The sequence below is a fragment of the Emys orbicularis genome, chromosome 14, assembly GCF_028017835.1.
Source record: "Emys orbicularis isolate rEmyOrb1 chromosome 14, rEmyOrb1.hap1, whole genome shotgun sequence".
Classification (NCBI taxonomy): Eukaryota; Metazoa; Chordata; order Testudines; family Emydidae; genus Emys; species Emys orbicularis.
In genome coordinates this window covers 23232837-23374443 of record NC_088696.1, presented here as the reverse complement: position 1 = coordinate 23374443, position 141607 = coordinate 23232837, and the positions used below count along the sequence as shown (strand labels likewise).

Genomic DNA, 141607 nt, shown 5'->3' with positions numbered 1-141607 from the left:
CTCCTCTCTTCCTTGCCCCCTGCTCCAGGCAGGGACCCTCCAGCAGCAGGACCCTCAGGCTGTCATCCTTAGCATTATTGTGTGTATTGCCCCAGCAGCCTCAGCGAATGCGGGAATTTGCAAAGCTTGGGTGCAGACAGGTCCCCAGCCTCAGGGAGCAAACCCTGGGTGGTTGTCTGCTCAGCCTTCAGAGACGAAATCACCCCCGGGGGAAGCACTCCAGCAATAGCCAGCAGATACTGGCAAATATGTAGTTCAACCTGTATGAATCACTTTACTGCAAACTGTGTTTGCTATAGCACCTGCGCAGGCAGGTGTTCATAGTGCACATTGTTGGCATCCTCTCATCTACAAATCTAGACAGCCTATGGTGTAGATGGTTTGCAATGTCTCATGTGACTGAATAGGCCGATCCGAGATTGGCATGATCTTTGGCAGTTATTGCAAATGTATATATCTTAGTTGGGAGCTGCTTGCTTCCTACGGGCTCTTTTCTCTTCAAGCTGTAGGAACCAGCTCCTGTCATGGACTTTGATACCCTGATGGCGCTACTTGTTATGATCACTTGCCAAGATGTCCCATTGGTCGGGATCAATACCAAATTCCTTCATATCTCACTTGCATGTGTCTTTATAGCGAAGCTTGGGACGTCCTGTTGTTCTTATTCCCTCTGATAGCTCCCCGTATAGCATGTCCTTAGGTATGCATCCGTCTTCCAACCTACTCAGATGGCCCAGCCAGCGCAGTTGTCTTTGCTTGAGCAGGGCTGTCATGGTTGGTAAATTTGCCCTTTGAAGAACCTCTGCGCTGGTGACTTTATCTTGCCATTTGATGTTGAGTATATGGCATAAACAACGTAGGGGGAAACGGTTTAAGCTTTTCTCCTGATGAGCATAAGTTGTCCATGTTTCCCTGCCATACATGAGAGTGCTGAGGATGCAAGCTTGGTGCACTAGCATTTTGGTCTTGATGGTCAGCTTTGAGTTGTTCCATGCTCTTTTAGTTAGTCTGCTAAAGGTGGTGGTGGCAGCCTTTCCAATGCCAACATTTAGTTCTCCATCCAGTGAGAGGTTGGTGGTCACTGTAGAACGTAAATAGCTGAATTTTTGGACTACTTCTAGTTGGTTTGCATTTAGGGTGACTGAAGGATCTTGTGGAACCCCCTGTCCTAATACAACCGTTTTCTTGATGTTGATGGTGAGTGCAAATGCCTGACAAGCAGTTGAAAGGCAGTCCGTCCATGAGTTCTTGTAGTAGATCTTCATCATGGGCTATGAGGGCATCAGCATCAGCGAATAGAAGTTCCCTGATTAGTGCCTTTTTGACTTTGGTCTTTGACTTAAGTCGTGACAGTTTGAAGAGTTCTGATCTGATCTTGTGTGGAGATACACTCCATCTTTCATGTCCTTAAATGCATAGTTCCAGAGTACCGAGAAAAAGATTCCAAAGAGTGTAGGGGCAAGAACACATCCTTGTTTCACTCTGCTTTTCATCTCAAAGCTGTCCAAAATGGACCTGTCAAACTGGACAGTTGCTCTCATGTTGTTGTGGAATGAACGTTTAAGACTTAACTGGGTTGGTGGGCATCCTATCTTTTCTAATATTGCAAATCAGGGTGGATAAAAATCAATGATTTTTTTAAAATCAGATTTTTTTATTTAAAGATAGTTTTAATTAAGATACATTATAGCTCAAAGATATCTGATCATGGAATAAGGATTATAAATATTTATTCTATAGTGTGAGACAATATATTCATGTAATGTTTAAGAAAAGTTTTGTAAATGAGTTCCAATAGTTCATGGATTAGGGACCCAATTTTATGAGGTTCCAGGGGCTTCTGTATAGATTATTTAGGTTAATCTTTCTATCTACCCAATGGGACTCAGTGCTCAGTCTAGAAGCTACCATCAGAGATGCTTAGTTTTGCAGTTCTCAAACTGTGGATTTGTGTCTCCAGAGATAACATGCTTGTTAACAGCAAAAATGTTTTTAAATAAATATTATAGAGGTGAGAAATAATAGACCCCTCAACCCTATTGTCTCTCTGCAAATTTGTGTACACAGAATCAATCCCTTACCTCTCTCTAAAAGTGCAAAGTTTCAAAAAGTTCAAGGAATAGATGATTGTTGGGGGCGGAATAGATCTGGACAAGGAAAAGAAGTCTGGAGATAAATGTGAGAAGGGAGGGACAGGCAGTAGAAACAAAAGTGAAACTGTTTGAGCAGTATATTCCAGAAATCTTCAGGTCTTTCTGAATGTAGCCTTCATTGATTTGAGATCTACCGTACCATTCTCTCACTAGAAGGGAAAACCTATAATGGCAGCAGGCCATAAAAGAGACCCAGTTTGGGAATAAGAACCGTTCAAGAAATATATTTGCTGATGGTGTTTTAAAGAAAGTCACACCAGTGAACTGGTAGAAGTCACTTAAGCAGTTGTATTCAGAGACTGTTGAAGTGATAATCTCACTTTTAACAGCAGTAGCTTCTTCTGCTGGTGTAGAAAGAATATTTGCTTCCTTTGGACTAATTCAGTGCAAATTGAGAAATCGTTTGGGACCTGAAAAAGCAGGAAAGCTTGTTTTTCTTTTCCAGATTATGAACAAAGAGAAGGTGAAGATGACTGAGTTAGCTGCAGAAGCCAGTATTTTAGGTTTATCATTTTGTCTTGGCTGACAAAGTCCATTTAATGTTTGTTTTTTAAAAAATATTTCATTTAACTATTTTAGTTAAAAACAATTTTAACAAAAACAAACCTGATTTTAAAAAACTTGAATGTTTACATTCAAAAATTCACGTTTGTTTTGTTAAAATATTATATGTTTGCTGTTGAAGAAAAAAATCCAGAATACACAATGTTGTTGTTTTAGTTAAATAAAACAATTTGAATGTCTCTCTGGTGATGTTCTCCTCCTAATACAGCAAAGCAAGAAAATCCTCCAAATATTAATGATTAACCTGTTGAACTAAAGATAGTTTACCTCCCAATGACTTCATAAATATCTGCTTCACTTACCTTTGGTAAATGAAGTAACCAAACAATCATTCATTTTCTGTTATAGCTGTAAAACTAATCTGATAATTTTTCAACATAAATCACTTTAAAAATGTATAGTGTATACCTTCTAAAAATGAAACCTACATCTATCTCTGAGTTGTGAAGAATATGTATTAAGGTTATAACAACCAACAATAATGCACTTTTATGTAGAAATCCATGATTAAATCAAGTCTTCCTGACTAGTGATTTAAATCATGATTTAAATCAAATCCACCCGGTTGCAAATAAACCTGCTTTGCTGACCATGTGCACATGTAACACTGGGCTCGAACCTGGGACCTCTGAAGCTTTGTACATGAGCCTCTACTGCATGAGCTAAAAGCTAGCTGGCTCTTAGCTAAGGCTGTAGTAGACTTGTTAATCTTTAGATGGTCTAGGCTATAATGGCCCAAACAGTGTAATAACACTAAAATGTGAGCAGTAGTGATCTGAATTCTTTACGGCTGAATATAGCAATATTTTTCTATAAAACAAGATATTCAAAGCCAGAAGTAACATACTCTGTTTACACTCCTATGCAAAGAAAAGGTCACTAGCCTAATCAAATGTTCTCTCTTTGGTATTTTAAAGGTCTTGATTCTGCAAACACTTGGGGCTTGACTACATGGGAGGTTTAAATTGCACTAACTTTAACCAGTGCATACTGAAATGACCTTCATATATATGCCACACTCTTTCAAAGCAGTCTAATTGACCAAGTAATATGTATTCCATAATCCAGTTTGAAAGCGGATTAAGTTAATTGTGGATGAGTTAGTGTGGACTAATGTTCGTGTGCCCATACTGCTCATTCGCACTAGGATGGCAGTTCGCCAACTGCTATCCACACAGCTTTGCATGTCATCAGGATCAGCCTGTTTACCTGTGTACTCTCCACTCTTCTGAGGTCATGTTACCCAGATGTCACCTTCTCTGTTCAAATGCTGGCCAGAAGCCAGGACCGGTCCATTTGCTCCTGGATTCACATACCTCAGCATTTGAGCAGGGTATTACTACTACTGTACAACCTGTACTACCATACAATGACACGTGCACCTTCATGGAGCTGTGCAGAAATCATTGAGTTTCTCACCATCTGGGGAGAAGCAAGGGTGCAGAAAGCCCTTACAAAAAATCACGAGAATAAAGCAGTGTGCATGGACATCTCTAGAATGATGGCAGAGAAGGGTTCCAGCAGGAACCCTTTTCAATGCTGCAACAAGAGCAAATAACTCAAAAGCCTACACAAGAAAACCAGGGACAAGAGAGACCTCTGGTAATGCTCACAGGACCCTCCAAAAGGAGCTGGACTGAGTAGTCTCATTGTGTAGTCCAGGAGCATTTATCTCACGTCCTGCCTGCTTGAGGAGGTCATCCTGAGTTTGAGCATTCTGTTGGATCTTGGCCCTTGTTTGGGAAGCTGTACCAAGCATCCAGAGAAGCATCTGCTACTTCTAGTCACACACAAGATCCTTAGTGTTATTTACTGAAGAAATTTTTTTTAAAAAAATGACTTGAGAGGGTTTTCATGTGTTTTTTTCTTAACCCTCCCCTTCCCCCAAATTTTAGCTGAGCAACTCAAACAAATAAACAAACAAAAATGCAACCAAGGTGTGTCCCGAGACCAAACAGGCTCATCCAAGGGTACCTCTGCCCTCCCTTCATTCTGGTTTATTTCAGTCATCCATTTGGTGTGATATGGCGTGATAGTCTGATACACTACCATATGTAATCAAGCAAACGATGAACTAAAAGAATGTTGGACAGCTGTGTCACATATGGCTTCAGAAACATCACAATGTTTCTTAACAACAGTAAAATCTACAAAAAGTTGTCTACTGTAAAAAACAAACAAACAAACAAAAAACCCCTAGGTTGTGTTTCCAAAGCATGGATTATTAACTGATTGTTTTTGTTTCTTTGCCATTGAAGCCTTATTATAATACCATCTCTCTGATGCTAAAGTAAACCATCTCCCATTAGACTCCTCTGTGGGAGGTGAGTGGAATGAACGAGGAAACCAATAAGAAATAAAGCTTCCCATCTCTGTGTCTTTCTTTCCCTCCCTGTGGTTACACTTGGGACTTCTTAACCTCCCACGCTTTATATGATCACATAAAATAACCCTCTGAGTGTAACATCTCAAAATGTTACAGGCCTACTGGTGCTCTTGATTTTTATGACTTAGATGCAAAAGGCATTTAATTTAACAAAACAAAACAAAAAAGAATAAAGAAACAAAATGTCATGTAAATTGTTTAAAAAGTGAATAATTCCAACTGTAAGCAGCTTTCCAAAGGGGGGAGGCGTTTGGAGCACTGGAGTCTGGCAATATTCAGGGGAAGGAAACTAAATGCTCACTTAAAACTCCAAAAAAGACAAATATTCATAGTTTACTAGGGGCAGGTGACTGGAGATTTCATTAACTTGCTATATTTTTTCTAGGGTAAAATACCAGCAAAATGAAGATACAAATATTCAGTAATGATGAATGTATCCTAGTTAGGCTATGAGTATTACTGTAAATATATATGCACCATGGGTGAAATCTTGCCCACACTGAAGTAGTCAATGGGTGTTTTGCCATTGACATCCCTGGAGCCAGGATTTCACCCGGTATGTGTATAGCAAACTGCACCGGATGACACAGTATCTTACCTATCATTTTAGAAATATTCTAGTTTCAGTACTAACCTATTCACTCTCACACTACATGTCAAAAATCCCATCAAACTTTTTGAATAGGCTGGCTAGATATTGAGGAATATATAGCACAAAAGTCAGAGTTGTTCTTGTTGAAACAGAAAAGTATACAGTACAATAAATGAACTATGATTTCCTTTCAAACTGCTTTTATTACACAGATGGCTCCATCTGGTGGCTACATTAACACCTTCTAACCCTGCTATGTTGTTTTATATTACCATTTAGAAGAAAGCTTTTAAACTGAACAAACTGACAAATATTTTCATTCTATGTAGTTTCTATCAAATTATGTGCTTTAATAAACATAGATTTGCCTAACTATACTTCAGAATCACATGGTCCAGTTTTAACCAATAACTAGTGCCACACCCGAGGCAGAGTTTAGTCTGCTTTGTTAATTCAAGGCACATTGTTCTGGTCTCTGGCTCCCTAGTAATTTTCGTCCTTGGAAGTATAGTATATTGTCTTCCTAACTGGAGGTGACATGATTTGTAACAAATGAAAGGATAATCTGAAGTTGTTTCCTTTTGGGTTATTCTGGAGAGCATTTTGTGAACTTGACATATATCAGAAGTGTGGGTCAAAAGTGTGTAGTGGAAGGACTTAGACTGTCACATATTCAAAACAAAGCACCTCGGGAACACCTACAGAAATGTACCCCCACTCAAAATACCCATAAAACCCTGGATCTTCCTTGCAACAAAGGAACATTTGTATTTGTACACCAGTTAATTGCACATGCAAGTTGGCAAGTATGCAAGAACCCAGTTTGTGCATGCAAATTAGGGTGACCAGATGTCCCGATTTTATAGGGACAGTCCCGATTTTTGGGTCTTTTTCTTATATAGGCTCCTATTATCCCCCACCTCCGTCCCGATTTTTCACACTTGGTGTCTGGTCACCCTAATGCAAATGAACATTGCAAAGGAAATGGCACCGCTAAAAAATTGTCCCATAAGGCTTACTGGCAAAGGACAAGTAAGAGAGAATTAGAGAAGCAAGGTACTGATGCAATTTGCTGTATGCTGATAGTGGACTTCAATCATGGTCTTTTACAGTAACTTGCAAAGGTCTACTGAATTTAGCACTGTTATTTAGAGAAATACGCGACTATTCCAAACAGTCCTGACATTTAAAAGAGTAATCATATTGCTTATGGGGAAATGAGGGAAAACCCATTTTTCAATCTTTTTTTTCTTTTTTTTCCATTGCTTAACTTGAAACCAAAGTTTAGTCTTGTTTGTCTAATGAATGTCTAGATAGATTGGGTGCCTTCATCAGTACATATCATAGAAGCAGCAGGAATTTACATTTGTTTCCTTGGAACTCAGTGGCATTAGCAACAGCAGTTCAAGGCAGCCCCATTGTGAGATAAAACCTTTCCATAATCTCAAAGTGTTCAGTGCAGTGCTCCTGGCTCTTACAAATGTATTTCATTTCTGTTCCTGCTGCATTGTCTTCCTTTGTTCCCTTTTCCAATGTCAATGCATTACATTATTTATTTTCCCAGTCATATTTATAGTATCTTTCCCTTCTCCTGCCCGGGTTACTAGGAATTCTACAGCTTAATATGTAACAAAAAGAAAAGAACAATCAAGAGACAGGACCATGCACTAGCAACCAAGTCGAGTTTGCCACATATTTTGGCTATCAATACATAATGTAAATATCGTAAGGGGAAGAGGTGCCTACTGCCATTGTCAAGGATCTCTGCCCTTCTGCAGGGGATCATGGAAAAGAAATATCACTACTGCTGAGACCCTATCCTTTACTCAGTGACAATGTCAGGGTCCAATAACCCGCTACTGCTTGTAGTAGAGTGTGCTGGCTCCCAAAAAAGCAGAGATTCCTAGCCCGCTTGCTACTGGGGCTCAGCCCTTTCAGACCAGGCACTTAGGATGGCTTGTTTCCAGGGGGATCATGTGACCAAGAGGGAGCTTGGTGAGCATGGGCAGCACTGGCTGGAGAAGCTCTCCCCTAGATTTCCCCTTACCCTAGTGTTTTCCTGGGTATGTGTGAAGGACTAGCCATGGGCAGACCTTTCAATCGTCCTCCATAGTCTCAGGCTTTCTTTTAAAAAGAAAAAAATAAATCTCTAGCTTTCATGGTTGTAAAGAAAACACTTCAAAAGCTGCCAGGAGTGTAGCTGATATAGAGATGTCTACCTGAATTTGCAGAAAGCCTGAAACAATAGCTCTGAGAGGTGAACTTCCCTGATCATTTCAGCGGGCTCTAACTCAGATGCTAATGGTGATATTTTAAATGTCAATATTGTTAACTATTTCACTGCTTGTCAAAGCATGTCAGAAAGGAGAGAAGTGTCATATTATGAAGATCTTTGCCAGTGTTTCCCAAAATGTGTGTGGGAGTGGAAAGCATGGAGGAGTAGTCAGGAGGAGGGAGATGCCATGACAGATGTATTAATTAGGAGGAGTAGGTCTTTAACACCACATAACAGGACTGCAGGGTTGCAGTTGGCTTAAATTCTCTGAAGAGTGGCTGAGCTTTCAGAAGTTTGGGAGACACTGCACTAGATGGAACAGAACACCACACCCAGGAGGTATGTGGGTTACACAATACATTTCTGAAATTGCAGAGTTCTTGAAATTTGGCTCTGGATTTTCATAAGCACAGTGCACTCTGGAACATCAATACAGGGAAAGCCTCACCAGGAAAGAAAAGGTGAGTGAAAAGTAGTGTCATGACATACGGAATCATAGTCCTTCTTAAACAGAAGGCATTTATTATAGAAAAGAGTTACAACTGAGCTTCCACATGGCTTCAATTCCAGTGTTGTCTCCCTTGTTTACCAAGAGCTACACCTTGTCTAGAACTCTGTACAACGCAGAGATATAGTTACGTTCCTAATTCCATACTCAGGCATCCTCACATGTGGCCAGATTTTCCAGAAGTTCTAGAAGCTCCCATTGATGCTCACTTTTGAGTGGCTAAATAATATACTGCAAGTGACCCTATCATTAGTCAGGACACAGCAAAGGGACTACTGAGGCCCACTGTAATCAGAGGGAAGCCTCAGAGGCAATTCTTTTCCTCTCATTTGACGGTAGATATTCATTAGACCAGTGGTTCTCAACCAGGGGTACGCAGAAGTCTTCCAGGAGGTACATCAACTCATCTAGATATTTGCCTAGTTTTACAATAGGCTACATAAAAAGCACTAGCTAAATCAGTACAAACTAAAATGTAATACAGACAATGACTTGTTTATACTGCTTTATATGCTATACAACTGAAATATTAATAATTTGAAATTATTAATATTAATATTCCAGATAATTTATTTTATAATTATATGGTAAAAATTAGAAAGTAAGCAATTTTTCAGTAACGGTGTGCTGTGACACTTTTGTATTTTTATGTCTGATTTTGTAAGCAAGTAGTTTTTAAGTGAGGTGAAACTTGGAGGTACGCAAGACAAATCAGACTCCTACAAGGGGTTCAGTAGTCTGGAAAGGTTGAGAACCACTGCATTACACTGGGTTTTCTCACTAAACATAACTAAATGATACAGTAGGTTTTGCATATGAAGTGAATCCTTCCTTGCTTTCTATGCACCTTTTGTGGTATTAAACAAAGAAGAGGTTTGCCTCATCAGCTTGTTGGGTGATTTTGGAGAACAGTATGAGAGAGCTAAATTATCCCACTTTTGCTGCTGATGCAATAAAAGGTTCTCGCTTGATCTCCTTCACACTCAGGTGATGGAATGCCGAGATGGGCAAAATCAGTTTCAATGCCAAAAAGATGAACAACTGGTGCAGAAGGTCACAAAACACTATGAATTGCTTTATGTCACCCGAACCTTGAAGGATGATCCAAAAATATATACAAGAGTTTTGGAATAATAGTGAGCTACACAGTACCACTACCCAGGGGAACTGTGCAATACACATAAAGCAACTCAAATTTTAATGGGGAGTGGAATTATCTTTTGCATTAAGTGCAAAAAGAGTGTTTTAAAGAGAGAGAGAAAGAGCGAGAAAGAGGCAGGTCCACTGTTAAGGAAAAGCAAGTTTATGCCTAATGTCCTGGAGAAATAGTTGAAGAATAATTCAACCCTATGCAAAGATGACTGTTTAAGGCTACCAAAGTCAGTGAGATTAGTAGGGAACTTTAGGACCAGATCCTACAAAGGGATCCATTGTACAGACACTCAGGTCTGCATGGAACCCATGGGTTTTAGTGTGACTCCAGAAGGGTCTAAGAGTCTACGTGAGTGGATCCTTTAGTGGGATTGCAGCCTTAATTTGTTTTCCTGATCCTGATGTTTTAGATTTGTGATCTTGTCAGATCTCATAAGCTAAACAGGGACAGACCTAATCAGTATTTGAAAGGGTAATTACTTAGGAAGACCCAGGTGCTTACAGAAATGGTGTTGGTGCCTTAGGCTGGCACTCTGACCTCTCAATCAGTATTGAATCAATACCCATTTTAATACCAGGGATGGTATGGACATAGAACTATGATCCTGACCATTTCTGGTGATTGAAGACTCCATGGAACTTTTTTCACATTCTAACTTCTAGAGCAGATAACTCCATTCTACTTTCTAAAATTCTTCTTTATAGTGTCACTCATTTATGCTGTTCTGCACTTGCTCTGCTAGACGATTGCTGAGTCATGTTACCGGTGCAGAACGACTACTGGGCTTCCCTCTCAAAAAAAGCTATGTGAACCCGAATGTTAAAGCCAGTATTCTGAACCAGCAGAAGCAGCATGTACCCAGGTACTTGTGCACACACTATAGCTGAAAGTGTGCCTTTGGCTGCCTTTAAATAGAGTATCATTAATAAACACACATAACTACATATATCTCCACATCTTTCAGAGGTAAGGAAAAAAGACTATTCCCAGATCCACTGCCTCCCACTCCTCTCCAGAACATACCTGAGAAAAGTGTACATCAGAGTTCAACCTTATGGGCAAACTGCAAATAAAGTAGATGCTCTGGATTTAATATTTCATCTTAAAGTTCTTATCACACATTCCTTCACCAGAATGTCTTGGTCTAGTGCAACATGGGCAGAGTTAAGATATTTGGGATTACTTTAACAACACATTTCCAGTGTTTAAGGGGTTTTTAAGTGTGTCCTTGACTTTGAATTTCCAGACTTTCTAGTGTTTGTGGTTTTTAGAGTAATACATGTTCTGTGAAGGATTTTCCTCTTCAGTGATAGGTACATACTGTCACAACCCAATGGCCCCCTCCCCTTAGGGAGTCCCCTGGGAAGGTAGATCAGCACTGTAAATTGCTAACACTGTTGCAAGCATCGCAAAGCATTTTGGGGAGGGTTAAAGGTGTGTAAGTGGAGAGTGGAAGATTCCTTTGCAGGTGTACGAGAGGCTGAGGGGGCGGGAGAGAAAGAAGAAAGCAGAGAACGGGTTAATTCAACACTGCAGCTGGCAAGCTCAGTCTGAAGATGAGAAGCTAACTCCAGCCCAAGGCCAGCTGCTCCCTGCCAAGAGGTCAGGTTGGAGGGAGGTTACCAGTGGAGTTCCTCAAGGTTCGGTTTTGGGTCCGATTTTATTTAATCTATTTATCACTGACCTCGGAACCGAATGTAGGAGTGGGCTGATAAAGTTTGCGGATGATACAAAGTTGGGAGGTATTGCCAATTCGGAGAAGGATCGGGATATCCTGCAGGGAGATTTGGATGACCTTGTAAACTGGAGTAATAGTAATAGGATGAAATTTAATAGTGAGAAGTGTAAGGTTATGCATTTAGGGATGACTAACAAGAATTTTAGTTATAAGCTGGGGATGCATCGGTTGGAAGTAACGGAAGAGGAGAAGGACCTCAGAGTCCTGGTTGATCGCAGGATGACTATGAGTCGGCAATGTGACGTGGCTGTGAAAAAAGCTAATGCGGTCCTGGGATGCATTAGGCGAGATATTTCTAGTAGGGATAAGGAGGTGCTGGTTCCGTTATACAAGGCACTGGTGAGACCTCATTTGGAGTCCTGTGTGCAGTTCTGGTCTCCCATGTTTAAAAAGGATGAATACAAACTGGAACGGGTACAGAGAAGGGCCACTAGGATGATCCGAGGAATGGAAAACCTGTCGTATGAAAGGAGACTCAAGGAGCTCGGTTTGTTTACCTTAACCAAAAGAAGGCTGAGGGGGGATATGATTGCTCTCTTTAAATATATCAGAGGGATAAATACCAGGGAGGGAGAGGAATTATTTCAGCTCAGTACTAATGTGGACACGAGAACAAATGGATATAAACTGACCGTCGGGAAGTTTAGCCTTGAAATTAGACGAAGGTTTCTAACCATCAGAGGGGTGAAGTTCTGGAACAGCCTTCCGAGGGAAACAGTGGGGGCGAAAGACCTCTCTGGCTTTAAGATTAAGCTTGATAAGTTTATGGAGGGGATGGTTTGATGGGATAACGTGATTTTAGTCAATAGGTCATTAACGTGCCATCGCTGGTAATTAGTAACAATGGTCAATGATGGGATATTAGGGGGGAGGGATAGCTCAGTGGTTTGAGCATTGGCCTGCTAAACCCAGGGTTGTGAGTTCAATCCGTGAGGGGGCCACTTAGGGATCTGGGGCAAAATCAGTACTTGGTCCTGCTAGTGAAGGCAGGGGGCTGGACTCGATGACGTTTCAAGATCCCTTCCAGCTCTAGGAGATAGGATATTTCCATTTATTTATTTTATTTTTATTTTATTAAAAGTTACTACAGAGAACTTTTTTCCGGAGGGTCTGGCTGGAGAATCTTGCTCACATGCTCGGGGTTCAGCTGATCACCATATTTGGGGTCGGGAAGGAATTTTCCTCCAGGGTAGATTGGCAGAGGCCCTGGAGGTTTTTCGCCTTCCTCCGCAGCATGGGGCAGGGGTCGCTTGCTGGAGGATTCTCTGCGACTTGAAGTCTTTAAATCATGATTTGGGGACTTCAACAGCTGAGTCAAGGGAGAGAATTATTCCAGGAATGGGTGGGTCAGCTTTTGTGGCCTGCATCATGCGGGAGGTCGAACTAGATGATCATAATGGTCCCTTCTGACCTTAAAGTCTATGAGTCTATGAGTCTAAGTCCAACCCCCCCGACCAGCCATGAGAAGAGAAGAACTAAGTTGAGCAAAGCTGCAGAGATAACGGCAAGAACAGTGAAAGAACAGTGAGAGCGAATGAGACACAGAGCTGCAGAGATAACAGCGAGAGTGAATGAAACGGCAACAGCAAAGGCCAATAGAGGGGAAAACAGTCTCCGGAGCCAGGATGTTTTGGGAAACCGGGGAGGCCACAGAAAGCTTGTTTGGACTGGTATAAAGAGCACCAGGAACAGAGGGCCCTGGACAAAAACATCCCCAAAGGAACCCAGGACTTATAACCCTCCTGAGAGCCAGAGCAAGTCGGAGAGCACAGCAGATCCTTGGACGACCTGGGCCCAGGACAGCACTCCCGTCCACCTTCCCCTCCCCCACTTCTTCTAACGTTACACCCAGACTTGGCCAGTCTGGGTCGTGCATGTGTGAGTATGAAAGTGGGTTAGGGCTTAGGGCATTAACGCTTTCTTTCTTCCCCTGAGTGACGTGGGAGCGTTCCCAGCACTCTCTGCTGTTATTTTATTATTTTATCAATAAAGCTTTAAAATTTAGACCCTTGGTGTGCTTCGTCATCTCCTCCCTGAAAAGATCCGGAGGCATCAGCCTGATCAACTGACGCCTTCAGGCAGATTGGTAATGAAAATCTGTCACAATACAACCCTAGCTCCAAGTAAACACAACTTTTATTTTATTTATTTATTTATTTATTGCTAGAAATACAGTAACTCCTCACTTTAAGTCGTCCCGGTTAACGTTGTTTCGTTGTTACGTTGCTGATCAATTAAAGTTGTGCAATGCTCCACTGTTACGTTGTTTGGCTGCCTGCTTTCTCCACAGCTGGCAGCCTCCCTACACCCCCCCCCCCCAAAGCGCCTCCCGCCCGCCGGCAGACCCCGTGGATCAGCGCCTTCCCCGCCTCCTGTCTGCAGCAATCAGCTGGCTTGCGGCGTTTTGGGGGCAGGAGGGAGGGGGGAGCAGCAAGGACTCGGCGTGCAGGCTCCCCCTCCCTCCCCTGCCTCCCGAACGCGAAAAGCCAGCTGATTGCCCCAGGCGGGAGGGAGGAGCGAGGACTCGGTGTGCAGGCTCCCCCTCCCTCCCCTGCCTCCTGCCCGGGGCAATCAGCTGGCTTGTGGCGTTTAGAAGGGAGGGGAAGGAGGGGAGAGGAATGAGGACGCAGCCTGGGAACTAGAGGGGGAGGAGGTGGGGGGGTGGAGAAGAGGCAGGTCAAAGGTGAGGGCTTGGGGGAAGGGGGGAGTGGGTGGGCTGAGGGTTGAGCCCCCCGCCCCTGCTGCTTGCAGAGTAGGGGAAGCTGCCGCTGCTGCACAAGGTGCTTCTCCTAGCCTACAGCACCTTCAGCTTCCTTGCCTGCCTCATCTCCAGTGCCAGCAGGCTGTGCCTGTGTAGGGTAAGGCAGGGGCACCTCCCAACTATAGTACAGTACCTGTATTAAATTGCTTGTTTAAAATGTATATAATGCCTTTTGTCTGGCGAAAAAATTTTCCCTGGAACCTAATCCCCTCTATTTACATTAATTCTTATGGGGAAATTGGATTCGCTTAACATCGTTTCACTTAAAGTTGCATTTTTCAGGAACATAACTACGACGTTAAGTGAGGAGTTACTGTATGCACTAACAGCCTGATCCAAAGCCAAGGGGAATCTTTCCATTGACTTCAATGGGTGCTAGCTCTCTTGTGTGACATAGGGGTTAGCATGTGTTCTGCTCATTCCTTCCACACACACGCACCTCATTGCCAGATGATGAACAAGGTTGAATACAATTATTTTGATACATTGAGGGCCTGATTCAAAGCTTCTTGAAGCCCATGGAAATACTCCCACTGATGAACTGAGGAGTTTCTCAAGCTTTCTCAGAGCTTCCTCATGCAGTGTCAATCTTTTCTTAAAGAGAGATTGTCTTATGGGCCACCTCCCATCCCCTTTGCAATCCCATGGACGACTTCCCTTCCCATTTAGGATCACCTTGTGGCTACCACAGCAATCGCTTACCTGGGAAGGCAACAGCAGGGAAATGTTTATGTACTTTTTAGCCATCTTGGAATGTGATTTAGCAGCTGGAAACAAAGAGAGTCAACACCACGTGACCAGCCAGCTCTCCATAGACTATCAGCAAGTGCTTTATAGATCACTGGCTCTCCAGGAGCCTCAGTTTGGGGGACATACTAAATAGGAATTAGGAACTAATTAGAGGAAAACTGAAGCACATTAGTTAAATAAATAAAATAAAAAATCTTACATTTATATAGAATCTTTTAATCCCAAAGCATTTTACATACAAACAATCCACATACAGGAAATCATGTCACCAATGAAATGCAGCGATCTCTGGGATGGAGGGCATCACCCAAGCAGACAATCTTAAATTGGAAAGAGGAAATTTTGGCCAAATTGGGGCCAGTCCTTTCTCTTATGAAAAGCTATATGGGATGTTTTTATGTCTGCACTGAGCAGACAGGAACTCAGTTTTCCGAATCCTGTTGAAAGACTCACAGCCTGATATGCCAATTTTTACACCACGGAAGGATAAAGGGCTGAGATTCTGCTGCGATTAGAATAAACAAGGTTTATTAATTTCTGTCAAACAGTAGATGTCTCCCTTTGCCTGGATTTGATCTGTGTGTAAAATGTGCATTAGGCTACATGTCTACAGCCAGCATTACTTCTCTTTTTTCCAGCTAACATTCCCATCATGCCTTGTTGAAAAATCCACAGGGGAGGAAAGATAACGCTGAGCACAAACCCTGAGAATAGAGCCCCATGAAAGCAACAAATTATAAACTCTACAGAAGAGATTTTCTTCAGAAAGATCATAGGTCTCATGCTTTAGTCATGGCCTGTTCCTTTGCCAGCAGGTTTGGAGAGAGTGATCTGTGAGAGCTAAGTGATTTCTTTCAAGTAAGCGTCTCACGATGACTACAGAAAGCTAAAGGATTACAGTACACAAACAATGGGAGAAAAGCTGCTTCAAATAATACATCCAGACAATAGGGTTGCAGTTATGGTAGCAATGCAAAATGTGGAAGAGGATTTAAATGAAATGAGTGCTATTTGTACACCTCTGAGGACTCACGTGTGACAAATTTGGCAGCACTAATGTTTATAGCGCTTGTTGCTCCACCCCTTAAACAATGAGGCTAAACCCCATATGTACAGGAGTTGGTAGTGCACAAGCATTTTTGCTAATCACATTGCATGCAAAATCAGGAAGACAAAGGGAACTAGTAATGCTTATACTAGCATTGGGGAAATAATTAAGCATGAATGCAATATTGTATGTGGATTTGAAATAAATGTGAAGCGCTCTTGGAAACAATTGTGTTGTTTTCAGTTGTGCTGGTTTTTCCCTGTTTTGCAAAATAATTTGCATTTCATTTAAATAAGGAACATATATTGTTGCAAACTTTCTATTTTATTTACATAAAACAAAATGCTCATTTCCATTATTGTTTAGATAACCTGGCATCTGCAGAGTTTTTTTGAAGGTAAAGTTTTCTCCCTCCCCAAATTACGACAGACACCATGATGAGTATGGGGCATAGATAGATAGATAGAAATCCACCATAAGCCCTGCTGTACAGTAGGCTAATATCTTTCTGTGGGCATAACAAAGACATGGGACCAGATCATTGATTCCAGCCATGCTCTGCTTTGTGCTCCTGCAATCCTTGAGGCATCTGGTGTTGGTTGGACCATTGTGTAAATTAGAGCAGCCTCACGGACAGTTATGCTGGCTGGAGTGCAGTGTGTTTTGGCTGTGCCCTTTCTTTCCCCAGATGCATGTTCCCTGAACCAGAACTGGGGGGCAAAAGGCAGTGTCGTAGTGGATCTGCTGAGACAGCTAATATTTATACCAGCTTTATGGGCCCTTTGCACCACTGAAGTGACACAAATGGCCTGGATCAGGGTCAGTCTCTACAATTACTATTCTGTCCAGTTTTTGTTAGAGCAGGGAAGTGCACTGTGACTTTAATTCAATGTTACTGTGAAGAAGTGAACTACCCTTTTAAAGGACAGGCTGGAGCCTACAACTAAGACAGCCTAGGTGTAATCAAGAAGGTCCCCCTTCCCCATTCTGGGGCTTGGCCTGGGCTATTTAAACATGAAGTTGGGTAGGAATAGAGAGGGATTAGAAGCCATGCAGGCTACAATGGAGTCTCTCAGTTTCAGGGGTCTAGCCTGAATAGGCCCAGAGACTTTGTTTGGGGACTTTAATTTTGGGAGCTCTGCACCAGGGTCTGAACTGTTGTTACAAGTCCTCCTTCCCTGAGTCCATATGAAAAGGGACAACACATGTCTTTTATAGTTACCTTCAGGAATCTCCCTTTATTGGCGTGGATATATGTTTGAATTCTCATCCTCACTAACCATAAATAATAGGTGATCTTTGGATCCTAAACCTTCTCTCATTCCTTAATGTATGTGCGCAAATAGCTCAGTGCCCTCCCTGCAATATTGCCCAGGTTTATTACTGATTCAAATCCACCTCTGCTGAAAGGCTCTTCATCTTCTCTCATCTTGACTATTTTAACTTCCTTCTGTGACCTTCTCAAGCTCATCTCTTCCATCCTCAAACAGCTCCACCAGCTCCCCATGTAAAACCCTCCATGAATTTGTTTCAAATCATCTCACAGGCCTTGTCCGTCTATTTCCCTCCCTGTTCCTATCATTCTTACCTCCCTTCTGTCCTTTCACACCTTATTGCCTTTCTTAGATAACAATGCTGAGCAATAACAATTCAGTACTCTTCATAAGCAGTAAATCCACACTATTAAAAAGAAACCAAATTATTCTGATCCTGACAAAGGTGAGTTGAATATTGCTTAAAAGTTAAACATATACATATCCCTTTGCAGGATCAGTTAGCTATCTAAACCCATATTTAGGTTCCAAAGGACCTCTGAAAACCAGACTACCTGTACAGGTATAAAAGTAGGTATTACATTGCCTAATTTTAGTTTGAATATTTTAGCTGTAAGACAACAGAAATATATTAATCAATCTGGTTTCTGTCCCATGCAGAATCTTAAGCATTGGTCTCCTTCAAAATATTGATAATGATTTCATTTTATCCTGCTCTGATCTGTACACTGTCCTGAGACTTAAACAATGATCATTTTCCTCTTTCCACACAGCTATTGCTGCTTTTCCCTGTGCTCCGTTATCAGAATATGCCCAACATTTTCAATTTTCAGAAAAGGAGATGAAGTCATTTAACAGATGCTCTGTTTACAGAAGAATATACTGTAGTCTTATAGTTTCTTAAATCTAATCTTTTTTTTTTGTCTCCCTAGAAACAAAATAATTCAAACGTCTTTTCCATGTCAGAGCTGAAGGAATCCCTTTAAGTGACATAAGTCTCTCAGTGGGGCTGTCTGCTCTGTTTCACCACTGAGTAAGCTGAAGTGATTGGGTCTACTTCATGATTCCCAGATATCACTAGGGTGTGCTATAGATCATGAAATTTCAGTAAAGCACTTGTTAACAAGGCAATCTATCTGCTATACTAAATATTTTAAATTAATTCCAAAGATGAAAGCAATGCACACTGATCCAAATACATGTTTAAAACAACATTTAAAGCACTTGAGAGAGGTAATATAATAACACTTGTGTCAAGGCTGTATCCCTACTTTGAACTTTAGGGTACAAATGTAGGGGCCTGCATGAAAACTGCTAAGCTTATCTACCAGCTTAGCTCTGGTCCCGCTGCCACCATTCTCGATGGATTCCCTCCCTGGGAAGCCTTGAGAAACCTTTCACCAATTCCCTGGTGAATACAGATCCAAACTGCTTGGATCTTAAACAAGGAGAGATTGACCCTTCCCCCCTCCTTCCTTTCACCAACTCCTGGTGAATACAGATCCAAACCCCCTTTGGATCTTAAAACAAGGAGAAATCAATCAGGTTTTTAAAAAGAAGGCTTTTAATTAAAGCAAAAGGTAAAAATCATCTCTGCAAAATCAGTATGGAAAATAACTTTACAGGGTAATCAAACTTAAAGAGCTCAGAGGAATCCCCTCTGTCTTAGGTTCAAAGTATAGCAAACAAGATAAGCACTTTAGTAAAAGGTACATTTACAAATTGAGAAAACAAAGTAAATCTAAGACGCCTTGCCTGGCTTTTACTTACAATTTTGAAATAAGAGAGACTTGTTTAGAAAGATGGGGAGAACCTGGATTGATGTCTGGTCCCTCTCAGTCCCAAGAGCGAACAACCCCTCAAACAAAGGACACACACAAAAGCCTTTCCCCCCCCAAGATTTGAAAGTATCCTGTCCCCTTATTGGTCCCTGGGGTCAGGTGTCAGCCAGGTTACCCGAGCTTCTTAACCCTTTACAGGTAAAAGGATTTGGAGTCTCTGGCTAGGAGGGATCTCAGCACTGTACACAGGAGAGCTGTCACCCTTCCCTTTATAGTTATGACACGCCCCCCAAATCACAGATAGTGTTGGACGTTTGGTTCCACACTGGCTGTGATTTCTTTCCTGGAGCTCTAGGAGAAAACAGAGTTAATAAGACACATGTACCTTTAGACATACTACTGATTATATAAAAACTAACAATATGTTTTATTTTAAGAACAATTGTTAACCAGTTAACTCTGGGAAACTTTCCCGGGAGAGTGCATCAGCCACTTTGTTAGAAGCTCCCGAAATGTGTTGTATTTCAAAATTAAAATTTTGGAGAGCTAAACTCCACCGAAGAAGTTTTTTGTTATTCCCCTTGGCGGTATGAAGCCACTGTAGCGCAGCATGGTCTGTTTGTAGTTGGAAGCGCCGTCCCCAAACATATGGGCGTAGCTTTTCCAGCGCGTACACAATGGCGTAGCATTCCTTTTCGCTGATTGACCAGTGGCTTTCCCTCTCAGACAGTTTCTTGCTGAGAAACACGACAGGATGGAATTCTTGATCTGGTCCTTCCTGCATTAAAACTGCTCCCACGCCTCGCTTGGAAGCATCTGTGGTTACTAGGAACGGTTTGTCAAAGTCTGGGGCCCTTAGCACAGGGTCAGACATGAGTGTTGCCTTAAGCTGGTTAAAGGCCTTTTGACACTTATCAGTCCACTGAACTGCATTTGGCTGTTTCTTTCTGGTTAGGTCTGTCAGCGGGGCGGCGATTTGGCTGTAGTGTGGTACAAATCGCCTATAATATCCGGCCAAGCCTAAGAAGGATTGGACCTGTTTCTTTGACTTTGGAACCGGCCACTTTTGGATAGCATCCACTTTGGCCTGTAGGGGATTTATAGTTCCTTGACCCACCTGGTGCCCCAGGTACGTCACTCTGTTTTGGCCTATTTGACACTTTTTAGCCTTAACAGTTAGTCCTGCCTGCCGGATGCGCTCGAAGACTTTTTTCAGGTGCTCCAGGTGTTCTGTCCATGAATCAGAAAAAATGGCCACATCATCGAGGTAGGCAACTGCAGATTCTCCCAATCCTGCTAGGAGACCATCTACAAGTCTTTGGAAGGTGGCGGGTGCATTTCGCAACCCGAAAGGGAGTACATTGAATTCATACACCCCTGCCTGGGTGACGAAGGCTGACCTTTCCTTAGCGGGTTCATCTAGTGGTACTTGCCAGTACCCTTTGGTTAAGTCTAAAGTAGAGATGAATTGGGCATGTCCCAATTTTTCCAATAGCTCATCTGTGCGTGGCATTGGATAGTTGTCAGGACGAGTTACAGCATTTAGCTTACGGTAGTCCACGCAAAAGCGTATTTCCCCATCTGGTTTGGGAACTAGAACCACTGGAGATGCCCATGCACTGGTAGAGGGGCGGATTATACCCATCTGTAGCATGTCCTGGATCTCCCTTTGTATAGCCGCTTGGGCATGAGGTGACTCCCGGTAGGGTGGGGTTCTAATTGGGTGAGCATTACCTGTGTCAATGGAGTGGTATGCCCGTTCGGTCCGTCCTGGAGTGGCTGAGAAAATCGGTGCAAAGCTTGTGCACAGCTCCTTTATCTGCTGTCGCTGCAGACGTTCCAGGGTCGTGGAGAGGTTTACCTCTTCCACGCCACCATTCCTTTTTCCTTCATAGTAGACACCTGCAGGCCACTCCGCGTCATCAGTTTCCTGGGCTGTAAACTGGCAAACGTTTAATTCTCTAGAATAAAAGGGCTTAAGAGAATTAACATGGTATACCTTAGGCTTTATGTTGGAGGTGGGGGAGGCTATGAGATAGTTAACAGCTCCTAGGCGCTCCTGGACCGTGAATGGTCCTTCCCACGACGCTTCCATTTTATGGGCCTGGAGCGCCTTTAAGACCATGACTTGGTCTCCTACTTTGAAGGACCGTTCTCTGGAATGTTTATCATACCAGGCCTTTTGCTCTTTCTGAGCATCCTTTAGGTTTTCTTTAGCAAGGGCTAAAGAGTGTCGGAGGGTGTTTTGTAGGTTGCTTACAAAGTCTAGAATGTTAGTTCCTGGAGAAGGCGTAAACCCCTCCCATTGCTGCTTCACCAACTGTAATGGCCCCTTAACCTCGCGGCCATACACAAGTTCAAATGGTGAAAACCCTAAACTGGGATGTGGTACAGCCCTGTAGGCAAAAAGCAACTGCTGCAACACTAGGTCCCAATCATTGGAGTGTTCATTTACGAATTTACGTATCATGGCCCCCAAAGTTCCATTAAACCTCTCCACCAGACCATTGGTTTGATGGTGATGAGGGGTGGCAACCAAGTGATTCACCCCATGAGCTTTCCACAGGTTTTTCATGTTCCCTGCCAGGAAATTAGTTCCCGAATCTGTAAGTATGTCGGAGGGCCACCCTACCCTGGCAAAAATGTCTGCTAATGCCTGGCACACACTTTTAGTCTTGGTGTTGCTTAAGGGTACAGCTTCCGGCCATCGGGTAGCAAAATCCATGAAAGTCAGTACGTACTGCTTTCCTCTGGGTGTCTTCTTTGGGAAAGGACCCAGAATATCCACAGCTACTCGCTGAAATGGGACCTCAATTATGGGTAGTGGCTGGAGAGGGGCTTTAACCTGGTCTTGGGGCTTTCCCACTCGTTGGCACACCTCACAAGACCGGACATAATTAGCAACGTCCTTGCCCATTCCCTCCCAGTGGAAGGACTTCCCCAACCGGTTTTTGGTTCTGTTCACCCCAGAATGGCCACTGGGATGATCATGGGCTAAGCTCAAGAGCTTTACCCGATACTTAGTGGGAACTACCAACTGTCTTTGAGGATGCCAGTCTTCCTGGTGCCCACCAGAAAGAGTCTCCTTGTATAAAAGTCCTTTTTCTACAACAAACCGGGATCGGTTAGAAGAGCTGAGAGGCGGTGGGGTGCTCCGTGCCGCCGCCCAAGCTTTCTGAAGGCTGTCATCTGCTTCCTGCTCGGCCTGGAACTGTTCCCTTGATGCTGGAGACATCAGTTCCTCCTTGGACTGTGGACTGGGGCTTGGTCCCTCTGGAAGCGATGTAGGTGCTGGGGCTTTTTCCATTGACTGTGAACCGCTGTCCGCTGGTGCACTATGTGGTATTTCAGGCTCTGGCTGAGCCTCTTGGGTAGGGTTATCTGCTGCTTCCGCCAGTTTAGGCTCGCTGGTGTCCTCTGGCATTGGAGTTGTAGACGGGGTTGCAAGCGCTGGACTCAGTGCTGGCAATGGTTCTGGTGCTGGTTGCGTTGCCAGTTCCGGTTCTGGGACTGGCTTTGGCTGGGTCTCTGGGATTGGATCCACTACGGCTGTTGCAGTCGTTGGCAGGGGATCCGGTTTCACCACCTGGTTTTGGGTCTCCGGTAACACAGACGGGGCCCTGGTGGACGGCTCAGGAACAGGGATGGGGGTGAAAGCTTGCTTAGCCTGGCTGCGGGTGACTATTCCCACCCTCTTGGCTAGTGGTTGGCCAAGTCTTCCCCCAGTAGCATGGGAATGGGATAATTGTCATAGACTGCAAAAGCCCACATTCCTGACCAGCCCTTGTACTGGACATGCAACTTGGCTGTAGGCAAGGTTACAGACTGTGACACAAAGGGTTGAATTGTCACTGTAGCCTCCGGGTTGATGAGTTTGGGGTCCACTAGGGATTGGTGGATAGTTGACACTTGTGCCCCAGTGTCCCTCCAAGCGATAACCTTCTTTCCGCCCACTCTCAAGGTTTCCCTTCGCTCCGAGGGTATGAGAGAGGCATCTGGGTCTGGGGTTCTTTGGTGTGATTGGGGTGTAATGAACTGTATTCGGTTGGGGTTCTTGGGGCAGTGAGCCTTTATGTGCCCCAGTTCATTACATTTAAAACATCGCCCTGCTAAGGTATCACCGGGGCGATGTTGGTTGATGGAGACTGGTGTGGTGGGGTGAGAAGGCGTCTGGGGTTTCCCTTGGGATGTGGGTGGGGCCTTGGGTTGTCCCCGGTGATAAGGTTTTGTTTCGGCTTGCCCCTTCTGATATTCGCTCCAACTGCTACTAGCTTTTTTCTTTTCTGTCACCTCCACCCATTTGGCTCCAATCTCCCCCGCCTCGGTTATAGTTTTGGGCTTCCCATCTAGGATGTACCTTTCTATTTCCTCAGGAACACCCTCTAAAAACTGCTCCATTTGCAATAGGAAGGGCAACTCTTCCGTAGATTTAACATTTGCTCCTGATATCCAGGCATCCCAATTTTTCCCAATGTGGTAGGCATGTCGGGTAAATGACACATCAGGTTTCCACCTTAGGGCTCTGAACCGCCGACGGGCATGCTCAGGTGTTAGCCCCATTCTGATTCTGGCCTTGTTTTTAAAAAGTTCATAACTGTTCATGTGTTCCTTAGGCATTTCAGCCGCCACCTCTGCTAAGGGTCCACTGAGCTGCGGCCTCAGCTCTACCATGTACTGGGTTGGAGGGATGTCGTATCCAAGGCAGGCCCTTTCAAAATTTTCTAAGAAGGCCTCAGTATCATCGCCTGCCTTGTAGGTGGGGAATTTCCTGGGATGGGAAGTGGTACCTGGAGAGGAGTTGTTAGGATGGTCTGATGCACCCTGCCTAGTCCTTGCTGCTTCCAGTTCCATCTCTTTTTCTTTCAGCTCCATCTCTCTTTTATGGGCCTCCTGTTTGGCTTTTTCTTCTCTTTCTCTCAGCTCCATCTCTCTTTTATGGGCCTCCTGCTTGGCTTTTTCCAGCTCCATTTCTCTCTTGTGGGCCTCCTCTTTGGCTTTCTCTTCTCTGTCTCTCAGCTCCATCTCTCTCTTGTGGGCCCCCTCTTTGGCTTTCTCTTCTCTGTCTCTCAGCTCTATCTCTTTTTCTTTCAGCTCCATAGCTCTCTTGTGGGCCTCCTCTTTAGCTTTTTCTTCTTTGGTAGTCATTTTCCTGGTTTTCTTGTGCTGGGTCACACCCCTCTGCAGTTGACTGAAACTGGGATGTACTTAGCTCAGGCTCCTGCTGAGTGCTGCTGAGTTAACAGAGACTTTCTAACAAGCTACTCCCGAGGATGTAAAAAGAAAAAAAAAAACAATTCACCTTGTAAATTACCTTTACTAGATCAAAGTTTGCTCACTTATTGAACCGTTCTCTTAACAAAGGACCTTGTTAAAAAAACTTAACACCTCTGCCTTCAGGCAAGGAGAGATAAGATATGCATCTACCTTCAGCTCTGCTTTCCAAGCAGCTAGAAGGAAAAAAAAATCTTACTGGCTTTTGGGTTTAAAACGATCCCACCGCTGTGCCACCATGTCAAGGCTGTATCCCTACTTTGAACTTTAGGGTACAAATGTAGGGGCCTGCATGAAAACTGCTAAGCTTATCTACCAGCTTAGCTCTGGTCCCGCTGCCACCATTCTCGATGGATTCCCTCCCTGGGAAGCCTTGAGAAACCTTTCACCAATTCCCTGGTGAATACAGATCCAAACTGCTTGGATCTTAAACAAGGAGAGATTGACCCTTCCCCCCTCCTTCCTTTCACCAACTCCTGGTGAATACAGATCCAAACCCCCTTTGGATCTTAAAACAAGGAGAAATCAATCAGGTTTTTAAAAAGAAGGCTTTTAATTAAAGCAAAAGGTAAAAATCATCTCTGCAAAATCAGTATGGAAAATAACTTTACAGGGTAATCAAACTTAAAGAGCTCAGAGGAATCCCCTCTGTCTTAGGTTCAAAGTATAGCAAACAAGATAAGCACTTTAGTAAAAGGTACATTTACAAATTGAGAAAACAAAGTAAATCTAAGACGCCTTGCCTGGCTTTTACTTACAATTTTGAAATAAGAGAGACTTGTTTAGAAAGATGGGGAGAACCTGGATTGATGTCTGGTCCCTCTCAGTCCCAAGAGCGAACAACCCCTCAAACAAAGGACACACACAAAAGCCTTTCCCCCCCCAAGATTTGAAAGTATCCTGTCCCCTTATTGGTCCCTGGGGTCAGGTGTCAGCCAGGTTACCCGAGCTTCTTAACCCTTTACAGGTAAAAGGATTTGGAGTCTCTGGCTAGGAGGGATCTCAGCACTGTACACAGGAGAGCTGTCACCCTTCCCTTTATAGTTATGACAACTTGTTTAACAATTTAAAACTTTTTGCTACATACGCTTGGAGAAACATACAATAGTGCATGGCTACAAAGAGTTAGTGAGAGCTAGACAGATAATCAATCTAAAATGCCTACAAATCAATAAAACCTAAAAGAAGAGATCTAAATAGTGATTGAAAGATTGGAATGGAACATGTATATATAAGAAGCATAACCAATAAGGGACCTATGGAAAAAAAGTTACTTTGGTGTGCACTCATATGGAGATTGGCATCAAATGGGATTATTCACCTGAGTAAGTGCTTGCTCATGAGTAAGGGCTGCACATTCAAACTCTAAATAGTAATGATAAATAACATGTAATTAATAAGTAGATATGAAAAATAGAACTGCTCTTACTTCCATTGACGTCAATGGCAAAACTCCTAATGACTGAAGTGGGAGTAGAATCAGGGCCATCCTGGGGGACTACATAACTGAAGGTCGGTAATGGGAGGGGGAATTCACTAGCACTTGCATCTTGATTCAGCAGTACTTAAGCATATGCTTAACTTCAAGCACGTATCTGGATTTAAAGTTAAGCTCATCCTTAAAGACAGGCACGAGCTTAAGTGCTTTGCTGAACTGGGGCCTCTGATACCAATTCAAATCCAGGCTACAGTATGCTGATAGCACCAGAAGAGCATTGCCGTCTGATGGCCTGGTGGTTCAGTGCCCTATGTGAAACGGGTTTGGTGGCCTCAGTCCATTTCCCAGTGCATGATTATTATTTCTATTACTATGACACCTAAAGCCCCAGTCCTGGACCTGCACCCCCCTGTGCTAGGTGCTGTACAAACACAGAGCAAAAAGATGGTCCCTGCCCCAATGTGTACATCACAAAACCCATCTCCCTAATTAGCTCTCTTGCAAGTCATCTCCAAAGAGCAGGGCCGGCTCCAGCATTTCTGCCGCCCCAAGCAAAAAAAAAAAAAAAAAAAGCCGCGATCGGCGGCGGCAATTGGAAAAAAAAAAAAAAAAAAGCCGCGATCGGCGGCGGCAGTTCAGCGGCAGGTCCTTCGCTCCTAGAGGGAGTGAGGGACCTGCCGCCCCCGAATTGCCGCAGGTGCCGCCCCTCTCCCTTGGCCGTCCCAAGCACCTGCTTGTTAAGCTGGTGCCTGGAGCCGGCCCTGCCAAAGAGGGCCAAACACTGAACATGTTTTGAATCTAAAATAGTTTCTCCCCTTTTGAGGTGCCCCCCCCCGCATCACAATTGAAACATGTTGGTGGAGCCGTGGGAGGAGGCTTATGCTGTCACTCTCTGAGCTGGTTCTGTCCCAAAGAGCCTTTAGTCTCCAGGGCTCTCAATCCAGCTGCTCTCATGAGTGGTAGATTCACCCCAAAGGTCAAAAAATAAGATCTCCCTGGAAGTGTGCATTGCCCAAGTTAGTGGGAATGGTTAGACTGGTGACATTCGCATATACACCTACATACTGTAAAAATGATGTTTGCTGTGACAGTTCAGTGTAAGTGCATGACACAACGGCTGGAATTCAGCTGAAACAGAAGAATTCGGGACAGCTCCTCAGATGACATAAACTAGCATAGCTCTGTTGACTTCAATGCAGCTACACTCGTTGACACCACTTGAGGATCTGCCCCTTAAAGTTTTAGCTGGATGTTTTCCTCACGGTTTTTCCCCTGCTCTCCACCCTAAGCATTAATTATTCTTCCCCTAAGCTGTCGTTAAACCATATGGTGACAACTACTGCTAGTCAGTGGTGGAACAAATAGGGACAGTTAGCAACTTCTGATCTACTTATACTGGAAACAGACAACAACAAAAAATCCGATCCACTTTAACTGAAATCTGAAAAGAGTGACCTTAATGGACAAGGGATGTGAAGCATGTGATATATTCTCTATCACTGATCTATGTAGCCCTTGCCAGATCTCTAATTATTATATGCATCTTCCCGTCCCATGCCCAGGACATTTTCTCAGGTTTGCCTTGGATCATAAAACAATATGTCCTTTTCAACTGCATGAAAGACAGCACCAGTGGTTCTACTAAAGCTGGTAGGAGAAGGTTTGAAATGGACAATGTAAAATTCCAGAGTAGTTTGTTTTGATCATCTTCATGAAATTACCTTCTTTTAGTTTTAAAACCTGCAGTTCACTGTGAAAAAAACCATGTTCCAGCATAATCTTTTCATTGCATAACTGAAGAAAAAGAGGCACCTGGAATTTCACCTCTACATCTGGTAGCATAGAAAGTATAAGGCTCAATCCACAGAGAATTTATTTACCACTAGTATTTGGTCCAGTTCTCCATGACACTGCTAATAACACTATCTAAGTCCTTGATCTTGCAAATCCTTGGACTTTACACGTGTGCGGCATTCCACTGAAGTCAATGGGAGTTTTCACATGATAAGTTCAGCATGTGTAGAAGTGTTTGTAGGGTCAGAGCCATAGTCACAGCTGCATATACACTAGGGAAAGGGCTTGTTTGTGAGTTAGGCTGCAGGTAGGCTCTGGTGTCTTGCTGATTCTTGTGGCTCTAGTTTTGTTAATTTTTACAATTTAATTTTTAAGATGCTTCCTTTCAATCTCCCTTACTGGGAAACTAAAGATAATTCTATAAAGCCTAAAAATAAACCTGGATCTGCTAAAAAATTCAGCATTTCACTCCTAGGCTTCCACCAGCTGGGCCCGTCTGCTTTAGAGTTGACACAATTTATAAAAATGAACAAGTTTACATGAGGAAGATGAACAGATTCCTTTGTATATTCATTTTGCCAAAATACTGTGCAGGGCACTTATTACTGGAAGACGTTTATTTTTGTTGATTTCTTTCCCTATATCCCTTTAACACTATGGATGGGTTACATTAGTCTTCCTTCCGGAAAGTATGTCCAAACGCACACTCTTTTGCACTCATATTCCCTTCAGGTTTTGCTCATCACATTTATTAAGCTACTTAATTCTCAAGGATCTATGGTAGATACGGTGAAGACCCCCTGAACACCAGTTAAGAATAAAGGTGTAATGAGAATAAATGACACACACATACCAATTTCCACAAGTCCTACACGGAGTGTGACCTTTTTACATAAACATCTACTGCATAAATAAATCAGATCTATTAATAGGAACCTCCCCCCCCAAATCAAACAATGAAAGTATAACAGTTAGCAGACCAGTTAAAAGAATCAACCTATTAAATAAATAAATTTGCTCTACACCAATTTATGTCACGGCTGTACTTAAGGCAAAACCTTTTAAAGGAATAGATTTACTGTGCATACATATCTCCACTGGGTATGTGTAATTATACAAAGGAAAGGCATTACTTTTTTAAAGTGGATGAATGGGTGATACTTTTTGATTTACTGCAAGAAACAGAAAAATGGTAATGGCATGAAATAAGCATTTGCAAAACTGTTTTGGCAGACAGAAAATATTTGATTTACCTAGGGCATCCATCAGGTTCTGTATTTTAGATCAAAGTAGATAAATGGCAAGGCAAATGGATATTTGGGGGGGGGGAAATCTACTGCTTTTCTGTCAACTCTGCAAGTAAGTTAAATGTTTGAAGGTGAAAAAAAAAACGGCTCTCACATGGACAGAATAAAGTAATGATTCATCACTAATCTAGCAAATATGGGAGTTGTGTATTTACCTGGAAAGGTGAGAATTTCATGGACGGAAATGCTACACAGGGCCCCATTTGTCATTGATGTCCTGATCCTGAGAGATTTCAATGAGGGTTGAGGTGCTCAGCATTTCCAGTGCTTAGACCCTCAAGGGAGAAACATTTTACCTCCTCCCTTTGGCATCAAGTTGGTTCACAATTATTTTCCTTCCTATGACTTTCAGTTCTGGCTTGAACTCATATGGGTTTATGAAAGATATTCTAATTCAGGGCAAAGGAGCCCTCTCCCCCAAAACAGAAATCTGTGCTTCCCTTAGTAATATATATATTTTTAAATAAGACAAAGGGCCAAATTCATCACTGGTCTGATGGGGTGAACTTGCCTTTACTTTTCTCAACTATACAGAAATAAAGGTCTTTAAGGATTTTATCCATACGAACATAAGAAAGGCCATACTGAGTCAGATCAATGGTCCATCTAGCCCAGTATCCTGGCTTTCGATAGTGGCCAATGTCAAATGCTTCAGAGGGAATGAACAAAACAGAACAATTATCGTGTGATCCAGCCCCTGTCATCCAGTACCAGCTTCTGGCAGTTGGAGGTTTAGGGTTGCATTGAGCATGCTGTTGCATCTCTGACCATTTTGGCTAATACCCATTGATGGGCCTATCCTCCATGAACTTATCTAATTCTTTTTTGAACCCAGTTATACTTTTGGCCTTCACAACATCCTTTGGCAATGAGTTCCACAGGTTGACTGTGCATTGTATGAAGAAATACTTACTTGTGTTTATTTTAAACTTACTGTCTATTAATTTTATTGAGTGACCCCCGTTTCTTGTGTTGGGAAGGGGTAAACAATACTTCTCTATTAATTCATGATTTTATAGACCTCTATCATATCCCTCCATAGTAGTCTCTTTTCTAAACTGAACAGTCCCAATCTTTGTAATCTCTCCTCGTATGGAATCTGTTCTATATCCTTAATCATATTTGGTGCTCTTCTCTGTACCTAAAAATAATAGCTCACAACCTCTTCCTCACATCCTCTGCAGTGAAGACCCATGCTAAGAATTCATTTAGTTTCTCTGCAATGGCCTTGTCTTCCTTGTATGCTCCTTTAGTGATTGTTTGGCATGCTTCCTACTTCTGATATACTTGAAAAAAATTGCTGTTAGCTTTTGTGTCTTTTGCTAGTTACTCTTCAAATTCTTTTTTGACCTGCCGAATTATACTTTTACACTTGACTTGCCAGTGTTTATGCTCCTTTCTATTTTCCTCAGTAGGATTTGACTTCCAATTTTTAAAGGCTGCCTTTGTGCCTCTAACCACTTCTTTTACTCTTCTGTTTAGCCATGGTGGCATTTTTTGGTCCTATTATTGTTTTTTTTTTACTTGGTATACATTTAGTTTGTGCCTCTATTATGGTGTTTTTAAATAGTTTTCATTCAGCTTGCAGGCATTTCACCCTTGTGATTGTTCCTTTTAATTTCTGTTTAACTAACTTCCTCATTTTTGTGTGTTTCCCCTTTTTAAAGTTAAATGCTCCTGTGGTGGGTTTATTCAGTATTTTCCCCCTACAGGGATGTTAAATTTAATTGCATTATGGTTTCTATTATCTAGTGACACAGCTATATTCACCTCTTGGATCAGATCCTGTACTCCACTTAAGACTAAATCAAGAATTGTCTCCCCCCTTGTGGGTTCCAGGACAAGCTGCTCCAAGAAGTAGTCTTTAATGGTGTCTAGAAATTTTATCTTTGCAGACCGTCCTTAGGTGACATATACCCAGTCAGTAGGGGGGATAGTTGAAATTCACCATTATTATTGGGTTTTCTGTTTTTGTAGCCTCTCTAATCTCTCTGAGCATTTCACAATCACTGTCATCATACTGGTTAGGTGGTCAGTATATTCTGACTGCTATACTCTTATTGTTAAGGCATGGAATTTCTATCCACACAGATTCTATGATACAGTTTAATTCAATTAAGATGTTTATTATATTTGACTCTATGATTTTTTTAACATACAGTGCCATTCCCTCAACAGCCTGAGCTTCTCCATCATTCCTATATATTTGGTACCCTGATATTACAATATCCCATTGATTATCATCATTCTGCCAAGTATCTGTGATGCCTATTATATTAATATTCTCATTTAATACCAGGAACTCAAGTTCACCCATCTTAGTATTTAGTCTTCTGGCATTTGTATATGAACACTTACAAAATTTGTCAATATTTAGTTATCTGCCTTCATGTGATATAATTGAATGGAACTCTCTTTTGTTTGACTGTTTCTCTTCAGTTCCTACCTGTATGTTATCAACTCCTATCCCAGGGGTCGGCAACGTTTGGCACGCGGCTCGCCAGGGTAAGCACCCTAGTGGGCCGGGCCAGTTTATTTACCTGCTGACGCGGCAGGTTCGGCCGATCGCGGCCCCCACTGTCCGCGGTTTGCCGTCCAGGGCCAATGGGGGCGGTGGAAAGCCGCGGCCAACACATCCCTCGCCCGCGCCGCTTCCCGCCACCCCCATTGGCCCGGGACAGCGAACCGCAGCCAGTGGGGGCCGCGATCGGCCGAACCTGCCGCGTCAGCAGGTAAATAAACTGGCCCGGCCCGCTAGGGTGCTTACCCTGGTGAGCTGCGTGCCGAACGTTGCCGACCCCTGTTCTATCCTATCCTCTTTCCTAGGATATAGAGTATTCCCTTTAGCAAATCCTCCCTTAAGGGATATCTCTGTCTGAACTGTGTGCTCCTCTGCACCTGTCGACTTTCCCCCAGAAAGGCTCAGATGATATGGGGAAGACTGATAGCCAACTGGGAGGTGCAGCTCTGCAAGACTGTTCCACCCTGTTCCTTAAACAAAGAGAAACTCCTGTGCTGGGGCTCACTGGCAAATTGATTCTTCTGTGAGGAGGCCAGGAGGTGGCAGAACCAAGAACCAGCTGCTCTCTGTGGCAGAATTCCCCCGGGAGCTCCCCAGTGCACAGAAGAGCACATCTGCTGTTACACCACTTCAGCATACATCCCCTACTCACTTGACCATCAGAGAATGGAGTCGGGCCTGGGGCCAGGGACTCACTACCCTTCCAGCACTCTTTGAAATGTCTTGCATCACCAGAGGGCAGTAGTAAGTAGCCCCTGCAATCTACGGTGCACAGGGACCGCTTATGTACTTGTCTACTGCAAAGAGGTGAAAGAAGCAACCAGGTCCAATTTATTTTGCGCAGATGTGTAAAAGTCCAACCACACATTAAAACTTATAATAACAAGGCAGAGCTGGCCAAGCTCTAGGATATGCACCTTGCACACTTAGAGCAAAAAAAAAAACCTGGTTCACTTCAGTGGAGTTACACCCAGGATAGCCTTGGCCTGGTGTGATTTTTCCTTGATGCAGTTCTTCGTTTATGCCCTAAAGAGCATGAGGTGTTTCAGTGATGGTTTGAACAAGACTCCTGTCTAAAAATCTGGGAGGTCTGTTACAGTGGAGGAGTGTGTTTGGTAGATCCTTCTACATCACTATAGCACAGAGGATTCCCTTGCCTTCCAAAGTGTTATTTCACTGTTCATGCCATGGAGTTTGAAATGACATGTATATCCCGAAGCTTTAATACGATGGTGCTCAGACAGTGCAAGGGAGCTCTACTGAGGTAGTAGGCCAGATCCTCCACTGTGATCTGGCCCCTTTGCACTGTTTCCTGGCAAAAAGGGTCTCAAAAGTAGCTGGGTCTCACTCGCTAGAAAGAGGTCATACAAGACGTATTAGGGCCGAGAAGGCACATGCCAGAGCTCTCCTTTGCTCCCACAGTCCCCCGTTGGTGGACAGCCCCTAGGGCGTTGTTCTAATGAGCATGCTTTAGAACAGCCTTATATGCCAGGGTCAAGACTGGCACAGAACGTGTCTCAGAATCAAGGAGCCACATCTAATTCTTTTGTAAATCCCCCCCCCCCACACACACACACTTCAGCTGTGCCCGGTATCTGCTGGGCACAGCTAAGACTTTGGCACACACACAATGAAGTCTGAAAAATTTGGGGTCAAACCTTGTTTGCAGGAAGAATCATAATTTAGGTGCCAATAGGACTCTGGGCCTAGGTATAAAATGAGTGCGCTAAAACAGTAATCTGGGTAGTACGGCTGGATTGTATTTCTCCTCCTATAATAAATCTGCATTGTACGTGTATATTAAAGCCAGTCCCTTGATGCATCCAGTTTCAGTGATAAAAACTTGGTGAGAGGGGCAAAAGTTATTGGGCAGGGATTGATATGCTTGCTGGTTGTCCTTGATTGGCAACAATGCTACATTTTCTCCTGAACTATAAGAGGTGCCTTTGTGATTTGGGAGCGTGAAGAAATTCAGTACTTGACAGATTTATATAGTAGGAATATGCTAATGTCCTTTGACCCGCTTAAGAATAAATACAACCTACCAAATTGTCATTTTTATGGGTATTTACAACTGAGGCACTTTGTAAACCTAAGAACTAATATTCCCCAAAGGAAATCTGTACTCTTGAATCTTGATAAATTATTGAAAATACAAGCCACTACTAACCCTGCAATCTCTCTCTTCTATATTTCCTGGTTTTAGTTACATAGGAATTGTCACAGTGGACTGGACTGCTGGTCTATTTAATCAGCTATCCTGTCCCAGCTATGGCTAGTGTTTGACACTTCAGAGGAAGGGAGAATCCCATATTGCACCCAGCTAATAGATCAATGCGAACAGTATTCTTTCCTGAACCTGGCAGGTGACCAGCATCTGCCTTGAATTACTCACATCATTGTCCTAGCTCGCCTATTGCTAGTGTAGAAATGTTACACTTCTACCTCGATATAACACTACCCGATATAACACGAATTCGGATATAACGTGGTAAAGCAGCGCTCCTGGGGGGCGGGGCTGCGCACTCCGGTGGATCAAAGCAAGTTCAATATAACGCGGTTTCACCTATAATGCGGTAAGATTTTTTGGCTCCGGAGGACAGCATTACATCGAGGTAGAGGTGTACTAATGGTCAAAGAATTCTCCAGTCCTGTTTTGAAATTCAGCTGCAGCATCTGCCCCCGTGAATTGCACAGGTTGACTATGGTATGAACAAGAGTTTCCCTTTGTGGGTTCTTAATTTACTGCCCTTTACAGGCCAAATGGCCCAAGGAACCTCCACTTGACTACTACACCTCAGTCCCACTCTGTCCCATCCACCCACATGCCATGCATCACACTGAAACAAAACTAGAATTTAATCCTTAGATCTCTGCCAAACAGTTCTCTATGCTGATAGTCTCTGCCTCCTTATCTACCTGGGATTTCCTAAGAAAGGTTGAAGAGAAGACAAGCGGGTACCTTTGTGCCTTCGAAAATCTCCCCCTACAAGCTGAAAGGGTGGTTATATCCCTACCCTATTTGGGGTGCGGCTAGAGGTTATCAGAAAGGGTTCAAAGGAGAAAACAGAACTCTCGGACTGGGTTCTGAGCTTGATAAAGGTTCATATAGAAACCAGGGATGGATTTAAACATGGTTACCTTAACAAAGAGTTTATCCTTGCATTTTGGCAGCAGTGTAATGTCCTGCTGCCTTGTCATATGGACACACTATAGCACAGTCAGAGAGAAGGGTCAGCACAAATCCTTCTCTTTTGGAACCTCAGTCATGGTGCCAATACCTCCCAGAACAACATCTAGAAACCATAAGTCAAATGTTATTTCCCACCAGATGCTTCCCTTATTTTTTTTCTTTATTAGCGATTAACCAGAAACAAAACCAAGATCCTCTCACCCACTGAACTTTCAGGCAGTTTGGATCCTAGATAAAACCTGTGATAGAGAGCTAGGAGCTGGCACTCTGATCACTCTGGCACTAATTGGCTCCCCCAGAGAAGTCTGATTGGGAATGAAAGATAATTAATTCGCTCATCAGAATGGCAGGCTGAGGGAGTTAAAGGATTGATTAGCCCATCAGCTGAGGACTGATCAAAAAGGCATAGGAAGGACTTATAAAGCAGAGGAAGAGGGATAGTTGAGTATGCAGTCAGAGAGGTCTCCAGGAAGGGAGAAATCTTCTCCACTTGGGCCTTAGGAAAAGGGCTGAGGATAGAAGGAATGTTGTACATAGTATTGCTGAACAAAACTGTAGGCGGGAGCATAAATAAAAAGCACAACCTGGATAGCCAACCAGGAGGGTCTGAGCAGGTTTCTGTAGTGCAAGAAGGCAGAAGCGCCCGTCTCTATTCTTCACTTCACTTCTAAATGCATCTGCTTTTCTATTTATTTATATGCATCTGGTGCAAAGAGTCTTTTGTCTATCACAAGAATGTCTTTATTAAGTCAGTTTCTGCCCTTGTAGTATTCCTAGTTCCGCTGCATAGTATGCTTTAGTCTATGTGTATATACAAGGCAGGGGTGAGAGGCAAAGGGAAAGAACAGGAAGCTGGGATAAAGCTAAACTATAAGAGGGCACTTTTGGGGGTGGGGAAATCTTTCCCTGTGCCTAACATTAACACAGACTCCATCTGGAGACATGGCCAATCACTGAGCCTCTTTGCCTCAGTTTCCCCATTTGTAACATGGGAATGGTAATACTTATCATGCCTATCTCAGACCTCATAGGGGTGTGGTTCTGGGGATGAATTAGATGTTGTTTGTGATGCACTAGAATGGTGCTAATTATACCCCACAGTGCCACACAAACCTGTTATCTCACTACGCACAGCAAGCTGATTAGCACACACAAATGGGGGGAAGGGAGGTTGCATTCACAATTTTTAAACTGTTGGTTAAGGATTGAGAGATTGTAAACAATGGGCCACTGACTTTGACCCACTGAGTATGCTAACGAAGGGGATTCTGCACCCTTCTGAAATTTCCTCAGTCTAACATTTTGCGTATGCCCTTGATTTTGTTTTTGCAAGGTTGGATCCTGGTTTCAAAAACAATGAAATCCTTTCAACAGAACACATCGTTTGGAGCAGGAACACACGATAATCTAGCATCCCAATCAAGTGAATGGCATCTCTGTCCCATTCATTTCAATGGGAGTTTTGTCCTTTGGGAAAAAAGAAATCCTGTGAAATGCAGTGGCTCGCTGCCCATAGGCTCGACTTTGTGGAACTATGCATTTCCCCCCCCCACAGAATTTGTGGGGAGAGGAGGGGGAAGGTTAAGTGGAGAAGGGTGGGGACTCATCTCAGCCGAAAGCAGCAAAGTCACTTTTTTGATGGCTTGAACACAAATCCATTTTTAATCATACCAAAACGATTCCCCTCACACATCTCTGCCCATCTAGAGAGGTTCCACAAAGAGAGCCTCACACTCCCCACAGCTTTACCAGCACTTCTGCAACTTCAAACTGTAAGCAAATAAACGGAGGTTGGGTCACCCGAGGTGAAAGGTTATCAAATTTGTACGGAGGAACATGTGTTTCCAGTTAGCTGCCTGGTTAAAGGAGGAAAAGATTTTATCCTTTACTCTCTAACATTTTGCTGGAGACCCCTCTGCTCTGGCCTGTGCTTCAGCTGCTACCTCTGTTTTCTGTACGTGATGCAGATTGTACATAGGATGAAAGGCAGTGACAACTGTTCACTGAATGTGAGTAAAGCATAGGGGAGGAAGGAAGTCATCTATAATGAGGACTGGGATATTTCAATGACCCAAAGGCATCAATCTAAAATAGCATATAGAGGAGAGGAGTGGTAGCACTGTCAGCTGAAGAATAATCTGAGATAAGTATTTAATAGCTCTGTCTGGGCTAGAACAAGTGAGTGTCTGAAAGTTGCTTGTTGAGAGAAGAAGTCAGGAATATGAATAGGGCGAAGTGACAATGTTTTCAAGCTTGTATTGACTGAGCATAGATTTATCAATAGAAGATTCTGAACTATTCATCATGTTGGAGCGACATGATTGAGGTGGTTAGACCCAATGTGTGTCCCTTTTTTCAATTAACTTTTTTGGTAAATGAGTTTTCTCCCCAAGGTAAATGTTTCAAAGGGTCAAATCATCCCTCTAATTCGGAGAGGGAAAGGGGGCTGAGATTGGGAAAATTCCATAAGGTTCAATGTGCAGAATTTCCTGTAAGACATTGGGTAGATCCAGGGTAGCCATGAGAGGATGAGATCCCCCATACACATCTGCAGAGACAGGGGCTGTCTGCAGTAACAGCTGTTCTTAAACATAGCTCCAGTGGGTCTCCTTCCCCCAGGCACAATGTCTCCTGTAGATGCAAGGCAGCTATTGGGTACGTTTCCCTGCAGTGCTTCAATAACACCCGTGGAGGGGACCCAGAGAAACATAACACTCCAAACCAGATTTCTGCACTGGGCTCTACAGGGACAATGCAATGCAGCATAGATTGTCCTCTGCTCCATCCCCCAACCCCAGTGGAGAAGAATCGATGTTACAGAGACATGAGAGACCTAGCTGCAAGAAGACATCCCAGTCCAATGATTTGCCCTTTTCAAATCATCAGCAATACTAGTCTAAGAAACCTGTGTGCACAATCATCATGAATGCAAGGAAACAATTCAGATAGGAGACAGCTCAGCTGCAAGAACATAAGAGCTGTTATACTGGGTCAGACAATGGTCTATCTTGACCAGAATCTCGTCTCCAACAGGGGAAGTGCACAGAACAGGGAAATCATGTAGTGATACACCTGTCTTCCACTTCTAATTTCTGGTAGTCATTGGTTTAGCGTCACCCCAAGCATGGAGTTGCATCCCTGACCGTCTTGGCAAATAGCCAAGGATGGACCTATCCTCCAGGAACTTATCCAGTTCTCTTTCTAACCCAGTTATACTTTTGGCCAACACAACATCACATGGCAATGAGCTCCACAGGTTAGCTGTGTGCTGAGTGAAAATGTACTGCCTATTAATTTAGTCAGGTGATCCCTGGTTTTTGTATTGTGGGAAAGGGTAAATAACACTTCTCTGTTCACTTTTTTCCCCCCACACCATTCATGATTTTATTGACCTCTATCACATCCGCCATGAGTCGTCTCTTTTCTAAGCTGAACATCCCTAATTTTTTTTTTTAGTCTCGCCTCATGTGGAAGCCATTCCATAGCTGTCATCATCCTTGTTGCTCTTCTCTGAACCTTTTCTAGTTCCACCATATGCTTTTTGAGATGGGGCGGCCAGAACTGGACACAATAGTAGCCCTCCATTAATGTATATAGTGGCAATATGATATTTTCTGTCTGTTTTCTATTTCTTTTGGCCTTTCTTAATAGTCCCTAACATACTGTTAGTCTTTTTGACTGCTGAGGCATATTTAGCAGAAGCTTTCATAGAACCATCCACAGTGACACTAAGATCTCTTTCTTGGGTGGTAACAGCTAATAGAGAATTCATGACCAATGTGCATTATTTTACACTTACAACGGTTTAATTTCATCTGGCATTTTGTTGCCCAGTCATCCAGTTTTGTGTAATCCTTCTGTAAATCCTTGCAGTTTGCTTTGGACTTCACTATCTTGAATCATTTTGTTTCGTCTGCAAACTTTGCCTCTACACAGTTCACCCCCTTTTCCAGATCATTAATGAATATGTTGAATAACACAGGTCTTAGTACAGATCCTTGAGGGACCCGCTGTTCACCACTCTCCATTGTGAAAACTGACCATTTATTCCTACCCTTTGTTTCCTATCTTTTAGCCAGTTACTGATTCATGAGAGGCTCTTCCTTTTTATCCCATGACTACTTACTTGGCTTAAGAGCATTTGGTGATAGCCTTGACAAGGCTTTCTGAATGTCTAAGTACACTATATCCACTGGATCACCCTTGTCCATATGCTTGTTGACACCTGTAATGGGTTGGACCCCACTTCTGGGATGCCTCCTGATGCACTGGGATTTCACTGAGCCTCCCCTGCTCGATCAGCCTGGGCTCCCTCTCCCTGCTTTGCTGAATTAGGCTCTCCAGCCTTGTGTAGCGCGCGCACACTCACATACACACACGTAGGGCCACACCCCGCTGCAGACACAGACTGGAGTTAGCTCTGTGCGAGAGGACTCCCCCAGCACTCAAATGCACACCCCTTTTGGGAGATAAACCCAAAATAATACGGTCTTGAGCTGTATAGAAAAATCTGCACAGCGCAAGCTCACAAAAATCCGCTCTCTTCTTCATGTGAAGAGAGGTATGCACACTTCTTGCCCCCTGCAGTTAGAAATTACATAAACTGGGTCATATTATAAACAAGCAATAAGTTTATTAACTACAAAAGGTGAATTTTAAGTGAATATAAGAGATAACAGACAGAACAAAGCAGATTACTGACCAAATAAAACAGAATACGCAAACTAAGCTCAATATACTTAAGAAATAGGTTACAAATGTTAGTTTAGGCAGGTTGCAAAGTTTCTGTGGTTCAGAGTTCCAGTTATATTCCTTTTCAGCTGGACCCGTCTCAGTCTGGACTCCCCCCTTGCCTTCCCTTCAGGTGGCTTTTGAAGTCTTTCTTCTTGGGCAGATAGCCATGGAGAGGAGGAGTCCCATTTGCCTTCCTCCCCACCCTTAAATAGGATTTGCATAAGGCGGGAATCCTTTTTTTTCTCCCAGACTTGACTTCCCTTCTCTTCCAGTGGAAAGTTACAAGAAGCCCCAGGTAATGTTTAGTATCAGGTGACAAGACCCATGTCTCTGCAGGGCTGTGGCAGCACTGCTCACAGGCTGTCTCCAGCATCCACAGGAAGACTATGCTCTTTCACAGTCCATTGTCTCTGCTAATGTCCCATTAGCCCTGTCCTGCTTTTCCATTGTTATACCTGAAGCACTGGTTGGGGGTGACACCCAAAGTAACACATTTGAAATACAGATACATAGTTAATATTCCTAACTTAAGATACAGAAATGATACAGGCATACAGATTGGATAATCGCATTCAGTAAATCATAACCTTTCCAATGATATCTCACATGAGCCATCTTGCATAAAGTATATCTCAGTTGTCATATTCATATCATACGCATATTTTCATAAGGAATATGAAATGTAATGTAACAACACCCTCAAAGAATTCTAATAGTTTGGTGAAGCATGATTTCTCTTTATAAAAGCCATGTTGACTCTTCACCAACAAATCATGTTTATCTATGTGTCTGATAAGTCTATTTTTTACTACAGTTTCAACCAATTTGCCCGATACCAAAATTAGGCTCATCAGCCTGCAATTGCCAGGATCTCCTCTAGACCCTTTTTTACAAATCAATGTTACGTTATCTACTGTCCAGTTACCTGGTACAAGAGGCTGATTTCAGTGATATGTTAGGTACTATAGTTAGTAGTTTGGCAATTTCATATTTGAGTTCCTTCAGAACTCTTGGGTGAATACCATGTGGTCATGGTGATTTAGTACTGTTTAGTTTATCAATGTGTTCTAAAACCTCCACTATTGACACATAACCTCTGTCGTCTAGTGGCCCCACTGCCGGTTTGTCAGCCTTACTGCTTCTGATGTACTTAAAACAAAATTTTAGTTAGGTTTTGTGTTTTTAGCAAGTTGCTTCTCAAATTCTTTCTTGGCACTCCCTTATTATACATTATACATTTACATTCTACTTACCAGAGTTTGTAAATCTCCTTATTTTCCTCATTAGGTTTGGACTTCCAAATTTTAAAGGATACCTTTGTGCCTCTAATGGCACTCTAGTTCACCCATCTTATTATTTAGACTTCTAGCATTGGTATATAAGCATGTTTAAAAACTTGTCACTTTTTAGCTGTCTGCCATTACATGATGTAATTGAGTGGGACTTTTTTCATTTGACTCTTTCTCATCAGATCCTACCTGTATTTTATCATCTTCCATCTTCCATCCTCTCCTCCTTACTAGGACATAGAGGAGGATCTACTAATGGAGTTTCCCCAGTTCCTAATCTAAACCCCTCCTCCCTACACTATTGTCTCATCCACACATTGAGACTCTGCAGTTCTGCCTGTCTACCTGGCCCTGCACACGGAACTGGAACCATTTCAGAGAATGCTACCATAAAGGTCCTGGACTTCAAACTCTTACCTAGCAATCTAAATATGGCCTCCAGGACCTCTCTCCTATCCTTCCCTATGTCATTGGTACCTACATGTACCATGACCACCAGCTTCTCCCCAGCACTACACATAAGTCTATCTAGATGTCTCGAGAGATCTGCAACCTTTGCACCAGGCAGGCAAGTCACCATGCAGTTCTCCCGGTCATGGCAAACCCAGCTATCTGTTTCTAATGATTGAATCGCCCATTACTAATACCTGCCTCTTCCTAATAACTTGAGTTCCCTCCCCCCGGAGAGGTATCCAGTTTATTGCATTGAATGCAACATGTATGATTACCTGCCTCATGGGCAGGTGGGGTGTGTGTGTGTGCAGTGCAAGCAACTCACGGCCTTCAGAGACATTTCGGGCTAATGAGGCCAGAGTGGCTGAACTGGAGAAGCCAAGAGAGACAGAGGTACATAGAGGAATCTTGTAGGGTCATAGTAGAGCAGTCCTACCACCTGTCTAACAATCCCTGTGCTGTTAAGGAGAATTAAAGTCTCATGGCAGGAGAACATCAAGCTGGAGCAGAGGGAAACAGTCCAATAGTTGGGACCCACCTTCCAGATGCTGTCATGATATTTTCTCGCATTGTGGATATCCATCCAGGGCCAGAGACCAGTTATTGGCAAGAGACAGGCAATAATAGTGGGGGATTCAATTATTAGAATCCTCATTATTAGTTGGGTTTGTGGTGACTGGGAGAACTGAATGGTCAATTGCTTGTAGGGTGTGAAGGTTGCAGATCTCACAAAACATCTAGGTAGCCTTACAGGTAGTGTTGGAGAGGAGCTGGTGGTCTTGGTACATGCAAGTACAAATGACCTAGGGAAAGGTAGGAGAGGGGTCCTGGAGCCAGATTTAGGCTGCTAGGTAAGAAGTCCAGGACCTCCATTTTAGCATTCTCTGAAATGCTTCAAGTTCACATGCAAGGCCAGGAAGACAGATAAATAAGTGGATGAGATGATGGTTAGGGAGAAGGGATTTAAGTTTATTAGGAACTGAGGAATCTTTGGGGAAAGAAGGAGCCTATACAGGAGGGATGGGCTCCACCTTAACCAAAATGGACCCAAACTACTGGCATGTAACACTAAAAAGAGTGTAGACTTTTTTTTTTTTTTTTTTAAACTAAGGTCTGGGGGAAAGCTGACAGATGCAGAGGAGCACACGGTTTGGCCAGAGGCATCCAATAGGGATGAATTTAGTAAAGGAGGAACTCTATATCCTAGTATAGAGGATAGGAAAGAAGTTGGTAAAGTACAGGTAGGAGCTAATGAGGAACAGTCAAATATAAAAGAATCCCATTTAAACATAATACATGATGGCAAGTAACTAAATATTGAGAAAATGTATAAGTGCCTCAACTGTGTCCAATCAGGAATTGGGGGGATAGGGGGGAATCTGGGCCCACCCTCTACACTGGGTTCCAGCACAGGGCCCTGTGGATAACAGCTGTCTACAATGTCCCCTGTATCAGCTGCGTGACAGCAACAACTCCCTGGGCTACTTCCCCATGGCCTTCCCCAGCACCTTCTTTATCCTCACCGCAGGATCTTCCTCCTGAAGCCAGATCCCGCTTGAACTCTTCACTCCTCAAGCAGCACACCTTCTCACTCCCTGCTCCTTGCACCCCCCCCCCCCTACTAACTGATGGGAGATCCTTTTTAAACCAGGTGTCCTGATTAGCCTGCCTGCCATAATTGATTCTAGAAAGTTCTTAATTGGCTCCAGGTGTCTTGATTAGCTTGCCTGTCTTAATTGGTTCTAGCAGGTTCCTGATTGCTCTAGGGCAGCCCCTGCTCTGGTCACCCAGGGAACAGAAAATTGTTCATCCCGTGGCCAGTATATTTGCCTTCGACCAGACTCCTGTACCCCAGTGGTCTGGGTCTGTCACAATTGATTTAACTACAGAAAGTAAGTACTATTAACCAATTTTGTAAGTTTCACAATTGCAATGCTTATAGTGTCACATCAACTCCTTGAACCCCATTTACATTAGTTGCCCAATTTTCCCCAGTAGCCACCTAAATTATAGGGGATATTGAACTTCTATGCATGGGCCCTTACCTGCACAAACAGGTAATTGTGTACCTATTATCTGCTCACAAGCAAATGTGAGATTTGTGTGTGAAATCCAGGTGATTACAGGGCTGTGTATAGTTGAAGCCAGATTTTCACATATTCTCTTTGTCTAAAGTTTCTTCAAACAGTTTGGCTCATTATTTGTGTCCATTCTATGCTCTGAAGAAAGTGCAGTATCTATGCAAGAACAAATCCAACAAGAAAGAGGCCACTGACATTTTAAAAGGGCAAATCGAAAACAATCAGCACACAACAAAATGCTCCAGTGTAGGCTGAGGTAGTACTTTCGGATACTATAATGAAGCTAACAAGTACTGTAATGTTTTAATGTAAATTAACACAAGATAATCTCTTCACATATTTAAGTGATGCACTTCAAATTAATTAATACATATTTAATATAAGTCTTCTTGAACAGCTGTTATTCACTTCTAGAGTTTCTACACATAACACTGGCTGCTTTGTTCTACAGTAAAGTTATTCATGCTCTGCAGTACTCTGCGAACTTGTGTAAAATTGAGCATTCTTCCCAAAAGACACAGCCTTCCTGATAACTTCATATTTTTACATTAAATATTCAAGCATTTTCTAAACAAAAAGGTCAAATTCTATTTACAGCATCTGTGTGCAACAGACAAGCAGATGCTTAATGCTGCTAGACAAATACTTTCAGCAGAAAGAATGATAAAGAATTGGCGATCAATCACCCTCTCTGGCTTTAAAATTAGCTTTTCTTTGACAAGGGTCCCTAAATCCTGCAGTTACATTTTTATATAATAATTTAGGGCCAAATTATGGCCTTGGTCCTCTTTTAAGAACCATACACTGGGGTGTGGAGCTGTAGTATCATTGAGTGGAAATTCTCTGTCTGAGACATTCAGTGCATATTCGGAGCATTGCACAAACTCACTAGAAGGTTTCTCTCTTACAAGGTTACGATGTACCTGATGTTATTTCATTTTAGACCTTATAGACATTACCAAAACGTGCAGATTCCTTGGTTCCTAAGAATAGCTATTGCAGAACTAGGGCATGTTGTGTTCCTCACTTAGTTCACAGCAATGGGATTAAACACATTGAGCCTGATTCTCCTCTCACTTAACACCCCCCCCTTTCTTTAATCTTGTAACTCACTGATGTCATTAGAGTTACTCTTGACTAACATGGTATACGTGAGTAGAAAATCAGGCCAAGTAATTTTATTTTTCTTTGTTTCTAGTAACACTACAGTAACACATTAGATTTTCACCTTCACAGTAATTAATGTGACTTTTAGCAACTGTAATCAGTGTCTTTAAAAACAATCATCGCTGCACAGTCATTATCAATGTATTTGTTGCACTTTCCGATTGACTGCTTTAAAATGTTTCCAACACTAGATTGATTAGTAGCTGGTGCTCTTTGTTCACATGCTAGTCTTTCTAGTTGCATCATTTTCTTAACAATGAATTTCAAAGTTGGTGATAATTCCACTAGAAAATGTGTGACACTACAAGAAGAACTTCATCTACTGTGCAATCAGGTATGGAAATATATGCAAGTTGTGAATTGTTTGAAACCTCCCCAGAAACACACAGGTGGGGGAAAAAATCATTATTAACTTTAAAATATGGAAATCAGTTGTTTTTACTGAATTCTAAACACACTGCTTTTTAATTTTATACAGCATGTGCCTTTGTAAACAGGACAAGTACTATATAATATGGGTCTCATAATTTAGTATTAAGGACTTACAAAAATAAACAAAGTGAACATCCTGGCTAGCATATAGATTTATATGTTACAATATGTAGAGTGTAAATGGATGAAAAATAATGTAACATATGAAGGACCCCATGCTTCCCAATACTTCTGCACACAGCCTGTGCATGCAGACTCTGTTTGGGGGCTGGGGATGTATGAAAAGGTAAGAGTATCATCTTTAGGACATTGTCTACTCTTCCCTGCAGATGTTCTGTAGTTCTGGAGGGAATAGACCAACCAGTCCCACCAAATCGCAGGGGAAGGAGTGCAAATTACTGCAGACACAGAAATTTGTAACCATACACACATGCTTCTGAAGCATCTGTGCTTTCTACAGACCACAGCAAGTCAGAGGACTCAACAGCCTTTGGTGGAACCATGGGACAGACAGGTAAGTCCAGGGAGAAGGAACCATGGGAGAAGGCTTAAGTTGAGTTTCACGCTGTGTTTTTTGGAATTACCTGTATCTTTACAAAACAAAACCTCTGGGAGATGATGTTTTTGCTCTACAATGAGTGTGCTGCTTTTGTTTGGAGATGGATGGAGACTCCACCAGCTTACAAAGGGTTTACACATTTATCCTTTGATATACACAACATCATTTACATTAGCATTAATGGAAGCTACGCACAGATGACACAGTTTTCAAGAGACGGATCCCAGTGGACAGATTTCACTCACAGTCCCAAAGAATGAAAACACACATACATTCATGACACTTCAGATTCTGGGTTTTATCCCCTTTAGAGCCAAATGATCAAAAATGAAAGAGTAAAATCTCTCAAAATAGAATCAGAACTTGTCATTTTTTATTGACATTTGACTGTTTTTTCACAAGATAGTTCATGAAGTAAAAACATTTCCAACCCAACCCAATGAATCTGCAAAATACAATATAGATAATTATAAACATAGTATCGTGCACAATTTCTTCTCTTTCATTTGGGTGCTCATATAAAAACACCTCTCTGAAATGTATCCATGTAGAACATGTCTGGGTCCACACCATTCTCACTAAAACATCACACAAGATTTTCACATTATGAACCCAAATAACAAAAAAGATTTTTTTTAAATCTTTTAGCACTTCTATCATTCTCTGATTTTACATAAGCACACAATGACTTCTAGATTTTTTTTGGCTAAGGAAAATCATTTGTATATGTGATAATTTTAGTTTTAAGAGATGGTTGAATCTATCCAATATTGTTTTCTATGATGACAAATTCTTTGTGAAGAATGAAAATCTGTGTTTACCCCTCAGTACTACAAGAAAGGCTTCCATCATAATTACCCGTGTGTGTATTAGGAAGGATCTTGGCAGTCTGCAACATCACTAATACTAATCATGAGAGGTGCAGAGCTGTATTAACTGGTCTGGAAACAGCATTAAATCTTCTTTTCAAATGTTTTTTATTAAAATATTTTGTCAAAATTAAAAAAAAAAATTCCAGAAGCTCTATTTAAAATATATTTAAATATTTACACTTACTCTTAAGTAAGTAAGTGAATCCATTTCCCAGGGTTTTTTTTTAAATTTTGGTGGTGGTACAGCATTTTCAAGTCAGCCTGATGCTGTAATGGCAGTAGACCGTACCACCTTCAACTACCTGAAACCTCAGGAAGTACTAATGGCTTCAGACAGATGAACTCCTCGGGAGGATATTGGGACCTCCAATGGAGGAAATGCCATCGACAGGGAGAAGAGTTATTAAATCATGATTAAGCAACGGCAACCACAAAGGGAAGGCAATAGGAAACCACCCCCTGTATTTTCTCGCATGAGACCAATCATGGCAGAACAAAGGCAACATGATCCATGTGTGGCACTGGATGGTGAGATACCTCCCATGCCAAAAGGCTCATCAAATTATCCTGGGGAGGAGATTCCAGCCATCAAGAGTACCAGCTGCAGTTAAGATGGTGCTGTACCAAATCCTTTGGGAAGTACAGTACCTGATGTTTGCACCAAGGAAAAGAATAACTTGAACCTTCGTAAAAGAATTATCAGAACAGGAAGATGGATTGTGAGGAGTATGTGATCAAAGATGTAAGATAGGTAGATATGGAATCTGAGCTGTGATGGAATGGTAGAGGTCATTTCGTGATGATGGATGGGTATGTGGTGTACACTCATGTTCCGAGAAAGTGAGAGAAAAGGGGTTGCATTTATTTTATTTAAGGAGACACCAAAGTGTGCACTTGGATATAATCCAATCAGCGATACAATCATTACAATTCGCCTTCAAGCAAAGTCAGTTAAAGCGTTGATCATACAGGTTTATGCCTCTATGCAGCTGATGAGTGAACAATTTATGGCATTCTATGAATGATTTGAAGAGACACTTATTAAAACACCAAGTGAAGACCTCACCCTTGTAATTGGAGATCTGAACACGAAAGTTGGAGCTGTAAGCTCTTAAAGAAATAAAGGGAAACAATGGTCTGGGTTTACAATATGAGAGGAAGATGTTTAGTTGAAGTCTGTTACTGTAATCATCTGGTCATTACAAACACTATCTCCACCCAACATCCTATATGTTTACATATATGGAGGTCACCTGATGGTGTGACAAAGAACCAGATCAACTATGTAATGATACAGGGACACTGGAGATAAAGTGTCCAAGGGACAAAGACGTCCCTGAGTGCAGACTGTGGGTCAGACCATCAACTGTTACCCTCAAACATAAAATTAAAATATAAAAAGATAAGACGTTTGGCAGGTCTGCTGTGTCTGCACTTGTCCCAAATCAACGAAAACTACATGTAAAGAACAGGTCTGAGTCACTATCATAGGTGAAAGAGAAGAACAACCCAAATGAATTTTGGGATAAAATGAAAACTATCATGCTTGAAGCTGCCAAAGCACACATTCCAAAAAGCCAGTGTCGGACCGCATCATAATTAACAGAGAAGGTGACTAAGCTGCCGAAATGACTATGCAGAGTGGGAGTGGCTTGGAGACTGAAGAATTCAGGACAGAAAATACACTGTAAGGAACTGAGCAGACAGATTGAAAGGCAGACTAGAGGAGACAAGAGCAAATACATTAGAGCAAAATGTGAGGAACTTGAGAATTAAAATAATAAAACAAAAGGTATGGTCACAGTGGTCAGACATTTTAGTAAGAAGTTTTCCCTGCAACCAAGCATAATAAAAGATCGTGATGGCAGTGTTTTTTATTGAAGGTGGTGATTTCAAACAGAGAGATATTACCGTGCCAACCTCTATGCCTCATCAGAGCCACTTACAGTACAGGATGACAGAAAAGAGAGTACAGACCCAGAGCCATCAATCCTGAGCGAGGAAGCGGTGCGTACTTTTATGAAAATGAAGCCTGGGAAAGCACCAGGGGTAGATAATGTGCCAGCAGAATTGCTAAAAGTGATTGGTGATGGTGGTATTGATCTCATGTGGAAAATTTGCAACAATGCATGAATGACTAGAAATTGACTGGATGATTGGACAAAGGGAATTTTTCTGCTCTTACCGAAGAAAGGAAATATAACAGTACAGTGACTATCGTACCATCTCCCTGATATAGCATGCAAGTAAAGTGTTCCTCTGTATAATTCAGGACGGCACGAAGCAAATGACAGAAGTAGAACTACCATCACCACAAGTTGATTTCAGAGAGGGACGAGGCACATATGATCAAACTGTGAATATCCAGCAATCCATTGATTAGGCGTTTCTCTGGCTACGCCAAAGCATTTGATATCATCCATCATAACACCCTCTGGAAGATACTGGCAGACATGGGGATTCCAAAGCATCTAACTGAATTCATCACAAATCTCCACCATCAACAGATCATGGTGCAAACAGCAGTAGGTTTTCCACTGGCACATGGGAGACAAGGGAGCATTCTGTCCCCAAGTCTTTTTAACATGTATGCAGAATTTATTCTGAGACAAGCCCTGAAAGTTTTGATAAAGTGGAAGGAACTCAGAAATGTTTTTTGTTGCAACCATCAATGGAATTCAACAAATGTTGGAGTCTGTTAAAAACTGTTAATGAGAAATATGGACTACTCCTGAAAGGGGCAAAAATAAAAATGCATATATCTTGACACTATCAATAACATCAGGATGCAAGTGGACATCAAGATTAATGGTCAAGCTGTAGAGGTAGTAGATTAATTTAATTACCTGGGATCATACATATTCCAACCAAGAAGGGTATTCTAGAGAAATCGGAAGAAGACTAGGGATGGCTTGTTCAGCCATGGCCTCCTTTATAAAAGTGTGGAAAAACCATGGCCTCTCAAAACATACAAAGGTTCAACTGGTGAAAAGTTAAATTTTTGTCCATAGCGACTTATGGAGGTGAATCTTAGGGAACTAATGTGGATGACTAGAAGAAAACTGAAGCCTTTGAAATGGGGTGCTGGCATAGACTCTTATGTTTGAAATATTATTGGAGAAAAGAGGACTCTCTGCTCTCGGAAATCAACAGGCACAAACTTATGTAGTTTGCTCACATTAGCCACAGAGATGGAAATAATCTTGAGAAAGTTATCATGGAAGGAGTTCATGATGGGTCATCATAGTAAAGAACCAGCAAGGAGATAAATAGATGGGGTGCCACTCATAACTGGGAGAGGCAGCTGCTGAGTGTCTGAAGTTAGTGATGGATCAAGACTTCCAAAAATTCTGCTATGATGTCATCAGTATTCAGACATGAATAAATGGACTTTACTAACTTATAGCATTTTTACTGTATTTTTTGACAGTTTGATTATTATTTTATTAGATGAAACTGCTTTACAAAAACTCATTCATTATGTCCTACAACATTTTTTAAAATAGGTATTATCCCGATTTTACAGATGGAGAAACTGAGGCACACAGAGGCTAACTGACCTGCCCAATTTACAATTCTGGTGGCTGCAATCTTAGGGTGTCCTATTATATTCCACGCATAAAACAAAACTCAGCTAATTCTTAAGCTGAACAAATTCTTTACCTGTCGTAAAGAATATATTCCTGAAAATTTCTAAGAGATAATTTAGTATTGGAACATGGGAGTAGAAAGCTGCAGAAATGTGCCTACAAATGAAACTGAGAACAACTGTTTTCTTTAAAATGCCCCCTGATTTATTGGCTAGCCATGGAGAAGATCCCCCCCCCCATTTAATATTGTATTAACCAATTCCAAGTCCCATGCAACTCCCATGAATGCTAATGGAGGTTACTTGTGCATGGTACTGTATATCATATTGGATGTGTACAGTAACCCCACAGAAGTTCTGCTGTGGCCAGATTTTATTCTGCACAAACACAATACTATATGATGATAAATTCATTCTCTCAGTTTACCTATATGATCCATAAATTTCTTTACTCGGTCAGGATCAACACTATTTGCCCAGTAACCTTCTTTCTTGAAATATGAACCAATTATTAAAGCATTTGCATCCAGGTAGCTCCTTGCATTCTCCAGCGTCACTCCAGACCCAATCAGCACTGGAATCTTCACAGCATGTTCAACTTCTAAGGTGAAGAAAGCCACGTATGTAAATCCAACATTAGGATTAAGCCTGCTCTAGAATCATTCTCCCTTCTCCCACCCTTAAAATTATAGAGACAAAATTAACCAGCCTTGACTTATCCAATTTCCAACTGATACTTTGCTAAAAAATGATACTGACTATCAGCAACACATGGTCTTGGTTTCTCTGGTAAAGAATTACATGGCTTGTCTATTGAAACCACTTGTAATGACTGCTAACAAAAGAAGAAGAGCTCTGTGTAAGCTTTTGAGCTTGTCTCTCTCACCAACTGAGAATAAATAAAAGCTATTACCTCACCCACCTTGTCTCTCTAATATTCTGCGACCAACATGGCTACAACAAAACTGCATACTAACAAAATTGCATTTGTTTTGCATAGCACTATTCAAGCAAAGGAAACAGAGTTGCGGGTCACATGAGACCACCATTGGCCATGCATCACACGGCAGTTTCAGTGCTGAGGAAGAGGCAAAGCCTGGGACTGAAATAATTAATGGCCACTCTTGTGACCCCCACTCCACCTGGGGCAATGAGTGAATCCACTGGCCTCACTTGCACTAGCCCTTTCTTCTCCTGCCCCCACAAACCAGGCTGCACAAAGATGCCCAAGAAGTAAGGTTGCCAACCCTCCTGGTTTTGCCGGGAGTCTACTGAAATCACACTCTCTCTCCCGGAGGTTACTGCAGCCAAACTGGGAGATTTTAAGCGCTGACAGTCTGGTGGCGCACCTGGGCTAAGACAGGCTCCCTACCTGCCTTGGCTCCACACCGCTCCCGGAAGCGGCCGGCACATCCCTCTGGCTCCTGGGGGGAGATCGGGGGGGGGTGATTCCGCACGCTGCCCCCGCCTAGGAGCCGCTGCCAGTGGGATATGCTGGTTGCTTTCGGGAACCACCCGAGGTAAGCGCCATCCCCCTCACCCCTTCCAGCACCCCAACCTCCTGCCCCAGCCCAGAGCCCACACCCAAACTCCCTCCCAGAGCCCGCACTCCCTCCTGCACCCAAACTCCCTCCCAGAGACTGCACCCTGCACCCCCTCCCACACCCCAATCCCCTGTCCCAGCCCACACCCCACATCCCAAACCCCTGCCCCAGTCTGGTGAAAGTAAGTGGGGGAGAGAGAGGAAGGGGAGATGGAGTGAGTGGGGGCAGGACCTCAGAGAAGAGGCAGGACAGAGGCATGGCCTCGGGGAAGGGGTAAGACGGGGGGCGGGGCAAAGGTGTTTGGGTTTGTGCGATTAGGCAGTTGGCAACCCTACCAAGAAGTCTCTGCTGAACTGAGCTTTTGAGGGAGCTCCCTTGCACAGCAGAAGTATAATGATTCTTCTGCATCTTGGATTCCCTTGTTACTAATATTACAGCAGTACCTAGCATCCAAATGAGATCAGAGCCTCATTTTGCTAGGTGCTGTACAAACACATAGAAAGAGGCAGTCATTTATATTGCAGTAGCACCTAAAATAGAACCCAGATCACTCAGGTCGGAACCCAGTGTCGTGGGGACAGAATTTATTCCGATGGGAGTTACTTAAATATCAAAATAAGGATTCTTAACTGTGTTATCAATCTCTCTTTCATTCCAAAAGGAAAAGAATAAAAACAAATCTTTCTATATGGTAATTAAAGTGTAACAGCAACAAGAAGACGACATTATTCTTGTTTCCATTTATGTCAGCACAGATGGAGGTTTTTTGGGTGGAGGCGGTGAGATTATTAAAATGGCAGAACTATTCAATAGTGCTGTGTTCATTACAATTCTTTAGTTATCAGTTTAAATCACAATAATGGTAGTTAGAGCAGTGTATATTTCTACCAGGTCTCTTTGCTGAATTTATGCTATACAGACGACTAGAACAAGATCTTCAGGGAAGAGGCAGCAAACCAGTGTTATTCCCCATGAAAGGAAAACTGAACAGGCTCTCTGGTTGATCTTCTAATTTAGGGGAAGGGAAGTAGAGAAGCAAACAGTGGTCATGAGGACTATTTGGAAACTCCATCTACTTTATTTGCAGGCCAAAGGAAGTGCTAGTAAATATTGTTTTTGTTTTAAAAGGCAGTGGGACATAAAAGCAGCACATTATTTTATCTAGAAATAACACGTCACTTAACAAGTCGAACCTTCACCAGGTTGCATATGGTGAAATTCACCCCTGGGCAGAAGACAAGGCTTATGCAACACTGAAGTCCCTCTTCAGCCCTTGTGCAGTCCCTGTGCACAAGGGTGAATTTCCCTCAGATTTATCCAAGTGACTGTGTTCACTGTGAGATTTAAGCATTCTGAGGTGTTTTTTTTGTTTTGTTTTTTAATATGACAGAAATTGATACAAGGCCCAGAGAAAGTAGTTTGTTATTCAGATCACAAATTTATTATTATGTTCAGTTTCTTTTATGGAGAAAGGACAGATGATTAACAGGAGTCTCTGAAAGGCACAAGTCAATATCTAGCTATGAAAAAATAAAGGCCTAATTCTAATAGGTGCTGAACTTCCTCATGACCATTCACTTCAAATTGGTTCTCACAAAAATGACTCGGTGCCTTACAGGATTGGATGCTCTATTTGTTTCCTCAAAGAAAATGGTGTTGAGCATTATTTCTGACCTTTACAGACATATAAAATTGCTTTACTTGATGATAACAAGCTGGCATAGGTGGTTAAAGCATCAGGGAGCTAAGGGAAAAGATACACACGTAAAGTATAAAACTCTGCAAGAAAATGCTGTTTACTTAAAAGTTTCATAAGAAGTGTAACTTGTTAATGATGCTACAAGAAAGACTAATTATTTACTGCCATTCTGCTTCACCAAGAGAAGAACTACCTATACCAGGGGTCGGCAACGTTCGGCACGCGGCTCGCCAGGGTAAGCACCCTAGCGGGCCGGGCCAGTTTATTTACCTGCTGACGCGGCAGGTTCGGACGATCGCGGCCCCCACTCGCCGCGGATCGCCGTCCCGGGGAATGGGGGCGGCGGGAAGCCGCGGCCAGCACATCCCTTGGCCCGTGCCGCTTCCCGCTGCCCCCATTGGCCCGGGACGGCGAACCGCGGCGAGTGGGGGCCGTGATCGGCCGAACCTGCCGCGTCAGCAGGTAAATAAACTGGCCCGGCCCGCTAGGGTGCTTACCCTGGCGAGCCGCGTGCCGAACGTTGCCGACCCCGACCTATACAAATGCTACTGAAGCTTTCTCTAGGTCAGATGTGCTAGCATTCTTCCATCTAAAACATACACCATCTGTCACATAATATAAACACAGAAGAATAAGACCATCCTGCAGCAGAAGACAATTTTAAGCAAAGCCTTGCCCTGAATTAGACATCAGATTAGTCCGGCTATAGCCCTTTTCATGCCTATTTTATATCCTGACAGGAGTCCTGCTCACAATAATAGATTCATTAGCTTTCTACTATATTACCAAACAAAAACAAAATCAGAATTTTATTTATAAAATGCCCTATCTATTAAGAGTACCATATCAGCTTTACTTAGGCTCAAATACAGATTTAACATGACATTCTTTTCACAGATATGCGTTGCAGTACTCAACTGCTCTCCCAGGAGAATTTGGCCACAAGTCTGTATTTTTTTTAAGAAAAGTGCACAGGACACATTGCAGGCACTATATAATTATACTACGTCAATAAGTAAACTGATCATGCAGGAAGAGTAGAAAATCTAAGCTGACATATGGGCCTGAGAGAAGCCCTAAGAAGCAAAGACTAAGACAATGAAAACTGAAATGTGCTATTTCAAAGGCTTCCTTAAATAACAAAGGATCCAAGCATCCTGCTATAATCTGTGTGTGAAACAGACCCTCCACACACAGATCTGTCCCTTCCTGTGCAGAAGGTGGGGCCAGCCAGAAAGTGCCAGGATAGGGAACATACATCATCCCTACTGCCCACTTTGGCATTACATTTGGTTACCAAATTGAGTGTAAAGTCACTCAAATTATTTTAAACAGATACTTTCACACAGTAAGACATAATGTTGATCCATATCAAATGGTTTACATTTTGGTGTTGTTTAATAAGACTCGCACTATACCACTGCCCAAATTCTAACTTTTTATTTTTTAAATAGGCAACAGCATTACGGGAATCAGTACGGTATGATGTTTCTGCGTAGTAGAATTAAACAATTATTACGTTTGTTAATTGTCTCTAAACTCAAAACCTTGTTTGTAACTCTTAAGCCAACTCTTCTCAAGCTACTGTACTTTTCCAGATAATTTTGTGACTATATATTCTATGTGACGAGATCTCAAAGTTTATACAATTATACTTAGACATTCCTCTGCTTCAATATACTATAACTAGAGGGCACTGTGCTCTTTCCTGTGACAGTATATCTGCATACATGTCTAATAAAAATCAGATGAAATAGCATTTAGTTGCAAACCATAATGAAAGCTTTTGAACTAGGATATGCACAAGTTGCATGAAATAAAGGCCAAAAATTCATAGCTTTAAAAAAAAGGCAAAACAGTGTAAAACTAAACAATGCCCCAATAACTTGATCAAATACTTTTCTTTAACATTTTTTTCATATGCAATAATCATTGTACCATACACACCACTGTATTTATGGTATATGCTGCACTGTAACACATTTTAGTTATTTGAATTCAAAGGGCTTTTTTTCATCATTATGCTTAGTGCTTGTAAAAGGTGCAGATTAGTGACAGAAGCCCTCTCTTTATCTATAGAACAGGTACAGCATGGGCAGCAGCAATGTGCCCCTACCCCAACATAAGTGAACCACCTATGTGCAGAAAGGTAAATTGGTCTCCATGTCCCTAGTGTGAACAATGCCAACAAAAGTACAAATTATTACTATCTATGCTGGTGGTTTTTGTGACATGGGCACTTGTCCAGTGGTTACTGGACTACGACCACTAACTCATTTTCCCACAGTTCATCAAACAGTCATCAGATAGTAAAAACTTTTTAGTCACTTCCAACCTGGACTGGATATGGACTGGAGATCTAAAGATGAAAGCACCTATCCTCCAAAAGCAAACCTTGAGCTATTTAGACTTGGACAAGTCTCCCACCATAGACGTTTTTATAATATAATTTTGCCTATCCGAAAGTTAAACACATTCTGAAATGGAAACATAGTCTGCTAAGAAATTAAGTGCAACATAAAATGCTCAGCATTCTAGGCTTCTTAATGGCCTGGCAGGGACAGAGTGCAAGAGCACAGGGGACTCTGGGTCCCTCACTTCCTAGACCAGTGCTGCTTAGGTACTTTGTAGAACCCAAGTAACTGGGTACTACAGAGAGGCCAATAGTCACTGGCTGTACAAGCAATGCCTGCCAGCTGCTGTGTGGAATGGACTGGTAGTTGCCTCAGAGGAGCCTGCTTGCCTGCACTCATAAACAGAGGAAAAGCAACGTATGTGTAGTCCTCTATAAAAGATTTACAGAGATTAATACATGAGAGATCCTCAGGATATCATGTGAAAGGACTTTTGGTCAGGGCTGGTCATGGCAAAGTATCATCACATTAGGAGGCTTGAATTAAGGTATCAACACAAACTAAAAACAAAATTCTAGCCCCTATACACAGTTTCCTTGTTTGACAGAAACACTTCTTTCCTACCTCAAATCACAGTCAATTCAATACATCAGAGACAAAGGCACTCGCATTTCTGTATTGTTGCATAACAAATCTGAAAAAGGATATGGCAAAATCTCAACTCCCTTTTCAATTCTGCTTTCAAGAGACAGCTGATCAGATCAAAGCTTAAGTTGGTATAAAATGTTTTAAATTATACATTTTGTAACATGATGAAAGGTGTCCAATTTTGTCTACACTTAAAGTCATCATTGTAACACAGTACTTCTAACAACACAGAAACTTGTGAAATGCAAAACTTCACTCACACCAACACTCAACTTTGTGTACTGTAGGTCTGATTCCTTTAGAGAGATTACCAACACTAATGTGCTTAAACTGTCATTTCCTACCCTAGAATACTGATTTTTCAAGAGGTCCCTCCCCAATTAACAATTCAAAACTACCACCCTCTTAAATGAGGGATTGCCACACTGTCACAAAATCTCAGCACTTAGCTGCATGAACCAACCAAAACAAACCCAGGATACTAGGTTTGTTGTATTCATGACAAAAAAGTGAAAGCCACACAAATGGGTATACTTTGTGTCATTTCTCTTGTCTCTGTTCTTTGGTCCCAGAAAGAGAATAAACCTGGCACATATACACAAATCCTAGAATCCATAGTTTGACTTGGTTGGTATCCCACTGTAAAAACTACAGGGCAAAATCTGCTTTCTGATGCATGAACTGGCACCCACCAAAGTCAAGGGAAGCTATGTGCACACATCGGAGAACAGAATTTTGCCTTCTGGTTTTTATGACTTTTTGAGACTCATTTGATTTTTCCACTGAAGAAGGGGGAAACAAAAAACTAATTTAAGGGTGTGGATGATACAAAGGTTAGGTCTGTCAAGCTTTATATTCACATTGTTTTCAGAAGGTTCTGTTTCATGAAACAATTTTTGTTTAATACTGAGAAAATCTATTACTTTAAGAGGCCTATCTCCATAGAAGGCCAACTTTCCACTGCGTTTACCTAATCGTGGGCTAAAATGTAGTCATTTATCATCTATTCTTTGGCAAGGGCTTTGTTTTAATTCTGTATATACACATGAAAACCTATTTTGCCAAGTTTAATATGCCTTGTAACAACATAGTGTTGATTCTGTATTATATGGATAAATACTGGAAATTTCCAATAACTATGTAACATTCTGAATGTGGTCTGATGCACAGGTCTCTGCTAAATATGTAAAACATGTAGTATGTTTTTCACCTGCCTTTTCTTCTTTAGAATTGTAATAAGGAAGGATGAATGACTGGCTGTCTTTAGACCAGAAAGAGCCATGTTTAAAGCAGGAAGAATGGAACCCATAAAAGCAGCCTTCTTGTTTCTTCAAATAATTTTTGCTAAAAAGGTGCTAAAAATGTTCCCTGTCTTGGTTGAGCATATGATGATTACTTTTAGAGCCTGATCCTGGGAGGTGATGAACACCAGCCATGTCGATGGGAGCTGACTTCAAATGAAAGTTGTGGGTGCTCAGCATTTCTCAGATTCAAGCCATTCATCTACGTGAATATCAGTCCTTTGCAGAATCAACTGCAACAAAGGAGCAATCCAATTTGTTGAAGACAATTCCAGCCTGTGCTAATATAGTAACATTAGGCACCATATATGATATCTACACAGGTCAGAATTCATGGGTCAAGTTGCTCTCCCTTAGAAACAAATACGCCATTTAAAAATAATTTAAATGTCACATACTTTTCCATTTATCAGTGAAAGAGAATTCTTTTTCAAATCTTAAAGGCTACACTTCCCCTAGTATTACTGCACTGAAATGTCTAAGGGCATGGCTACACTTGCAGATGTAGAGCGCTTTGAGTTAAACCAGCCTTCGTAGAGCGCAATAGGGAAAGTGCTGTAGTCTGTCCACACTGACAGCTGCCAGCGCACTGGCGTGGCCACATTAGCAGCTCTTGCAACTGCCATAGAGAGCAGTAAATTGTGGTAGCTATCCCAGCATGCAAGTGGCTGCAACATGCTTTTCAAATGGGGCGGGGGGTGGAGTGTGACAGGGAGTGTGTTGTGTGTATGTGGGGGGAGGAGAGAGAGTGGGTTTTGGGGGGATGAGAGCATGTCAGCATGCTGTCTTGTAAGTTCAGACAGCAGCAGACCTCCCCCTCCCCCCTGCCTCTCTCTGTCACACACAGCATTCCACAGTAATGGTTACTTTGTCTCGGAGCAGATAAGCATGCCGGCTGTCAAATGGAGCTTTCAAAGGGCATATCCAAAACTTGACTTAAGGGGATTATGAGACGTTTCCGGAGGCTGATCAGAGCGCAGTAATGCAACATCTCGCTCACACTGATGCTGGGGCGCTCCAGCGGGGACGCATCAAACGTTATTCTACTCGCCGAGGTGGAGTACCAGGAGCGCTCTAGCCACGGAGTCAGAGTGCTCTACGTGCCTTGCCAGTGTGGACGGGTAGTGAGCTAGTGCGCCCGGGGCTCCTTTAATGCGCTGTAACTTGCAAGTGTAGCCAAGCCCTTAATCTCAGCAGATTCCTGTCTTCCTGCTGGAATATCAGTTTCACAATGAGAAATCCAATTATAAATATTCTTTCCATGTTAATAGTTAAGTATTTTTAGTTAGCCTAATCATTAGCCTTTTTTTAAAAAAAAGGCTATGGAGAATCTCATTCTTAAATTAAAATCATGTAGAAATTGAGCCTTCCTTTTCTTACAAGATGCCAATATGAGTAACACTTAATTTTACCAATACTTACAATAATTTTAACTTTTACGCTATAAAAATTGTTTTTATAAACATGCTACTGTACATCCAACCAGAACCCAAATCACTATGGTTTGTGCTAGACCAAATCAAACTCTACAGTGAAAGAAAGCTTCTCTGTTTTTAGAACAGAGAACGTATAGATTTCTCTCTATATTAATCCAGAAAATGATTCACTGGTTGTTGCCCGACCTTCGTGTGACAGCTCTCACCTTTCAATTCTTTAGGATCTGCCTGCATTCCAGTAGCTGTTCCAGTCAATACAATCCCATCAGCAAGGAAGAACTCAGCAGCCTTAGCAGTCTCTGATATACTGACATCTGCTGTCAGAGCGTGAGCGCTGTAAAAAGCAGAAACATAACCTGTTGTTACTTTCAGCATACATACTTGCTATCCACCTTGTTTAATGTTAGACTGCTTTTCTTACAACTCATGAATGTATTTCAGTTCCCTATTGTCAGAACAACTGAAGATTGGCTTTTTGAGTGTTAAGTGCCCTTTTTTACAGTTGAAATTAAAAACACAATGTGAGGAAGAAAAAAAAAAGGTTTGGCCATCCTAGACCCCATAACCCACTTGTCTCTTTGTCTGGGTCTCACCCTGTCTACACGGTGACTGCTAAATGTGCTAGACTGTCACCCCGGAGTACCAACTGAGCTGGCAGCTTTTGTACTGAGCGCCTAATTTTCATAGATGCTGAACTCTCCTGATTTCAAGTGGAGTTGTAGGTGCTCGGCTCTTCTGTAAATCAGGTCCTTGTCCTCTAGGAACTGGACTAAGAGCATCATCTCATTTCATAAAGGCCAACAAAAAGTACTAACTTTCAGTCATTAGCAAGCACTATATCCTGGATATCTGTCTTTGGAGAAAAAATGAGAGCAGCTATCATCTTCAAACGGTATTTGCTTCATGCATCCAAAGATGTGCCATTCAAATTTAAGCAGTAACTGTCGGTAAGATGTGTAAGCTAGCCTCTTTTTCCAAAACCTACATCTATCTACAGCAACTTCAGCTTTAGACAGCTTCAAAAATTTGAGAAAGTTTTAGCCTTTGAAACATCAACTTTTACATTTATAATTTTCCCTTATCTTTTCTACAATAGAATCAGGAAATATGATAGTTACGAAAGACAATATTATACAGTAACCTGATGCTCTGTACTACCATAACAGGGTACTAAGCACAAAAGACCAGTAGTCCTGGGACTAGTGTCTTTCTTTTTGGGCCAACCAGATCTGGGAATGGAACAGATGGAACTTGCTTCACTAATATTGAGAGGCAGTGCCTCTTCTGGCATATTCACTCTGCCATGACCCTCTCCAGTAGTGTGACTGTGCTAAAAAAAGAATATCAAACTACTTTTTGCAGCCAGAAGAAAGTCATTGTGATGGCAGGGCCTTGATGAGATTGTGCATATAAAAAAATATGGAGGGAAAAAACAGAGTGAAAGGAAATGGAAATCCCTGAAGCTAGTAACAGAGGATAACCTGGGAAACAGTTTGTCAAGTTAGAGAATTGGATACTGCTAATTCTTGGTGCCAGGCATTTTGTTGTTGTTGTTGTTAGGGAAAACACCACAGCCCTTTAACCCCTGCCCTTTAGTTCAATAATCCTGTGAATATTTGTTTCCCATAAACTGGTTAGATGACATTCTCCTTTCCACTATTAACTAAGCAAATAACAAACACCACATTGCATCAGCCAATGAACAACTCAGTGTACATTCTAAATATCAGTATCTCATATGACAAAGATGAGAATACGTGCACAAAGTACCACGTTCTGGGACTTCTCAGGAGAAGAAGAAATATCACTACGTGGATGTTCAGAATATGCAGAAGTGAAGCTAGAAAGAAAATGCTTTGAAGGAACCTTTAAACTTATGTTGAAAATGCTGCATTTCATTTATTATAATGAAATGTTTCTTTTTTAAAAATCAGAAATTAAATATGCCCAAAACCTAGCTATTTCCATGACTTTTCCCACACTCTAGACAAACATCTTTCTTAAATTCAAGCTACTTGATACGTGCAATTCGCAGCTTTTTGGTTCTCTCTTTTTCTGAACTAAAATTCAAAGAAACATCTAATAACGGAAAGGACTGTGTGACAATTGTGATGAAATGTCAGCTGGAATTCACATAGCTGTCGTAAGATGCTGCTGTCTGATAATCATAAAACATACTCCATAGCCACATACAGCATTGATTTAAAATTGAAGAAACCAATATTAGAGGGAGGGGAAGGGATAAGAGCTTTTAATGTGGCAAAAATCTCATGATTTGTATGTGTCACATTTGGTAGCCACCCATTTAACTTGAAATAGCTATTTTAGATGCTTAACCTCATGAAACATGATTTATTTGTAAACATAATAAGGAGATACATCTAACTGATATAAAGCACCACGTTATGTCACACATAAGATATTTACAAATTCTGAAAGTTAAACAACTGCAAATTCCACAGACGCAGAAAGCTGCAGTTTATAGGTGCAAGTTTAATAGTTTTGCAAGACCGTGTGAGCAGTAAAGTTCTCCCAATATTCACTTTCTGAGCAATTAATAAGATGAATGTAAAATGAACATCAGATCATTTTTACATTAACACATACGTAAACAGTGCTCATATTTACCTGTGTTTCTTTTTAATATCGGCAAAAATTTGAACATGCTGTGCTCCAATTTGTTTTCGGTATCTTAGCAGATCACCTGCACAGGCATTTATCATCCCTTCATCAGCTACATGAGAAAAAACAAACCCTTCAACTCGGATAAAATCAAGACCTATAAAAGAAATTTGAAATCTGAAGATGAAATTGAACTGCAAAGAGAAATTACATTTCTCCTAAATTTCATCCTGTAATTACATTTTTGTCTATTCTGATACAGTACTGAGAGGTTCTCAGACACTGGCACAAAAAGCAAGTCTCTTCTGATAAGCAGTTTGTCAAGCCTAGTTAAAACATGTTAATGATTTTTAGTGCAACCCATCACTGTGACCTTTGGGTGCAGGGCATACATCAAGAGCAACACAAACTGAATTTCCACAAACAGACCCCCACATACTTTGTACCTCCCAGGCCCACTACAAGGAAAAATCCGTAAGCTGGATGGTGAGATATCTCCTAATTGCAGCTAAAATACAATCTTTGGATTTTGATGTACAAATTTCAAATTTTAAAATCAATTTCTAAAACTTTCTGCAGTTTTTATTTAATTGGTCAAATTTAGAGATCTGGACCTGCAATCCTTACAGAGGTTGAATGCCTATTAAAAGTGAAAGGGAGTTTTGCTTGAGTGCAGAATCGGGCCCAATTAAAAATTATTTTCAATTGTGAATTTAGAACATTACTGGTTAACCCAGTAAAATGGCAGTTCTCAAACTTTTGCACACTGTGGGGCACTATTTAAGACAATGACTTTCATTTTTCCCTTTCCCCCACATTCTCTCCCCTCCCAGTATACCAAACTCACATCTGCTTTGCATCAACTATAGTGTTTGATTCTATGAAGAAGCAACAATAGGTAGTAAAGGAACAAGATGAATCTAAGGTAGTTATATGGCTCCCAGTACTGTAGTATCTGAGAACCTCCCTATCTTTAGCTTATCTATCCTGTAAAGTAGGAAAGTGCTATTATCTCCTGTGATGGGGTGTGCACCCCACACTGGCCCCGCAAGAGCTGAGTTGGACCAGGTGGAACAAATCACCTAATTAGGCTGCAAACAGGGGAGCTTTAGGCTGGGGATAGTTAATTAGAGAGCTCACCTGCAAGAGACAGGCAGGGCTTCTATAAAAGACAAGAAAATGGAAACACAAGGGGTAGCAGGGAGAAGTGTTTGAGGGGCTACAGAAGCAAGTTGCCTAGTTATTCCCTGGGAGGAGGGAGTGAGGAGACTGGCAAACCCAGAGAAGTGGGGAATGCCAGGAGATATAGAAGCAGCTCAGGGAAAGGCAGCAAGATACAGGGACTGGACTTCAGCTGCTGTGTAGAGGGAACCTGAGCCAAACCTGGACTAGAGGGTGGGCCTGGGTTCCTTTGCCAGCTACTGCAGTAGTGGCACTGTGTGGAAGTGAAACAGAAGACTGCTGGAGAGCAGGACCCTTGATTCATCCACCTGAAAGGGAAACCAGGATAGTGACCTGGCTGGAGGGCTGAGTCAGGAGGACAGCTGTGGCTCCTGAGAGCAAGAGAGGAGCTGCAGAGGAGAAGCTAACTGGGTATAACAGCTGGAAGGGGTGTTGGACTGACCAAGCTAATCCCCAGAACGGCCAGGAGGTGGTGCTATCCAGTGGTTGGTAGAGCACTTTGTCCCATCCCCATTTTACAAATGGGGAACTGAGGCACAAAACAGCTAAATGACATTGCTTTCTGTTTTGTCTTCTGAAAACTGTCAGGTTCAATCTCATCTCTTGTGGTCAGGAGTTCCACAGAAGGGATCTGACACCGAGAATGTTGTCCCCAGCACCTTAGAGATTCACCCTGGGTTCTATCAACTGCATCATCCTTGTGCAGTAAGCAGTCATGTTGAGTTGCGGCAGAAAAGACTGTCTTAAAGACAGTGAGGCCCTAGCCTATTAAAGGCCATGTAGATAAGGACCAGGCCTTGGAATTGACACTGGAAATGTCTGGGTATCAGTCAATGATTGGTCTGCTTAATGAACTACGAGTTGCGTGTTATGCAAATTGACATTTCTGTGTGAATTTCACCTCAAGTCGAATGAGTTGCTGTTGTCTATCTCTGCAGTGATGACTGCACAAACTTCAGTGGCACCATGCTCATCAGATGGGAAAGGGCAGTTTCCTGGCTAGATGAAGGTGAAAGAAGACAATCCCTTTTGCAAACTGCATGTTTTAAACAGTGAAGAGTCCAAAATAAGACTCTATACTTCCTGGATGATGAGTGGCAGATACTCTCGGCAGAGGACAATGTCAATATTCCAGCAGCTTCTCAAACTGCTTCCTTCAACCTTTGCAGCATTAATTTAATCTTCCCTGGATTAATCATGAGTCAGCTGTTTTTAATCCACATTTATTTCTTTTAAGCACTGCCATCTAGTAACAGCGATGACTCAGTTTGTTTAACAGTTTAGTGTTGTCAGCATACTGACCAAGCATCTCTTTCACAAAGGCTAAAATCTTGATTAATATTAGGGGAGAGGAGTATATTTCACCAGCCCAGTAAAAAAAAGATAAGTGTGTTGTGAATTCAGATTGCTGGCTATACCTTTGATCATTCCTCTAGCTAACAGTAAGAGCCTGGCCTCCTCTCTGATATGGCTACTGCTCCATTTTGAAAAAAAGTGTTTGGTGTTTCTTTGGTTAATTTGCAAAGAAAACCCTAGTTACGAACCACGCTATGAGGAACAGCACAACAACAAATAACAGCACTGGCTTATGGAATCTAGCAGATATTGGTACATGTGCAATGGTTAACTTTAAGAAACCAGGCACACTGCCCATCTAGAAAAGGCTGACAGCATGCTGATCTGAACATGTACTGAACATTCCTGAGCACATACAAAAAGATGCTTGCTGATCAGCAAGAGGCAATAATACATGTATTTTTGTCTCCTCCACAAATGTTCCTGAGAGCTGGTTATATGCATCATTCTATGTAAGCCTCAAACAGATGTAGTTAATTAAATCAGGATCTACAAACAGGAAAACATGGTAAGAATACATGGTTCACCTGTTAATAATGAACCAATTGAGAACTAACTGTAGCAAACAAATTCAGACACAGAAGTTCTTTGCTTCTCCACAAAGAGCATTTTAAGTTTAATAAAAACAGAATAGAATGAAGATGACATGATGTTCTGATGAGGGTATTAAAATCAACTCTTACATGGTTGTGTTTTAATAATGTGAAAATGCATTGGATATAAAGATATCCTCCAAACAAGAAAATGAATGGAGAACTACACAACATTGTATTATCTCCAAGTATTATGGTCTATGTTGTTTGTTTACAGATATTACTATTTTACATTTTTAAAAAATTCTATGTTAAAACAAAGTGAAGAAGTCAAGCGATCAAGTTAGGAAATGCCAAAAGTAAGGGTGCACAAGCAATCTTAATTTGGCCCCCTCATACGTATGGATTATGTTAGCCTTTATTTACATGATCACATACTTTTTTTAAACAGGAAAAAATGTTTTTACATAGTTTTTTTTTTTTAATATAATTTCCTAATGAAAAAAATCCTCAGATATTCCATCACATAGATTCATACTGACTGACCCTCAAGTTGGGTGAACAGCAGAGTTTGGACCTTTAGATCCACAGCACAGACCTCAAGACCTGATCTAACAGAATAACCGATAGCCATAGCAGGCTGTATCTGGATCAGGTACTGGAGGAGGATGAAACACACATGTTGCCAGTGGATTTCACAGCTATTTCCTGAGATAAGAGGAATGTAGCGACTCAGGGCTCCAAAGTTCAATTCCAGGTTCTGGAAGAGAGAGTTCTCTACTGTCATAGACCCTTCTACCGCATCTGCCTCTGCTCCTATCTTTTCACCACTCTGCTTTTATCCAACTCCTCCCTATCCCCTTCTGCTCTCCCCAACTCCTATCACTCAGTGCTCCCCATCACTACTTTCCAGCAACTGTCCCTGCCCTCTGCTTCTCCCCATCTGTTAACTCCTGCAAGCCATAGCCAATTCTTCACTCTTCATCCTTCTCCCCACTCCCTGGGCACCAGCAGGGAGGCACTGAGCGCACAGGAAAGACAGTTTACTTGCTTTCAGTTTTGGTGCTCAGTGCCAGAGTGGTCCGGAAGAGCAAATATGGGGGAAATCCTTCAGTCCCTCCAGCCCCATGCTTAGTCACTCTCTGAGGATGGCATGAGGGTGACCAGATGTCCCAATTTTATAGGGACAGTCCCGATTTTGGGGTTTTTTCTTAAATAGGCACCTATTACCCCCATCCCAATTTTTTACACTTGCTATCTGGTCACCCTAGACGGCACACATGCACTCTGATCACAAACTCTTGTGAAGGGTTGGAGCATGCTCACTACAGACATAATCTTCGGAGAATTTAGCAGTGAAACTAACAACTCTCTACTGAGCATGTGCAAACTGCGATTTTTTTTTAAAGAGGCTAATAACTTGGTCTAATTAGGACAGTTTTTCACAGGAACAGTGAAAAGCACATTCCTGACACACTGGCGACCCCTCCTAACAAGTTAGTCCCTGCTCCAAAGCATAGATGCTAGAACATCTAAAAAGACACTCTTAAAACTAATTTGTTAATATGGTAAAAATGTATTTTTCTAATCTCATTCTTGGAAATAGCTCAATCATTTTTGCTGAAACTTTCCAAAACAATTCAGCCTGAAACAATTGCCCGGCATAGAAAATTTCAGCCTGAAGGGTTTAAGTTTGGGAAATTTTAAGAAACTGAGAACAGGGTCCTGTAACAAGAATCTTAACTATAGATGGCACTATCAACTCCATATAGAAGTACACAGCACTTTCTTTTGCTATTACAGTTATTTTTCCAGAGACCTCTTAGAACAGATGTCCACCACAGTTGCCAACTTTCACGCAGTAAATAAGCACCTCGACTTCCACAATAAGTCCAAAATCAAGCTAATCCCATTTCAAAACAAGACCAAAACAAGCCAATCCCTAAGAACCCCAACACTCTATGTGACTAGATCCCCCTGGTGTACAGTTTGGGACTGTGGTGGGCCCACTGTGCATCACTGACTCTCTTCCTCGTTCCCACTCCCCCCCCCCCACTGGCCCTGCTTGCCCCCCTTTGCCGGAAGCCGATAAAAAAAAAAAAGAAGAAGCAACAAGTTACAAGCCAAAAACTAGCCAACAAGCAACTCACAAGCCAATTAAGGCAAAAACAAGCCCAATTTCTGCATTTTTTTCACGGGTTTGGCATATCTGATGTCCACAGTTGTTTATCTAACCATTATTGTTTTCTGCATAATCAGCAGACGGCATTGCATTTTCTTGAGGCTGCTTGAAAATGATGCATGTTGTCATGCACCTTGATCTCTCTTTTACAGAGCTGTAGAATTAATAAATATATAGGTCTGTAAAGAAACCAAGTTCCACCAAGTGGGTGTATTTATGATAGGCTTTTTTCCTTTAGTCCATGTTCCTTTCTGTGACCATTACTCTTACACAATAAAAAAAAAGAGGAGGAGGTGCCTTCCTTTAACTTTCTTAAACGTAGCACCATATGACTGCCAATGTCAGATTTATCTGAGAATTCCTTTGAGTTAAAATATTGGGGGGAAATTGAGAAGTTCATCTCTCCGCTTCATTCCTCACCTACATACAAAATGTTTGTGTGAGTGACAAAGTGCTGGTACTTCTTCTGATTTCCTTCCACTTTCTCATTGTATGTACCAAGAAGCCAACTGCTGGTTTCCAGCACAATTCTGTTCAAAGGTATTATTACTGACAGAGAGTAGACGGACACATTCCCCAAAGGGAATGAAATGGCTGCATAATAGCAGGAGATGTTGCTACTGCTGCATTTGCTTTTTCAAGTACCACACCTTTAAGTATTTTTGTAACAAAGACTAAAATGTGCAGTGCTCTGTTTATTAATAGTCACCTCTATTGACCATTAAAACTTCAGCATTACACAATCAAGTCACTACTGCATCGCTACAGAAATACTTATCAAAGATGCGGTATCTACAAAGCAACATTCACTTTAATTAAGAGTTGTTGAAAGGGGCTCTTCAGATTACAGTGATTCCCTCTTTCTTATTGCTTTCCTGTTCATTGAGCTTGAGACAATCATTTTTGCAGTAGCTGAATGAAATGCATTAAACACAGGTCCTTCAAAGCTCCAGTCCCCCAGTTACAGAGCAAGTAGTGCAGAACAGCAGCAGAGATGTGCAAAACTCTAACAGTACCTTCAGGAATTCTCTCCCTCATTAATAATGACTAAGAAGTCGTAGAAATATATTGTTCCTTCAATATATTCTCCTTTTGGTATTGCAACATGTCCCTAAATGAACCCTAGTTAACCTAAAGCATTCGGTTCAGGTTTTTTGAAATACAATAAATTGATGTTTTTGCAAGCACTTAAGCACATCAAGTATCCTTACATGGAAACTGTACCTTAAAATTAAAAGAGAACGGGATTTTGTTAGTTAATTTTTATTGCAGCCATAGCTTTTTCTATAGGCTTTAGGGCAGCAATGAAAATGGATTAAGCTTGCTAGTTTACCAACCAGATCAACAGCAAAAATGCAGTTTCCACTTTTTAAAATGTTGAAAAGAAATCACAGTTCAAAAACACTTCTATTAATAAAAACTCCCTTAAAAAAGAGACTATTAAGATTTTCAGAGAGAAATTCAACCAAATTACAGCTGTCACTCTAATAGACAAGTCTACATTTTTTGAATGGCGTTTTTAATTTTTTTAAAACACAAAGTTAAAATAAACATCTTTTAATTTTGTGGGTCTTACAAAAGAAAGTGCCAGGTTTTTGGAACTATACATGCAAAAATATGTGAATATACTGCTATTGCATGGGCAATCTGGGTAAATGCACATGCAAACTCAGTCTGAGCAGTTTAAATGGTCCTTTACATGTGTGTCCTGTGATTTTAAATGCATCAAAGAAAGTGTGTGCACATATTTTTGCATGCACACAATTCATTGACATGGAATGGTACGTGCTGCCTGCCTGGCTCTGGAGCAGTAGACATTATTTCCAGAGTTGAGCTTAAAAAATAATAATAATAATAATAATAATAATAATCAGAGAAGCTCAATCACCAACAAAAATATTCTGATATGACAAGAATCTTAGTAATCAAAGTTACTGTCATTTGTATTAAAATTAAAACAATGATATTCAGATGAACTCCATTCAAAATACAGGGAGAAAAGAAAAGTGTTTTCTCAACAAAAAGGATCAAATCATTAGGGGAAAGTTTCTAAAATATTACAAAAGCATTAGAAACAAAAGCTGGTAAAAACAACCATTTAAATGGTATGATATTATAAGAAGATGCATCTGCTCTCCACTCACCATGACTCTGTAGCTAAAAGACTACAGTGGTTCAAAGGAGCCTGAGAACTTACCTGCAACAATGTGGATTGTGAAGCATGGAAGAAAAAGGCAATACAACAATGCAAGAAGATAAAATAGATCATGGAAAAGATACTTGCAAGCTAGAAAAGAGCATGCCGATATAACCTGAGATTTGTTTGTCACTACTTAAAGGTAATAATAGGAAATGCAAGCTTTCAGTGTTAATTCAGCCATCAGCTTTAAACCAAGAAACAAACATGGGGAACACAAATTGTTTTAACCAAACTTTCAGCAGGGAGGAGGAGACAATACAATCTTTGCTAGCCTTGCTGTTTCTTATACGATTCATGTAGCAAGGGAAGTTGAATTTATATTTAACTTTTCTAAGCACAATTTAAATTGTTAAATATTTTGGTTAAGAGTAAAGACAGTTACGTTTTCCTGTAACTGGTGTTCTTCAAGATGTGTTGCTCATATCCATTCAACCTAGGTGTGGTATGCTTGCCACATGCACCGGTGCTGGAAGTTTTTCCCTTAGCAGTATCTGTAGAGGACAGGCTCTGGTGCCCCCTGGAGTGGCATGGGTATGCCACGGCATATAGGGCACTGCCAGCCCCCTCCACCCTCAGTTCCTTCTTGCCGGAAACTCCGATCGTGGGGAAGGAGGGCGGGTTGTGGAACAGACATGAGCAACCCATCTCAAAGAACACCGGTTACGGGAAAAGGTAACTGTCTTTTCTTCTTCGAGTGATTGCTCATGTCCATTCAACTTAGGTGACTCCCAGCACTACCCATGGAGGCGGGTAAGGAGTTCAAGGACATGTAGATTGCAATACAGCTCTGCCGAACCCAGCATCGTCCCTGGCCTGCTGCGTGTGTACCGAGGACGATGTTGCGGCTCGACAGATGTCCTGGATTGGGAAGTGTGCCAGGAAGGCCACTGAGGATGCCTGTGCTCTAGTCGAGTGGGCTCTGAAAATCGGTGGCGTAGGGACTCCTGCTAACTCGTAGCAGGTCCAAATGCAAGAGGTGATCCAGTTAGAAATCCTTTGTGTGAACACTGGGAGGCCCTTCATCCTATCAGCTGTGCAGAGATGAAAAGCTAAGTCGATTTACGGAAAGGCTTTGTCCAATCTACCCAATCTAGTAGAAAGCCAGAGCCCTTCTTACGTCCAAAGCATGAAGGCGCCTCTCTTCCTCTTCATGAGGAAGTCTCATGGGACTTAGGGCAGAAGACCAGAAGAAAGATGTCCTGGCTCATGTAGAGAGTAGACACCACTTTGGGAAGGAAAGTCGGGTGGGGCCGGAACTGGACCTTGTCCTTACAGAAGACCGTGTACACTGGTTCTGAGGTCAGGACTCGCAACTTGGAGACTCGCCTCCCCGACATCACCACCACCGGGAAAGCTACCTTCCATGATAAGTGAGAGAGAGAGCATGAGGCCAAAGACTCAAAGGGTGGACCCATGAGCCTGGACAGAACCAAGTTGAGATCCCACTGAGGGGCCGGGGACCGGACTTGAGGAAAGAGCTTCTCAAGGTGTGACAATGCGGTTCTGGCAGAACCCAACTGAGAGTGCCAACTCAGGACAAATTGCTCAAACAGGGCAGTTACAGCCCAAGGCTGGGGTTTTTTCCACCTCTAAGGCAAACCAAACCAGCCAGACTAAGAGGACTTCGGTCTCACCCCACTGGCTAACCGCAAGTCTCACAAGCAATCTCCTTAGACACTCCAGTTTCCCAGTATTACCACCAGTGCCACTCGTTATGGGGACAAATGGTTATGAAAACCAAGACCCCAGTAAAAGAAAAAGGTTCTCCTGATCCCAAAGGACCAAGCCCCAGACCCAGGTCAATATACAAATCAGATCTTACCCACAAATCACGCTGTTGCCAATCCTTTAGAATCTAAAATCTAAAGGTTTATTCATAAAAGGAAAAAGATAGAGATGAGAGTTAGAATTGGTTAAATGGAATCAATTACATACAGTAATGGCAAAGTTCTTGGTTCAGGCTTGCAGCAGCGATAGAATAAACTGCAGGTTCAAATCAAGTCTCTGGAATACATCCCCTGTTGGGATGGGTCCTCAGTCCTTTGTTCAAAGCTTCAGCTTGTAGCAAAGTTCCTCCAGAGGTAAGAAGCAGGATTGAAGACAAGATGGAGACGAGGCATCAGCCTTATATAGTCTTTTCCAGGTGTAAGAACACCTCTTTGTTCTTACTGTGGAAAATTACAGCAAAATGGAGCCTGGAGTCACATGGGCCAGTTCCTGCATACTTTGCTGAGTCTGAAGGCATATTTGCCTTCTCTCAATGGGTCCATTGTATAGCTGATGGTCCTTAATGGGCCATCAAGCAGGCTAGGCAGAGCTAATCCCAGCTTGTCTGGGATGTCACCCAGAAGCATAGCATAAGTTTGCCATACAGACAGTATAGAGCCAATATTCATAACTTCAACTACAAAATTGATACACACATATAGACAGCATAATCATAACCAGTAAACCATAACCTTGTCTTAGACACCCCATTTGACCCCCTTTATACACGATTTGGGTGCCACTACAGGACCTTGGTTGCAACAATGATCTATATGGTCCCAGTTTATGTCAATAACGTCACACAAGGCCTCTAAGGAACCTGACCATCATGTCATGGGAGAACACAGTCTGCCCCTAGATTGGCAGATGAAAGGGCGAAATGGCCACCAGGTGCACCCTGATAGAGGAGTGCGCCAAGCCCTGGTTCCTTAAATGAAGCAGGTAGTCCAAGATCGACTGCACCGAAGAATGCGAAAGGGAGATGCCCCGCTCGGCCGCCCAGCGGGAGAACCTCATCCACTATGCCAGGTAGGTCTGCCTAGTCCAGGGCTTTCTACTCTCGAGGAGGACCTTCTGAACCCCGTCCGAACAGGCCCGTTCATCTGGGTTCAGCCATGCAACATCCATGCCATGAGGCAGAGGGACGTGAGGTTGGGGTGCAAGAGTTGGCCATGAACCTGTGACAACAGGTCCGGTCAGTTCAGCATCGGCCAGGGAGGGATCGCTGACAAGCTTGATAGCGTCCCAAACCAGTGCTGGTGAGGCCACGGCAGGGCAATCATGACAAGCTGCGCCTTGTCCCTCTTGATTTTCACTAGGACCTTGCTGATGAGCGGAATCGGAGGAAACGCATACATCAGGCTTCCTGCCCACGGCAGGAGGAAGGCATTGGAGAGGGAGCCCTTGCCCAGACCCCATCTGGAGCAAAACCTGTGGCACCTCCTGGTGGCGAACAAATCCACTTGGGGAGTTCCCCACCTCTGGAAGATCATGCTGGCTACCTCCGGGTGAAGCACCCACTCGTGGTGAAAGGAGAAGTCCCTCCTTAGGTGATCTGCTAGCATGTTCCTGGCCCCTGGAAGGTGACAAGCTTCTAGATGGATTCCGTGATCAATGCAGAAGTCCCAGAGACGGAGTGCCTCTTGGCAAAGGGCCGAGGATAGCGCTTCCCTTTGCCTGTTGATGTAGAACATCGAGGCCATGTTGTCCGTGAGGACTCTGACCACTCTGCCCGACAGGTGAGGTAGGAAGACTGCGTATGCTCTGCGCACCGCCCTGAGCTCTTTGATGTTTATGTGTAGGTGCACCCCCATCTGAGGTCCAAGGCGTCCGAAACCAACTTGATTGAGTGAGGAGTGCTGACGAAGGGAACTTCTTCCAGGATTTTCCCGGGGTCAGTCTGCCATCGCAGCAAAGTAAGCACTGTCACAGGGAATGCCGACAACCTTCTCCAGGTGGTCCCTGGACTGGGAGTAGACCGTCGCTAGCCATTGCTGCAGGGGTTGCATCCGGAGCCTGGTGTGGTGCACCACATATGCACACGTCGCCATGTGACCTAGTATGCGGAGGCAAACCCTGGCCGTGGTCAGGGGAAATGTGGAGACTTCCACGATGAGGTCCGTCAGTACCCTGAATCTCTCCAGCGGCAGGAATGGTGCCAGAGCCTGTTCCACCGCTAGGGAACCTTGCTCCCACGACTAGGGAATATTGAGCCCGAGCCCGAGTGGTCGCTCCCCTGCGACCAAGATGGGGCTGATTGGTGGCTCTGTCCCGATCGGTACCAGTCACCCCTCCCAAAATTGGATGTGGCTGACCTTGACGAGCATCTGGATAGGGGCCTTGGCGCCCGGCGGTGCTCGGTGGATCCGCGGTGGCCCCTGGCTGGCGATCTATGCCTCGCACTTAAAGAGCAGTACCGGGATGTGGCGCGGGATCGGGAACTAGATGCAGCCGCATGCGGTGACGCCGCCCTGAGGGATCAGCGACAGTCCGGGGAACGGTACCGTTGGTCCCTTGACCTGTCCCTGGAGTGGTACCAGTGCCACGGAAATTGTGGGTGCTGACAAACTCCTGCCGGGAGGCGCGTGCCTCCAGAGGTCTGCACCCGGTTAACGGAGACCTGCACCTCGAGCCTCTCTGCCCTTGTCCTAGGTCCAGAGACTGGATGGGGCTAAGAAGCTTCTGCCTATCACGGTCAGAAGTGTGTCGGCTGTGAGAGGGCGACCGTTGGCAGAATGTCCCCCGCAATGGGGAGCGCTGCCAGAAAGGTGGAGACTGTGGTGGTCCCAACGCGGGTTTACCCCGGGACCTCGCAGAGGCTGGAGTAGGTGGCACCGGGAGGGACATAATGTCTTGCACCGCCTGGAGGGCCTCCAGTGTGGATGGCACCTGGAGCGGACGAGGACCTCCACCGCTGCGGGCTGGGCTACACCACTCGACCTGAGCTGGGGCCCAGGATCCCAAAGGGGGTGAAAAGGCACCTGAGACAGGGCCTTGGTCCACACCAGACTTGTCCTTTCCCTTGCGGGAAGCTGGAAACCTTCCTTGCCCCATCTTCCTGGGCTTCTTGGCTGGAGCCATGGAAGGAGGCCGGTGCAGGCTCGTAGGCAGTACTGGCGGGGCACTGCACACCGAGGTCATGGTGCTTGGCGCTGAATTGGAGCCCTGCTCTAGCATCGGGGTAAGGGTAGACTCCATCAGGAGCACCTTCAAGCGAATGTCACGCTCCTTCTTTGTCCTGGGCTTGAAGGACTTGCAGATTTTGCACTTATCACTAATGTGACCTTCGCCCAAGCACCGTAAACAACTATTATGTGGACTGCTAATGGGCATGGGCCTTTTACACTGATCGCAGGGTTTAAATCCTGGGGACTGGGGCATGCCCCATTCTAAGGCAAAGTCCCTTTAGGGACCTACTAAGTCTCTAACTTAACAAATAGGTTGAGCTAAACTGGAGGGAAACTATATACAGTAATATTTGCAAGAGGCAAAAGAGTTCGAACGAACAAAAAGCAACAGCTCTAGCTGAAGGAGCACCAGTTCCATGAAACGTCACTGGCGGCAAGAAGGAACTGAGGGTGGAGGGGACTGGCGGTGCCCTATATGTTGCAGCATACGTGCGCCATGCCAGGGGGCGCCAGAGCCGGTCCCCTACAGATACTGCTGAGGGGAAAACTTCTGGCACCAGTGCATGTGGCGAGTACACACCTAAGTTGAATGGACATGAGCAATCACTCGAAGAAGACTATCTTCTTATTAATTACCACATCAAAACATTAATTTCATTCATTTCCGAAAATGAAATGACAGTTACAGTAGCTAACAAGAGTATCCTAAGATATAACTGAAATCAGATGTTTAACCATTGTGGATTAATTTTATCTTTATTTGCCTCTCACTGGAGCAATGAATAGGGATCATCTCTTAATATGAAGTTGGCATCTTTTGTACAACCCTCTTCCTGCCTTTTCAGGCAAGAGAGAGTACTGAAGGATCTGTGCCCTTCCTGTCTCCTTCTTGAGGGTGTCTATGTTAGCACAGAAGTTTCAGAGAGGAAATATTACATCAATTACCAGTACCACATTAGGAGTCATTTCTATTACCTGCAGCAAGAGCAACAGCTACAGCCTGTTGATTTGCAGAACACAGAATCTGGATACCCAATGGGAGACGTGGGCAGGTGTGTTTCACTGCAGCACTAATGACTGCCATTGCTGCAGTTATTTCTGGCCCAACATAAACGGTGTAAGGAAGGTCGTGCATATTTTCCACTATCAAGCCATCCTGTGGAGATTATTATAGAGAAATCTGATTAAACCGAGAAGGGCCATTTCAAAAAAATCATAGCTATTTTGATATTAGACAAAGACTTGTATTAAAAAGAAATACTATATTTAAAGGTTTTTCTTCAAAGAAGCAATTATCTACAGTAAATTGTTGATGCAAATACCCACTTGCAAAAATGCTTTAATCAACATCATGATATCTATAATCACAAAATGAAATAAATGTGATTTCAATTACACATTTTGTCAATTAGATTTCCTTTGAATCTGTGCTACAATGCGAGTTATAGAGGAACAGGTTAAATCATAAATCTAATTTAAAATATATATTGTAGAGTCAAACCTCAATTATTCAGATGGAATAGGGTATACTGGGTAAGTTTGGACAATTGCATTTTTAGATAATCAAGGAAATTTTCAAATTAATTAATATCAAGAGACTAAACTTATTTTGGATAAACAAAGGGTTTTTTTGTTTTTTTGTTTAAACTGTATCAGTGAAAATGTTTTCAAATGACTAAAATTTGAGGGAGAAGAAGAGGAGTTAAATATCTATCTATAGTATTTTTAAGGTGCCTATAACTTTGGTATTAAGCTTCAACACTGCTCATATTTTGGATTCAAGATTGCTTAACAGAAGATGTTGCCATTTATTGTCTACTATTATGTCTCATTTGGTAGAAACACATATTTGGTAAACAATGGAGTGGCTATAAACTATTCTGCTGATTCAACCTGTGTGATTTATTAAACATCTTTGTACATTATATGGGACGTTGTTGTTTTTTTAATCATCAGTATGGTATACATTAGAAAATTGTCAACAGCTGAAAATCATATATAATTATGTCCAGGACTAATAAGTTTAAAAATATATCCTTGAAAGATCAATTCAGATCTAATGTTTTGCATTCACATAAGGATTCTTAAAAGACTTTGGAACTTCCTAACCTATCTTCACTTAAATCTAAAAGTACAGAAGGGAATAATTTGAAAAAAATACATAACTCCTATTTTCTTTACAACTCCATAATTAGGGGAAAGGGAGATTGTTCCAAGAGGACTTAGCCTATCAAGGGTGTCCTAACTGAACTAAACGTGTTTGGAAGGCACCAGAGACAGCATTTCAACAAAGAGAATTTTACCATAGGGATGATAACAGGTGAAATAACAATCAATGATGGTGCGGCTAATGGTAACTTAAGAACGTAGAACCAGGAAGAAAGACAAATATTTTAAGGAAACATTACATTTGTACATTGTTTTCATTTTAACAGTATTTTTTAATGCAGAAGCTATTTCTGTAAACAAAAGATACAATATCATAAATGTGCAGCCAGCATGTGATGGCTGAGTTAAAGACTAAACATCTGACATCACAAACAGACACCTAAAATGAAAGAATGGGAAAACAAATTTGAGCATTTAAACAGTCTCTTGAAACAGTGTGATAAAACCAAATACATGAACCATACTAAAATAAATATGATAGAAAATAACATAATAGGATACTGCTGATGTCCCCAAGTGACTGACAGTTAAATACCTAGATAAATAGGAGACGCATCTCCTTAAAGGCAACAGGTCACAGTTTTATTAGTTGGCTAACAAATGGTTATTCAGCAATGGACCTAGTCCTAAAGCTCAAACCAATTAATGGAGCCATTCACTGTCTGATGTTTCTTCACTGGGAGGACTCAGCTTTGCAAGTCAAGGATCCTCCAACCACCTAATCTCCCATGAGAAACAGTACGGGTATTGATAAAGAAACCTCAAATCGGTTCTTACTCATGTCCAATTCAGCTGCACAACTTAACAGTTTAACACCTTCACTTCTCATCCTGTGCTCATACTTTGGGATAAAGGTGACTGACTAACCATCAAGCAACATATGGGAGTCTCAGAATTACACAATTAAAAACATTTCATAAAAATCTCTGGGATGCAGCAAATCATTGTTCCAGAAATTCCAACTTGATCAAATGTTCTCTAGTCTACTCATTCAAGAAAGCCTGCTGAACCCAGCTGACGTCAAAGGAAAGGTAAATCCCTCACCCTTCTCTCACACACACTCACACTCTAATATCAATCTACTTTAAAAGACAGAATTTCTTCCTGGTCCCAAAGTTCCTGATTTGTAGACCTGTGCAATTCCATTTTGCAGAGGATTTAAGATATTTCAAAATTTGGTTTTATTCAAATTTCACAACTCTCTTCAAAACAGACTGGAGTCCCAACTCTGGGCAGTCCTCTCAGTGGGTTACCCCAGAGCTGTGGACCCTGAAAGCTCTGGGACCCTGGCTGAGCCAGGAACCTCGTAAGTTGGGAGTTGAAAACCCTAAGAAGACCCATTCCATGGTACTCTGCCAGGCAAGCTATGGAAGGACCAAGGAGCCTGGGAGTTTAGGAGCTGGGGCTCCCAATGCTTGCAGGCTCTCGGCTGCTGAAAAAACTAGGAGCCTGCGCTGCTGCAGAACCGGGTGGATGAGCTGGTAGGAAACCAGAAATATTTCCATTGAAAATTTGTCAAAGTCTCTGTAAAAAGTTTTTCAATTTTGACAAACTAGCATTCTCGGACCGAAAATGTTCCATCAAAGAACTTCTGACCAGCTCTATGGGTCAGTTTCCTTTTTTTTTTTTTTTTAAATATAGTCTGGCCATGGCAGAAAGGTTCTTGTGCATGAAACAAAAACTTCTTGTACTGAAATGCTACTGGCACAGTCTCTCTTTGCTTAGCATGGTGTATATGCTGCTGAGTTCTTTGATGGCTGCTCAGTCCAATGCGCAAGTGACAGTCCCATCCTCAGGTAGGGCACACCTACGCATTAGCAATGCTCTGAATCACAGCAGCAGATTCTTTCCTCCTCTGATGTCGGTCATCACAAAGCTCAATCCAGTCCGCCTCACAATGCCTCACTCCATCTACAAGCTGACTCCGACAACCAGAACAGCATTTCCCAATCATCCACAGAGATTCCAAAGGATACTAAATCATCCTTGCAAGCACCCTGAAATCTATACAGCAGTCTGCCTCTCTTTTTAGACCCTTTGCAATCTTCAGCACACTCTTTGGGATCCTGTTATCTGGCATTCGGTTGTCATGTCCAAACTACCTTAGTCTTTTTTTACTAATCAACATTGCCATGAATGACATACCAGCACAATTTAACACTTCCATATTTATCAGCCTGTTGTGATTTTATTCGAAGAATTTTACACAAGCATCTGATATGAAAGCTGTTTAGTCTTTTGATATATTTGACGTAAGTTGTCCATGTTTCTGAGCCATATAGAAGAGCGAATAAAGCACATCTCATAAATACAGATTTTCACTTTAGTTGACAATTTGTTATTGTACCAGGCTCTGTCTTGCAAAAGACCAAAGTTCCTGGCTGCTTTGCCGATTTTTCTAGTCAGCTCAGCATCAAGATCTACATTGCTGGTAACAGTAGAGCCAACATAGCAAAATTGAGCAACAACATCCAGATGAATACCATTTAAGGTGATATCTGGAATTGGTTCTGAAGAGCCTTGGTGCATGATAGGTCTTCTTCAAGCTTATTGCTAGCCCAAAGATTTTACATGAAACAGAGAACTTAGTAATAAGATGTAGGCAGTGCTTCTCAAAGCCGGTTCTCCGCTTGTTCAGGGAAAGCCCCTGGCGGTCCGGGCCGGTTTGTTTACCTGCAGCGTCCGCAGGTTCGGCCGATTGCGGCTCCCACTGGCCGCAGTTCACCGCTCCAGGCCAACGGGGTCTGCGGGAAGCAGTGCGGGCCGAGGGATGTGCTGGCCACCGCTTCCCGCAGTCCCTGTTGGCCTGGAGCAGCGAACCGCGGCCACTGGGAGCCGCGATCGGCCGAACCTGCGGATGCGGCAAGTAAACAAACCGGCCTGGACCGCCAGTGGCTTTCCCTGAACATGCAGCAGACCGGCTTTGAGAAGCACTGATGTAGGGTATCAACACTGTGAGCCACAAGAGCTGCATCATCTGCAAACATGAAATGCAGCCTTGCACTAAACTCTGATCCATCACCAAGCAGATAACAGCCACCAGGAGGAACCAGAAGGTGGTCAACAGATAGAATATAGGAGGATTCCTTGCTCCCACTGGCAGCATCATATCTCCCTCCAAAATGGTGAGGCAGTCAGTCACCTTGGGCAAGCAGTTTCCAAACCCTCCAATCTCACAGAAGGCCTTTTCCTGGATCACAGGCAATGAGGTGGCTGCCCACTGCGAGATTCAAGTCACCTGCCAGAACCTTGAGCACAACAAAAATGATCACCATGGAGGGAGAAATTATGCTATATTCGATTTTTATTTGCCTGAGCAGCAAGAGGGCAAAAGTCCACACAGTTTTAAGAATAACTAATACAGAACACCCGACAACTCAAAGGCAAAAACCAACCCCCAATTATGTTAAGAGTTTATACTGTCGTACAGGATGTAGAAGCTAGTAGAGCCCTAGAACTGTAATAGTAATAATTTATTGTGTTGTCTGTGGGGGGGTTTGTTTATAATTAAAAAATACTATAGATAGTTCGAACTCATGAGATGGGAATTCTCTTCTTCATCCCAGAGTTACAGAAAAGTCTCTTCTTCACTGCAGAGTTACAGGAGAAGGGCTAGAACTCCCGTCCTCCCAGGGTGAGAAGCCCCCACTCCCATATTGCTATTGTGGTAGGAAGGGTTCCCAAGTCCTGATCAATGCTATGGAGTAAGAAGAGAAGCATTAGTTCAATGAGCCCAACATCAGTGTCTCCTATCCCTCTCTCAATTCCACCCTGTTAGCCAGTCTCACCCATACACCCGCCACCAACATACAGCCTGGGAAGATGCACTGCTTTGTGTATGCACTGACCAAGCTCAATCCACCCCAAAAGATCATTCTCATGAACCATAAAACAATCAGGAAGAACAGTGTCTATGGCTGTTCCTATGAAGAAAGCAGACTTGAGGGACTGGACTGTGTAACAGCTGGCATTTCACAGCAGCTTCTGAGAAGAGAGGAAGCAGACTATGTGCTGACCCACAGTTTGAGAGGGAAGTCATAGAGGGCTATGTCTAGGCCGCAAATTAATGCTGTCCACACTGTGCTTCATGATGGGGGGGGGGGAACCACTGAATGGCTCAAGTGGTAATTTTTGATTGTGTGGTTTGTAGATATACAGCACATTAGGTGATCCAGAGAATACAAATATTTTATATTGATAACAGTCCAGATAGAAAATTATCACTAAAATTATTTATGAAAACTTCTGAAATTCTTCTATGAGCATTAAAAATACACAGTATGTCATTTATTCATTAAAATCTAAAAATGAAAGCCTCTCCTATTACCGTTCTGATGAGCCTGACCATATGTGTATACTATTACCAAAATCAGTAGGACTTTGCATTTTATTATTGTAACAGCTCCCGCCACAAGATACGAAAACACATTCGCTCCAATCAAAAGCGTACATGCCGTTATGCACAAAAATTGACCTTTCCCATTAACCCACCTATAGCCAGACACTTCAATAGATCTGTTCCTCTGCCAGAGTGCCCCTAAGCCCTGGGCAATGCCACAGGCTCTGGGTATTACTTTAATAACATGTTATTCTTTGGGTACCATCAGATAGGACTGTGTTCTTTTGCACATCGTGTTTTGTTTAATTAAAAAAAGAGAACATATGTTCTGCAATACAGTGAGCTGAATTACAGATACATTAACTCCAAGCTTTCTTTCTTATTTTTGTGTCAAAACTATAATACTTACCACAGATTTTTGTGTTTTTATATGAATTCATATGTATATAAAACAGATTTCATTATTATCAGACAGCTAATTAAAATGGTGGCGTGAAAACAGTTATGCTGCATTAAAGTTCTTGGAACTTAAGCTTATAGAGCAGAAATCTATGGCAACAGTTACTGTATTACATCTTCCAAAACAGAATTTATTTGGATAGGAACAGATAAAACTCTTGTAATTATTTCTCTAGCATTTCTTTTTAGTTGAATATTAAGATTATTTATGTCTTACTTATTCAGACAATTGCCTCCCTTCTCATGTAAAATATTGCCTGTAATCCCTTTCATTCTGAGTGATGTGTATGTGTGTCTAAAAGCTGTTACGTGCAAAATAGTATAACAACAAAAAGCTCTCCTTTTGTTACAATTAGCTATTGGATATTTGTTCTTAAAAAAAAAAAAAATAATACCCTTCTGACTACAGGGGGAGTCTACCATTTTCCTTAATGCTGATATAGTTACACAAACAACAGTCTAGAAGAAAACTAACTTTCACTTAGGAATCATCAGTTATATCTCCTTTCCAGCACTCAGGTGTGTTCTGGACAAATCAATGCCTCTAGCTCTGCCTCAGCCGCTCCCCTATAAACAGGAAATCAGTTGGCACATTATCCTACAACAATGGTCACCAACCGGTAGATCGCGATCAACTGGTCGATCCTGGAGCCTCTGCCAGTCGATCACAATCTCCAGCCGCTAAAAGTCTGGTGGTGCAGCAGGGCTAAGACAGGCCCCACGCCATTCCCGGAAGCAGCCAACATGCTGGGGGGGGCGGAGTCTCTGCGCACTGCTCCTGCCTGCAAGCACCACTCCCGCAGCTCCCACTGGCCAGGAACGGGGAACTGAGGTCAATGGGAGCTGCAGGGGCGGTGCCTGCAGAGAGGGGCAACGTGTGGAGCCACGTGCCCCCGCCAGGGGCCGCAGGGGCGTGCTGGCCACTTCTGGGAGCGGCGTGGGGCCGGGGCAGGAGGGAGCCTGCCTTAGCCCTGCTGTGCCGCCAACTGGGAGCCGACCGAGGTAAATGCCGCCCGATGGGAGCCCGCACCTCTCCCGCATCCCCAGCCCTGAACCCCCTCGTGGAGCCAGCATCCCGTACACCCTCCTGCACCCCAACCCCCTGCTCCAATGCTGAACCTCCTCCCAGAGCCGACACCCCTACCTCCTCCTGCACTCCAGCCCCCTGCCCTAGCCCTGAGCCCCCTCCCAGAGCCAACACCCTGTACACCCTCCTGCACCCCAGCACTCTGACCCAGCCCAGAGCCCCCTCCTCCACCCAAACTTTCTCCCAGAACTTGCACCCCTCACCCCTCCTGCATCCCAACCCCTGCCCCAGTGGGTGAAAGGAGTAATTGCAGCACTTCCCTGCCCCAGACTCAGCCCGGAGCCCCCTCCCACACTCCAATCCCCTCGGACCCAGTCCAGAGCCCGCACCCCAACCTCCTCCCCCAGCTGGGTGAAAGTGAGTGAGGGTGGGGGACAGCGAGTGGGGGGGGGTGGAGTGAGCGGAGCGGGGCCTTGGGGAAGGGGTGGGGCAGATCCTGGGTTGCACTTAAATTCAAAAAGTGATTGTGTGTAAAAAGGTTGGAGACCACTGTCCTACAAGAACTACTTTCTGTTTGTAGGAATAATCTACCCTAAACACAAGGCCAGCTTTCCTTCAAAAGCTCTACTTGAACAAAAAGATTTCTTCTTTATCTAAGGTAAGTAAGGGGTCTTTTGTGTACTACTCTGTAACTAAATCAAGGTATATCAGATAATAATTGTGCAAGATTCCACCACACTGTAGTGTGGATGGGATTTAAGAAACTGGCCAGTGCAAGGATTATTCCTGGGGGAAATAAAAATTCTGTGCCTAAAAATTTTGTGCACAATATTTTAAAATTCTGCATATTTTATTTGTCAAAATAACACAATATAATCATGCCAGTTTCAATTATTTTGACAATTTATTTCAAAATACCTGTCAGCAAGTATATCTGTAACAATACAGACAACAAAAAATATTCAGAAAATGTTTTTTTGACAAATAGATTTATTACTAGGCATATTAATATAGACTTTTGAGTAATAATTCATTTAAATTACAATACAGAAATGTATTACCCACAGCCCTCAGAAGTAGTGCAAAGGCTTGGGGGTGTCAGCGGTAACGTCCCTGCACCCCCACTCAGCCACCCTGCTGCCCCCATCCTCATGTGTCCCCGAACTCCCACTCAGCCACCCCTCCTCCCCCATCTCCATGTGTCCCTGAACCTCCACTCCCGTTCAGCCCCTGGCCCAATGGTGTCACACAAATAGCTCCTGTGGCCTCCACTAGCCCTTCTGAACCCCAGTCTAGGTGACCCCCTAGCAGCACCATGTGCCTCAGTCTGTCCTCGTCCTCCCCCCATGTCCTGTGCCTCCTCACCTGGCCCTGCGGGCAGGGCGCTCTGAGGAAGGCAGCCATTGCTGCCTCCCTCTCCATGGCTGGCTGCTTGGCCCAGAGTCATCTGCCCTTTCTTTTCATGCCACAGCAGTCTCTGGTGGGCGAAAGGAGTAATTGCAGCACTTCCCTGGCAAAATCTATTTTCTACCAGGTAGGAAGGGGAATCTGCGAGGGACATGAATTCTCTGTGTGCAGGGGTTCAGAATTCCCTCAGGAGTAAAGGATACTTACAAAGACTTCTCTCTATGCTAAAGTGCAGGTTCCACTTAGGCCTGGTCTACACTAACCCCCAACTTCGAACTAAGGTACGCAACTTCAGCTACGTGAATAACGTAGCTGAAGTCGACATACCTTAGTTCGAACTTACCGCGGTTCAGACGCGGTCCACACGCGGCAGGCAGGCTCCCCGTCGACTCCGCGGTACTCCTCTCGCCGAGCTGGAGTACCGCAGTCGACGGCGAGCGCTTCCGGGATCGATATATCGCGTCCAGACCAGACGCGATAAATCGAACCCGGAACTTCGATTCCCAGCCGCCGAACTAGCGGCTGGGTGTAGACATACCCTAAGACTCCAACCATCATTCCTTGCCATATCCATGCAGCAGCTTTTAACAGCAGTTAAAAATATGGCTAGGTGCTCATTTTTCACTGCCAAAAAACTAATACAAATTAGGCATATAGATGTAAAACTTTCCAAGTACAAAGGAGGTAGGAAGAACCCCAAATTCTTTTCAAGGAGCCAGTGCGACAAGAAAGACTTGTTTGGGAAACTATATGGGTAAAAAGCATGACAACAACATAGTCAATGTTTCTTTAGCAATGTCCTCATGCTGAGTATTTTGCTGTATTTTTAAACTGCCTGTACTTCATTTTAGTATTTAAATAGTCTCAACTAGGTGATGAAAGTAACTGTTAATGAAAGTAAATGATGTGAAGAAGGAAAACTTGAACCTTTGTTGTTTCAATGTAGAAGCTTTCTGTGAGGCTGAGTTAACATAAGTCCAGTGATTTACATTGTGAACCCTGTATTTTTGCTATAAACACTTTCTTAAAATGAAAGCAGAACACTGGAAAAATTGCAGAGACCTTAAAGTCTCAGAATCTGTCACTTATAAAATCTTGTGTAGACAACCTGGTTATTTGGCAATACAAGAACATGGTATTTGATATTTTTCAGCACAGATGGCCTCCTATCCGAGCACTCACTTGTCTTCATTATTGTGCTCCAACATTATAAATCCTTCATATTTATTATGTTAAAAAACTGCTAATGGACTGGGCAAGTCACCTTCTAAAGATGCAGGACTTCTTTTAATCAATGATGTGTATATAGAGTGCTTTGAAAATTTAAAACTGTCTGTAGCTTTGTCTACACTAAGCAATCTTAACAATTCCCAGCCTTGAAGTCACGAAAGCCTTATCTACAATGGGAGTGGTGATAGCCCTAGTGAGAAATGCTTGCTAAAAGGTCTATTGTAGATAGAGTTCATAAGCAATAGTGGTAACATCCTATGTTTCCTAGTGGGTGACCAAAGTATGAATCTTAAAATCCAACTTCTGCAGTAGGGTTGATGGGGCCTTGAATTGTTGCTGTGTAAGCGCCTCTTCCAAAAGAGGAAGAGTCACTTCAGTGGTAAAGCCTGCCAGCTGATCTTGTCAATTTCCTACCATGGTAATGGGCACGTTAGGAATGCCTATGATAGATGGTGCTGCTTCAAGATCAGCTAGCTCAAAAGCAGTTATGTCCAATTAACTTAGCCAGAGAAACGTTACAATATTGTGATGATTCTTAGCATGGAGGAAATAATTATATGAAAATGATGTAGGGGATCAAAGGGGGACGGCCTTTTATGAAGACCCATAGCTATTGTTCAGGACTTCTGATTCTATCCCATAGATACTAAATTCTTGATTGGCTTGGGTACACAGGGCACTCTTGCCTATGTAAACAAGTAATTATCAATAGGTAGTTGCCAGACAGCAGTTGGGTAGATTTGAGCAACACTCCCAGTGTCTGAGGCACTAAAGAACATCCATCTTCTAGTGGGAGAGGAGAACCATCAGGACCCTTCAAGAGAAGTGAAGAGGCAGTCTAACCATTCACCCCAAGTCCCCCTGGGGGAGAGAGACAATAGATTCCTTGCCTCCCCAGAGGAAGCTGAGTTTGGAGGAGTTGAGTGCTCTCTCAATATCCAGAAACCAGGAATCCTTTGAAGTATCATGAGAACCAGTATACCACTCGAAGTGCTAAAGAAAATGGTGCAAGTGATATAGGGTAGCAGAAGGAAAGCATTATCAGGGTTCTCAGCACAATTTTATAACAACCTCCTTATTGATAGTCACAGCTATTTCTGACCCTCGTTATCAAAAGAGCAGGTGTGTGGTTTTCATTGTTTTTCAGAGTTCTCATGTGTTTGGTGTTCCAATCACAATGCTATAAGGTGTTTCAACTGTAAAGCCTATTTCAAATGTTCAACTTTGGAATTACTGCACTTGTGAATGCTACATGGAATGTTTGTGCTCTTACTTCTACTTAGGAGTGAATATAAGATTTAATATGCAGAGAAATTACTGCATTAACCTTTCATCTATCTACAGAGCGAGTTTTAAAGCTTGCAAGTGAAGAGTTTAGCAATTTTGATACTGCAAATTATGGCAGCCCAGTCAGTCCAGGATTTGTTACATTAATTGAAGAAGGGGAATTGAGGATCCAGCAAAGAAAGGCAAAAACTAAACAATTTTTTTTTTAACAAACTCATATATTAATACTAGTGACTTATCTAAAATTGCTGAAGGTGTTCTAAAACTGAGGCCAACGAAGGGAGTTATATTTAAGTGTATATATTTTCTTCATCAGATTTTTTAAAATGTATTTTTGATGCTGTTTCAGTTTTGTCCCTAAAGGCCTCAATGTGTAACTCCTTACATAAGGGAAACAAAATTCCCCCTGCTAAATGTTCGTTTAAGCTCCAGTAGTATAGTCAAATAATGGAATGTGTGACAGTGGCTTTAAGAGAACTACAGATTACTTTTGTACCCAAACCCTCTACCACAATGTTAATCTGTAGCTTCTTTACCCCGTCCATTCTACACAAAGCCCTACTGCTAGTCTTTTTCCTCTCCTGCCATTCTAACCACATCACACTCTAGTTGCCTTAATTCTGTCACTTATTTCCTGTCGTATTTTCAGTAAGTGCTCAGAGTGGTTTGTGCTGTAGAATGGCAGATCTCAACTGGGAGTCCGCAAGCAGGTTTCAGGGCCGGCGCTAGACTCACTGGGGTGCAGGGCAGAGACTAAGGAGCCAAAGCCCGCGTCCCGCCGCTTGGGCCTCAAGACGAAGCCCGCACCCTGCCAGATTTACACTAAGTAAATAAAACAAAAATAATATTCAGTTTTTTTATTTTTGTGCCTATTTTATCCTTTTTTTATATTATATATGTGTGTGTTTAACTGTATAACTATCAATTTAATACATCTTTTAATCTACTAGATATGCAGAAAAACAGTTGTGGTACAGGTGGGCTGTGGAGTTTTTATAGCATGTTGGGGGGAGCCTCAGAAAGAAAAAGGTTCAGAACCCTTGCTGTAGAAGACGGAAAAAACCCCCAAAACCCATCAATCCTGCCTCAACTATCTTATAGTCTGAGGCATCAGTCCAGAAAACTCTGCATGGGTAAACTCTGCGAAGCCAATGGCCCTCTTTGTAGGCACAGAGATCTACCTCCATGGAGCAGTTCGCATGGTTTGGGCGTAAGTTTTTAACATCTCAAATTCTACTTTGGTCTCTGCCTTCAAGGCCACACATAACCTCGTGCCCACTTACAACTGACATGGCTTCTACTTCTCACAGATTTCTTCTTAATACTCCCTTTCATCTCATTCTTTCACTTTCATGCACCCTGCTCTCCTTCCCCACTTTTACCATGACTCCTTCTAGTTTATCCAATACTCTGCACGTTCTTCTTTACATTAAATGTTGTTCTGCATCTCATTTCTAGCTTTCTGTAATTTAAGATTATGCTCTTAGATTCAATCTTACTCTGACTATAAAGTACCATGTGAATTTATGATACTATATAAAAATAAACATATTCAGAATGTTATGCAGAAAATAAAAGTAGTTCACGGAGTGACTATTTATCCATTTAAGCCCTGTTTAAAGCCCAGTCACTGAGACCCTGCATCATTGCCATGCCAGAAACTTGCACTCCAGTCAAGTCAAAGCAAAAAGTGCAGCAACACATGGATACAGAGCACAATGAAATGTTTAAAACATACCCTGACCTTTTAAAAGGACATGCACCCTGTTAAAAATCTGCTGAACTATGGAAATTACTACAACACCTGAGGTCCATAGAAATTCAGTCACTAGTACCTGCATTTTGTTGCCTTTGGCTGAGACTGGCCTTTCAGATCTTCTCTTCTAGATATGCAAAGTAGAAGAGCACTTACTTCCAGGGGTATGTCATGGAAGGGTTATACTTAGCAGAAACAGACACAGGTGCTTTTTGTACCCTGCATAATATATACTACAAAGGGGCCAGCACAACCAGAACAGGTTGAATCTGCTTAGAGGGGAAGTGGAGGTGCTTGATCTGCTGCCTGGGCATACTCCATTCTCCAGTGAGTCCACAAAACAGAGCACTTTAATTATATTAAAATACAATATGTAGGGCAAACAAATATACCACTTTGTCAGACCGGTTGAGCAATTTTATTAAAGAACAGAGTTGACTAGATTTTTGGCAATAACCAACTTTTCTTAATCATATTAATTAATATTTGTGTTATCATAGTGCCTAAGAGACCTATTTATGGAACAGGAACCCATGTGGTAGGCACTGTACAAACACAAAACAAGAGATGACAATCTAACTTCCTTAACTGGTCTGATTCTTCTAGGAGTTGATTGTAGATATGCTTATGTGATTGGCCCTGAGCTGCAAAGTGCTGATCCAGATTCTTTCAAAGCTCAGGAATACTGAGATCTAGACTATTACAGAAATTGAGGCCATCTGCAAAATGTGGATCTAGGACTGAATTTCAAACACCTTCTAACAATCTGCATGTCAGTCTGGATCCAGGTTTTGGCAAGAACTCTAATATAAATGTGATCTTGAAAATATTAGCTCCCCAGAAGCAAGATCTGTTGTATTCTGACATAGCAATATCTTTATTCAAAAATTAAAATAGAAGGATGAAAAATGAAACTTACAACTCCAGCATCCTTGTAAATCTCAGCCTCATGACAGGCTTTATCAGTGATCTGGGTCAATGGCAAACTGCTCCGTGGTGTCCCTGCAAAGAACAATAATGTTATATGCCATGATACAAGCAGAAATCAAAACAAAGTCAGAGTTAGATTAAGATTATTGCAAGCATTGACAGAAATGCCAAAGTAGGCACAAATTGCCAGAGTAAATAATGTGAGTAGTAGGCTGTTGCATAATGTCTCATACCTTAATGGTATCTTGTCCCTAGTAGAACTTGATTGACATGCTTTTACTACTGAGTTCCTAAAACTGGTTTAAAAGCCCTTATACTTCAGGAATATCAAACGTAACCTTACACTGAAGCAGACCAGCACTTAGCTTGTCATTTTTGCCTGTAATTGTGATCACACCTCATTCTTTACCAGTGACAATACATGTATTTCAATCTGTGGCAATGTCACAGGCAACTACTCTGCACCAGTGACGGGAAATTAATACGAAGAAGACCAAAGAAATTGACAGGAAGGGATCCTTGGTAGGGATACTCCAATGATTCATGAGAAGTGGAGGTTGAGTCTTGCATGCCAATTTTCCCAGAGGCACACAAACAGGAATGATGCACAGGAGACAATTTAAAGACTGCATTAGTGCTAAAAGGAAGGTTCTCAGTACACAGGACTGTATCCAAGACACGGAGATACAACTACAATAGTAAACTATTGCAAAATAACTCATTGATAAGTAACAGACAAAAAGCAGTGAAGTCTGTTGTTTTTCTGTCTGTTCTCCCTATAGGTAAGATGGAGTCCAAAAACTTTCAAGTGTCCTCTAACTTTAGGCTTTATTTTCAGAGGTGCTGAACACTCACAATTCCAACAGAAGAGGCATTCGGCATCTCTGAAAATCAGGCTGTAGGTGTCAGAAACTGGGCAACCAAACTCAGAAGCCACTCTAAAAATACTGAGCCTACTGCGTGCTCACCTTCAATTTGTCTGCCACAGCCATAAGATCACTCTGGGCAGGGCTTGAAGAATTTGCCTGACACTGACTAGCTAATATTACAGATGCTCCATTGTGAAGTCAAGGGCAAATGTCCCAGTGAAAAACCTGCATGCTCATCTCAGCTATTGGGCTTCCAGCTAAGTCACGGTCACTGTATCCTGACAAGAAACCCTGATCTTTTGTCTCCCACTCCCTCCCATAAATTCTCAGTTCCCCCCAGTCACTCTCCATCATCTTCCCTCCATGGGAATGGTGAGCTCAGCAACAAGGTTAACTTCCAATATTCCCTTAAAACAACAACAACAAAACAAACAAAAAACTCCACACAACAACAACAGGGACTGCAGTTCTTCTGGCTCCCTTCCCAAGGGCTCGGGGTGTGGGAGCTTAAATGTCCGGCTCTGCCAGGGCCGGATGGGGATCTCATAAAATGTCACCTACTCTAACGTTCTGGACAGCAGAGCAAATCCAGCCAACAAACTTGTGCAACTTAAGTAAAGTCCAGGGAGCGCACTCCTATGCAAAGACTGGCTCTGGTTACACATAACATCACCTGCTATGTTGTGATCATATGGTGCATAGTGCATTTCTACCTTGCTAGATTACAGACATATGGAGGTAGGAAAGAGGCAGCAAGGTGGATAGTGTGGAAAAATGTCGATAAGCTAGGTCCGGCCCAGTTCTCTTCTGTGCCTTCTTGGATGTTGAGAAATAGCAAACATAGGTCAGTGAGGTATTTCTTAAATCTGACTCACTGGACACAGGTTTATCTGAGCTGCAATCAATATAAAAACTCTTTTTTTTTTACCTGGCAATGCCCCCACATGCACCATCCCAATGACAACTGATTTTAATCGCCCAAAGAGCTTCAGAAACGTCATGACCTATGGAAAAACAGACAGGGGGTGACGGTCAGTCTCGAGGGGCAAGCTCTGAACACTCATGTGGTTCGTTACTGAGAGGTACAGCCCAGTGTGACTGCGGCAATCCATGGGAAGGGAAGAGACGCGATTTAAAGCTCAGGAGCTTCCCAAAGTGGAAAGTCGGGATGTACTGACCTAGGGCAGGCAAACAGCCCACCCAGGCAGGCGCTATGAAGCTCGGCCGGGCCGCCTGCCCCAGTCAGTTCCCCCCGGGCTCTTCCCCTCCCAACGCGGGGAGCGGCCGGCCCTCAGCCCTCCCCCGGCCGCTCCCCGTTACCTGGGCAGGGCCTCTCGGGGAAGCCCCGCGGTGCGACCCCCTCGGCCCGGCCCGGCCGCCTTGTTTACATCCAGGGGAAGCCACGCTGCTTCCCCCCCGCTTCCGCGTCTGGGCCGCCGGCTCCTCCCCTGCGCCCGCAGGCCCCGCCCGAGCCGGCTGCCCGCCGAGCCGGGTGGCCGCGCAGCCTGGCCCCCGCGCCTCTCCTCCTGCCCCCGGGCCCAGCCCCCTGCGCCCCGCCGCCTCCCCGCGCAGACCCCGCCCCGGCCGGGTCCCGGCGGTGCCCCGCGCGGGGCCACGTGTGCGGGCCGGGTAAGGGAGGAGGCCCCGCGCCCTCTAATTTAAATGTCCCGCTCGGCCGGGGCCGCTCTCTGCGCAGGGACGGGAGCGACCGCGCTGTGAGGCAGGAGGCGCCCAGCGGAGCCCGCCCGCGCCTCGCTCCCCGCCCGCCCTGCCCCGCGCCCCGTCCGTAGCCGCCGGGCAGCGCCTTACACAGGGCTTGCGCGTCCCGGGCACCCTGTCCCCGGGGTAAGGCGGGGGTGGGCGGTGAGGATCGGGTGCTTGTGCCCGGGGCTCCCCCTCGGCCATTTCCTGGAGGTGCCCCAGTTAGGGGGAGGTCCCGGCCCCATCCGATGCCCCCGGCCCCAACGCACCCCGCATCCGACCCCGGCGGACTCCGCTCAGGTCCCCCCACCCGGCGATGAGGGCCACCGCCCCCCCCCCACCGCGCGCGTCCGCAGCCCTTTGTGGGGCTGGGGAGCTGCAGCTGCTGCCGCCTTCGCCTTTGTGAGGCGGTGACCTGCCCCCCTAACCCTCTGCCTTTCCCTCCTCCTAGGGTCGGAGCCAGCCTCACCCCGTCCCATCCAGGCACCATGCGCAGGGAGAGGTGAGTCTCTCCCCAGCCCCCTGCAGGGCGTGTGGGGGTGGAAGTGGGGTAGGCCACGGTCTCCATTAGGCAGATCCCAGAGGAGACTCCCTCGAGGGGTTTATGGCCCTGTATCTCTGTTTCTTGGCAGTGACTACGTGGATGAGAAGGTTCCCTCCAAGGGTGAGGGTGCTGCTGATCTTGCCATGCGAGCCCGAAAGAGGAAAGCTGATGTGGCCACTGTAAGTACAAAATGGCTCACTTTGATCCTCTAGGGCCAAGTCCTGCTCTGTCATTCCAGTGTAAATGTGGATTTTCTCTGCTGAAATATTTGGACCATGGCCTCTTGTGCCCTTGCTGGATTGTGAATGTCCATGTGGCATTTTGAGTGTATAGTAACTGGGTCAAGTGCTGTGCTCTGTCACACGGGCGTCCTGATATTCTATGTTTCTATGTGCCTGGAGTAACAACTGGGTTTACACCAGTGTGACTCAGAGCGGCAGATTTTGGCCTGGAGTCTGTATTCTTGTTAGCACATGGCTCTCTTTTCTTTTCTCCCCACTGTAGTTCTTACAGGATCCTGATGAAGAAATTGCTAAAATGGAAATGAACAAGAAAAAGCAATATGAAAGCCAGGTAATTGATTTGGCTGTGGATACATAGTTACTGATATTACTGTAGTATTTTTAATTTATATAGTTTTCTTGGAACTTAGAGCATTTCACAAACTCTATACCTACATCACCACTAGCATGCTGCATGGTAATGGGGGAGGGGAGACTTTTGTCCAGGAACACTAAGAGAAACCCCCTCAATTTACACAAGGTGACATGGGATCTTTAACATCGTCATAAAACAGATGAGGTCAGTCTGAATTCTTGTGGTATTACTCTAGCATGACTAAATGTCCTGGGTTTGCATGGGCTTCATGTATTAAGGCCTTACTTTTGCATGAGTAGATAGCTGCACAGAACCCCATTTACTTCATTAGAGAGTTGTACACTGCAGGACTGAAGCCTAGGACACATGTCCTATCCACTTCCATATAATTGACAGTTTGGACCCTCTTGCAGCTGTCACCCTACTTTAAATATGAATGTGGAAAAGAGGACATCTGTATTTCTCCTCCTGCCCATAAATGATTTGTTGTTGCTGTAACACTGAATGTTGTCTGAGTGCCAAAAAATCAAAAGGTGCACAGTTAGGGTTTGGAAATTTTATGTTCTGTACTAGGGGATGTACACTTCAGTGGCATTGCTGGGACTGAAGCTTCTAGGTAAGGCATAGTCATCCCTATAAAGGCACTAGGGGTTGTTCAGATAGACTGCACTAACTGGCCTAGGAGGAGTGGAGATGGGGAGGAGAAACAATGTCCTTAGCAGGCAGTGCTAGCTTTCTAAATCTCCCTGTGATAATATTAAGAGAACTTAATTTTGATTTTGAAACAGTAGTATTCTAAACTTCATTTGTTTGTTCCATTCTTCCATTCCACTTCTATTCTTCCTTTGTTCCACAAACTTGGGTATGCTATCAGTTATTGCCCCACACTTTCATACACAATATGAGATGTGTACTGAGTTTGTGAGGTTGCACTTACTGTACACCTTTAAGGTATGTGCAGATTAAATTTGGCTGAGGCATGAAGTAATAGAATATACATACATGCTCTTCCTTGTTAGGACTTCAGCTAATTAATGCACATGTAGGAGGATATTTAAGCTACAAAAGTCATAGGTGGGGAATACAGTACCCTGTTCATTCAGTAATAGGGTTACTTATGCATAGGGCCCTACCAAATTCACGGCCATGAAAAACACGTCACAGACTGTGAAATCTGGTCTTTTATGTGCTTTTACCCTATACTATACAGATTTCACTGGGGAGACCAGCGTTTCTCAAATTGGGGGTCATGACACAAAAGGGAGTTGGGGGGAGTGTCACAAGGCTATTTTAGGGGGGTTGCGGTATTGCCACCCTTACTTCTGTGCTTTTCAGAGCAGGGCGGCCAGAGAATGGTGGCTGTTGGCCAGTCACCCAGCTCTGAAGGCAGCGCCCCGCCAGCAGCAGCGCAGAAGTAAGGGTGGCAATCCCATACCATGCCATCATTTACTTCTGCCCTTCAGAGCTGGGTGACTGGACAGCAGTGGCTGCTGAATGAGGCCCTAGGTCTGCAGGCAGCAGTGCAGAAGTAAGGGTGGCAATACCATCCCATGCCATCCTTACTCCTGCGCTAGTGCTGGCAGTGGCTCTGCCTTCAGAGCTAGGCTCCAGGCCAGCAACCGCCTCTCTCCAGCTGCCAACCTCTGAAGGCAGCACCGCTTCCAGCAGCAGTGCAGAAGTAAAGGTAGAAGTAGCGCAATCCTCCCTATAATAACCTTGCAAGACTCCCCCCGCACACCCCCAACCACACAACTCCTTTTTGGGTCAGGACCCCTACAATTACAACACCATGAAATTTCAGATTTAAATAGCTGAAATAATGAAATTTATTATTTTTAAAATCCTATGACCGTGAATTTGGTAGGGCCCTACTTATGCATAATGTGGTACATCTAACCAGAAGTGGCAACTGCAAATTTGAAGACTGAAGTGCTACATAACAGATGGACATCATTGTTTGGAATGGTCTCTGCTTGTTGCAACCGCATATACTAGTTATCGCTCAACATATTAAGCAGGGTTCAAATGGTGAGCATTTAATGAGGGGATCTCTCCTTCCCGTCTGTTTTCCTTTTATGCAGTATATTAAACTAATTTCTCACTTTTGACAAGGGGGAGCTGTCTGTCCTTCATTACAATTCCTTTTATCCCTCCTCCCAAAAAGCATCCCTCAATTTGAGGTGGTTTTTTTTTTTTTAATATTACACAGTAGCTACTTACTAAAATAAACTCTAATAACATGTACCCAAGTATTTATCCCCTCTCCCCAAAATGGCAGTAGAAATAAAGTTGAAATGTTTAGCATAAAATGCTCTTACTGTAACTCTCCTTATTCCAGAACTAGAAATGGAATTACAGTCCTGTCTTAACATGAAAATCAGATTTTTTTTTTTTAATAGATTCTGGGACAGTTCCTTCATGAATGATTGTTATATTGAAATGCAGTTAAAACGCCAATTCCTGAAGTGTAAATTAAAGACTTAGAAACCCACTTGGCACTGATAAGGCCCTGCAACTCTGTAGTTCATAAATAAAAGAGGTACCTGAGTATCAGTCTGTACATTGAGAAGATTCTGTGGATACTTTGTTATAAAAGTTATCCTTTGACAAATCCATGAAGCTAACATTTGGTTGCACAGCAGCAGCTCTTCGGCCTGTGGTGTGACACAAGCTATTCTCTGATCCAAATTGCCATAGGCCACTAATGAGACTGTGTGCAGTTCCACCAGGAGTAGAGCAAGCTAGTATGTTTTCTAGTGAGAAAGCAAGATGATGCACAATAATAGCAGAGCAAACTTCAGTGTTCAAGTAGCCGTAAATCCCGTGCAACATACACCACGTGGCTTTTTGCATTAAATAAATTATTGTATACTAGTTGAAGCTCCATTTTGCTCCATGTATAAATTAGCAATGTCACATCCCACTTGTGGCATGTTAATACCCAATTCATTAGTTTGTTTCTGTTGAACATCAGGCCTGAGCTTTTAATTAGGATGCAGTTACCCTTTATGTGATGAAAGGGTGGTTCTCTTAGGCTGATGGAAGCAGAGTACTGCAGAAATTCTGTATTTGGTTTTGAAGTAAGATAACAGGCACTGTTCACCATTCTCAGTCTAATTTTGGTCATACCTACCCTGAGTGTTGATACATTAGCAGGATGTCTTGTGAAACAAAAGTCCTTTAAACTGGGATTATTTTTTCACATAACATACCACAGGGAGACCCGGATAGTGAGTTTAGTAGCCAACGTAATCTTTGATATAAATTATGTGGATTATCAAATTTAGGGTTGGGAATTGAAGCGTTAATCACGATTCCTTCCCTTGTCTGACTTCTTTAACATTTCTCTTCACTTTTTGAAGCTGGCTGGTAGAACTGCCTTGTATATCTTTCCTGTTCCGTAATACTTGACTCTAGTGCAGTGGTTCTCAACCTACTTATCATTGTGGGCCACATCTACTGCCTGTATGGCTCTGAGGATGTCACATGGGTCGCAGCTGTATGCTGATTGGGTTGCAAGCGGTCCACGGGCCTGCTGGTTGAGAACCTAGTGCCCTCAGTGAATGAAACTAATTAGAATTACATTACGTGTCACTTTCTGTAGGCAAATTGCAGGAGAACAGCATTATTCCTAACACTTGGCTTCAGGCACTAGTTTCTAGCACCTGCTGGGTTTGGGGGGGGGGAAGGGCTAAGTATATATCCCTCTTTCTCTTCTGATCCCACCTTCATGTTTGGTAACTTCAGCTTCCATGCTGACAATCCATCCAATCTTCTTATTTCCTCTTTCCCTCAGTAGTTCTGAGTCAACCTCCTACGTACAGCCTGGTCTAGACTTTATTTGGAGCTGTGCATTGCTGCTTGTTCACTCATGGATAGAGTTCTTCATCTGCCTTCTGCCTTTGCTTTTTTTTTTTCTTTTTTGTCCTATGACCGCCAAGCCATTAACTTTCTTGAATTCTCCAACTCCTCCTTTCTGTTGATATAGGTAGCATATAAATAAAATACAGGTTTTTTACCGCAGCCATCATAGCAGTATCTGAGCCTTGCCAAAGAACTTCATGGACCTCACATATAAAACCGCTCCTCTTCCACACTAGATCCTTTGGCTTCCCTTTCTTGCTGAATCATGGTCTTGGCTTACATCCCACTTCAGCTCCTGCTCCAGCATTGCAGAGTGCCTTTGGAGGAGCCCACGAACCATAGAATTTCCTTTGCTACGCTACCAAGATTTTCAGCTGCACCTGCCATCCTGGATACGGGGGTCCCTGCAGAGGAGCTGATTGCAGCTCCAGGATTTGGGGACCAATTAACTTTATGCCAACCTAAACTAAGCTTGGCAAAAATTGAACTAGTTTTTCCACCTAAGCCTTTACCCATTTTTTCACAAATGGCAACCTGACAATCCTCTCAGTTGATGTAATACAACTCTTTTGATACATTTCCTCATCTGAAATTGGTGCTGTCACAAAATCTGTAGCCGACTTAATTTCCACTGCAAAAACCCTTATCTAAGCAATAATAATCCCTCACTGCAATGACTATAGCCTCTTCCTCCTCACTAGCTTGCTAGATAGCCATCTTGCTTCTCTTTAGCCTATCTAAAATGCTGCCTCTAAAGAGAATCTACCTTACTTGCTGCTCTGACCACACCTAGCCCCTCACCTATCATTTCACTCTTAAACAGCATTTTGCTCTTAAACCCTAGCATGTCCTCTCATTCCAATCCTGTTGAGGTTTGTTTACTTTTTTTATTTAAAAACACCCACTTTACTTCAGTGCACTGATGAATTGCATTGCCTTTTGTTGTTCCCCTTTGCCCTCGTTTTGCCTACATGTTTAGGTTGTGAGCTCTTTGGGGCAGGGACCTTGTCTTTCTGAGGTGCTGAGCATGTGCCACATTATACAGAAATAATATAATTCTCCTTCCTTACAGCTCTTATCTAACAGTCTGTTTGATTAACTGCGCTCAAAGGACTGTCATCCATGCCTGCCATGTAATTGGAGAACAAGGTGTGACTAAAATCTAACTTAGAGGAAGGACAAAAATTAACTTAAGTGCCACTGTGACACTTCAAACTTTCAGTTCATAGGGAATCTACTGTCATCTTAATCAGAATGATACATCTTTCCCCCCAGTTGAATAGTAACACAAACAGCATTGGGATCTTGGACACAGCTGTGCACATGGCTGTGATAGATTTGCATCCACAATTTTGAGACCTCTTTTTAAAGAGGAAAACTGCCTAGCTTTTTCAGGCAGTGGCTCAAATAGTACAAAGCAATTTTCACTATGAATAAACCAAAATGTGGTTATGAGCATTCTGAATCTAGTGCTGGAAAGTGTTGTCAGTTGTGACAAAGGCAGACGAAAAACCCAGGTTTGGAAACTGATTCATAAGTCTTTATTTTTAACTTGTAAAACAAGTGAATTCTATTTAAAGCAGGTTGGGGACTTGCTGAAGCTTTTTGACCCTGCAACTGATACAGATTACATCCCTTTTTAGTAAGATGGCTGCCTCCAGTACTAGGCTCAAATGCCAAGTTTTAGTTAAAAATAAATGTGCTTATTCATAGTGATAGGATTTTATTACTTTGTGAACTTTCAGAACATTGGGCTAAGCAAAATGGGTTCTGCCTTTCTTTAGGAACTGAGGTGATAACTTTATACCAATGTCTTGCTTTTTTTAAAATCTAGTTTGCCAAGATAAGCCTTCTTTAAAGGAAAGTAGCGTTAGGTCTGTGTCCTGTCCCAAATACATAAATAACAAGTTATAATAGCTGGAATGTCAGGTGTCTAACATTTGCAGATTTGTTAGTATCTATTCTGTGTATGAATGGACTAGTTATGAGTTTGTTCGTTTTCTAAGAGGGAACATCCTTGGGCAAACAAAATGTATACAAAGTCATTTTCATATATCTGAAGTGATAGCAAAGTGTTAGCTTTGTGCTTAACCATCTTCACAAGATGAGCGGTCAATAACCTCTGAATCTTGAAAGACAAAACAAAATCAGCATTCCTCCTCTGTGTTCATTACCAAGGACATTTTGCACAAAAGCAGGCTCTTTGTCTGGGAATCCCATATGCCTATTCCTCACCTGAGTCCTAATCCTTGATTGTCTTTTTAGCATATGTGCAACATCCCTCATGTGGCATGTGACCAGCATTCATCACTGAATTTGGTCCGCTGGTTTTGGATCATTAGTGCCTGGCCTAGGCCAGGGAAGCTGGCTGGGATTGTGATGCCATAAACCAAGGGATTAGAACTTCAGATGGGGAATAAGCAGATGCGACTCCCAGACAAAAATCCTACTTTCATGCAAAATCTCCTTCCATAGCGACAGAACTCTCTTTATAGAACACTTGTCTTTCTGTGGGACATCTGCGACCCTTCAATCCCAAAACATGGAAGGTAAATGACTTGTTTAATATCAGCAATTGAAAGTCTTTCTTAGTGTGAAAATACACCTTTAAACTTGTTCTGAATTTTAGCTGCCTACAGGAGTGATCACCTCTCTGATGTAATGTGTCTTGTGTGGAGTCTGTATGCATTAATAGCCCTAGAAACTAAAAAAAACAGTTATAGTGCAACATTTTTTTCTTTCCTTTAATAGCCATCTTGGAATAAGGATGTCCAGAAAAGTCCCCATATGCTGATTCCCACACCAGATAAAGATGAGCCAGTTAATATTGGCTTCTCTCATTTTGTACACCTCAGACTTAGTCCAGCTAGAACTTCACCGCTACCAATTCTGGGGTAATTGTATTTCATTCCCCCTTCTTTGTCTGTCCCATTCACCACTTAACAGTTGATACTTAACATGTTTATATTTTTTCCTTAGCTGGGCAAATAGAGATGATGTATGGAAAAACATGCTAAACAAAGAACAGACATATGTGAGAGATCAACATTATATGCAAAAGCACCCTCTCTTGCAACCTAAAATGCGAACAATTCTTCTAGACTGGCTAATGGAGGTGAGCTTTGCTGTTCTTGCTAACACTTTAAGCATGCTGTAGGTAGGTATAGAGATGTCTTGAATAACATGGATTTTTCTAAATACCTAGTATGATCTGCATTTTCATGAACTTTACATTATGCATAAAGCACCAGACTATTAGTGGAACTTGTTTACTCAGTGCACATCCAAGAAATTTTACCAGAGTGTTGGCACCAAATAAGTAGAACTTAATGGTTCCAAGTTTCAAGTGTGCAATTGATAAACTATCATTATATTAGATATGAAATTATCAAACTTGAACTCTGTGAATGTGAATGATTACTTCTGCCTGGAACTTACATGAAATGTTTTATTGCAGCATTTTGTGTTCTAGACTAAAGCAAAACAAATGAAGATGAAATTATGGTGGAGGGGAAGTGACGGTGTGTGTAGAGAAGTTGGGAACCCTGATGTAACACCTAATGTTTCATAATTCTAATAGTTTCAGCATATACTACATGATATACAACTGTTTCTAACATGATAATCTTAGAATTGAAAAGATGCTATTTTTAAACATTCTTGTTGCACAGTATCTTCCTGTTGGCCACCTACTGGCTTAGAAGACTGAAGAGTTCTGTCTCAGTCACAACCAACTTGTGAGAATTTTTTTTTCCGTTATGAACTGTGGGGAAGCTATATATTTTTGAAAATGAAGACCTGATGCTCTGGTCTTGTAACATACGTGCTTTCCCACGTGTGTGGGGTTTTTGTTTTACACACTACAGCCTTGTCCCACTAATGTAAGTGCCGTTCTACACTGACATAACTCCACTTCCATAAGAGCACTTCTATTGGGCTTATGTCAGTGTAGTTAGGATAATGCAGCCTCTGTGCAGATGTGTGAAAATTGACAAGAAAGCCAGGCAGTTAGAGCCCAGCTGCCTCTGTCTCCCCACTCCCAGTTGGGCTACTGCCCAGAGGCTCCCTGCTTAGGGAGCTGAAAAGCCCGGGTAGCTGCTCCTCCACTCCTGACTGGGAGCAGGGAGGCAAAAGCCTGGGGGGCAGCTGGGCTCCCGGAGAGAGCTGTGTGGAGCTGAGAGCCCTGTCTCTAAGCCCCTCATGCTGCTCCTCTTCAGTTGGCACCAGTCACTGCAGTAATTACTAGAATTGAAGGGTCACAGATGTCCCATGGAAAGACATCACTGCGGCGGCTGCAAGTTGACCTACCATAGGTCATCTTAGGGCTGTAGTGTGGACATGCCACCACTCTTCTTACCCCATATTTGATTTCAGCTCTCTTTATATTAAAAGCTACTGTATGAAAAATATCCCTAGATTTGTCTTATTAAATGTTATACACTGTTTGAGACAGAACCCCCATTGCAGGTACATGAATTGTTTTGATACCTAAAAGGACTTCTATGTACTGTGTGTTTTCCTTATGAATATGCATTACTGTTTATCTCTTGCAGGTTTGTGAGGTCTACAAACTTCACAGAGAGACTTTTTACTTGGCACAAGATTTCTTTGATCGGTTTATGGCAACACAACAAAATGTTGTAAAAACACTGTTGCAGCTTATTGGCATTTCATCTTTATTCATAGCTGCAAAGCTTGAGGTAAAAGTCTTTCGCTTCTACCGAAACATGAGTGGCAAGGAAATGCTTGCTTCTGTTGTGTGCTGGGCACATCTTTGCTTTATGGCAGTCCTTGAGGGGGAAATAATTTTTGGAGAGGTTTGTGGGAAGAAAGAAGACTCAACTCTTGCTACAATTCCCCCTCTGGCCCATTTTACTCTATATAAGGTTACATCAGAATCTGCCATTCCTTTGTACTCATAGGAAATACAAAAACTGAGGTCAAGTTAGTTACCTTGGATTTTAAGTTTGGCCTCTGTATCCAGAGACCACTTCTAAGTACTCTACCAATAAAGAGCATAACTGACATTGGAACTAGATGACATAACTCAGGAGTTATCCCTCAATTGTTTGAATAACTCGACTATTAAAATAAGTGACTTTCCCTGGTTTTAACTCTTAAAGGTGAAGATGAATAGAAATCTCTGGAATGTGTTTGATTCTTTAAGGTATTCTTTGGCACACATCCTTGCTCTGTTTCTAAAGCATAAGGCCTCATCAGATTTTTTTTTTTTTTTTTAAAGTGTGAGTAAGGTAAAGCTCAATTGAGTGGAAGGGTTGGGGAAGCCAACTTGTCTGAAAAAACAGATATGTTAAAAGAGCATTTAAATTGTTGAGCTAAATTGGGGCTAATGTCGGTTTCTTCCTCTCCCCACTGCCTCTTTTAGCAAGCCAGATTTAGGCTAGATATATCCCATAACCTCTAGAGGTACATCCTCATACCACATCTGCATTGGACACCAGGTTTATAATCCTACATTTCGGAAATTAGAATAGCTCATTGGCCATGTTGTTCCTAATAATGATATTTCTTTTAGAGGGCTAATCCTCTTGTAATGTGACACAAAAATAGACCCCCAGACTAAGATTGGAACCTGGCCCCTAGAAAATGTGGTGGCACAATATTCAGCCTTTAATAAAACATTTTTTGGAATATGCAGGTGTTATCTCTCCATGTATGCAGAGGCGAATTTGTGAGGTGGTGGAATAACTGACATGAAGATCTTGATATGAACTATAAGAGCATGCAATGTATCCCTTGCAGCCAAATTCTATTTTGCACTTGTACTGATTATGGAAAACGAAGACTATGAACAAGAAATTTGCTATTTGCAAAGCCATTTTTTATCACTACCATGATTCATGAGAGTCCACGAACACTTGGGCTCCCATGAGATTTTAGTTTTAAACAACTTGAAATGTTCAGTTTTTTTACACGTGGAATATCTACATTCTACTTGAATTATATTTTTGATCTTTTTATCTTTCAGGAAATCTATCCACCAAAGTTGCACCAGTTTGCTTATGTTACAGATGGAGCTTGTGCAGAAGATGAAATCCTCAGCATGGAGTTGATCATTATGAAGGTAGTAATAAAATAGTATTGTTTACATTTCTGTAAGGACCAAAACATTGTGTGGTGGACTACAGCAGAGAGCTACAATTAGTGTTGTAATATTCTGGTAGAGTAATATTTTCCTGTAGTTAAAACTAGTGCCCTATAAGATGGAGTAAATGCATACTTCTCAAATGTTACAGATAAGATGGTTTGGTTAGGTTTTTTTACATGGGGAAAGTTCAGTTTCACTAGGAAAAAGAACATTGTTTTCTTTGCACTGCTACCATAGATGGGAATGCAGTCTCCCACCAACACTAGGTAATGATGTAAAGAGTAAGCTACATATATTAACATTTTCGTTAACATTTTTGTCAACTTTATATGTATCTTTTTTAGGCTCTTAATTGGAACTTAAATCCACTGACAGTTGTATCATGGCTAAATATTTACATGCAAGTTGCATATCTAAATGAGCTTTATGAGGTGTTGCTGCCACAATATCCCCAGCAAATCTTTGTACAGATAGCAGAGGTAAGGGTGACTTCATCCCCAAACACCATGCATCTCATGCTAAGACTTGTCATTTGTAATAAGAGATTGTCTTCTCCCTGTGTAGCTTTTGGATCTCTGTGTGCTCGATATTGGCTGCTTGGAATATACATATGGAATACTTGCTGCTTCTGCTTTGTACCACTTCTCCTCATCTGAACTGATGCAGAAGGTTTCGGGTAATTAACGCTTTCTAGTTGCAAATGTTTGTCTGACAAGTAGGTTAACCTAAGGCTCACCAAAGTATCTTTACCTTCCAGGTTATGAATGGTATGACATAGAAGAGTGTGTAAAATGGATGGTTCCATTTGCTATCGCTATCAGGGAAGCAGGAAGCTCCAAACTCAAACACTTCAGAGGCATAGCTTCTGAAGATTTGCACAATATACAAACACATATAAACAGCTTGGATTTGCTGGTATGCTTTTTTTTTTTTAATCTTCACTTTGTAATCTCTAGAGGCAAAAACTATATTCTCTTGTAGAGTGTAGGAATTTCAAGGCTTTTTTTAAATTTGTGACCTGATAGAGCAAATTCAGAAACTAAATGCCTTTAAGAAGTGATACACAATATATATTTAAGGACTTATACTTAAGAGTGCTGCTGATGACAAACTTGAGCTTAAGTTGCAAGTTCTTTTGGGCAGAGACTGTCATCTTTTGTGCCATGCCTAGCACAAAAGGGCCACTCTTTAGATTGTGGGCTCTTGGTGATGGCATAATACACTGAGCACTTGATACTTATTTGTATAGATTATGTCAGAAACATACTACCATCTTGCAGATACTTGTCAAAGAAATAAACAAAATCCCTCTAGCTTGATTTTCCCCTAACTTGGTATCAACTTTGGGATGCTTCACAAGGATTATAGAGCATGGAGTTTCCTCATTATGTTTGGAAAGATAGAATCGTCTAATTTTAGGAAAGAAAACGTGTCCCCAATTTGGATGACTGCTTTTGGTTTATTTTTAAATGCTTTTTTCCTCCGCCAGTGACTAAATTCTCACTATAGGCCAGTAAGATCAATATCTTATGGTCCCAAGGTCTGCGAGCAATTGACTAGTTGAATAAGTCAAGCAATAATGTTTTAAGGGTCAGAATATATTTGCTTGATGCAATTACAGCTCCATGTATCATAAACTGGAGTTAACTTTTATTCACTAATTCTTTTATATTAAAATGATTTTGATTTAAAATGTAGTAGATTATAAAAACACCTCTAAAGCTTAGTAGCAACTGAAATTCTGCTTTCTTATACACTTGTAAGGTCTATATCTAATACTGATGAAGGGAATTCAAAATGCTGCTAACTTTGATCTATCATGATTTACAGTGTCTGACTAGCGATATAACACATACATCTTATTACAGTAAAGTTGTTTGGTAGGTCAAAAATATAATTCAAGTAGAATGTAGATATAGGAACCTGCCAAATTGCACTCTAAACTCACATTGGTAATACTTTTAAGGCAAAGCTGCACACTTGAAAATAACCTAAATTGAAGAATTAGCACTGCTGCGTTACTCTCAGACTTACTCTGCTATCAGCTGGTTGTTCAGAGGCAGTCTTAGCTTTGAAGAAATTTCAGTGGTATGGTGTCAGGGATAATAGGTTGGTAAAAACAAACTAGAGAGGTTTAAATGTGTAAATGATAGCTTTGGAAACATAATGGGCATTTAAGTAATACCTCAAGTCTTTTGCATCTTTTATTAATATGCATGGCTGGAATATGAAAGTTGATTTTGTAACACACTAACTTAAACATTACCTTTTTTACTTGTTCAGGACAAAGCTCAAGCAAAACAGGCCATGTTGGCTGAGCAAAATAGGACTTCTCCTTTACCCAGTGGTGTCCTCACACCACCACAGAGTAGTAAGAAACAGTCCACTGGGCTGAAGCTGATATGACTGCAAACTGTCTACATCAGAGACAATTTAGCTGAAGTGCCTGTTTTTGCTGGTTCTGAATCCTGCTCCATTATGGAAATGCTGCCAGTGAAGTTTATAAGCTTTTATGGATTCTAAAAAGGAAACTTGCATTTTTTTGTGACAGAAGAATCTTCTATATGAAAAAGTTTTTATTAACTATTGATATTTTAAATAAATGGATCAAGTACACCAGCCACTTAAAAGAACGCCGAAGAGTGCTCCAAATGCTGCTAAGGAAGGTGATACTTGATGTGACCAACTGTTCAAAAAAAAGGCTTGAAGTTAAAAACTGCAACTGTGTGTGTGTGTGTGTGCGTCTGTCTGTCTGTCTGTCTGTCTGTCTGTCTGTCTGTCTGTCTTTGGATATCCCGGGATGATTTCACCTTAGGGGGGCAAATAGGCTTGAGAATGCTGTGGAAGACTACATTTTAGAGCCTCTTTACAAGCTGTTGGCTTACAACTTGATGACTTTTTAAAAACCCTTTACGTAAATGCTGCTATGTCTCTATATATCAATTTTTAAATAAAAATGCTGTCCCAGACAGCTGGTTTTATGTGTATTTGTTGTATCAGTATGGTAATGATAGCTGTTTCAAAGCAGAAAACATGGGGCTGTGGGGGAGTTAAGAAAGTAAGGATATCTTCTGTTACCACCAACTGCTTCCCTGCGAACTAAGCCTCTTCTTGGATACAGAAATGTGAACATCCAGAGAATGAAGCTGTTAATGCAACTGAAAACAGGGACTATTCATATTGTGTTTTTTCCCAAATATTTTGAATGACTACTTCTGGAAACTGATATTCCCCCTCCACGTATTGCAGAGAGGAAGAGATGTAAAACAGCTTTTCAGTTCGTCGTTGCACATGTTTTTCAAAATGTCAGTGAGCAGTTTCTACTGCAAATGCAATGCTGAAAATTCTGGGAGGCTTTCAGCATTACTCATGCTAGTTTCCCATAAACTAAGCATTAGCAGCATGAAACTGAGGAATGGAATACAAGTTGCTTTGTGTTTTTCATTAAATTTCTGGTGTTCAAACTAAAGCTTGCTGGTAACTATAGTGTTTGGAAGTAATTTAGTGCATGGAGTGGGGGGGGGGGAAATCTAACAAAATCTAAAGCCCCAATACATTGAAAAAAGCATAAACTTGATCAAGTGTTAGATAATGCTGCTAATGGTTAAACAATTCATTTTTATCTTAGTGATGCTGTTCAGTCTCTTGAAAGATCCTCTTCTGAAAGGTTGTAAATTGGACATTAAAGGAACAAGTGTAAATGTCTGCTGAACAAGTTGGCAGCTACCAACTTGAAGTTCTTACTTCTGGTAGCAGCTATGACTAACAGTAAGGCATGGACCCCATTGAAAGGAATGTTAGAAATGCTCATGAGTGGTGAAAATGCATGTAGCTTAGTACTACTCTTAAATATCCTCACACTCATTTAAAACCTGAGCAAAAGTATTTCAGAATTGTTTCATTAAAGAGTAGTCTAGGCATACCTTGTAATTGATGAGAAATCAGTTTTTAATGCAAACCTTCCTGTCATTATTTCTAATGCTTTCTATAAAAGCTTCAGTATTAAATAATGAGCACCACCTACAAAACCCCCATTGACTGCTTGTAATGGGATGTTACTTTTAATTTAGGACCTTAATAGTATGCCCTCTCCAATTGTGAAAAATTGAAGACCGTAGCAAACACAGCAAATGTGACAAGCACTAATTTTCAGTTTCAATTAGAAAAAAGATCTTTCGGGTTTGACATCCTAATGTTTGAAAATAAATGCAAGTTTTCCATACCCCTGTGGAAAGATACGTGGATAGAAATAAGTTGTACCTCATGGAACTCAATTTCTATGAGCAGTTGTCTCTCGCCAAAATGAAGCCTGACTTATATACTGATCCTACTTTAGGTTCTAACTATAAGTGATGGTAACTTTGAAAAAAGTTTAAAATGCCTTATTTCTGAGGAAAGGAGACTTCTGTTCAGAGTACACTTAATCATAACTCTCCCCAAACCCCTCTAATTATCTGCCGCTACAGCCTAGGCCACAATAATACACAGCTGTTTTCATGAGTTAGACAAAGCAGAGTTTTTAAATTTTTTGGAATGTGTTTTGAATTAATTTGACTTGGGCATGGATTATATGTAGAGAGGGGTAGAAGATCGGAGTCAGTGTAGTCAGTGGTAATGAGCTATGTTACATTGTCTCAGAATGGAAAGCTCTCTGAATAACAAGTTAAAATAACAGTAGATTTCTAGAAATTGATTGCTTGAATAGGAAATGGAAATATATCTTTCATTTTTTTTCTTCAGATTTCAAAGTGCAACATTGTCTGGGAGGGAGGAGTAGGCTGGATGGAGTGAGTGTGATTGAGGAATCCTTTCACTTGAGTTTTCTAAAAGTTGTTGAACTTTTATACTATGTAAAGTGCCCATAAAAACGCACTTTTAACCTTTAACTCTTTTAGGTTCTTGCATACTATAACTTTGGTGACTAGATCATTCACCATACTATCTGGAATTCATCAGCAAACGGACTGAATTAAATATTTGCTTCACTTTGTATATAATTGCTCCTTTCAGGTTTTAAATTAGCATCTGCCTCTGACAGAACCTGCACCATTTTTAAATGTCAGCTGTCAATCTCTTGAAATATCCATTTAATTCTCAAAGAACTTTGTCAAGCACAAAACAGTAAACGTTACATAAGAAAGGCCCTACTGGGTCAGACCAAAGGTCCATCTAGCCCAGTAACCTGTCTCCTGACAGTGGCTAGTGCCAGGTGCCCTAGAGGGAATGAACAGGTAATCAGCATGTGTTCCATCCCCTGTCGCTCATTCCCAGCTTCTGGCAAACAGAGGCTATGGACACCATTCCTGCCCATCCTGGCTAATAGCTATTGATGGACCTATTCTCCACGAATTTATCTAGTTCTTTTTTGAATCATAGAATCATAGAATATCAGGGTTGGAAGGGACCTCAGGAGGTCATCTAGTCCAACCCCCTGCTCAAAGCAGGACCAATTCCCAACTAAATCATCCCAGCCAGGGCTTTGTCAAGCTGGGCCTTAAAAACCTCCAAGGAAGGAGACTCCACCACCTCCCTAGGTAACGCATTCCAGTGCTTCACCACCCTCCTAGTGAAATAGTGTTTCCTAATATCCACCTAGATCTCCCCCACTGCAACTTGAGACCATTGCTCCTTGTTCTGTCATCTGCCACCATTGAGAACAGCCGAGTTCCATCCTCTTTGGAACCCCCCTTCAGGTAGTTGAAGGCTGCTATCAAATCCCCCCTCATTCTTCTCTTCTGGAGACTAAACAATCCCAGTTCCCTCAGCCTCTCCTCATAAGTCATGCGCTCCAGACCCCTAATCATTTTTGTTGCCCTCCGCTGGACTCTTTCCAATTTTTCCACATCCTTCTTGTAGTGTGGGGCCCAAAACTGGACACAGTACTCCAGATGAGGCCTCACCAATGTCGAATAAAGGGGAACGATCACGTCCCTCGATCTGCTGGCAATGGCCGTACTTATACAGCCCAAAATGCCGTTAGCCTTCTTGGCAACAAGAGCACACTGTTGACTCATATCCAGCTTCTCGTCCACTGTGACCCCTAGGTCCTTTTCTGCAGAACTGCTACCTAGCCACTCAGTCCCTAGTCTGTAGCAGTGCATAGGATTCTTCCGTCCTAGGTGCAGGACTCTGCACTTGTCCTTGTTGAACCTCATCAGGTTTCTTTTGGCCCAATCCTCTAATTTGTCTAGGTCCCTCTGTATCGGATCCCTACCCTCTAGTGTATCTACCACGCCTCCTAGTTTAGTGTCATCGGCAAACTTGCTGAGAGTGCAGTCCACACCATCCTCCAGATCATTAATAAAGATATTAAACAAAACCGGCCCCAGGACCGACCCCTGGGGCACTCCGCTTGAAACTGGCTGCCAGATAGACATGGAGCCATTGATCACTACCCGTTGAGCCCGACGATCTAGCCAGCTTTCTATCCACCTTCCAGCCCATACTTCTTTAACTTGGCAGCAAGAATACTGTGGGAGACCGTATCAAAAGCTTTGCTAAAGTCAAGGAATAACACGTCCACTGCTTTCCCCTCATCCACAGAGCCAGTTATCTCATCATAGAAGGCAATTAGGTTAGTCAGGCATGACTTCCCCTTGGTGAATCCATGCTGACTGTTCCTGATCACTTTCCTCTCCTCTAAGTGTTTCATAATTGATTCCTTGAGGACCTGCTCCATGATTTTTCCAGGGACTGAGGTGAGGCTGACTGGCCTGTAGTTCCCCGGATCCTCCTTCTTCCCTTTTTTAAAGATGGGCACTACATTAGTCTTTTTCCAGTCATCCGGGACCTCCCCCGATCGCCATGAGTTTTCAAAAATAATGGCTAATGGCTCTGCAATCTCATCCGCCAACTCCTTTAGCACCCTCGGATGCAGCGCATCCGGCCCCATGGACTTGTGCACGTCCAGTTTTTCTAAATAGTCCTGAACCACTTCTTTCTCCACAGAGGGCTGGTCACCTTCTCCCCATATTGTGCTACCCAGTGCAGCAGTCTGGGAGCTGACCTTGTTTGTGAAGACAGAGGCAAAAAAATCATTGAGTACATTAGCTTTTTCCACATCCTCGGTCACTAGGTTGCCTCCCTCATTCAGTAAGGGGCCCACAGTTTCCTTGACTTTCTTCTTGTTGCTAACATACCTGAAGAAACCCTTCTTGTTACTCTTAACATCTCTTGCTAGCTGCAACTCCAAGTGTGATTTGGCCTTCCTGATTTCACTCCTGCATGCCTGAGCAATATTTTTATACTCCTCCCTGGTCATTTGTCCAATCTTCCACTTCTTGTAAGCTTCTTTTTTGCGTTTAAGATCAGCAAGGATTTCACTGTTTAGCCAAGCTGGTCGCCTGCCATATTTACTATTCTTTCTACACATCGGGATGGTTTGTTCCTGCAACCGCAATAAGGATTCTTTAAAATACAGCCAGCTCTCCAGGACCCCTTTGCCCTTCATGTTATTCTCCCAGGGGATCCTGCCCATCTGTTCCCTGAGGGAGTCAAAGTCTGCTTTTCTGAAGTCCAGAGTCCGTATTCTGCTGCTCTCCTTTCTTCCTTGTGTCAGGATCCTGAACTCGACCATCTCATGGTCACTGCCTCCCAGGTTCCCATCCACTTTTGCTTCCCCTACTAATTCTTCCCTGTTTGTGAGCAGCAGGTCAAGAAAAGCTCTGCCCCTAGTTGGTTCCTCCAGCACTTGCACCAGGAAATTGTCCCCTACGCTTTCCAAAAACTTCCTGGATTGTCTGTGCACCGCTGTATTGCTCTCCCAGCAGATATCAGGGTGATTAAAGTCTCCCATGAGAACCAGGGCCTGCGATCTAGCAACTTCTGCTAGTTGCCAGAAGAAAGCCTCGTCCACCTCATCCCCCTGGTCTGGTGGTCTGTAGCAGACTCCGACCATCGCATCATAGTTCCCTGGCTGTGCCAGTAAGGACCAGTTGTGAGACATCCTTTTGAGGCCACTCAAAGGAGGCAAGTCCCTTTGTCCTCTCAACCAGCTCTGCAAAATGTTGATTGTGCATTTTCTATTTTTTCAATGTTTAACATTTCTAGGGATGTCTCCCACAAGCCCAGTTACACACATACTGGAACATAGTTTTTAGCAAAGTGAAGGGAAAAATAAAAACTTCTGTTTTAAATCATAGTTTGTGAAGTGGCAAATCAGTCAGAGAGACAGGTATTAATTTTGGCCCAAATCTTGCAGAATGAGAAATGGTTGGTTTATCCTTAGTTGTTTTATTAGTATTCTGTGCTTCAAACTGTAGATTAATAATTGCTCCAGACAATTTTTTTTCATATTAAAGTATTTTCACATGAGTAGTTTGGGTGAGTGCAAAAGGACTGCGAGGTAAAAGCAAATTGTCTTCTGACCCAAACTGAACATGAGTCAAGCCTTTAACATAAAGCGGACAGTTGGAAACAGTTATTAACATAACAAAATACCCTTGAGAATTCTCAATATTCATTTTGTTATATTTAAACATATTTTCCCCTCACCAGCGACAACAGAATAATTTATTAAATGTTTTTCTGCCTGGGCCACCTCTGTTCTACAGGGAAATGGTACAACATTCAGGCCATCAAAGGATCCTATTGGATTATCCCTGAGTTCTTTATGACAAGAAGACAAGATAGGTACCAAAGAAGAGGTTTATTTTCTACATATCATTTGCTATTCTATGTTTCAAATTACACTAGGAAGGCATGAAAGATCTATTTGTTAAATGACAGAAAGAAGCCACCTAGTTTATGCAGCTAAAACACATTATCCTTGTGAGCACCACAAGCTGTATGGTGTCAAGTATCAGAGGGGTAGCCGTGTTAGTCTGGATCTGTAAAAAGCAACAGAGAGTCCTGTGGCACCTTAAAGACTAACAGATGTATTGGAGCATAAGCTTTCGTGGGTGAATGCCCACTTGGTCAGACGCGAAGCAATGCGTCTGACGAAGTGGGCATTCACCCATGAAAGCTTATGCTCCAATACATCTGTTAGTCTTTAAGGTGCCACAGGACTCTCTGTTGCTTTTTACAAGCTGTATGCACTCTAGGACCATACTAAATAGTCAAACTACATAGGAGCATGCATCCACCGGGCTGTTTAGAGCCACACAGTGTCCTGAGAGCTCATGCAAGTGATGTAGTGGCTGCTACTGTAGCGTGTATATGGTTGTGCTACAGCTCTGTGTCCAAGCCTCATATTGCAAAGTGGATTTTGTCTCATAACATCCCTACAGATCATTTTCTTAAAGCCAGGTTACTTGGGTTTGAGGTGTTGGAGTGGCTGCACCCTGGATAATATGAAATGAGTGTGCATACAGTACGTATTACTACTCAGAGTAACATGTATTACTTCCTGGTGTTCTGTGAATGGAGTGGAGAGACTGGCAAGGCTTAAAGGGACAAGTACTCTAAGGGTCATATTTTCTAAGGGATCTCAAGCCAGGGGTCCTGGAACAATTTGTATAGTGGGGATGCTGAGAGCCATTGAACCAAACTCTGAACCCTGTATATAATGAAAAACACTTCAAGTCAGGGGGTGCTGCAGCACCCCCCACGCCCAGAGTTCTAGCACTTACGCCTCCATCTAGCCTTCAGATTTGCACGTCTGATTTTGTTTTTGTCACAGGGTGAGCTGGCCCTTTATACTTACTGAGCTCATCCTACTTTGGATTTATACATAAAAAATCTTGGATGTTGGAGCGCAAACATTTTGGTGTTCAGGTGTATGTGTGTGCATTTGCACCCATCAGTCTGTTATATGTATTACAGACAATAGAGTCCAGGCTTGCCCTGAGGCCTTAGTAGCATTTTTCACTCTAAATTAGGAGACAGATTTGATTATTGCCTTTGTTTCCCTTCCCAAGTCTGCAGGGGCTGTGTGCTTAGTCCTTTGGGTTGGAGAAGAGGGAGAAAAGGCAAACCAATCAGCAGAGGCCACAAAGGTTTGATGGGTTAGTGAGTGATTTTAACGGATTCAGAAAGCAGGTTGGAGGAGATAGCTGTGGGAGGATGAAAGAGGGGAGTATGGAGATGGTATGAGTATTATAGGCTCGATGGCAAAACTCTCAGTGACTTAACTGGGAGCATAAGGCCCTAAGAGAGAAGAGTGTTAAAAGGCAAGGATTTTCAGGACCCATCTAGCCAAATTTTGGCCAGAGTGGGCATGGAGAGATTCCACCAGCAAAAACAATGGAACAGTGAAATCATTTACATCAATTAAATACATTCTGTGTAGATTACTGACATGTTATTGTTACATTTATAAAGGAAATATAATTAATAAAACTCACCATCATGCACCAAAAAGCTAGCCTTTTGTGTGCCCTTTGCTTTCTTATTGACTACACTATCTATCTCGTCTCGCAGACTTGCATTCCTTTCAACTGGTGTGAACAACATTAACATTTGAATTAACATAAAATCACTTTCTGAAATCTGTTAACACTTATAATGTTGCTGTACTTTGCCTGATCATTGCAATTTTTCTGTCAGTTTGAGCTCAGTGAGTTTTTCCAATAGTTCCAAACGTGGACCTATTATACTGCAAAAATCACATATTGGTTTAATGATTTCCCATTGGTATCTTTGTTGCTATGAACCAAAGCATTAAATAGGAGCTAGCATGTTAATGCCATATTGTTCTACATAATAAAGTTGAATATTCCCAGATGAATATGCTTAAAAGGGATTTTCTGTATAAAATGCATACACACCAGCATATTAGTAATCACTTAAAATCATTTTTTGACATTTAATGTTGGCATCTAACATCATTTCCTTTAATTTTTCATTGCCTCTGCAAGCGTGAATTATGACATTTGTCCTGGAAAAGGCTCAGTGGCCAAACATCATTTTTGCTTATAATGAAAGGAAAAGCAAATAAGATAATGTCGGAAATATCAACATTAAAGAGTATATTCTGTTAATGCATTATGAAGAGAATATACCATGAAGGGTCCAAAACCCAGATTTTAAGTAACATAATATATTTGAATATTAATAGATTGAACATTAATCCACTGTTATGGTTAAATTTTCAGCAAATTGACTATTTAAATATGTTATTACCTCTATAAATCCTATAAGATCTCTTTGTGGTAGCTAAAGCATGAAAAATAATTATAAATCTGAATTTAAATACAACTGAATTTTCTTCAGAATTGCACAAATTTTCAGAGAGAGGCAAAAGATAATGAAGTATTGTTTAATTCCAATACACTTTGTATTTGCAGAGGTTGTTCATACTAAAAGCAGCAGATTAAGAGTGTTGGATGTCTCAGGGGACTGTCAAATAGCCTAAAATATTTTCTGGTTCTAGCTTGCTATTTCAGACTTCATTCTGGTGAGTAATGACTGGAAATCTTTACCATTTGACAGAGCTTTGATAGCTTATACAAAACAAAACTATGTACATCAGCCAAACTGGACAGTTCCTACGTAAAAGGATAAATGGACACAAGTCAGATATTAGGAATGGCAATATACAAAAACCTGTAGGAGAACACTTCAACCTCCCTGGACACACAATAGCAGATTTAAAGGTAGCCATCCTGCAGCAAAAATACTTCAGGACCAGACTTCAAAGAGAAACTGCTGAGCTTCAGTTCATTTGCAAATTTGACACCATCAGCTCAGGATTAAACAAAGACTGTGAATGGCTAGCCAACTACAAGAGCAGTTTCTCCTCCCTTGGTGTTCACACCTCAACTGCAAGAAGAGAGCCTCATCCTCCCTGATTAAACTAACCTCATTATCTCTAGACTGATTCTTGCCTGCATATTTATACCTGCCTCTGGAAATTTCCACTACATGCATCTGACGAAGTGAATATTCACCCATGAAAGCTTATGCTCCAATATGTCTGTTAGTCTATAAGGTGCCACAGGACCTTATAGACTAACAGATCCAGACTAACACTTTTTCTCTTTGTCGCTTTTTACAGATCCAGACTAACACAGCTACCCCTCTGATACTATGCAAAACAAGTTGGTCAACACAGTTCAGTTTCTTGTGGAGACATGTCCATATCGCAATTGGCACTCTTGTTGGAGGTCTGAGCAGGAAGGAGTGAATAGGCAGGTGCTCTGCTCCCACAAAGATGATCTCTAGAGTTCACAGTAGATGTGCCCTGGCGGGAGCAACATAGAGAGCTTTACACGGCTGAAAGCCTTTGACAAGGTCCCTCACCAAAGGCTCTTAAGCAAAGTAAGCTGTCATGGGATAAAAGGGAAGTTCCTGTCATAGATCAGTATCAGGTTAAAAGATAGGAAACAAAGGGTAGGAATAAACGGTCACTTTTCAGAATACAGAGAGGTACATATTGGTGTCCCCCAGGGGTCTGTACTGGGACCAGTCCTATTCAACATATTCATAAATGATCTGGAAAAAGGGGTAAACAGTGAGGTGGCAAAATTTGCAGATGATACAAAACTACTCAAGATAGTTAATTAAGATAGTTAATAGATAATTAAGTCCACAGCGGACTGTGAAGAGCTACAAAAGGATCTCACAAAAATGGGTGACTGGGTAACAAAATGGCAGATGAAATTCAATGTTGATAAATGCAAAGTAATGCACATTGGAAAACATAATCCCAACTATACATATAAAATGATGGGGTCTAAATTAGCTGTCACCACTCAAGAAAGATATCTTGGAGTCATTGTGGATAGTTCTCTGAAGACATCCACTCAATGTGCAGCGGCAGTCAAAAAAGGAAACAGAATGTTGGGAAACATTAAGAAAGGGATAGATAATAAGACAGAAAATATAATATTGCCTCTATATAAATCCATGGTACACCAACATCTTGAATACTGCATGCAGATGTGGTCGCCCCATCTCAAAAAAGATATATTGGATCATGGCCAGCATCAGGACAAGCTATGACCTGGCAAAGATTCCGGCCCCAGAGTTGACGGCGCACTCCACGAGAGTACAGGCTTCATCTGCAGCATTCTTGGTGCAGGTCCCCATTCAGGACATCTTCAGGGCAGCGACGTGGTCATCTATCCATACCTTTACGTCACACTACACCATCACACAGCAGGGATGATGCCGCATTTGGTAGAGCCGTGCTTCAGTTTGCAACTCGGTGAACTCAGAGGAATTGCTTGGGAGTCGCCTACTTGGAATTGACATGAGCAATCACTCGAAGAAGAAAAAACGGTTACCTACCTTTCATAACGGTTGTTCTTCGAGATGTGTTGCTCATGTCCATTCCAAGACCCACCTGCCTCCCCGGTTGGAGTATCCGGCAAGAAGGAACTGAAGAGGTGGTGGGTTGACAGGGACCTATATACATGGCCATGAAGGCACCACTCCAGGGAGCTTCACAAACAACCCGATGGGTACCACTAGGGGAAAAACCTTCTGACGATCGTGCATGTGGTGCGCAAACCCCTGCTTGGAATGGACATGAGCACCACATCTCAAAGAACAACAGTTCCGAAAGGTAGGTAACCAGTTTTTAACTCACCTGCCTTGTCTCTCTAATATCCTGGGACTGAGACAGGTACAACAACATTGCATATATGTAAATAGTTACGGTGCTAATAGATAGTGCTCTAGAATATGCAGTGTAGAACCTGGGTTTAACAGGACCAATAAGACTTCTTGTTGTACACTGCAAATATTTTGTTTAGCAGCTCTTAATGCAATCTAGCTTAAACACGTCACTTTTTAACACTGGCCTTCTGTGCATTAAATTACACTATAACAATAGCTGCCACAGACACCCGTTTGTCTTTTATTAGCATTTTCATGTGTGCTGGACCATAAGAAGAAACCCAAACTAGGAATGTGCCAGCATTCATATAGAAAAAGAGATGGTCGTGTTTGGGTGCTGTTAATGTACTGAACCCTCACAGCAATTATAGAACTATATCTTCAGAAATAAGAAATTTTTTTTGGTAGTGGGAGTGGGTTTGGGAGGAGGGTAATAGTATAATCACTTATATATTCAGATGGTATTGCAGAGTTTTTGCAATATTGTAGTTCAGGGGTTCTCAAACTTCATTGCACTGTGACCCCTTTCTGACAACAAAAATTACTACACGACCCCAGGAGGGGGGACCAAAGCCTGAGCTCATCCGAGCCCCACTGCCCCGGGTGGGGGGGCCAAATCCCGAGCCCCGCTGCTCTGGACTGGGGGAGGGAGGTGTGGGTGTCAAAGCTGAAGCCCAAGGGCTTCATCCCCAGGCAGGGGACCTGTAACCTGAGCCTCGCTGCCCAGGGCTGAAGCCCTCGAGCTTTGGCTTTGGCCCTGAGCGGTGGGGTTCGGGCTTCAGCCCCAGGCCCCAGCAAACCTAAGCCAGCCCTGGCAACCCCATTAAAATGGGGTCCCGACCCACAGTAGAGAACTGCTGTGTAGTTGAAATTTTCTCTATGGGGAAAAATTGACATAGTGGGTGAAATCTTGATCCTACTGAAGTTAACGGGAGTTTTGCCATTGACTTCAGTGGGACCAGAATTTCACCTTATGTCCTTTTCTCTCATCCTAGCTTTTGTACAACTTGAATGACATATGACTGTTATCTCAGAAGAATGATGTACCCATGCTGCTCATACACACATTGGTTTCTCACACAAATGTCATTATTATTATTATTTATTATTTTCTGTCTGGATTCCCCCCTCCCTTGGAAAAATAATTTCAATCTTTTGTTTTATATTATTCTATTATTAGCTATTTAGTTACCAACTTATCCAAGGGGAAGGGCAGAAAATCTGTCAGATTCAAGCCTCACACAAAGTTAACAGGCCTGTTACAATAATACAAATAATAAATAACAATGATAACTTCAGGTTAATTTAAAGAAGTGTGAGAAACATATGCACACACAAATAACAAATCCAGCACGTACTCACCCCCAAATCCAGTGATCAAGACCTGTGCAATTAGGGTTTGATCCTGAGAGGTGCCGAGTACTCTGGCTCTGATCCAGCGAAGCACTTAAGCTTGCGCTTAAGTTTAAGCATATGAGCAGCCCCATTGACTTCATTGTAGGATTGAGCCTATAAACTTAGGACAGAGCACCTCAGCTGTGAATTACAACAGTTCCTTTCATAGCTGCAGCTGTCTGTGTTGTCTCAGTGTGTGTAGCTGCAGCTGACTTTACCTCTGAAATTGTATTTGATAAATCTGATGGATGAGGGTTTTTTTTAAATTCCTCTCAATCTTTTTAAATGAAAAAAAAAAAAGAGAGAAATTGAAAAGAGTTGTAATTGCAAGTGAGCAGCCAGCAGGCATGCTTCAAAGGGAAATGTGGACAGGCTGGAGGCTTCAAATGCTGGCTAGCAAGGGTTTCCAGTGTGCTCACATGTGGGGGCTGCTTTAAATTGTGATTTATATTGAAAGAGCTTAATTGGGGGATATTGTTTTGTTTGATTTAAATGTGATCTTTTATTCAGTATCAGTGGAACATTGTCAGAGCAGATGCCAGAGCGGGTCTTTAGTAGATGGAATGGCTGTCACTGCAGCAAAGATCCTGGCTGGGGAGAGCAGCACTAGTTTTGAATGTGGACAGACAGGGATCATAAATAAAGGAGAGGGAGGTCTGGGCTTGAAGGGATTGGTTTGAAAAGGTCTGTATTAGAACATAAGAACGGCCGTACTGGGTCAGACCAAAGGTCCATCTAGCCCAGTATCCTGTCTACTGACAGTGGCCAATGCCAGGTGCCCCAGAGGGAGTGAACCTAACAGGTAATGATCAAGTGATCTCTCTCCTGCCATCCATCTCCACCCTCTGACAAACAGAGGCTAGGGACACCATTCCTTACCCATCCTGGCTAATAGCCATTAATGGACTTAACCTCCATGAATTTATCCAGTTCTCTTTTAAATGCTGTTATAGTCCTAGCCTTCACAACCTCCTCAGGCAAGGAGTTCCACAAGTTGACTGTGCGCTGTGTGAAGAACTTCCTTTTATTTGTTTTAAACCTGCTGCCCATTAATTTCATTTGGTGGCCCCTAGTTCTTGTATTATGGGAATAAGTAGATAACTTTTCCCTATCTACTTTCTCCACATCACTCATGATTTTATATACCTCTATCATATCCCCCCTTAGCCTCCTCTTTTCCAAGCTGAAGAGTCCTAGCCTCTTTAATCTCTCCTCATATGGGACCCTTCCAAACCCCTAATCATTTTAGTTGCCCTTCTCTGAACCTTTTCTAGTGCCAGTATATCTTTTTTGAGATGAGGAGACCACATCTGTACGCAGTATTCAAGATGTGGGCGTACCATCGATTTATATAAGGGCAATAATATATTCTCCGTCTTATTCTCTATCCCCTTTTTAATGATTCCTAACATCCTGTTTGCTTTTTTGACTGCCTCTGCACACTGCGTGGACGTCTTCAGAGAACTATCCACTATGACTCCAAGATCTTTTTCCTGATTCGTTGTAGCTAAATTAGCCCCCATCATATTGTGTGTATAGTTGGTTTTTTTTTTCCAATGTGCATTACTTTACATTTATCCACATTAAATTTCATTTGCCATTTTGATGCCCAATCACTTAGTTTTGTGAGATCTTTTTGAAGTTCTTCACAGTCTGCTTTGGTCTTAACTATCTTGAGCAGTTTAGTATCGTCTGCAAACTTTGCCACCTCACTTTTTACCCCTTTCTCCAGATCATTTATGAATAAGTTGAATAGGATTGGTCCTAGGACTGACCCTTGGGGAACACCACTAGTTACTCCTCTCCATTCTGAGAATTTACCATTTATTCCTACCCTTTGTTCCCTGTCTTTTAACCAGTTCTCAGTCCATGAAAGGACCTTCCCTTTTATCCCATGACAACTTAATTTACATAAGAGCCTTTGGTGAGGGACCTTGTCAAAGGCTTTCTGGAAATCTAAGTATACTATGTCCACTGGATCCCCCTTGTCCACATGTTTGTTGACCCCTTCAAAGAACTCTAATAGATTACTAAGACACGATTTTCCTTTACAGAAACCATGTTGACTTTTGCCCAACAATTTATGTTCTTCTATGTGTCTGACAATTTTAAAAGCCAAGAAAGCTCTGCTCAAGAGAAGAAGGGTGCTGAGCTTTAGCTTGAAGCTTGCTCTTGTGGATTATAATGTTACGATATAAAGTAATGAAGTGTTTCAGATAGTTAGATCATTGTGGGGTTGCCACTTGTCCTTGTTTTCAGAATGTCTCCGTGTGTCTGCAAGATAGTTCCTTGAGGTATTAGCTTTATTTTGTATTGGGCCAATGTAATGAATAAGGTCTTTTCTTGCAGGAGTGGGAAATCTATTCTATGAATTTAAAACCATAAAGCAGGATCTGAGATTTATATTTGGGAGATAGGAGTCCATCACTTTTCGATATCCTCATATTCCACCCCACACACACATACACACACAGCTGATTCTTATAGATCCCTCACCCACATGCACATGGCTCCCCGCACACTCACACGGGTGGTTAGCCCACATGCCCTCTGTGCCCACACACATTAGCTGTGGGCCAACCCACTGTGTCCTTTCTCTTCCAGACATGCGCAGAGGACCAATCAGTGTATCCTCCCACTCCTGCCCACACTGGGACAGCCCAAGTGCCCCCTTCTGCCCACAGGTGGTGGGGTGGGCCTTGTCTGGATTACAGCTCCCACTCTGGTTTGCATTGATGGAGCTGTGCCTGTGGAGAATTATGCACCCAGTTTTCATCAGTGTTGATGCACCTTGCATGTAACTATAAACTACCTATTAAGGCTATTGATTCAGATCAGTGAAGGTATTACATTCCAGTAGGAACTGAAAAAGGAGACACTAAACTTCTGGAGACAATCTGTATAAAGCAGCTAATTTATCATCTTTGTATATCTTTAAAAAATGCATTGATAATCCTTGGTATGTAGCGCCCAACCAGTATGTGTGTATTTGGAGTCCTTTACTTCTCAGCTGTTTCTAACCGGGACTGATTTGAGCCAGACATCACAAATTGTTGCCCTTGGAGAGTAGTTTGTTATCCTTTATGAAATGAGTCAATGCTCTGAGCTGATGAATTCTACAGGATGACTAATCACTGCATAAGGATGCCTTTGCTTTTACTAATCTATGAGTCAAGACACTCTTCCATTATTGTCTAGGATTCTGAATTTGCAAATGTATTCACTAGCATGGACCCCTGGTACCTGTGTCACATACCATTCTCTTTAGTGGAATGCCAGGTTAGTGACTCTGTTTGTGGAATTGGATGCTCAATTTGCTTTGTTTTCACAATAAATTCTACGTTCAGAGTCCAGGGCCAGAAGGGACCAACGTGATCGTCTAACTGAGCTCCAGTGTTACATTGGCTGTAGAACTTTCTGAAAATAATTCCTAGAGCAGATCTTTGAGAAAAACATCCAATCTTGATTTAAAAATGGTCAGTGATGATGAATCCATTATGAACCTTGGTACATTGTTCCAATGCTTAATTACCCTCATTGTTAAAAATGTACGCCTTATTACCAGTCTGAATTTGTGTAGCGTCAGCTTCCAACCATTGGATAATGTTGTACCTTTCCCTGCTAGATTAAAGAGCCCATTATTAAATATTTAATCCCCATGTAGATACTTACAGACTGTAAACAAGTCACCCCTTACCTTAACCTTCTCTTTGTTAGACTCTAAAAGAGCTCAATTTATTTCACTTAACACTATCAGGCATGTTTTCTAATCCTGTAATTATTCTTGTGGTTCTTCTCTTAACCCTCATCCAATATATCAACATCCTTGAACTGTGGGCATGTAGCGGGGTGGTCACCCGCTCCTGCCTTAAAAGGCTTAAAACAGCCCGGGGAGAGGGCTGTGGCAGGGAAGGAAAAGCGGGGCTGATTGGGGAAAGCAGCCTCAGATGGGGGCCACGCCCCAATCAGGCCAAGGCTGGCTTAATGAGGGCCCAGCTGGCCCTTATAAGAGGGCTGGGGCCAGAAACCAGAGACAGACCCTTTCTAGCTTTGAGAGGGAGGGACTTGGCTGCAGGGAGCTGAGAGAAGGTACCTGGAGTGGAGCAGGGCTGGGGGAAGGCCGAGGGAGCTGGGGAGCTCCGGCCTGGAAACCCCCCAGGCTGCGGCCAAGTGGAAGGCCAATTAGATACTGGGGTTGCAGGGGCAGCCCACAGGTAGGCAGAGGCAGCAGGTCCAACCCCCCCTTGCCTATGATGAGTGGCTTTTACACTGCAGTCTGCCCCAGTGAGCAGGGGCCAGATGGTGACTGGCAGTAGCCCACGACTGAGGCAAGGTGGGGATAGAGGGTTGGGGGTTCCCTGGGGTGGGGAGACCTTGAGACTGCGGAGGTCTTGCCGAGGGCAGCACCCCAAAGACAAGGGGCACCGGGTCCTGGGAGGAACATGGGGGCCAGCAGTAGTGGGACAGCGGCCTGCAGAGGGCACTCCAGAGGCTGGAAATGCTAATTCCCTGAGATGACCAGCAGGAGGCGCCGCATCGGTGAGTCGCACACCGCGACACGTGGTGGACAATGCGGGCACGTGCAGTCCAAGGGGCCAAGGCAAGGACTGTGGGACAGTTGCCCAGATCCGAGTGAAGGAACTGAAGGACGGAATGAGGGACTATTATTGGAGAGCTTGTGTGGCCCAGCTCACCGAGCAGCAAGCAGGGCTGCTTCAGCTGCTGCGGGGGAGGGCACATGGACCTCAATGGGGGCCAGGCACCTTGGGCTGGAGGCCAGTGCCGGGGCCTAAAGACAGTTTCGCCTGAGGGCGACAAGGACACTTGAAAGGGGAGTGCCCCTATGGCGATGGAACAAAGAGGCCCCACCTGGGACATGGTGGAGAGATTCGAGTGCCCCCTGTGAAGTTAACAGGGGGGCTCCCAACTTGTTGGGTCTGTGGGGAGCCGGGACACAAGAAGAGGGAGTGCCATCACGAGACTCACAGGGTCAGGTCTAATCCGGAGGTGGCCTAAGGAAGGCACTGGCTGTGCTTCCTGTGCCACAAGGGCGGATGTGAAAGATGGCCTTGCCCCCAGAGAAGGAGGGGGAGGCCGGAGGATCGGGCTGGGTCTGGAACTACCCTGAAGGAGGGGGTGGTTAGGACCAGGGCCCTAGAAAGGGGATCGTCTGGGGCAGAAAGACCCCAGATAAAAAGTGGAACCCACGCGGGAGCGGGCCGGCCTACGGTGGGGACCCAGCTGGACAGGGGAATCCATGCAGGAACGGGACCGGCTACGGTGGGGACCCAGACTGCAGAAGAGGGAAGCAGGTGGCTCCTCTTGATAGAAAACCTGCAGCAGGAGAGGGACCTCCTGCGGGCCCAGCTGAGAGGGAAACTGGGGAGATAGGAACAACTCCCCCTGTCCCCTGGTGGAGGGGATCTTGAGGTGGGTGGTGTGTAGTGGGGTGGTCACCCGCTCCTACCTTAAAAGGCTTAAAACAGCCCGGGGAGAGGGCTGTGGCAGAGAAGGGGTGGGGAGACCCTGAGACTGTGGGGGTATTGCCAGGGGGCAGCACCCCAGAGACAAGGGGCACCGGGTCCTGGGAGGGACACGGGGGCCAGAGGCAGTGGGACACCGGCCTGAAGAGGGAGCTCTGGAGGCTGGAAACGCTAATTCCCTGAGATGACCAGCAGGAGGCGCCGCAGCGGTGAGTCGCGCACCGCGACACGGCACCAGAACTAGACAAAGAATTCCAGCAGAATTCCACTACTGCCAAATATGAGAGGCAAAATAACCCCTTTACTCCTACTTTAGATTCCCAGGATTGCATTAGCTCTTTTGGCCACTGTGTCACACTGGGAGCTCATGTTCAGCTCATTATCCACCATGACTCCCAAATCTTTTTCAGAGTCACTGCTTCCCAGGATAAAGTCCCCCTTCCTGTAAGTATGGCCAACATTCTTTGTTCCTAGATATATAAATTTACATTTAACCATATTAAAACATGTTCTTGATCCATATATGCTGGAGATGAGAATTATCTTTTAATTATTACAGTATAACCAGTTGATGAGCACATTAGAACAAGAGTGAGAATTTCTTGCTACCAAAAGCTATTGATTTCGGTAACAACTTGTCCTGGAATATATACAAACCTTTATCCTCTGTCATACTCAGGAGTTGGTTCCGAAGTTAAGAATGACTGACCCTGAGCAACAAGAGTGACCTATGTCTGCTCAATGCATTACACCAGATGAAAAAGCTGATGGTATGTTTGAACCAAGAAGGAGAGAGAATATGAAGAATATTATTATTGCACATAGTAGAAATTTCAATAATTAAAAAATTGAATTCTTCAATGTTGCAGCAGAAATAGCAATTTTCTACCAAGCGAATTGCCAAATTATTTTTGAGCAAATTAGATATATTTCCTGGACTACGATGATTATGAACGATTTTTGGATGCTGCTAAACTATACTACTCGCTCAAGATTGGCCATGGCAAACTATATTTCCCTCTCACCTGATGATAGTTGGGAGGTTGAAATACCAGAAGTTAAAGGATTATCAAAATGTTGGTGTTTGTTATGTAATTTTCTCGGTGTTCTCTCTTCACCTGAACATAGCACTGGAAATGTTCTAAGTAATCCCTGTATATCCATGTATGCACATTTTCTTTTTCTGGGTTGAACTTAAATGATTATTGGCTTTATGTACAGTTGCAGTATGAGAAGCTCATTCTATTATGGTTAGCAGAATGGTGCAGTTACTTTTGCAAAATACACACTGGCCCTGCAAGAGCTGAGTTGGACCAGGTGGGTCCAATCAGCTAGTTAGACTGCAAACAGGGGAGCTTTAGGCTGGAGGCAGCTAGTAGAGAGAAGCTCACCTGTGGGAGACAGGCAGGGCTTCTATAAAAGACAGGAAAATGGAAACAGAAGGGGTGGCTGGGAAAGTCTGCAGTCACTCCCTGAGGGAAGCGAGGTGTGTTTGTGCTGGCAAACCCGGGGAGGAGGAAGGGAAGCCAGGAAGGTAGGACAGGGCTCAGGGAAAGGCAGTAAGATCTAGAAGGGAACAGACCTTGACTGCTAGAGGGGTCCTGAGCCAGAACCCGAAGTACAGGGTGGGCCTGGATTCCGCTGCCAGCCAGTGCGAGAGTGGCACTATGAGGCAGTGAACAGGAAGACTGCCTGGGATTGTTGAAGGAGACTTTAGTATCCCAGAAGGAGGAAACATGTAGAGCAACCTGGCCGGAGGGCTGTGTCACGAAGAGACCATAGCAGCGCCTGGAGCAAGAGAGGGACTGCAGACTGAGAGAGAGAGAGGCAGAGGATGGCGTGCAACTGTGGGAAGGGGTGTCAACCTCAGGAGTTATTCCCTAGAGTGACCAAGAGGAGGTGCCATCCTAGCGGTGAAGTAGAGCACCCCGTCAGAAAGACCTTTACTAGCATGCTGCAAGGTGTTGTCATAAAAAGTTAAAACTCTAAACTTTCCCTGTCCAATAAATTATATTTAGTTTCTCCACACAACCTACGTGGCTCTACTACCATGATATAGACAGCTTAGTCTGAGGCTGAGATCTGCAAAGAAACTTGAAAACTCAAAATGAGAAATACTTATTTCTGTCAGCAGATACAAACAGCCTTGACTCCCTAGGTTAGTCATAAATTTTGCCTCCTCATCAGAACTTTGCAGATGCTGTGGTGTGATGGAAATGAAGAAACCTTTCTCCACTACTTTCATAAAGGTTTTATGCCATAATCAGTCCTTTTGGCATGAGGCTTCTGGCATTCAAGTCATTTTGCACCCAGCGTGATCTGCCACATGCAACCATATTGTTTAAATGGCTGTGAACATAATGACAATGGAATATTTAAGGTATGTCTACGCTAAAGTTTCCCTCTAGTTTTACCAGCTCACTCAATGTAGTTATCACGTTTCTAAAGGCTTGTTTGAAAATGCCCTAAAAGATTTGTCCCAGGTTAGAAATGTTATGGTTTAGCCTAGGGATCAAGGATCAGCCTAAGAGGTAAACTACAAATGATTGATTCAGTTAGCTCAAGGTAAAAGATACTTTACAGGGGTCGGCAACGTTCGGCATGTGGCCCATCAGGGTAATCTGCTGGCCGTGTGAGACATTTTGTTTACATTGACCGTCCGCAGGCACGGCCCCCAGCAGTTCCCAGTGGCTGCGGTACGCCATTCCCGATATAAACTTTATATATTATATATTTATATAAATATAAACTTGCTGCTGTGATTGACAGTAGACATTTCTTTAGACAGCAGCATGGTGATGCAAGTTGACAAGTTCTAACAAATGTTGATAGTCTGCTTCAATGTCTCAGACTATTTCTCCTACCTTTTAATTTTCTTCCATTGAGTGGAAAGTTGGTTTTGTGCTTAATGTACTGGACTGCAACCCTCTGGATGTTGGTTCAATTTTTAGCTCTGCTACAAACTTCCTTTTAGACTGTGGATAGTTAATTTAATCTCTTTCAGAACCCTATCTATAAAGTGTGGATAGTAATGACCTTCTTTCACCCAACCTTTGTATTGTCTATTTAGGACTAAATTTTCAAAAGACCTCAGCTCCCATTTAGGCACCTGTGTAAGTGGCCACAGTTTCAAAATAGCTCAGCTCTCTTTTGGGCTCCAAAGACCCTGTCTATATCAGAGAAACTTCCATGTAACTATACTGAGGTAATTACACCAATGTGAATTTTCCTATTGTAATCAGGGTCTTTATAAAGATGCCAGATTTTCAAAAGTGCTGAAGATTCTATTGGGAACAATGGGAACTGCTAAATGCTGAACACATCTGAAAATCTGGCCTTTCAGTTGCAAGCTGTTCTGGGCAGAGAGTGTCTCTTACTGTGTGTTATGTATAGTGCCTAACACAAACGGGCCCTGGTCTTTCTTGAGACATTGGGTGCCAGTGTAATACAAATGAATAACATGCCTTGTAGGCTTTCTTCTTTACTGCAATAATCCAGTAGCATCCCAGGTGGATCCATATCCTACACCCCTGTACTGCTGCACTCTCCCTTCCTTCCCTGCTGGAAATCTCCAGCTGCCCCAGGGTATCTGTGTTAAACTAAGGGCATGCCTACACATACAGCACTGCAGCAGGGCAGCTGCATCAATGGTGAAGATGCTCTATGTCAGTGAGAGAGAGCTCTCCAATCAGCATAATAAAACCACCTCTGCGAGCGGCAGAAGTATGTCGGTGGGAGAAGCTCTCCCGCTGACATAGCGCTGTCCACACCGGCGCTTAAGTCAATGTAACTTATGTCACTCAGTAGTTTATTCACACCCCTGAGCAACATAAGTTCTGCCGACATAAGCTGTAGTGTAGACATAGTCCAAGAGACAGTGAGAGGCTGCTCCACCTAGCTGTTGTGGAGAGGTCAATTGAGGGAATATATTTTACTTGCAGAGCTGACATAATTGTTTAAAGCAAACAGACAGCTCAACATTTTTGCTTACTTACAAAATCTGACATCTCGTAACAACGTGTTCTGACTCAGCAAGGCCATTTTCACAGAAGTATTATCATTAATCTGCATGTTTGGCATCACTGCTGAAGATTGTCTTATTTTGCTATGGATAAGATGCATATTCATACTCAAACTTTTTTTGAGTGTGTGCTGGCCGTGCGTTCCGACTGCATCCCCCCCTCCTTTTTGTGTGTGTGTGGAAACACCTAATCTCTCCATATACATGCAGTCAGTGTTTCCAACTACACTTTGAAAAACCTCTGGTCACTTTTATTGGTATTTTCTAATCTAATGACATGGAAACTGTAATTGTGCCAAGGTCTGTACAATGATTGCCTGACTGATGCCAGTTATATTATCTGTCACTCTGGGAAAAGAACCAGTGACTAAATAAGATGGTGGAGTGAATGATCTGTTCAGAATGAAAGGAATAACCAGCTACTACTGCCTGTTGCCAATTTCTGTATAACCCGAGAAAAGTTCACATGGTGCTTTGTATTCTGTCCAGCTGTGAGCCTCACACAACCTTCATACAGCAACCCACTACAGAACACTTGTAAAAGGAGTATGCGTACAGTAAGATGTGGGACCCAACTTTATTTATTTCATTATTGATTTTCTATTATATCCTAATCCGGTCCTCATATTGTACCCATCATGATGGTACCAGAGTACTTACTAGATATGAGGCCTAAAGAATATTGTTCTTCCCTTCAATCATTGCAAAAGACTATAGGGCCAGATGTTCAAATAATTTAGGTATGCAACTGTGTGTCCAAAATCCTTGTGCAATTGTGTGCCTAATATACAAATAATATTGCTGCCATTGTGCATGCAAATAACCAAAGTGGACACTGTCTATTGTTGGGATTTTCAAAAGCAATTGAAAGTTAATGGGAGTTAGCTATTTAACTTGCTAACGTACTTTTGAAAATCTCACCCTGTGTTCTTAAGATATTTGAAAAACTGGATTAGAACATGTCGTGGTACACACATCTTCTGAAGGAAAAAGAACTGTGTATCCGGTAAAGAGTTACTTCTCCATTTAGCCTCTCTCCCTCTTGACGTTTCTATATATGACTCCGCTCACCATGTCTGTGTGTTGCATGTTTGCTATTGTCTCTCTCTCTGTGTCTTGATATGTGTCAACTACTCAAATTCCCAACGGCCTTACAAGATGAATGGCTTTATCTATGAGATTCCAATAATAATCCATTTGTGTATGAAATATGGTGTTCATTATTACTGAATCATGGAGAGGTAGTATTTTCTGATAGTTAGAGCAGGTGAATGAGGACTGGAACTCCTGAGTTCTATTCTGAATTATGCCCCTGACTCTGGCTAGCTTTTAAAAACTCATTTTAATTCTTAGTGACTCAGATTACCAGATTTATGTTACCCACCATGGGTAAACTGAGTCACGAAGATTTAAAGTGACTTTTCAAAAACTATCCAGAGAGTCAGGGGCCTAGCTCAAAATAGAACTCCTTTTCCCCACAAACATATGCTACAGTGGTTGTGTGGGTTAATTAGTGGATGTCTGTAAAGTGCTGTGAGGTCCTTGTATGAAATGCAATATGTAAAGAATTACTGTATCAACAGTATGCTTAAGTACACTGTGATACTATTAAGGCTAACCGTAATAGCTGATAAGAGACATGCGTAGCATATGTCTGTGGTAAAAAGGGGTGATGTGTGGTTTTCAGTCTGCTTTGTTCACAGAATGTTGCAGTGGCTTGCCATGTTTAAAGTGCAATTCTAAACACTCATTGGCACTTTGAAAGCTTTGAAAGTTGTCTACCAGGATCTGCTTCAATTTCAAATGATCTCAGTCCAGTCAAGAAATGCAGAATATGCCAATCAAGTAGTACAGTGCATACAAAAGTACAGTTCAGAAGTCACATCATCCTTATCTATTAGTAATCATAAATTATCATGAAGGTCAGCGGGCACCTTGGAAATGAGTCAGAGAAGAAGGTCAGAAAGAGGAAACTGTGAATACATATGCAGTGTTCAAATCATTGCAACAATGGGGGAGGAGGGTAACATTAAATAATCTCACTGTCAAACTGCCTCAGCCAGTGTGTAAATCATGGATGGTATAATGGTGGGGATTTTTTCCAATGCCAAAAAGTCATATTGTATTACAGTGAGGTTTTTCTATTGCAAACAGTCCTCCTTCCACTCCACCCTGAAAGTGCCTGGCCAATTACACTCCTCATGCATAGCATGCCTTCAACAGCACAGCAGGGACAGTGGCTTACTGTGAGTGCCACTGAAGATTTAAAATTCTACTCTTCCGCTTCCACCAAAATGAGCTGAATCAATGGTGAAAGCGATGCCCGCAAGGCACGAGACAGTGGGAGGCAGGAAGGCGTCGACAGCCTCCTGACATTACCCAAGCAGGAAGTACTTTTCAATACAACGTTAATGTTCTTAAAAAAAAGATATTTGTAACCAATTAATTAACTTGCAAATTTTGCACAGATGATCCAAGTGTGTCACATTAAACAGTAATCAGCCCTTCCCAGTGTGTGTGTGCACCCTGAGATAAAGACAAAGGTATTAAAAAACATTAATGGGAGTTACACGCTCACAGCCAGGGTGGTACAGGCCTCTTATTATGATCATATACTCTAGCTTGGTTTCTGTTGCAAGCTGTTACAGTTCAGGCAGAAACTGCTGGGCAAATCAGTTACGTTCTTGCCAGTTAGGCATTATGGTACATTGACTTTTTGCCTAAATGTTATTTTTGCCTTGTCAGTTATTGAAAACAAGTGTGCTTGAAATAATTCTATCCTGTGCTGAGTCTCCTTTAACGTGGACATTGATGAAACTAGCCAGAGGGTGCGAAGCACAATAAAAAGAGGTGACTGTGCTAGCCTCAGATTCAGTTAAAAATGGATAGAACACAAATAATAAATGAAATGGAGGCCAGGCTATCTGTTTTCATTGACTCACATGTGTAACTTTGGGGTGTTTAGGGAGAGGTCAAAGGTCTTTCAGGGGCAGATTGATTTTTTTTATAAAGGAGCTGAAATATAAAATGTACATGACACAAGGTTAATGCATAAGAATAGAAAATCTGTCTGTCTTTCTGTGGTTCTGGGGCAGGACCTTGGAGACTGTAATTCTCTTCAGAGCTCTCCACAGAAAAAGTAGGGCACAGACAGAAGCACTACACCCTCCCCACATGCTGCACAGTCAATCTGATTCCACTCTGACTTGGAGGGACCAAGGGTAAGAGGGTAGCCCATAGGGCCTATTTTCTCCTGCATTACCTAGGCCATCAATCCCCCTTTCCCTGCCACAGGGTCAGTCCCAGCTGTCAAAAGGCCCTGTGAAAAGTAATGTGGAGGGTACTGTGACAGACATGGCAACCCCATACAGGGCTTTTTATTAAATTTATGAATGGTTTGTGAATGACTGACTGTGTTTTACTTCATGGAGAAGGGTTACCACAGATCCTACCGGAACTAAAAACAGTGGAGGATGATTAAGGCGAGTCACTGAGACTAAACAACTCTAGAGAAGTACCAGCTCCTGGAGTGGTTTGCATATACTGATTCAAGCTGGGTTTCCAGAGAGTAGGAAACAAAGAAAGGGGTTTGGGTATAAAAAGGCTGCATTTGTACTGATCCAGGGCCGCCTTTTTGATCCAGCAAATGGACAGGACCTTCTATCCAAGGGGGTCCCAACCTTTGCAGGAGGATTGGAAAGACTTTGACCTACTATGGCCCCATGAGGCCGATGGGTGATGGCTGGTAAGCTTTTTGCATGAGAACATTTGCATAGGAACATTTAAAAAAAAATTTCTCTGTATACTTTAAAATAAATGTGCTTGCTTAGAAAGAGCTGGGTGGTAACTTGTAACTGTGGGCAAAACATTGTTCGTTGCCCTCAGAGAGAAAGCAACACAGATGCTGGGGATATCACAGTGTAAGGCAGGGAGCTGTGCAGCCTTAAAACCCCTGGTCAGAAGGGAGTGGGACAAGGGTCCCTGCCCAGAGACAGGTGATGCTAGGATACCTGACTAGGCACTCCTGGAATGGACCATGGGGTTGGGGGGGAGTGCAGGTGAGGTTACCCTGACACTGTGACAGATATTACTTAGTTATGTTCTGCCTCCTGCTTTCCCCTCCTGTTTGGCTCAGACTAACACCCCTCTTTCCAAATGCTGTTACTCAAAATGGGCTGGGCAATTCTAACTTTAACAGTCTGAGGGTCCCTGGGTCCCTCTGGATTTGGATCGTTGGGTTCCTGTGTGGGAGGAGATCATCAAGTCATGGACAGGAGCTCACAGGAGGGCTCTCAGTGCTTGGGGCCTCTCCAAATGCAGAGCAGTGACAGTTAGACCCCTGCTAGGACCAGCCATGGTCACTAGCATGTATTTGCAAAACATCTGAAAGGGGAGGGGATCATCTTTTCCAGATGCCCCCTAGGACAAAGATTGAGATAAGAGCACCTCCCCCATACTGGGTGTGTCTTCACTTCAGAGTTAACTCAGGCTCTTACCAGTGTTTTAGCTTTAACCGCTCTCCCCTCCTCCCCTGTACTGTCCACGCACACAACAAACCTTTTACCTGGATTAATATGTGCTTTGAAACCAGACTAGCTTATCCAACTGGGGGTAAGCCAAGTCTTGTGAAGGCCAAGACTATAACAGGGCTCAAAAAAGAACTAGATAGGTTCATGGAGGATAGGTCCATCAATAGCTATTAACCAGGATGGGCAGGGATGGTTTGCCAGAAGCTGGGAATGGGTAACAGGGGATGGATCACTTGATGATTACCTGTTCTGTTCATTCCCTCTGGGGCACCTGGCATGGGCTGCTGTTAGAAGACAGGATACTGGGCTAGATGGACCTTTGGACCTCCTCCCAGCACGCTTCTCGCTGGCCAGAGCTCCCCCCAAGGTTCTGAGGGACATCTAGTGTGAGGTCAGTAAAGTCCACAGTTGGGGGAGATGTACCCTGAAATCATCACCGGGGTGATAGAAGCACCAAGAGGCTGGCAGAGGAAGGGATTAAGTGGATGGCAATTCAATGCAGGTAGAGATTAAAAAACCTGAAGACTTCATCCCACAAGAAGAAAACACCAAAGGCAAGTTAGGAAAGTCCCCCTCAACCTGACCCGACTACAAGGAATTTGACTGGGTGCTCAGCTCTGAGCTGCGTACGGAGCCCACAGTTGTGCTGGATGAGCTTTGGACATTGAATGAGCTAATTTTTGGAAAGGGGCCAGGAGGACCAGAGGGGCCAGAAGAGACCATAGTGGCAGAGGGTCTGAAGACCCCATGTGCAGGGGGACTGGAGAACGATGATGGCCTGGAGTCCATGATCTGTTGGGGAAGGGGCTTGGGAACGGAGCAGGGAGGATGCACCATCACAACTGCAGCTGGTCACGTCACCGCTGCCATCTTTGTTATTGTGTGGGGAGAAATTACAACATAAGTGGGAGGGGTTTGCTGGTTTATGACCAATGCAATTATTGCCACGGAGGATATTACGCTGTGGGATGGCCTTTGCTTCAGTTGAGGTGGAAATGAGGTCATTTCCTGGCCCCCTTTCCTCCCGGACACATGATCCAAGATGGAATCCAAGCAGAGAAAAGAAATGTAAACATGCAACTATTGATTTATTCTATTACATGTGTGCAAAGCTGGGATTTTAAACTGAGCAATGCCGGCAGATGCAGGGACACATGCAGCATAAGCATATATGCATATTCATATACATACTGCACTCTGTTTATTCTTACAGTGACACTAGCATTAAAGTATTGTCTAAAATAGCCTAGATTGTATGTTCCACTGTATGACCTGCAGCTGTCTTAAGTGCAGAGCAGTTTAAATTCTCCTGGTAACTGCCAGTCTGCTCTCCATGCAGGGTGATTTGAAAAGCCACATCTGTTGTAATGAAGTGTTTGCATCTTAGTTCAGCATCCTGTTTATCGTTCCTCCAAATGTTAGTCCATCCCTGGTTGATGAATTTCTCTTCTACAAAAAGCTCTCAAGCATCAAGATAGTCTGAGATTACAGGGCAGGGCAAAATTTCCATTACCCCCTATCTAGCTTACTAGACATCTCTGCTAGAGCTGGTTGAAGTTCTGAATTTCATCAGAAAATGGCGATTCACTGAAGCAAAATGTTTCACCAAATCTATTACAGATTTGACAAGACTTTTATCAAGTCACAGGCAGGCTTTTACTAGAGTCAGGCAGCTTTGGGAACAAGCCACAGACTCAGGAATGTCAGTTCCACATTTCATTTTGGAAAGGCAATGTTTCAGTGTTTCCTAAACAAAATTTTTGATTCTCAGAGACTTTGGGCAAATTTGCTTTAGATTTGATGTGGAATGAACCCAAATTCCAAAAAAACAAAATTTCTCATGAACCAAAAATCACAAGTTTTGGCCAGTTCTACTCTCCAGTAATTTGCTAATGAGTCATCAGGCAGTGAAATATCTCTTGGAAAAGGCTCAGGGATGACTGGCTGCAGGACACGCAGAAGGACTTTGACCACAGATCAGAGTATCACATAGAAGTGCAGAGAGAAATGCTGGAGAGGGAGGAGAGAATGAGGTGAAATACACTGAAAATGACAGGATGATGAAGGAGCAGGACCAACAACAGCAGAGGGAACTGTTCGAGAGGCTGCTTAGCCTGATGGCCAGAAGGCAGCAGATTCCAGTACCTGCCTCTGCATCCTGACTGCTCTGGTGCAGCAATCTCCAATGGACACTGCTCCACATTACTACATCCTGCAGCCACTGGATAATTGTGGGTGGGCAATGAGCCAGTCCATGCACTCCTGGAATGGAAGTATGTAAGTGTGCGTGGGCAGATGTTTCCTGTTCACTCAACTCCCATGCAACGGTGGGGGAAGGAGAACAAGTGCAGTGTTGATGTGCAGTTCCATTACCAGTGATGTTGCTTTATTGTTGGTTTACTTTGCACTTTCCACTCCTATTAACATTTACACTCTCTGTGGAGTGGCAGCTAGGCCGCCTGTTTTGTTCTTATGTAAGTATTTGGGTACACAATCCATTGGCGCGTGAGTGCTTGGGAAACAATAAAGAGGCAGGAAGATTAAACCAAAGCTTTTAATAGAGTCTCATAACAACACTAGATAAATTGATATGTGTAGTATGGGTGAATGACACTATCCCACATCACCACATTTCTCCATGCATGCCCCCTGTAAAGCAAGGATGTGAGCATACAAGTAATTCTTTTCTTCCCTCAGTCTACTGGACCCAGCTTCAGTGATCAAAGGTGCTCTTCCTGCTTACCTGTATTGGGCCCATAAACAAGACAGACATGCACCCTTTCTTGGTTCAAATTCTCTCCTTTATGGTCACATATGTTGTGTAGTTCAGAGGCTCTCAACCTTTCCAGACTACTGTACCCCTTTCAAGAGTCTGATTTGTCTTGTGTACCACCAAGTTTCACCTCACTTAAAAACTTACAAAATCAGACATAAAAATACAAAAGTGTCCCAGCACACTATTACTGAAAAATTGCTGAATTTCTCATTTTTACCATAAAATTATAAAATAAATCAATTGGAATATAAATATTGTACTTACATTTCAGTGTATAGTATATAGAGCAGTATAAACAAATCATTGTCTATGAAATTTTAAGTTGTACTGACTTTGCTAGTGCTTTTTATGTAGTCTGTTGTAAAACTAGGCAAATATCTAGATGAGTTGATGTATCCCGTGGAAGGCCTCTGCATACTCCCAGGGGTACATGTACCCCTGGTTGAGAACCACTGGTGTAGTTTACCATAGCAGGTACCAGCAACATGAATGGCATTATACACACTTGCATCTGAGCAATTTGTAGGCAGTACCATCTTGCCTTCAGTCAGCCAAATACACATTCTATCACCATGCTGCAACTACTCAGTGTGTAATTAAACCTCCTTCTGCCCAGGTGCTCTGAAATCAGGATACAGCTCCATTAGCCAGGGCAGTAGAGGATAGGCCTGGTCCCCAGTGAGCACAGACACCTGTTGATATCCATTTTATCAGGAGTGAATAAAGTCCCTTCTAGTCCAAAAAAGTTAAAAGCCTGATCCTCTGACCACGCTAGTGTCATGCACTGCAGGTGCATCTGACAGCGTTTCTGAACCTCCTTCTGTGGTCAATCAAGCTCTGCATAACAAACGAGATAGTATCCTTTCTCTGACATACTTATGGGCATCTTGAAGGTGAGTAAACAATGGGCAGGTGTGTGCCAACAATAGCCCCAGCACAAATTGGGAACCCTATTCTCTTAAAGCCAGCTAATATTTTGTGGATCTTAGGAATTTTCACCATTTGTGGCTAAACTACAGCAGTAATTATCCCAAAAATCTCCATCCCCACAGTTGACTTTTCAACTCCAAATTGATTAGCCACTGAGCTGAGCCAGCTTCCAGATGGCAATAGCAACCCACTTCTGGATGGGTATGGCCTCTCATCTGTGTGTACTGGTGCTGAAGGGTCGGCGCAAGCTCCTCACACAGCTCCGTGAAGGTGTCTTTCATATGGAAGTTCTGGAGCCACTGCTGGTCATCCCAGGTCTATAGGACAATATGATCGCACCACTCTGTGCTTACGGCCCTGCTCTAGAACCAGTCAGCACAGGGTATTCTGCAGCTATTAAAACCTGCATTAGCTGTATCCTCTCCATCATGTCTGCATGCAGCCTGCAAGATCTTCTAACCAAAGTCTGCTTCCTCCTCCTTCTCAGGGTGACAAGCCACTGGCAAAATGCCCTATACCATGTCTCATGGCCTGTAGCTGCCTCCTGTTGAAATGAGAGTTGCATTAATGCCAAAAACTGGAACAGGTCATCATCCTGAGCTAAATCCATGCCTTACTACCAGCTGGAATGGATTTTCTTGATTAAAAAATGAGAGTAAACTTTGGCACTTTCCATAAATTCAGATGATTTGATAAAATATTTCTTGTTTTCTCAAGTTTACATATCCCAAGCTTTCACTGTTGCTATGGGGCAGGTTGGAGCAGAGATGAAAATAAATCTGTGTCATTTATTTCTCTGTGTGAAGTTTATTTCTTCCACACATACATATATATGTACACATATAGAGGCTTACCAAAACTCTCTGAATGCTCTCTGCGTGAAGGAATACATGTGTGAAGGAATACATATGTACTGTGCTTTCAGCTTCTGTTCTTGAAATACCATATGTTCCAGACTGTGCGCTTAAAATAGCTCGATGAAGTGATGCTTTAAAGCAATAGATAGGTAAGTGCAGCTTTTCTCCACCAGTTTCTCAAGGTTGTTTAAGCCCCTTAAAATAAAGAGAAATAGGTACTCTCAGTATTAGGCAACTGAACTGCCTGTTGAAGATTGTAGGTACAAAAGAAAGTAGGTAAGGGTAGGTTAAAACTGTGTTCCTGCCTCTGACAGTTTACTTTGATGAATGCACTCATTCACTCATATTCACCTGCATAATCAGAGATAACAGGCTGATGGTTTGCATGAATAACTAAGTTTGGCATGTTTAATTTTCTTTTAAAAAAGAAACAGCAGTTGTTTCACCTGCATCCTTCAGTTCCAATACATATTTATAATTTATCAAAAAATGAAAAGCCCTTTAACAGCAAGCAACAAGCATACAAAACTACTACAAGGAAGAACTGGGATAGCAGTAATCCAGGGGAGCAGACCAGATTGTGAGCAATTCAGACCCACTCACCCCACTGTGGGCTGTGCAGATAATATGGGACGGAGGAGCTAGTTGCTTGAATGATTAGTAAGTGTGGCACTTCTATTTGTTTTGTATTCTTTAGACTGTGTCTTCTGACAGCTTGACATTGCAAAACAAGATGCATTAAAATTGAAAAGTAAATCCACACTGCACAGCTAGCTAGTAATTTGGAAAGTGAATGTGCTGCTTAATGTTTGACGGTTTATATTCTTTAGATTACTTTAAAGGGCCTAACCCAATGGCTCCAGGCACTGTTTCAATTTCTTGAAATGTAAATGGATGCAACTAGAGGTCACCAAGATGGCAGAGGGTTGTTCTACCTCCGCAGAAATCCACCACCAGGATTGATTTACCCCCCGCCAAAGTAATGAGATGGCAACTTCTAAGAACCTCAGGAAGCTGGCAGGGATGAAATACAAAGGTAAAATGACTGATTCACCAGCTGACTCTGATCTAGAATCAGACCCTCTAGACCCAGATATAGGGCAGGACATCAGGTGTTGGAAACCCTGAAGCCACAAATAAAAATATTCTAGAATTATATTCTCCTTACTGGCCAAATGATTTCTATGCAGAAAACAGTAAATGATATTAAACATGGTGTCAAGGCTCCTTCCCCACTCTGAACTTTAGGGTACAGATGTGGGGGCCTGCATGAAAACTTCTAAGCTTAACTACCAGCTTAGATCTGGTCCGCTGCCACCACTCCCAATGTGCTAATTCCCTTCCCTGGGTAGCCTTGAGAGACTCTTCACCAATTCCCTGGTGAATACAGATCCAAACCCCTTGGATCTTAAAACAAGGAGAAATTAACCATCCCCCCTCCTCTCTCCCACCAACTCCTGGTGGATCAAGATCCAACCCCTTGGATCTAAAAAACAGGGAAAATTAATCAGGTTCTTAAAAAGAAGGCTTTTAATTAAAGAAGAAGGTAAAAAATCATCTCTGTAAAATCAGGATGGAAGATAACTTTACAAGGTAATCAAACTTAAAGAGCCCGGAGGACCCCCCTCTAGCCTTAGGTTCAAAGTTACAGCAAACAGAGGTAAACACCCTAGTAAAAGGTACATTTACAAGTTGAGAAAACAAAGATAAAACTACCACGCCTTGCCTGGCTGTACTTACAAGTTTGAAATATGAGAGACTTGTTCAGAAAGATTTGGAGAGCATGGATTGATGTCTGGTCCCTCTTAGTCCCAAGAGCGAACTCCACCAAAACAAAGAGCACAAACAAAGGCCTTCCCCCCACCAAGATTTGAAAGTATCTTGTCCCCTTATTGGTCCTTTGGGTCAGGTGTCAGCCAGGTTACCTGAGCTTCTTAACCCTTTACAGGTAAAAGGATTTTGGAGTCTCTGGCCAGGAGGGATTTTATAGTATTGTACACAGGAGGGCTGTTACCCTTCCCTTTATAGTTATCACACATCGTATGGAGGAGGATTCCAAGAGAGAATCTCAGGAGCGGAGCACTAGACTGGGAGCATTGACAGCAGAGGATCTGCAGTCCAAGCTTTGATCAGTAAAAATCAAACTGAGATTGCCAGGATCCAGGAGAAACTGGCAGGGGCTGAAGGAAGAAAATTGAATCTGAGGTTTGTGAGTCTTACAGCAGGAGAGGGAGGAGGAGATACCCTTTCTTTCATAAATAACTCCATCAAGGAGATCTTTGCAATGGAAGACCTGGATCTGATTTCTATACAAATTTATGTACATCACAATGTGCAAATCCCAGGAGCAGACACAACAGTATTTAAAACAAATGAAAATTGCCAGTTCTAGGAGAGAAAGATGCAATTAGATTAGAGGAGCACATATGTTGGTGGAAAGTGAAAGGACTAGAAACAGCAAAGTCTGGAAGAAACCCAAGGCTGGACGTCTAGGGAGCCAAGTTCTTAACAACTTTTAGGCAAGAACTTATTCCCTTATTAAGTTGAGTCTTTGCTGAAATTTTAGAAAAGAGTAGTTTCCTGGAAAGCATGCAACAAGCAACTGTTAATTGCACTGATTCCAAGGAGGGTGAAGCCAGGGATAATTGTGAATCCTACAAATCAATTTCCTTTTAAAATGTAGAAATGAACACTTATGCTAAATGCTGGCAGCAAAGAGGAGACTATAATCAGACATTTGCTACACAGAGACCAGACAGGATTCCCTACTGGAAGACAACAATATGGATTTGGTCCCAAGTTTAGAACACAGGTGAGTGCCTCCAGGAGCGAATTTCTTGGTATATGGCTCACTCCTTAAGAGTTTAATTTGCTCCTATACAAAGGACCTTCATAAGGCCTAGGCACAGGACCAGAATACACCTTAAAAAGCTGCTGAAGGGGATGGGGGCAAAAGTGACTTTAAGCCACCTCTGTGCTCTCACCTCCCCAATTCCTGGTGTTGCTGGGACTAGGTTTGGGGGGCAGTGTAACTCTGAACTGTCTCTGGGATGTTCTAAATTACACTAGTTTATAGTGGATCCCCCAAAGGCCATTATGCTGGCCTGGGATTGCTGGAGCACAGTGGGCAGGGGCTACACACTTGGCCCAACACATTCTTTATGCTGTGGTCAGAAGGCGGGGGTGGTATAGAGACGGGATTCCCCCATGCCAGATGAGTCGTTCATGAAATTATTGCCACGCAAGCAGTGTTGATGAAATTGCAATGAGGAAGGAAACAGAAAATATATAATTTGATATTGTTGCCCAATATGCAGATTTAGTGGCAAAAAATAATAAATGGTACCACAAATATCACTGGGATGAAAAAATATTAAATCCTCACCACAGGTGGTTGTCTTGGGAATAGACAATAATGGAATAGGAAATGCAAGACCACAGAAGCCTTTAAAATATTATTTCTAGCAGGGAAACATCATAAGAGTTTGAAAGCCTGAGTCTGTCTCTTTTGATATGCCTTGATTCAGCAGGGCATTTGGACACCTGCTTAACTTTAAGTACTTGAGCAGTTCTGTTGACTTCTATGGGACCACTCCTATGCTTAAAGCTAGGCCCATGCATCAGTGTTTTGATAAATTAAAGCCATAATGAATGGTTATGGAGAATATGGCAGGTGGTGGGAATAGAGAGCCAGATTCTCATTTACACAGTAGCCACTTTACATGGCTCTGGTAGTGGGGGTAAATGTAGGTGAATTCTAAACCATGTAACTGGGGTAAAATTCCCTGAAGCTAACCTAAAAATAGGCAGGATATTTTATTTGTATGTGCTGGGAGACCACAGGCATCTACACAACTTTAGACCTTTGTTCACTGCTCACAAGCTCCCACTCTTTCATGTGAAGGGCAAGAGTCCTCCAACCATGGCTCTATCAGCTAGAGGCCAGCAGGTGGCACTGAAGAGCTTGTAACAAGGACCTTTTTCCTTGTGAATCATGCAGATGGTTTCCATTGTGCATCTGGTGTCCAGCAGGTCCCTGCTGATGCTGGGTTAGCAAGGAGTGCCACAAATGTGTGATGTAGACTAGCATTTGTGTTACTATTTTTAACAATGCAGCGCGGGTGGGAGGGGGGGAAGTTTGCTGTGGTCTAAATCACGTTAAAAAGCAGTGTATCTCATTAGTTTATTCTCAGTACATCCTCAGCTGTCTGGACTGGAGAGCCTCCTCTCAGCTAGAGACATTAACATTTCAGTTAATAGGGATATCTATGTGGCTACTTAGTGTGAATCCAGTCTCAGTTACTTATTAATGAGGATCCAAAAGTGCCTATACTTAAGGCCTCACTTAGCTGGGGGAAGCCTTGTAGGGCCAATTTGAGTTCTATTAAATGACTAATGGCTATTGAGACATAATGTCCACCAAGCAGATATCACATCATATTTAGTATTTAATGTTTAAATATTTAATTAATTAAACACTGCCAAATATTTAATTAAATACCGTCAAAGTCATCCTGACACCTCCACTATGCATAATGCAAAGGAAATCAGGGCCCTTTTTTATCAAGTAGCGTAAATTTAGCATTACATAGAAATAATGGGTCTGTTCAGCCAAAACACTTAAAATCATTCCATAAAGTAGGCTAATTTTAAAAACTTCTTTTTTGTAAAGTAAGCTGGGCTAAATGTTTTGCTCGTAAATCAGGCTGTGAAAGGGCACATAGAGTAGACAGAGCTGCAGTGCTGTATTCTGCACTGAAACAAGAATGCTGTGCTTGTATATTGACTTTTAATTATTTAAAAGTAAATGACTGCTACTTAGCATGGCATACCTGCCAACAGTTTACACTAGTTTTACTTAAATATTTACTCTGCTATTCAATAAAAAATGAGTCTACTGAAGCAAAAAATGAGAAGCTACCACATCACATGGTCCTTGTGCTACCTGTGGCATGCAGAGTTCACACTGGATAGAAGAATTATTTGCAAACATTCTAAACTTTCCTGTTTCTAAATTACCCAGATTAAACTTTCACATTTGGATGCTTAATGTTAGGCACCTACATCAGAGTCACCAAAATTCTTAATTTAGGCACCACGAGTAGATACCTGTATTTAGCACTTAATTATGAAACTATTAAATGTAGGTACCAAACTTGAATTTTGAAAGTGGGCTCCCAACAGGTAGACGCATCATGGGGTTGAACGGCTAATTTGAACACTTAATACTTCGTTCCAGCTTCTGTTCTGCGCATGTAGCTGCTGTGTCCTGTTTCACTGCACTCCCCAGGCTGTAAGAGAGCCATGTTGTAGTATTCCCACCTGGGACCTTCAGCTAGTGCAGACTACAGCTTCTAGCATTGCAAGCGGGATAAGCCATTAAAGACGTGTAACACCTGTGATCAGAGATCTTCCATTATTCTATGAGAAGGGGATAAAAAAACAGGGTTCTTTGTATTAATTTACATAATCGTCTCATTCACTGCAGTTCAATTATATTGTAGTGATGCAGTTCCATTGGCTTCAATGGAGTTTTAAACAGGCAGAAAATTTGACCTTTTATCTCAGAAGGACACTCAGTATAAACAATGCAAAAGTTGATGTTGGTTTCACATAGCAAAATGTGAGTTCCATTGTCATAAACTCCTCCCCCCTCCAAGGTACAGTGATGTTTTACTTTAAGTACATTTGCATTTATCATCAAACAGTTAGGGTATGTCTACACTACAGGATTAATCCGAATTTATATAATTCGAATTTAGGAAACCGATTTTATAAATTTGAATGTATTCGGCCACACTAGGCACCATTAATTCGGTGGTGTGCGTCCAAGCTACCGTAGTAGCATCGATTTCCAGAGCGTTGCATTGTGGGTAGCCAATAACATCTAATTGCCAATAACATCGAATTGCGGCCACACTAACCTTAATTCGGATTAACAATACCGATTTTGACGCTACTCCTCTCGTCGAGGAGGAGTACAGAAATCGAATTAAAGGGCTCTTTAATTCGAATTAAATGGCTTCGTTGTGTGGACGGTTCCAGAGTTAATTCGAATTAAAGCCACTAAATCCGAATTAAAGGCGTAGTGTAGACCAGGCCTTTGTTGACTAGCTGCTGGGTTTAGCTACTTCTACAGGCTCCTGGGAGCCAATGTTTTGGATTTGCTTGTTGTCCCTCTACCCACCCA

At 42.7% G+C, this 141607-nt stretch overlaps 2 protein-coding genes across 2 annotated transcripts; one reads left to right on the top strand and one right to left on the bottom strand.

The window, feature by feature from the left end:
- Positions 1-49511: 49511 nt before the first annotated feature.
- On the bottom strand, positions 49512-90463 carry LOC135888836 (uncharacterized protein F13E9.13, mitochondrial-like). The gene is made up of 7 exons (XM_065416624.1): positions 90429-90463; positions 90037-90112; positions 88229-88311; positions 74611-74791; positions 61294-61444; positions 58872-58999; positions 49512-50284 (listed from the first exon to the last, which is right to left on the bottom strand). The coding sequence occupies exons 2-7, from the start codon at positions 90107-90109 to the stop codon at positions 50094-50096; spliced, it is 807 nt and encodes a 268-aa protein (XP_065272696.1). The 5' UTR covers positions 90110-90112; positions 90429-90463; the 3' UTR covers positions 49512-50093.
- Positions 90464-91457: 994 nt separating this feature from the next.
- CCNE1 (cyclin E1) lies at positions 91458-104887 on the top strand. Its single transcript, XM_065416583.1, has 10 exons — positions 91458-91532; positions 91858-91926; positions 98566-98708; positions 98794-98929; positions 100368-100514; positions 101804-101899; positions 102268-102402; positions 102488-102599; positions 102681-102838; positions 104207-104887. The coding sequence occupies exons 1-10, from the start codon at positions 91497-91499 to the stop codon at positions 104327-104329; spliced, it is 1155 nt and encodes a 384-aa protein (XP_065272655.1). The 5' UTR covers positions 91458-91496; the 3' UTR covers positions 104330-104887.
- The last annotated feature ends 36720 nt before the right edge of the window (positions 104888-141607 follow it).

Coding starts and splice junctions, on each gene's coding strand:
- LOC135888836 (XM_065416624.1), bottom strand. CDS start 90,109: ATGACGTTTCTGAAGCTCTTTGGGCGATTAAAATCAGTTGTCATTGGG. Junction 61,445..74,610: donor AGCTGTTGCTCTTGCTGCAG/GTAATAGAAATG, acceptor TTTCTTTTATAG/GTCTTGATTTTATCCGAGTT. Junction 50,285..58,871: donor AGATCCTAAAGAATTGAAAG/GTGAGAGCTGTC, acceptor TCTTCACCTTAG/AAGTTGAACATGCTGTGAAG.
- CCNE1 (XM_065416583.1), top strand. CDS start 91,497: ATGCGAGCCCGAAAGAGGAAAGCTGATGTGGCCACT. Junction 100,515..101,803: donor TCATAGCTGCAAAGCTTGAG/GTAAAAGTCTTT, acceptor TTTATCTTTCAG/GAAATCTATCCACCAAAGTT. Junction 102,839..104,206: donor TAAACAGCTTGGATTTGCTG/GTATGCTTTTTT, acceptor TTACTTGTTCAG/GACAAAGCTCAAGCAAAACA.